This window comes from Mus musculus, chromosome 18 (genome assembly GCF_000001635.26).
Source record: "Mus musculus strain C57BL/6J chromosome 18, GRCm38.p6 C57BL/6J".
In the NCBI taxonomy this organism is placed as follows: domain Eukaryota; kingdom Metazoa; phylum Chordata; class Mammalia; order Rodentia; family Muridae; genus Mus; species Mus musculus.
The window spans coordinates 7842169-7986347 of record NC_000084.6 but is presented as its reverse complement, the minus strand read 5'-3'; the positions used below and the strand labels follow the sequence as shown (position 1 = coordinate 7986347).

Below are 144179 nucleotides of genomic sequence, written 5' to 3'. Positions count from 1 at the left end.
ATCCAAAACACCATCAGATCCTTCTACAAAAGGCTATACTCAACAAAACTGGAAAACCTGGACGAAATGGACAAATTTCTGGACAGAGACTCATTTGAAACAATTGCTAGACAATAAGGGTAGACAAATACTTTTTTTTTTTTTTTGAGGTTAGAAAAATCAGGGTTTTGCCCATGGTATTAATGTTTAAACTCCAGAATTCAACAGTAGTGAAGATACTCATAGCATACCACTTGGCCTGTTGGGTAACAACAAACTAACGTAAGTGGACTCAATAGTGGGATTTTGAAATAAAAAACAAAGAACTTAGTTTCAGTTGTAAAACAGAAATGGAAGGTGTCAAAATTTGGAGGTTGAATTTGAATAGAGTCCCAGAGTACACTCAGGAATTTAATCTCGTCATAAATAGCCACAAGTCAAAAGATATAATGGAATGTTTATAAATTAAAGTTTCAAGGTACAATTGGTAGTTACAATGGGGTTTCTATAAGAAGTGAAAGTTGGCGGGTTAGTTGAGTTGGTTAGAGCATGGTGCTAATAACGCCAAGGTCGAGGTTTTGATTCCCGTATGGGCCATCTGTGACCTACTTTTAGAGGCAGGTGGATTCCTGAGTTCAAGGCCAGCCTGGTCTACAGAGTGAGTTCCAGGACAGCCAGGGATACAGAGAGAAACCCTGTCTCAAAAACTGAAAAAAAAACAAAACAAAACAAAACAAAAAACCAAAAAACAACTGAAATCAGTTACACAACAGTCAAAATCTAACAATAGAGCAAGAGTTGAAAAAACCCAATTCTTGACTATTAAAAATAGAATATAATAATTGTAAGTGCAGGTGGCAAAATATTGAAAGCATAATAGTATCTAAGAATTTATTCCTATGTGTGTAGGAAGGGTGCTTCTTAGTATGAATGTGTATGCTTCCATGATGTATGAGTAAGCAGAGGCTAGAAACTGACATGGGGTGTCCACTTGCCATGTTACATTTTTAGAAAATCACTTTGAACAGAGAAATCACTGATTGTGCTATACTGGTTTGTCAGCAAGCCTCAAGAATCCTCTGTCTCCATCCCCATGCCTGGCTTCTAATGGTGTTACAAGCATAGAACTTCATGCCTTCATAGTAGGCACCCTACTAAATGAGCCATCTACTCATCCCCAGAATCTGCTCTTTAGAGAAAGTAAAGAAGAGGCTTGCTCACTCAGGTCTTTTTCCTATCTTCACATTCTTTAGAGTTCATAGCATAAATTCTTTTCTAAGAAAATATACATGTAAACAGAGCAGCAGTGTTTCTATATGTTTAAAAATGTACTTTCCCTGACGACTAAGGATGCTGAACATTTCTCTAAGTGCTTCTCAGCCATTCAAGATTCCTAAGTTGAGAATTCTCTGTTTAGCACTGCACCCTATTTTTAATAGTGTTATTTGGTTCTCTGAAGTCTAACTTCCTGAGTTCTTTGTATATTTTGGATGTTACCCTATATTGAATGTAGAGTTGGCAAAGACTTTTTCCCATTCTGTAGGTTGCTATTTTGTCCTGTTGACAGTGTCTTTTGCTTTGCAGAAGCTTTGAGGTTTTATGAGATCCAATTTGTCTATAGTTGATCTTAGAGCCTGAGCCGCTGGTGTTTTGTTCAGAACATTTTCCCCTATGCCAATATGTTTGAGGTTCTTTCCCACTTTCTCTTCTATTAAATTCAGTGTATCTGGCTTTATGTTGAGGTCCTTGATCTTTTTGTAATTGACCTTTGTTGCTAAGAATCGATCAATTTGCATTCTTCTACATGCAGACTGCCTCTTGAGCCAGCACCTATGCTGTCTTTTTTCACTGGATGGTTTTGACTTCTTTGTCAAAAATCAGGTGACCATAGGTGTGTGGGTTCATTTCTGGGTCTTTGATTCTATTCCATTGATCTACCTGCCTGTCTCTGTACCAATACTATTCTGTTTTTATGACTATTGCACTGTAGTACAACTTGAGGTCTGGGATGGTGATTTCCCCAGAAGTTCTTTTATTGTTGAGAATGTTTTTGTGTTATTCCAGATAAATTTGAGAATTGCTCTTTATATCTCTGTGAAGAATTGAGCTGGAGATTGCATTAAATGTGTAGATTGCTTTTGGTAAGATGGGCATGTTTACTATGTTAATCCTGACAATTCATGAACATCTTCTGAGGTCTTCTTCAATTTCTTTCTTCAGAGACATGAAGTCCTTGTCATATAGATCTTTCACTTGCTTGGGTATAGTCCCACCAAGATATTTCATATTGTTTGTGACTATTGTAAAGGGTCACATTTCCCTAATTTTTTTCTCAGCCTGTTTATCCTTTGAGTAAAGGAAGTCATTTTCAGCATCTAATGAGATGAGCCATGTGAGTTTTTTTTTTCCTTTGAGTTTGTTCATATAGTGGGTTACATGTATTGATGGATTTCCATATATTGAACCATCCCTGCGTCCCTGGGATAAAGCTTACTTGATCATGGTGGATGATCATTTTGATGTGTTCATGGACTCGGTTTTCGAGAATTTTATTAAGTAGTTTTGCATCGATATTGATAAGGGAAATTGGTCTGAAGTTCTCTTTCTTTGTTAGGTATGTGTGGTTTAACTGTGGCTTCATAGAACTAATTAGGTAGTATCTCTTCTGTTTCTATTTTGTGGAATAGTTTGAAGAGTATTGGTATAAATTTTGCACTAAACCCATTTGGTCCTGGGCTTTTTTATTTTATTTTATTTATTTATTTATTTATTGGTTGGAGGCTTTTAATGACTGCTTCTATTTCTTTAGGGGTTATGGGACTGTTTAGATGGTTTCTCTTATCCTGATTTAACTTTGGCACCCCGTATCTGTCTAGAACACTATCTATTTCATGCAGATTTTTCAGTTTAGTTGAGTATAAACCTTTGTAGTACGATCTGATGATTTTTTGTCTCCCTTTTTATTTCTGGTTTTCTTAATTTGGATACTGTCTCTGTTGCCTCTATTAGTCTGGCTAATGCTTTCTCTATCTTGTTGATTTTCTCAAAGAACCAGTTCCTGTTTGGGGAGTTGTTGTTGTTTTGTTTTGTTTGTTTGTTTGTTTGTTTGTTTTTTATTCTTTGTGTAGTCTCTTTGTTTCTACTTCGTTGATTTCAGACCTGAGTTTGATTATTTCTTGCAGTCTACATCTCTTGCGTGTATTTGCTTATTGTTGCTCTAGAGCTTTCACATGTACTTAGAGCTGCTAGTGTATGCTCTCTCCAGTTTCTTTTTAAAGGCACTCAGAGCTATGAGTTTTCCTCTTACCACTGCTTTCATTATGTCCCATAAGTTTGTGCCTTCATTTTCCTTAAATTGTAAAACTCTTTAATTTCTTATTTCTTCCCTGATCAAGTTATCATTGAGTAAAGCATTGTTCAGTTTCCATGTGTGTGGGCTTTCTGTTGTTTTTGTTGTTATTGAAGACTAGCCTTAGTCTGTGGTGATCTTATAGGTTGCATGGGATTATTTCAGTCTTCTTGTATCTGTTGAGGTCTATTTTATGACCAATGAAGGTACCATGAGGTGCTGAGAAGAAGTTATATTCTTTTGTTTTAGGATGAAATTTTATATACATATGTGTTAAATCCATTTGGTTCATAACTTCTGTTAGTTTCACTGGGTCTCTGTTTAGTTTCTGTCTCCATGATCTGTCCATTGGTGAGAGTGGTATGTTGAATTCTCCCACTATTATTGTATGAGGTTCAATATGTGCTTTGAGTTTTAATAATGTTTCTTTTATGAATGTGGGTTCTCTTGCATTTGGAGCATAGATGTTCAGAATTGAGAGTTCATCTGGTAGATTTTTCCTTTGATGAGTAAGAAGTGTAATTCCTTATTTTATTGATAACTTTTGTTTGAAAGTTGATTTTTTTTCCCATATTAAAATGGCTACTCCAGCTTTTTTCCTGGGGCCATTTGCTTTGAATATCTTTTCCAGCCTTTTACTCTGAGTTAGTGTCTGTCTTTGTCACTTAGGTGTGTTTCCTATATGCAGCAACATGCTGGGTCCTGTTTAGTATTCAGTATGTGTCTTTATTGGTGGTGGGAGGATTTGAGTCTATCAATGTTAAGACATATTAAGGACTAGTGATTGTTGCTTCCTGCTATTTTTGTTGTTAGATTTGGAATTATGTTTGTGTGGCTATCTTCCTTTGGGTTTGTTATAAGAAGATTAATTTCAGGAAAGAGAAAGAAAAAAAAGATTAATTTCTTGCTTTTTCATGGATGTAGTTTCCCTCCTTGTGTTGGAGTTTTCCATCTATTATCCTTTATAGGGCTGGATTTGTGGAAAAAATATTATTTAAATTTGGTTTTTGTCATGGAATACCTTCATTGCTCCATCTGTGGTAATTGAGAGGTTTTGCTGAGTATAATAGCATAGGCTGGCATTTTTTGTTCTCTTAAGTTCTGTTTGACATTTTCTAAAGATCTTCTGATTTTAGAGTCTCTGCTGAGAAGTATGGTGTCATTCTGATAGGTCTGTCTTTGTTTGTTACTTGATCTTTTCCCCTTACAGCTTTTAACATTCTTTGTTCTGTGCATTTGGTGTTTTGACTGATATGTGACAAGAGGTATTTCTTTTCTGGTCCAATCTATTTTGGGGTTCTGTAGGCTTCTTGTATGGTTATGGATATCTCTTTCTTTAGGTTAGGGAAGTTTTCTTCTATAATTTTGTTGAAGACGTTTACTGGTCCTGTGAGTTGGGAATCTCACTCTCTTCTATATGTATTATTCTTATATTTAGTCTTTTCATTGTGTCCTAGATTTCCTGGATATTTTGGGTCAGGAGTTTTTTGGGCTTTTTTTTTTTTTCTTTGACTGTTGTGTCAATGTTTTCTATGGTATCTTCTGCACCTGAAATTCTCTCTTCTATCTTTTCTAATTGTTTGGTGATGCTTACATCTATGAATCTTGATCTATTGCCTGCCTAGGTTTTCTATTTCCAGAGTTGTCTCCTTTTGTCATTTCCTTATTGTTTCTATCTTTATTTTTTGACTCTGGATGGTTTTGTTCAATTCCTTCAACTGTTTGGTTGTGTTTTCCTGTATTTCTTTAAGGGACTTATATGTTTCCTCTCTAAGGGCTTCTACCTGTTTACCTGTGTTCTCCTGTATTTCTTTAAGGGTGTTATATATATTTCTTTAAAAAGTCATCTTATCATCATGAGACGTGATTTTAAATCAGAATCTTGCTTTGCGGGTATGTTGGGGTATCCATGGCTTGTTGTGGTAGAACTGGGTTCTGATTATGCCAAGTAGCCTTAGTTTTCTTTAGCTTATGTTCTTACACTTGCCTCTCACCATCTGGTTTTTTCTGGTGTTAGCTGGTCTTGCAGTTGCTGACTGGATCATGTCCCTTCTGAGAGCCCTGAGCCTGCATATGTCAGTACTCTTGTCATCTTAGATATGTCAGCTATCTAAGATGACAAGACAAGCTATCTCCAGGCCAGATTGGGATAGGGAGAGCTGTGACACAGGGTCAGCTCTGGTAGGGCAAATGGAAACTGGAAGGATTGTGTACCTGGCTGCTCAGGGATTCCTGTGTCCTCTTGCCCCCTGGCAGATCTAACTTGGGCCAGGTAATGGGACAGTAGTGGTGCTCTCACCTGTGAGCTTAGGTGTGCCAGCACTCCTGGGGGACAAGCTATCTCTGTGTAGGGCAGGATTGTTGTGAGGCAGAGGGTCAGCTCCAGGGAGGCAGATGGAAACTGAAAGTGCTAATAGAGTACTAAACACAATTTTCTTCTTTAACTTCAACATTGTAACATATTTCTTTACCTACAATTATGTTAAATATTCCTCCATATATACAGAAGGTCAAATAAGGAGTTTCATCAGTACTGTAAATCACAGAGGTTACTTTAAGTATTTCTAGATTTTCAGGATGGTCTCTATTCTTTAAAAAACCAAATGTCTTTGTGCTATATATTAAAACCTGTTCTATCAGCGGGTCAGTTAAATATGCTGTCAGCCCATATTGTGGTCATATTAGTTTCTACAGTTTCCATGCTAATATGTCTCTCTCTCTCTTTTTTTTTTTTTTGCTAGTATGTCTCTTAATTCATTATTTAAACTATGTTTGCATCAGACAGCTTAACTGTTATTGTTTATATAAATTAACTTAGCCTTAAGTATAATAGCAATTATTAGCACCAACAACAGCCTCCATAAGTCTGATAATAGCCATTATAGCTAATCTCTTTACCATAGGAGAGGGAATTCAAAATAACAGGTATGAGTTAGTGTACTTCATAATACTATATTAGCTTTAGAACTAGCCATTAATGAATTCCCTTTGTGACCTAGCCTGCCAATCATCCTCATAACATACCTCCAGCAATCACAGATGCAGGCATGCCACAGGACGTGTCCTAAAAGAAGACACACCCCATAAAATTCCTTCCTAGACATGCTCCCAGAAATTCCACATAGGTGCAATATCCCATAGTCCCCCCTCCCCCGACATTTTCCTACCCTGACTCAGAAGGCCAGGGGATCCCATGGCAACAGCAGGACTGAAGACAGAAGCTGGTGGGGTCAGGCTTGAGCAGCTTACACAGAGGAAATCAGGGACAGTGGGGAAAACCAGGCAGCCATCCACTCAACCATGCCACCCTGGGAGAGCAGCCCTGGTTCTCTAGGACAGTAATCACACAAGAACCAGGAACGTGGAGCTCTCTTTTCACTGAAACTGAGCCCTGCTGGTCTCAGATTCCTAACCCTTTCCCCAAGAGAATCTCAGGTAAAGATATGTTCCACACATTCCCAAGTTCTCATTTTCTTTCAATGACCAAGAAATATTGCTATTGCTAAATACACACGTATTAAATGCATTTGACAGATTTGTGGCAACAGTAAGATAGTTTTATATACTCCCCAATTTTTAACATGTTAGGAGTACAACACTTTTTGAGTATGAATGGAACCAGCACAAAGTTTACAGGAGAGCAATCTGGGTAAGACTTCTCATAGTAATAGTCTTGGTACTCTTATTCCAGACACTAAATGCAAAGTAAGAATGATCCCATTGAAAGAACAAATTTTAATACCAACTCTAGGTGCATTAATTTTCTTCATGTCTTTCTTAATACTAAGAGGCAAAATTAAGCAATTAATTATCTGAAAGAGCATTGTCTGAGAAAAAAAAATGGCTTTGCTTTGTTTTTTATTTTACTTTTGTCTTTGAAATAGTCTCTAAGAAATTTTTATTCTTTGACAGTTTCCTGTGTACATATGTTTTGATCATAAACACCCTGAACTCTCCCTTCTAATTCTCTACCAGACTCTAGTAAATTCCCCCTCCCACCTTAATGTGTGTGTGATATAAATGTTTTAATTATTATTATGATTCGTTTTATTGGTGCTCTTGTGCACAAGGATATGGCTCCATCTACTGGAGCACAGACGACCTACCAGTAGCCACATTCCAAAAAGAAATGGTTTCCTTCCCTTCTTCCACCAAGCTACAAACAGCTAGTTGCTCCTTAGCTAGGGTTAAGGCCTCAAAGTCCCTCCCAAGTTCAAGCTGGAATGTTGACCCCCTTGATATCATGCAAAATAACCAGATCAGCTATGATTCACGAGTGACACAACCATGTCATATCCAGAAGACAGCTTGTTACAAAAATCCTACCTATCCTTCAGCTTTGGCATTTTTCCACACTCTCCTGTGATGTTCTATGAGTTTGAGGGTTGCTAATTGATATGGATTTCCATTTAATCGATGATAGAACAACATACTTAGCACTTAACACTTGCTGACATCTATAAATGTCAATGAAATACAAACATTGAATTTTTAAAAATTCTTTTCTATGATTTTTAAATACATTTTAATTAAAGTATGATTACATCATTTCCTCTCCCCTTCCTTCCTACACTCCAATTCCACACCTTTATTCAGTTAGTATTGTTTTACATATAAGTATATATATAAATAAATATGCACAAATACATACACACACAAGACTGAGTCCATTTTGCTGTTTGTATATGTGTTTTCAGGGCATCCAGTTAGGAAGTTCTTCCATGGATTAGGCTAATTCTTCAAATTGCATTATCAATGTTTATGTTTATACTTCTACAAAAATTCCCATCTTTATTCAATGAGCTTTCCTTTACATCAAATGGTAGGGGATATAAACTCTAGTAGTTGATCAAAGTACTTAGAAAAATTATACTTGAGTGCTCATCCCTAAACTTTTAAACCACCATCTCTTGGACTCAAAAAACATTGCAAGTGAGAAACACCCAAGACTGAAAAAACAGGAATATAGAAAGAAGGCATGTAAACTGCTATGAGTAGCTCTTACGCTCTTGCTTCTCTCTTGCCTCTTGCCTCCTTGCTCCCCATTACCTTCCCCCTCTCTCCACGTGGTCATGGCCAGCCCCTTCCTACTCTCTCCTTCTCTCTGCCTTTCTCTGCCTCTGCTACCCTCTTAGCTCCTCTCCCCATGTCCTAAATAAACTCTATTTTATACTAAAAACAAAAATGCTATGAGTAACCAAGTTTACCTGACCTAGTCATTGCACACATGATCTTAAAATAGCGGTGATTGTTTATAAATCTTGAACACTATGAGGACCATGCTAGAACATCTTGGGACTCCAGATGATTCCACGAAGATCAGAAACCTATGACTATGACACTACCCACTTGCACATCTCCAAGCTCATGCTGAAAATCACATAGGCTCTGATCCTATTCTATATCACGGCCCTACAACATGCAACCTCAGTACCAAAGCTCAGTACACACACACACATACACACACACACACACACACACACACACACATTGCTCAGATAAAAGATAATAGGATATTCAGGTCAGAGCCAAGACAAAGCTATACTCCCAGCATTCAAATACTTCCTGGACCTTTTCCAGAGTAAAAGTCTGCATTTCATTTAGACAGTGAACTATTTCAAGTGGATATTCCCATTGTACTTGAGAGTTAGCAGTGGGTATTCTCATGACCAAACTTTAAACATCATGTAGCCAGGACAAGTACAGATATGCTGAGGAAACATTAATTATTGATCCTCTCATTCAAATGTACCAGAAGGACACAACCTCAAAATAGCTCTAGTGTGCAGGACCCAGTGCAGACCACAAGGAATAAAGAGAAGCAAGCCAGTTTGTCTCCTCCAAATTTACCAGTCTCTAATAATGGCCACCTACAGGACATACTTAAACAATAATCCAAAAGAACATTTATGAATAAGTTCAAAGCATCCAATGAAGAATTAATGAAATGTCTCAGGGGATAAAACCATTTGCCAGTCTCCCATGAGGGGATAGGGATACTGATTGAGTCACAATACCTTCAACCCACAATCTTCTTGCTTATAAGAGGTGCAGGATAAAGAAGGAGAAGCAAGTGAAGGACCCAGAGAGGCCAGCAGATGTAGGTTGAGTTCTGCCTCACCCTGTCAAAGATCCATCTCCCTTCATGTCTCCACCTCTATCTGCACTTGCAAAACAGCATACTGCCACCACTCCCACCCCAAGAGGCCTGCTCTAACCAAGGACACAATTGAGACCCCTGCACTTATACCATACTGTCATTGTTCCATCTTCCTTCTTGTCTACATATCCACTTACACTCTCAGATCCACAAGTTGCTTCTTTATTACACAGCTCATCCTGCCTTCCAGGAGATTTGGTCTAAACCAGAAATTACATCTCCACATGCATCCTGGGAGGCCTGCTCCAACCCAGAACACCCAGGCCATCAAACAGCAGAGATAACCAGATGAGGAAAGGCAAGAACAAGAACATTATCAGCAGAACACAATACAACATGACATATGCAGAACCCAGCTCTCCTTCTACAGCACGTCCTGGATATCCTAACACACCTGGAGAGCTTGATTGTGACCATAAATCTCATCTCATGAACAAGATAGGGGCCTTTAACAAGTATATAAATAATTACCTTAAAGAAACACAGGAAAACACAGTCAAACAGGCAGAAACCCTTAAAGATGAAAAAAAAAAACACCATAAAGAAATACAGGAAAATACAAATAAACAGGTGGAGAAAATAGACAAAATGGTCTAAACCTAAAATCAGAAAGAAATAAGAGCAATAAATAAGTCACAAATGGAGAATATCCTAGAGTTGGAAAACCTAAGAAAGAGAAAACCTAGTTACGGAACTATAGACACAGGCATCAACAACACAATACAAGAAATAAAAGACAGAATTTCAGGGGTAAAAGAAACCATAGAAGAAACTGATACTTCAAAGAAAACATCAAATGTAAAAAGTCTCCTAACTCAAAACATCCTGGAAATTTCGGACACAATGAAAAGACAGTTCAGAGCCAGGCGTGGTGGCGCACGTCTTTAATCCCAGCACTTGGGAGGCAGAGGCAGGCAGATTTCTGAGTTCAAGGCCAGTCTGGTCCACAAAGTGAGTTCCAGGACAGCCAGGGCTACAGAGAAACCCTGTCTTGGAAAAAAGAAAGAAAGAAAGAAAGAAAGAAAGAAAGAAAGAAAGAAAGAAAGAAAGAAAGAAAGGGAAAAGGGAAAAAAGGGAAAAGGGAAAAGGAAAAAAGGGAAAAGGGGAAAAAAGAAAAGGGAAAAGGGAAAAGGGAAAAGGGAAAAGGGAAAAGGAAAGGAAAGGAAAGGAAAGGAAAGGAAAGACAGTTCAAAGGGCCAGAAAATATCTTCAATAAAATTGTAGAAGAAAACTTCCCTAACCTAAACAAAAAGATAGAAGAAGTCTGCAGAATACCAAATACATGGGACCAGAAAAGAAAATCAAAACACTAAATGTACAGAATAAAGAACAAATGTTAAAAGTTGCAAGGCAAATAGGACAAGTAATATATAAAGGCAGACTTATCAGAATTATACCTGACTTCTCAACAGAGACTCTAAGAGCCAGATGATCCTGGAAAGAGTTTTTGCAGACCTTAAGAGATCACAATTGCCAGCCCAGACCACTATACCCAGCAAAACCTTCAATTACTATAGAAGGAGGAACAAAGATATTCCATAAGAAAACCAAATTTGAACAAAATCTTTCTACTAATCCACTCCTACAGAGGATAATAGAAGGAAAATTCCAACACAAAGAGGGCAACTTCACCCAAGAAAACACAAGAAATTAATCATTTCACAGCAAACCCCTAAGTAGAGAACCACAAATGCATAGTACCACTTCCAAAACAAAACAAAACAAAACAGGAACTAACAACCATTAGTCATTAATATTTCTGAACATCAATGGATTCAATTCACCAATAAAAAGACACAGGCTAACTGACTGGATATGTAAACAGGATCCATCATTCTGATTCATACAAGAAGCATAAGTCAGAAACAAAGAGAGATATTACTTCAGAGTAAAAGGCTGGACAAAAGCTTTTCAAGCAAACAGGCCCAAGAAACAAACACGAGTAGCCATTCTAATATCTAATAAAACAGATTTTCAACCAAAAGCACTTAAGTCCTGGTTTCAATGGATCGATGGTATGTGGAGTGACTTTCCATTGCTTCTTGTGGCAATTTGTCTGGAAGCCACATCTGGGGGAACTTCAAGTGTTAAGTCATCTCTCTCCCAGTAGGCTTAACCTTAACAGCCAGGTTTTGGCATTGTCAGAATCACAGTGAGGTCCTTTCTAGAAAGGGTCCATGGTCATGTAGTTATGTCTCTTAACTCAGACTTCTGTAACCTGGTTCAAAGCAATGGGGGGTAAGAGGAAGAACAGACTCACAAACCTGGCAGATGGCAGACCAGAGTTGCTTCTGGACATTACAGATAGCCTCCAAGTATTTTTAGAACTTATGTTGGTCATATTCAGCTAGAATATCAGACTGGAAGTTGAGCAACACGGGAGGGGGCTTTTCATATAGGATCTCAAAGGTAGCAAGAACCAAAGTGTAGGGGCATTTCTAATTCTAAATAAGGTAGGAGAGACACCCAGTCACTATCAATTGAGTCTACCTGTCCTGAACTCTGGGGTTTGTATACACGATGTAATTTCTAATTGGTTCCCAGAACCTATGCTAAAGATTGAGTTACCTTAGAGATAAATGGTACTCCATTGTCAGACTGAAGCAGGGTAGGCAAACCACACCTCAGTATTATGTCTTCAAGAACCTTCTTTGCTACTATGTTGGTAGTCTCTTTCTTTGTAGCATAGGCCTCTACCCATCCTGAAAAGGCATCTATAAAAATTATCAGATATTTATATCTATATATTCCTGGCTTTATTTCTTTATAATCTATTTCCCAATTAGCCCATGACTGTTGGTCCCTGATCCTGGTTCCTAGGGCTCCTTGACTGAGGCCTGAGGGGTTCATGGCTTGGCAGGTGGGAAAGTGTGACATTTTTTAATCAATGAATTGTCCTGAGTCAAATATTTTGAATATTGCTCCTCACAGCAATTCCTTCTGTTGTTTTTAAAGCTAACTTTGCAGACATTTCCATGTAAGAGGCTATATATTTAGCCACCTCAGCATTGATTACATTCAGATGTCTAAGCTCTGCTACACATGGCTTCCCATGGCTTCACTCTACAAGACACATTAACAACATGAAAGTATACCCACAAGAAGTCTACATTGCAAAGGTTTTACAAGTCAATCTTTCCCCTTGAATGACTTTTACAGACCCCTATTCCTTTTTTAATTACATCTGTCCAGCTTAATCATTCATAGTTTACTTAAATGCACCTCAACTCTTATGACTATAAAACAGAGTTCCTATACCAGACCATGTGCAATTATTCATGTCTTCAAACAATGAAGGAATCCTCATTTCTTTAGCTTTTCAATTTCCTTAATTTGTTGTCTCAAAAATAGTATCCTGAAAAATAAAGGCAGACAGCAAGATTTGTGTGTTACAAAAAATATAAATAAATAAATAAATAAATAAATACTGAGTCACTAGCTATACTGAATAATAAAAGCATCTTAGTTTATAAGAGTATTTTACACATCAAACATCAAAATTTTGGAATCTCTTAATTTTCTAGCAATATGTCAATATTTACTTAAAATATATAAAGTGATTTAAAATTTACATGCCTTATACCATTTAAAAGATGTAGGTAGTAATAATATGATAATGTGATAACTAATATTGCATTAGTTCTAGTTTACACTATTAAGATTATATTTAAGCCGGGCGTGGTGGCGCACGCCTTTAATCCCAGCACTCGGGAGGCAGAGGCAGGCGGATTTCTGAGTTCGAGGCCAGCCTGGTCTACAAAGTGAGCTCCAGGACAGCCAGGGCTATACAGAGAAACCCTGTCTCGAAAAAACCAAAAAAAATAAAAAAAATAAAAAATAAATAAATAAATAAATAAAAAAAAAAGATTATATTTAAATAGAGTCAAAAAGCCAATAAAATAGAAAGTAATTTGTGTAAATGTATATCCATAAAAATCTGTGCCAAATAACTAATATGTAACAATTCAAAATTGCTAGTTGAGATATTTTGAGTGTGACAATTATCCAAAGCTAGACATGTGCACTGGAGATATACAATGAAATGTCATAAGGTAGCCCATGAAGACATACAATTACAATTGAAAATAAAGAATGTAGCTGAGAATATAACTCATGGTAAGTTGAGGGCTTAGATTCAGTCTACATGCACTCTCTCATCTGAACTTTTAATGTAGGACTCTAATTGATATTTATCTTAGTGTGTACACATTACACACACACATATGTATAAATATGCATATACAACTTCTACAAAGCATCAAAAATTTGACAGGATCTCTTCTCTAATATGAATTACATTATTTCCTGCCAGAACTTAATCAGGCAATAACTTGATATCTCACCAGGAAAACTATTTTAAGATATATTAACTACCTGAAAGTCAAATGCCTGTTCATGAAGTAAGTCACAATACTCTTTAAGGTTTAGAGCTGTTTCCTAAGGAATACTAGGTCAAAAGAATTCCAGCGATATTTTTTAAAAAGTAATATCTAACTCTAGATTGATTATTAATGACTAGAAAAAACTCAGGCTTCCAAGTTAACTGTTTAAATCACAACTTGATATTTATTAAGATATTTATATTTTAAGTCCAGAATAAATATTTCCTCTGAATCAGTTATACAAACATGATACCACTGAAAAGTTTGGAAAAATTGGACATAGTACTACTGGAAGATCCAGCAATACCCCAGAAGATGTTCCAACTGGTAATAAGGACACATGCTCTACTGTGTTGGTAGCAGCCTTATTTATAATAGCCAGAAGCTGGAAAGAACCCAGATGTCCCTCAACAGAGGAATGGATACAGAAAATGTGGTCTATTTGCACAATGGAGTACTACTCAGCTATTAAAAACAATGAATTTATGAAATTCTTGGGCAAATGGATGTATCTGGAGGACATCATCCTTAGTGAGGTAACCCAATTACAAAAGAAGTCACGTGATATGCACTCTTTGATAAGTGGATATTAGCCCAGAAACTTAGAATACCCAAGATACAATTTGCGAAACACAAGAAAATCAAGAAGAATGAAGACCAAAGTGTGGATACTTCATTCCTCCTTAGAATTGGGAACAAAACACCCATGGAAGGAATTGCAGAGACAAAGTTTGGAGCTAAGACGAAAGGATGTGTAGTCTCCCCTCCCCCAGCCTGAAACCTGCTTGCTCAGGGGTGGAGCTTCCTGCTCATTCATTCTGCCACGCCCACTGCTAGAACCTGCGGAGCCAAACACGTGAACCTTTCTACTGGACCAGAGATTATTCGGCGGGAATCGGGTCCCCTCCCCCTTCCTTTATAACTAGTGTCGCAACAATAAAATTTGAGCTTTGATCAGAATGAATTTGTCTTAGCTCCGTTTCTTCTTTCGCCCTGTCTAGATTCCTCTCTTACAGCTCGAGTAGCCTTCTCAGTCAAACCGTTCATGTTACGAGCTGCTGGCGGCCGCAACATTTTGGCGTCTGAACAGGGACCTAAAGAATGGCAGAGGGATGCTAACAGGAACACTGCTGCTGTGGAGCTCCACAGGAAAGGATCTTCGTATCGGAATGGAGCAACGGACAGGTACACATGCTAGTGCTAGCTTAAAATTTCAGTTTTGTAAAGTGTTGCTGAGGATGTGGTAAGATACGAATTAAGCTTGAATCAGTGCTAACCCAACGCTGGTTCTGCTTGGGTCAGCAGCGTGTTAATCGGAACTAGAAACAGAAACAGGCAGGTTGGCCGCAGCTTTTTAGGAAGCTGCTTAGGTGGAAGAAGAAAGAGTTTAAAGTCATGGATCAGGCCGTTGCCCATAGTTTTTGAGAGTTGTTTCAGGCCAGAGGAGTAAGGCTTAAAGTACAATTAGTAAAAAATTTTTTAGGTAAGATAGATAGCTGTTAACCATGGTTCAAGGAAGAAGAAACAGTAGATTGTGGAACCTGGGAGAAAGTTGGTGAGGCCTTAAAAATCACTCAGGCAGATAATTTTACCCTAGGCCTCTGGGCGCTCATAAATGATGCAATAAAAGATGCCACTTCCCCAGGACTAAGTTGCCCCCAGGTGGAGCTTGTGGTATCTCAGGAGGAGTGCCAGTCAGAGAGGGCCTCCTCAGAAAAAGATCTTCTTAACTCAAAAATTGATAAATGTGGAAACTCGGATGAGAAACTGATTTTTAACAAAAATTACTCAGATAGAGGAGCTGCCCATCACTTTAATGAGAATTGGTCCTCTTGTAAATCTGCCGCTCCAGCTATAGTCCCCACTTCGGGAGGTGCCACTCATAGGGACACACGACTAAGCGAGTTAGAGTTTGAGATTAAGCTTCAGAGGCTGACTAATAAGCTTCGGGAACTAAAAAAGATGTCAGAAGCAGAGAAGAGTAACTCTTCTGTAGTTCACCAGGTGCTGCTAGAAAAGGTTGTGAGTCAGGCTCGTGGGAAAGGACAGAATATGTCTAATACGCTAGCCTTTCCTGTGGTCAAGGTAGTTAATCAGCAAGATACTAGGGCCAGACATTACCAGACCTTGGATTTCAAGTTGTTAAAAGAGTTAAAGGCGGCTGTTGTGCAATATGGCCCTTCAGCCCCATTCACTCAAGCATTACTGGACACAGTTGTGGAGTCACACTTAACCCCTTTAGATTGGAAGACTCTTTCTAAGGCTACCCTGTCAGGAAGAGATTTTTTGCTTTGAGATTCTGAATGGCAAGACGCCAGTAAGAAAACTGCTGCTTCTAACGCTCAGGCTGGTAATTCAGACTGAGATAGCAACATGCTTTTAGGAGAGGGTCCATATGAGGGACAGACAAATCAGATTGATTTTCTCGTTGCAGTGTACGTGCAAATTGTGACGGCCGCATGCCGTGCTTGGGGAAGGTTGCCAGTCAAAGGAGAGATTGGTAGAAGTTTAGCTAACATTCGACAGAGTTCTGATGAACCATATCAGGATTTTGTGGACAGGCTATTGATTTCAGCTAGTAGAATCCTTGAAAGTCCGGACACGGGAAGTCCTTTCGTTATGCAATTGGCTTATGAGAATACTAACGCAATTTGCTGAGCTGCGATTCAACCGCATAAGGGAACGACAGATTTGGCGGGATATGTCCGCCTTTGCGCAGACATCGGGCCTTCCTGCGAGATCTTGCAGGGAACCCACGCGCAAGCAATGTTCTCAAAGAAACGAGGGAATAATGCATGCTTTAAATGTGGAAGTTTAGATCATTTTAAAATTAATTGTCCTCAGAACAAGGGTGCCGAGGTTAGACAAACAGGCCGTGCCCCAGGAATATGTCCCCGGTGTGGGAAGGGCCGCCACTGGGCAAAAGATTGTAAGCATAAAACAGGGGTTTTGAGCTGCCCGGTGTCGGGAAACGAAGAAAGGGGTCAGCCCCAGGCCCCGAGTTACTCAAAGAAGACAGCTTATGGGGCTATAAATCTGCTGCCCAGCCAACAAGATCAGTTCTTGAGCTTGTCAGGTCAAACCCAGGAAATGCAAGACTGGACCTCTGTTCCACTGTCCATGCAGCATTAACCCCAGAAGTGAGAGTCCAAACTCTGCCTACCGGAGTCTTTGGACCACTACCTGTAGGAACCTGTGGTTTTCTCTTAGGATAAAGCAGTTCTATTGTAGAAGGCCTACAGATTTATCCAGGTGTTATAAGTAATGATTATGAGGGAAAAATTAAAATCATAGCCGCTTGCCCTCGTGGTGTTATAACTATACCTGCTAATCAGAAAATTGCTCAACTTACTTTGATCCCTTTGCGCTAGTCACTGTATAAATTCTTTGAAAATGAGAAAGGACAAAATAACTTTGACTCCTCTGGCGTAAATTGGGTGAAATCTATCACTAATCAGAGACCTAACCTTAAATTGACTCTTGATGGAAAAAGCTTTGAAGGATTAATAGATACCAGGGCCGATGTAACGATTATAAGAGGGCAGGACTAGCCCTCAAACTGGCCCCTGTCTGTTTCCTTGACTCACATTCAAGGAATTGGTTACGCCAGTAACCCAAAACGTAGTTCCAAATTGCTAACCTGGAGAGATGAGGATGGAAAATCAGGAAAGATTCAGCCGTATGTTATGTCAAATTTGCCTGTAACCCTGTGGGGAAGAGATCTGTTGTCACAGATGGGCGTTATCCTGTGCAGTTCTAAGGAGATGGTGACTGAGCAGACGTTCAGGCAGGGACCCCTGCCTGATCGTAGACTAATAAAAAAGGGACAGGAAATTAAGACTTTTAAGGATCTTAAACCCCACTCTAACATGAGAGGTTTAAAGTATTTTCAGTAGCGGCCACTGTCTTGCCTGCATCCCATGCCGAAAAAATTCAATGGCGTAATGATATTCCGGTGTGGGTAGATCAGTGGTCTTTACCTAAAGAGAAAATAGAGGCCGCTTCTTTACTAGTGCAGGAGCAGTTAGAAGCAAGACATTTGGTGGAGTCTCATTCTCCCTAGAATACACCCATTTTCATTATCAAAAAAGAAAAAAATCGGGAAAATGGAGACTGTTACAAGATTTAAGAAAGGTTAATGAAACCATGGTACTTATGGGAACTTTACAACCGGGGCTCCCCTCCCCAGTAGCCATTCCTAAGGGATATTATAAGATTGTTATAGATTTAAAAGATTGTTTCTTTACCATCCCTTTGCATCCAAAGGATTGTGAGAGATTTGCTTTTAGTGTTCCTTCTGTAAATTTCAAGGAACCCATGAAAAGATATCAATGGACAGTTCTCCCGCAGGGGATGGCTAATAGTCCCACCTTATGTCAAAGGTTTGTGGCAAAGGCAATTCAGCCTGTTAGACAACAATGGCCAAATATTTACATCATTCATTTCACAGATGATGTCTTGATGGCGGGAAAGGACACCCAAGATTTGCTTTTGTGTTATAGAGGCTTACAAAAGGCCCTAGCTGATAAGGGATTACAAATTGCTTCTGAAAAGATACAAACTCAGGATCCTTATAATTATTTGGGTTTTAGACTCACTGATCAAGCTGTTTTTCCCCAGAAAATTGTTATTCGTAGAGATAACTTAAGGACCTTAAATGATTTTCAAAAATTGTTAGGTGATATAATTTGGCTCTGCCCCTATTTAAAGCTTACTACAGGAGAGTTGAAACCTTTATTTGATATTCTTAAAGGGAGTTCTGATCCCACTTCCCCTAGATCCCTAACCTCAGAAAGATTACTGGCCTTACAGCTAGTGGAAAAGGCTATTGAAGAACAGTTCGTCACTTACATAGATTACTCCCTGCCGCTGCACCTGTTAATTTTTAATACGACTCATGTGCCTACGGGATTGCTATGGCAAAAATTTCCTATAATGTGGATACATTCAAGGATTTCTCCCAAATGTAATATCTTGCCATATCACGAAGCAGTGGCTCAGATGATTATCATTGGAAGAAGGCAGGCATTGACTTATTTCAGAAAGGAGCCAGATATCATTGTCCAGCCTTACAGCGTAAGTCAGGACACTTGGCTGAAACAGCATAGTACAGATTGGTTGCTTACACAAATAGGGTTTGAAGGAACTATAGACAGCCACTACCCCCAAGATAGGTTGATAAAATTCTTAAATGTACATGATATGATATTTCCTAAGATGACTTCCTTACAGCCTCTAAATAATGCTCTATTGATTTTCACTGATGGCTCCTCTAAAGGGCGAGCTGGATATCTTATTAGTAATCAACAGGTTATCGTAGAGACTCCTAGTCTCTCGGCTCAGCTAGCCGAATTAACAGCAGTACTGAAGGTTTTTCAGTCTGTACATGAGGCTTTTAATATTTTTACTGACAGTTTATATGTTGCTCAGTCGGTACCCTTATTGGAAACCTGTGGTACGTTTAACTTCAATACGCCGTCAGGATATTTATTTTCAGAATTACAAAACATCATTCTCGCCCGGAAAAATCCGTTTTATATTGGCCACATACGGTCTCACTCTGGTCTTCCTGGACCTCTGGCCGAAGGTAATGATCGCATTGACAGAGCTCTAATAAGAGAAGCCTTAGTTTCAGATCAGGTTGCTTTGGCCCAACGTGATCATGAAAGGTTTCATCTCTCTAGCCATACCCTAAGGCTCCGACATAAGATCACAAAGGAGCAAGCGAGAATGATTGTAAAACAATGTCCTAAATGTATTACTTTATCTCCAGTGCCACATCTAGGAGTTAATCCTAGAGGCCTTATGCCTAATCATATTTGGCAAATGGATATAACCCATTATGCAGAATTTGGAAAACTAAAATATATACATGTTTACATTGATACTTGTTCAGGATTTCTTTTTGCTTCTCTACATACAGGAGAGGCTTCAAAAAACGTAATTGATCATTGCCTACAAGCATTTAATGCCATGGGATTGCCTAAACGTATTAAGACAGACAATGGGCCATCTTATTCCAGTAAAAACTTTATTTCATTCTGTAAAGAATTCAGTATTAAACATAAAACTGGAATTCCTTACAACCCCATGGGACAAGAAATAGTTGAACGTGCTCATCGCACCTTAAAAAATTGGCTTTTTAAAACAAAAGAGGGGCAGCTATATCCCCCAAGGTCACCAAAGGCCCACCTTGCCTTCACCTTATTTGTCCTAAATTTCTTGCACACCGATATCAAAGGCCAGTCTGCAGCGGATCGCCACTGGCATCCAGTTACTTCTAATTCTTATGCATTGGTAAAATAGAAGGACCCTCTGACTAATGAATGGAAGGGTCCAGATCCAGTTCTAATTTGGGGTAGGGGCTCAGTTTGTGTTTTTTCACGAGATGAAGATAGATGGCTGCCAGAGAGATTAATTTGTCAGATAAACACAGATTCTGACTCTTCTGGTAAGTATCATTCTAAAGACTAAAATTCCTTTTGTGCTTAGAAATCAGCTAAGAGCAAAAGCTCCCAAAGCTGTTCTCCAGCTACTCTCTGAGCCAGCTCCCCAACAGGAGGCCGGAGACTAGCCTCAGCTTTACAATTTGCATTTGAATAAAGTACCTAGACTTCCCCAAAAGAAGTTCTGCTTTCCTACTTTCTCACTGTCGAGATTTTGTCTTTCAAGCAGGTAAATCAACATTCTCGAGCCAGACCAGCAGATGTGCATCCCCCCCCACCCCCCCACAGAGCACACAGGTGGCAGCTGTTATCTCCGTTCTCAGGACATTTCCAGCATGTGGCTTTCAGTCTGAGTTAAAAATTAGGTTTACCAAGAGGGCTAAAAAAGTAGATATTTCTATATTAATAAAGATTGGTTTTTATTTTGATAGACAGGCTTAGTCCCTTAGCTGACCTCTGGCTTTTCACCCTTGCTGTTACTGAAAGGTGTCCTTAGCTCCTTAGACTGTAAAAAAAAACAGGGACGAGGAGGAACGACTTCCAGCTCCTATTTTAGCCACAAATCGTGGTGTTACTAATGACATAATTATTGCTTAGGCCTTGCTAAATCTGAGGTTGATAATTCTCCTTTAGGAGCTGCACAGCACTCAAAACTGTGCATACTGGTTTGTGATGTACAAATTCAGTATGGGCATCGCTTGGTACAGAGTCACTGCAGGGGAAGGTCCAGCTTGACCATTTCTGAGTTCCCTGTAAGATAAACCCAGTTTAAAAGAGGTTGGTATCAAATTTTGGCTAAAAACCAAAAATATTTTTTGGCTCTGCCTCCCCTCCCCAAAAGATACCGAGAGCCACAGGTGTGGGTCTTAACAGTACCCATGAGAGGAATCGGGCCAATGTCCACCCAAGCCAAGGTTAAAAGCCCACTCATCTACGGATGAGAAAATCATTTCATCACCTCAGTTAAGCGCTGCCTTATTTTAACTTAATTAATAGGGGAGAGAGAGATTGGAGACGTACTATTGAAAGGGCAAGCCCTTCACTGCCTCCCACCCAAATAAAAAAGCCAATTGGCCTTGTACTACAGAGCCGGCCGAACCCCTTCTCCCTATTTCCCACCTATCATCCAAAAATGCGGAGGTCAACTAGAAAGTTACCTACCAAGTACTAATTAGCATCATAAAGTCAGAGCCTGCAGCTCCAGGCTTTTCAGTTAGTTGTTTATTAAGAAAGGACAGTCTTAAGCCAGATACAGTTTACCATAAGAAAAGTTAAAGAATCCCAGGGAAGCAGGTTTTTTCTTTAGCCCTAGATTCCAGGCAGAACTATTGAGCATAGATAACCTCCCCACCCCCCCAGGCCAGCTTTTTCTTTTTTTTTAAATTTTGTTAATAAAAGGGAGGAAATGTAGTCTCCCCTCCCCCAGCCTGAAACCTGCTTGCTCAGGGGTGGAGCTTCCTGCTCATTCGTTCTGCCACGCCCACTGCTAGAACCTGCGGAGCCACACACATGCACCTTTCTACTGGACCAGAGATTATTCGGCGGGAATCGGGTCCCCTCCCCCTTCCTTTATAACTAGTGTCGCAACAATAAAATTTGAGCTTTGATCAGAATGAATTTGTCTTAGCTCCGTTTCTTCTTTCGCCCCGTCTAGATTCCTCTCTTACAGCTCGAGTAGCCTTCTCAGTCAAACCGTTCATGTTGCGAGCTGCTGGCGGCCGCAACAGGATGGACCATCCAGACACTACCCAGTGAGGCTATGCCAGTGCCTGGCAAATCAGAAGTAGATGATCACAGTCATCTATAGAATGAAACACAGGGCCCCCAATGGAGGAAGGAGCTAGAGAAAGTACCCAAGGAGCTGAAGGGGTCTGCAACCCTATAGGTGGAACAACAATATGAACTAACCAGTAACCCCAGAGCTCGCGTCTCTAGCTGCATATGTAGCAGAAAATGGCTTAGTCGGCCATCATTGAGAAGACAGGCCCCTTGGTCTTGCAAACTTTATATGCCCCAGTACAGGGGAATGCCAGGGACAAGAAGTGGGAGTGGGTGAGTAGGGGAGCAGGGTGGGGGAAGGGTATAGGGAACTTCCGGGATAGCATTTGAAATGTAAATAAAGAAAATATCTAATAAAAAAAAACTATTTGCACTCTTCTACATGCAGACATCACATTAGACCAGTAGCATTGTGTATTTCTGGTTTCATTATCAAAAACTAAATGAACATAGGTGTGTGGATTTATCTCTTGGTCTTAGATTCAAATCCAAAGATCAATGTATGTTTGTATGGCAACCTGTGGTTCTTATTCCTATATCTCTGTAGTATAGCTTGAAATCTGTGGTGTTAAATGTTATGTTTTATAAAAATCAGCATAATGTGGTGGTATGCCATGAAACGTTGGTGAATCCCAAAAAGACCACCAAGGAACTGAATCCAATGCAATAGGGTCTCTTTATTCAAGCTCTAGCTTGGGCTCCCTGCCAACCATGACACAGCCAGAAGGTGAAGTCCTGGGCCTAGTTTTAAGCAACTATTTGTAGATGCAAGAAGGGGATATCTAGCCTGGTACACATCAGATGCAGGGTTGGGGGGTGTGCAGATTATGACCTTAAACATAATTTGCTGATTTTGGAAGCCAAACCATTAATTTAACTTCTGCTTTCCTCCTGATTGGTGGTTGTTCAGAAGTGAAGGGCCAGGGGTGGGCTTGTAACGTGGGGTGCAGATTTGTTGGAAACTAGTGCTAGGCACAGGTCTTGTTAGGAAGTAGCCTGGAAACTGGCCTGTTAGTTATCTTGAGTTCAACCTTAGATCAAGTTTTGTAAGATGGAGTCTGAATCTAAAAGATTTGGGTCTTTCATTTTCCCCTTTCTCTGATAACGAGAAGGCCCAATCATGGGACCATGTTCCTGTCAAGAAGTGTTTCTTGACCACAGCAACAGTGTGGGCTTAATGACTGCAGACAGGATGAATCCCCAGGTGCAGCAATCCCTGGATGGTCCTTCCTTCAGTCTTTGTTCCATTTTTTTGTTCTCTTTCTTCCTTTGGACAGGAACATTTCTGGGTTAAAAACTTTGAGATGGGTGGATGCCCCCATGCCTCTACTGGGGGCCATGCCTATCTGCTGGAGGTGGTCTCTACAGGTTCTATCTCCTCCTTCTCTGCACATTTTGGATAAAGTCATCCCCTTTGGGTCCTGGGAGTCTCTCTTTTCCCTGGTGTCTGAAACCCTACAGTGGCTATCCCAGTTCCTCATCCCTGCTACATATTTTTCTTCGATTTCCTGACACTCTGTACCTCTCTTTCATCCCCTCCAGAACTGGATAATGCCCACTTATTTTCCCCACTCCTCTTTCTGTCCCAGGTTACTTTCTCCTCCATCTCCCCCAATGATCCTTTTCCCCCTCAAGGCGGGACTGAAGCATCCATAACCTGATCTTCCTTCTTCCTAAGCTCGATATGGTCTGTAGGTTGAATCATGGGCATTGTGAGCTTTTGGGCTAATATTCAGTTATTAGTAAGTACATACCAGGTGTGTTCTTTCAGGAGTGGGTTACCTCACTCAGGATAATATTTTTCTAGTTCCATCCATTTGCCTGTGAATTTTATGAAATCGTTGTTTTTAATTGCTGAGTAGTACTTCATTGTGTAAAGGTACCACATTTTCTATATCCATTTTTCTACTGAAGGAAATCTGGGTTATTTCCAGCTACTGGCTATTATAAATAGGGCTGCTATGAACATAGTGGAGCATGTGTCCTTATTACATGTTGGAGCATCTTTTGGTTATATGCCCAGTAGTGGTATAGCTGGGTTTTCAGGTAGAACTATTTCCAGTTTTCTAAGGAACCACCAGACTGATTTCCAGAGTGGCTGTACCAGCTTGCAATTCCACCAGCAATTGAAGAGTGTTCCTCTTTGCCCACACCCTTACAATATCTGCTATACCTGTATTTTTGATGTTAGTCATTCTGATTGCTGTGAGGTGGAATCTTGGAGTCATTTTGATTGGCATTTCCAGATGACTAAGGATGTAGAACATTTCATTAAGTGCTTCCCAGCCACTCGAGTTTTCTCAGTTGAAAATTCTGTTTACCTCTGTACTCCACTTTTTAATAGGATTATTTGGTTCTCTGAAGTCTACCTTCTTGAGTTCTTTGTAAATTTTGGATATTAGCCCTCTATGGAATATTGGGTTGGTAACAATCTTTTCCCAATCTGTGGGGTTTTGTTTTATCCTATTGATACTCTCCTTTCCTTACAGAAGCTTTGAATTTTTACGAGGTCCCATTTATCAATTATTGATCTTAAAGCACAAGCCATTGGTGTTCTGTTCAGAAAGTCTTGCCTTGTGCCCAAATGTTTGAGGCTCTTCCCCACCTTCTCTTCTATTTGATTCAAGTGTATCTGGTTTTATGTGGAGGTTCTTGATCCATTTGGACTTGAGCTTTGTATAAGGAGATAAGAATGGATCAATTTGCATTTTTCTACATGCTGGATCCTCCCTTAGTACTATGTCCAATTTTCTGAGGAACCACCAAACTGATTTCCAGAGTGGTTGTACAAGCTTGCAATCCCACCAGCAATGGAGGAATGCTCCTCTTTCTCCACATCCTCGCCAGCATCTGCTGTCACATGAATTTTTTATCTTAACCATTCTGACTGGTGTGAGGTGGAATCTCAGGGTTGTTTGATTTGCATTTCCCTGATGATTAAGGATGTTGAACATTTGTTCAGGTATTCAGTATTCCTCAGTTGAGAATTCTTTGTTTAGCTCTGTGACCCATTTTTAATGGGGTTATTTGATTTTCTGGAGTCCAGCTTCTTGAGTTCTTTATATATATTGGATATTAGTCTCCTGTCAGATTTAGGATTGGTAAAAAATCCTTTCCCAATCTATTGGTGGCCTTTTTGTCTTATTGACAGTGTGTTTTGCCTTACAGAAGCATTGCAATTTTATGAGGTCCCATTTGTCAATTCTCGATCTTACTGCACAAGCAATTGCTACTCTGTTCAGGAACTTTTCCCCTGTGCCCATCTCTTCGAGGCTTTTCCCCACTTTCTCCTCTATAAGTTTTAGTGTCTCTGGTTTTATGTGGAGTTTCTTGATCCACTTAGACTTGAGCTTTGTACAAGGAAATGGAACAATTCGCATTCTTCTATATGCTGATCTTCAGTTGAACCAACACCATGTGTTGAAAATGTTGTCCCCCCCCCCCGCCCCCGCTGTATGTTTTGGCTTCTTTGTTAAAGATCCAGTGACCATAGGTGTGTGGGTTCATTTCTGGGTCTTCAGTTCGGTTCCACTGATCTACATGCCTGCCTCTGTACCAGTGCCATGCAGTTTTTATAAATATTGCTTTATAGTACATCTTGAGGTCAAGGATGGTGATTCCCCTAGAAGTTCTTATATTGTTGAGAATACTTGCCACAGACTGGGTTCAGTTGCCCCCCCTCAATCTGCGGGAGAAATCAGGGTTCCAGACAGGTGGACAAAGAGTTGTCAAGAAAGGGGGTGACAGACAGACGCAGACACAAGGGAGTGTGCTGTATTTGAATGTAATTTGTCAAATCGAGCATCAAACTTTATATACAGAAGAAAATAGGGAAGTTAGGTGACACATCGGCAATGTACAATGAGGTTACCGGATGCTTAATGACTCTTACACAAAACAGAGGAATGCAAACACAAAGACCGGCAGGAACACGGCAATAAAACTCCTGAGGCAAAGTCAACTCTAAGGTCAGCTATATTCTTAGAAGCCAGGTGTGAGGTCTTTACACTCCCAGGTAAGGGCTTTCATGCCCAAGTCATGGTTCTAATTAGGGAGTTCCACTCTAGCTAACCTCATTAATAATGCAATATTCACAGCCTGATATACTTCCTAAACCATTGTAAATTCCTGCATATGGGAGCGGCTTGGCTTTTATTCTAAGTGATAGTGTGGTGGGACTTTCTACTAATAATTAATGTAGTCTGCCATACATAACTATAATAAGAATTCTAAACTTACTTTGCTAAGGTTGCCCTGAGATTTCTAACTCTATGTAGTAGAGAGTAATGCCTGATTTCTTTCACTATCTCTCTTACAATACTAGAGGCAATTCTGAATCTCACTGAATAGGCAACATTCTTACTGAATTCAAAGCCCATGGTCTGCTCAAGGACTATCTAGGGCATTGGTGAAGGCCAGGAAGCAAAATACAATTTTCCTTAGGTATTTGGCAAGTCATTGCTTGGAGGCACCTATAATAAAACAATACTGAAAGAAAGCACACAGATCCATTCACAAGGACAAGTTTGGAGCACTGGAGCATTCATTATATGAGATGCCACAGTACCAGGAGACTAAGTTTCCGTGAACTTTTCGTCTCGGGACTGTGTCCAGGCTTTTGACCTGTCACGCGGGTCACTACTGGAGTGGATGTAGCAAATACTTTTTGATATCCTGGGGTTTTTATTTTCCAAATTAATTTGCAAATTGCTCTTTGTAATTCTATGAAGAATTGAGTTGGAATTTTGATGGAAATTTCACTGAACCTGTAGATTGCTTTCAGCAAGATGGCCATTTTTACTATATTAATCCTGCTAAACCATGAGCATGGAGGATCTTTACATCTTCTGAGGTCTCCTTTGATTTCTTTCTTCAGAGACATGAAGTTCTTGTCTTTCAGATCCTTCACTTACTTACTTAGAGTCATACCAAAATATTTTGTGTTATTTGTGACCATAGTGAAAGAGGTTGTTTCTCTAATTTCTTTCTCTGCCCATATGTCCATTGAGTAGAGAAAGGGTACTGATTTGTTAAAGTAAATTTTATACTCAGCCCCTTTCCTGAAGTTGTTTATCAGCTGTAGGAGCATTCTGGTAGATTTTTTTTTTTTTTGGTTGCTTATGTATACTGTCATATCATCTGCAAATAGTGATATCTTCACTTGCTCCTTGCCAGTTTCTATTGCTTTGATCTCCTTTTGTTGTCTAATTTCTCTGGATAGAACGTCAAATATTATATTGAATAGGTAGGGAGAGAGTGGGCAGCCTTGTCTTGTCCCTGATTTTAATCAGATTGCTTCAAGTTTCCATTTAGTTTGATGTTGTCTACTGGGTTGTTGTATATTGCTTTTATTTAGGTATGAACCTTGAATTCCTTATCACTTGAATATTTTTAACATAAAGGGGTGTTGTATTTTGTCAAAGCCTTTTTTAGCATCCAATGAAATGATCAAGTGCTTCCCCCCAACCCCCTTTGAGTTTGTTTATATAATGGATTACATTGATGGATTTTTGAACCATCCCTACATTCCTGGGATGAAGCCTACTTGATATTGGTGAATGATCATTTGTATGTGTTCTTGGATTTGGTTTGAGAGAATTTAGTGAGTATTTTTGCATCGATATTAATAAGGGAAATTGATCTGAAGTTCTCTTTTTTTCTTTGGTGTGGTTTTGGTATTAGCATAACTGTAGATTGATAGAACGAATTGGGTAGTGTTCCTTCTGTTTCTATTTTGTGGACTAGTTTGAAGAGTATTGGTATTAGGTCTTCTTGGAGGGTCTGATAGAATTCGGCACTAAACCCATGTGGTCCTGGGCTTTATTTGCTTGGGAAGACTTTTAATTACTACTTCTAATTCTTTAGAGGATAGGGAACTGTTTAGATGGTTTATCTGATCCTGATCTAACTTTGATGCCTGATATCTGTCTAAATAATTATCTATTTCTTTCACATTTTCCTTTTTTTTTTTTTTTTTTTTGAGTATAGGTTTCTGTACTAGGATCTAATGATTTTTTTTTTTAATTTCCTCAGTTTCTGTTGTTATGTCTCCCTTTTTGGTACCTTTCTTAATATTTAAGAGGCAGAATTAAGAAATAAATTATGTGTGACCTTTTGTATCTGAAATAGCATCGTCTGAGTTCAAAATGGTTTTGTTTTGTTTTGTTTTTGTATTTTACTTTGGTCTTTGAAATATTCTCCAAGAATTATTTTATTCTTTGACACTTTCTTATGTACATGTGCTTTGATCATACTCACCCTGAAATATCCACTCCAATTCTCTCACAAACTCTAACCATTTCCCCTTCCCACCTTGATATGAGTGCTGTATACATATTTAAATTATGATTATGATTATTTTCACTGGTGCCCTCATGCACAAGGATGTGGCACCATCTACTGGAACACAGAAAACTTGTCAGTAGCCACATGGCAAAGAAATGGTTTCCTTCCTCCAAGAAGTCACCAAACTGCTAGATGCTGTTTAGCTAGGGGTAAGGTCTCAAAGCCCCTCTCAGTTTCAAGCTGGAATGTTGACTCTCTTGATCTCGTGCCAAATAACCAGACTATCGGTGAATCACAAATGCAGCTGCCATGTCATATCCAAAAGACAGCTTATCAAAAAAAAAAAAAATCCTACGCATCTTTCAGCTTTGGCATTTTTTTCCCCACTCTCCTCTGATGTTGCATGAGTTTGGGGGTTGAAAAATTGATGTGGATGTCCCATTTAATCAATGACAGACCAACAGACTTAGCACTTAACATTTACTGAAATGTTAAGACCAACAGACTTAGCACTTAATATTTACACCATTTGAATGCTCATTCCTATGAGGTACAAAACATTGAATTGCTTTTTTAAATAGTTTTCTATAATTTTAAATACATTTTAATTAAAATATAATTTCAACACTTCCTTTTATCTTCCTTCCTCCATTTACACACACACACACACATACACACACACACACACACACACACTGCTCAGATAAAAGATATAGGCTATTCAGGTCAAAGGCAACAAAAAACTGTGCTTCTAGCACCCAAATACTTCACAGACCCATTTCCAGAGGTACAAGTCTGTATTCTATTTGGAAAGTGAGCTATTCAAAGGGGATATTTCTCTTGCACTCACGAGTTAGCACTGAGTATCCTCATGACAAAATTCTAAACATCATGTGGCCAGACCAAGTACAGCTAAGCTGAGAAAACATCAATGATTGATCCTGTCATTCAAGAAGGACAAGAAGGACACAACCTCAAAATGACTCTAGTGTGCAAGACCCAGTGCAGACCACAAGGAATATAGAGACACAGCCAGTTTGTCTCCTCCAAATTTACCGATCTCTAGTAATGGCCACCTAATAGGATAAACCTAGATAATAATCCAAAAGAACATTTATGAATACACTCAAAGCCTTCAAAGAAGAATCAGTTAAATGGCTTAGGGGATAAAACCATTTCACATTCTCCAATGGAAGGATGGGGATACTGATCTAGTCACAAAACCTTCTACCCATAATTTTTCTGCCCATAAGAGGTGCAGGGATAAAGAGAGAGAAAAAAGTGAGGGACCCCACAAAGTCCAGCAAATGTGGGTTCTGTCTCACCCTGTCAAAGCTCTATCTCTCTTCAGGTTTGCACCTCTATCTGCACTTGCAGAACAGCATAATGTCTCCCAACCCAACCCACAGCCCTCTCTGTTTCCCAGGAGGCATCTCGTAATCAGAGACACAGGTGAGATCCCTGCACTGACACTCCTGCCTTTTGGTATGCCACAGATCCTAATAGAATTAAGCACTGCCCCCACACTGTCATTGCTCCATCTCATCTCCGATCTACACATCCACCAGTTGGATTCACAAGTCACTCCCCCACTACACACTGATTCCTGCCTTCCTGGAGATTTGGTCTAAACCAGAACTTACATCATTACCTGTCTCCTGGGAGGCCTACTATAACCCAGGACACACAGTCAAGCAAACACCAGAGTCAACAAGATGGGAAAAAGCAAGAGCCAGAGCCTAATCAACAGAAGCAAATAAAACATGGATGGCACTCACAGAAACAAGCTGTCTTTCTACAGCAAGCTATGGATATCTTGTCATACCTGAAGAGCAAGGTTGTGACCATAAATCCCATCTCATGAACATGATAAAGACCTTTAAAGAAGATATAAATAATTTCCTATAAGAAATACAGGAACCATGGTCCAAAAGGCAGAAAACACATAAATCCCTTAAAGAAATACAGGAAAATACAATCAAACAGTTGGAGGAAATGAATTAGAAGAAATAAAGAAATCACAAATGGAGGCAAACCTGGAATTCAAAAAGCATCAGCAACAGAATACAAGAGATGAAATAGAGAATCTCAGGCATATAAGATACCACAGAAAAAAATTGATACATCAAAGAAAACATCAAATGTAAAAGGCTCCTAACTCAAAACATCTGGGAAAATTGGGACACAATGAAAAGATCAATCCTGAAGACAGTGATGAGGGTGAGGATTCTGAGTTCAAAGGGCCAGAAAACATCCTCAACAAATTATAGAAGAAAGTTTCCCTAACCTAAACAAAAAGGTAGCTAAATGTACTATAAGCCTACAGAACAACAAATAAATGGACATGAAAAGAAAATCAAAACACTAAATGTACAGAACAAAGAACAAATATTAAAAGCTTCAAGGACCAAGTAATATATAAAGCAAACCCATCAGAATTATCCCAAACTTTTCAACAGGGACTCTAAGAACCAGAAGATCCTGAAAAAGATGTTTTGCAAATCCTAAAAGATCATAGTTGCCATCAGAGATTGCTAACCAGCAAAACTTTCAATTACCATAGGAGAAACCAAGATATTCTGCAATAAAACTAAATATAAACAATATCTTTCTACTAATCTAGCCCTACAGAGGATACTTTAAAGAAAACTCCAACATGAAGAGGGCAGCTTCACCCAAGAAAACACAAGAAATTAATCATCTCACAGCAAACCCAAAGGAAGAAATTTACACATGCACACACAGTACCACTTCCAAAAACAAAACACAGTGTAAGACTCTAATGAGCCTTAGCTACCAGAACACCCCCCTACCCACCCCCGAGTGAACTACATAGAGCTGGAGAGTGATGCAAAAGCAAGAAGGGTTTATTGTTCCTGTACACTGGGGTCGCCCTGTACCCAAAGGAGAGGCAACTCCGGGCAGCCCATTCCACCAATTTTTATACAGTTTTCAGGGGTAGAATAGAGCAACAGCAACTAGGCACAATATGATTGGCAGAACAGTATGACTTTTAAACTGATTGGTCCTTAGAGAATGAGGTAGCAAGGGCTTCCCTTATCCACAGGTAACCAAAGGTCAGTCCACCCTGTGGTCTTTCTGAAGAATGTAATCAGCCTTTCCCTTCCAGGAAGGGAGGAGTGCCTATGTGCTACATTGACTTCTCTCTCCAGGGAAGGGAGGGGTGCCTAAGCCATTTTAAGGCCTGGTGGAACTTTGCAACTGTCTTTAGTTAGCTGACCTCTTCAACAGAAAGTAACAACCCTTAGTTATTCCTAAACATCAATAAACTCACTCTACCAATAAAAAGACATAAGCTAATTGACTGGATACTTAAACAGAATCCATCATTCTGCTTCATACAAGAAACACAAGTCAGCAAATAACTGTTCAAAGTGGGACCATCCAGGAGTGCACAGGGCACAGGAACAGCAGAGCAGCTGGGGATAGGAACCTTCCAGTCCCAATCTGCACCCCAGAGCTAAGTCTGTCCCACAGCCCTCTGCACACAAATCCTGCCAGGAGAGAGCTGGTCACCAAGGAGTGCTCTCACTCCTAAGCTCAAAGGTGAGATCATCAGCTCTCCAAACCAGGACCCATCATGAGCACACAGGGCACAAGAACAGTGGAGCAGCAGGTGACAGTATCCATTCATGCCACAGAGCTAAGGCTGTCGCTCAGCCCTCTGCACCCAAACCCCGCCAAGGAGAGAACTGGTCTTCCCAGGAGTGCTGGAATATCTAAAATCACAGGTTCATGGGCAAAAAGGAGGGTTGAACAAGAACAACTAACACCAGAGATAACCAGATGGCAAGAAGCAAGCACAAGAACATAAACAACAGAAGCCAAAGTTACTTGGCATAATCAGAATGCAGTTCTCACACCACAGCAAGTCCTAGATACCCCCAACACACCGGAAAAGCAAGATTCTGATTTAAAATCACATTTCATGATGATGATAGAGGACTTTAAGAAGGACATAAATAGGGGCTGGAGAGATGGCTCAGTGGTTAAGAGCACTGACTGCTCTTTCGAAGGTTCTGAGTTCAAATCCCAGCAACCACATGGTGGTTCACAACCATCTGTAGTGAGATCTATGCCCTCTTCTGGAGTATCTGAAAACAGCTACAGTGAACTTGCATATAATAAATAAATAAATAAATCTTTAAAAAAAAAAGAAAAGAAGGACATAAATAACTCCCTTAAAGAAATACAGGAGAACACAGGTAAACAGGTAGAAGCCCTTAAAGAGAAAACACAAAAATCCCTTAAAGAGTTACAGGAAGGCATAAACAAACAGGTGAAGGAATTGATCGTTTCAGATCACCATGGACTAAGGACTAAGGCTGATCTTCAATAACAATAAAAACAATGGAAAGTCCACATACATGGAAGCTGAACAATGCTCTACTCAATGATAACTTGATCAAGGAAGAAATTAAGAAAGATATTAAGACTTTTTAGAACAACCCAGATGTCCCTAAACAGAGAAATACATAAAGAAAATGTGGTACATTTACACATGGAGAAGTATGCAGCTATTGAAAACAATGACTTCATGAAATTCACAGGCAAATGGATGAATCTAGAAAATATCATTCTGAGTAAGGTTACTCAGTCACAAAAGAAAACACATGATATGTACCTACTGATAAGTGGATATTAGGCAAAGAGTGTGGAATAGCCATGTTACAACTCACAGACTACATGAAGCTAAAGAGGAAGGAAGACCAAAGAGTGGATGCTTCAGTCATACTTAGAGGAGGGAACAATATAATCAAGGGAAGTAGAGGGTGGGAGGGACTTGGGAGGAAGAAAGGAGGGGGAGGGGGAAAAGAGGGGCAGAATCAGGTATAGGAGGAGATGGAGGAGATGTACAGAGGGTCAGGAAATTGAACAGAGTTGTGTAGCAATGGGGGATGGTGAACTGGGATAGCAACCAGAAAGTTCCAGATGCCAGGAAAGCAAGAGCCTTCTAGGACCCCACAGGGATGACTTTAGCTGAAATACACCACAAAGGGGAGGGAAAACCTGCTGAGACCATATTCAGAGGTGAGGCATGGCCCCCCAGTTGAGGGATAGGGCCACCCACCCATCTCCAAAATTTTAACCCAGAATTGCTCATGTCTAAAGGAAATATAGGGACAAAGAGTGGAACAGAGACTAAAGGAAAGGCCATCAAGGAACTGCACCACCTGAGGATCCATCCTACATACAGACATCAAATCCATACACCATTGCTGATGCCAGAAGTGATTCTTTAGGATCGTTGCTCTTGAGCATGCACACAGCAGAAATGAATGTGCTTTTCAGGAGATGAAACTTTGAAACCATAAAAACTTGAGATAAAGATTTTTTAATAGAAATTTTGATATGATATCTGTTTCAAGAATTGCCTTAGTTACAACCATTGTGCAACAAAGCACTTGTCAATCAATACAAAGAAGGGTTTGTTCTGAAGGAATATAGTGTATTGTGGTGAGAAGGATTGGTTGTGGAGTGTTATGCAGCTGATTACATTGCATCTGTAGTGAGTAAGCGCACACATTGAATGGTAGTGGTCAGCTGGCTTCCCATTTTACTGTTTATATTCAATCTAGGGTCTTGACCATGGACAGAATGGGCCTTTCATTCCTAAACTTCTTAGGAAATATCCCATTGGGATTTTCAGATAGGTCTGCTAGATGAATCCAAATTCAGTCAAACTGACATTTCATTTAGGACATTTAAAAACTAATTCTTGTTAGCTATCTGGACAGAAGGGTCACGTTTAACCAGGACACTGTTCCTGTTCCTCAAAGGCTCATGCCCATTTTACATTACAAAATGCATTTAGTTCATGTGTAGAGTTCTGAAAATCTTAACAGTCCACAAACCCAAATATATTTTCTTTTTTAATTTATGCAATCATAGTGAGCACCTGTAAAATAAAAAAGAACTCCAACTATTCCAATATACAGTGACACATAGTAAACATTTTCAGATCAACAGAATTCATCAAAGCAGCCCTGGAGACTGTAGAAACAATACTTTAGAGTAAAGCAAGGTATATCTCAGAAAGAAGCATAGGAAAGAAGCATAGCAAATAAATGAAAATGAATCTCCAATTCCTGAATCATAAAATAGGACTGAGGACACAAATGGAAAACAAACAAAACAAAACATCCCAAACCAACAACAACAGCACTACTATCACTACCGCCGCCACCACCACCACCACCACCACCACAAACAAGAGCAAAAACAGCACTCTGCCAAACTAACAGCAACCAACACATAGCTTTCAAAATACTTTTAAATAATAATGGCCTCAACTGCCCAATCAAAGAAACAGGTTAATTGAATGGACTAAGAATCAAAATCCACCTTTTGTTTTTTATAAGAAACTCATCATCAAGGATAGGCACCACTTAGCATGAAAAGGTGGAAAGTGGACCAGGAAACAAACAGAGGTTATTATCCTTTTATATAACAAAATGAACTTCAAACTAAAATTAATCATCAGAGATAAAGAAAGATACTTCATATGTGCAACTGCCTGGTTGTGCCTGGAAAACACTCTCCTTATACACATCTATTGCTGCTGATCTCACATTATTCCTGTCCCCTCTTTTGTAATGATTCCTGAGTCTTAAGAGGAAGGAGTGTGATATAAATATATTACATAGGACTGAGCATCCTCAGTCTCTCATTGATAACTTGACCAGTTGTGCGTCTCTGTATTAATCACCAACCCCTGCAAAGAGAACCTTCCCTAATCAAAGGTGAAAGGTGCTTTTATGTTTGTATGATAAGTGTTTCAGAATCAGTATAATATGATGCCCATTTAGCAGAATAATGGTAGTAGGTTCTACTCTAGGGCGTATGACTTAGTTATCCATCAGTTCTTGGTCTGATAACAGTACCAGGTATAGGTTTCATCTTGTAGAGAATTTATATCCAAACATAGAGTAGTAAGTTACTCCCCATTTATCCATGCCACTATAACATCTGTGGGCACATCTTTCAGGATGGTAATTACTGCATCTTTGCAGATTCACAGCTGGGTAAGAACAATGATTACTTTTCTCCTTGAATAGTCCACAGAGCACAGTCTAGCACTGTGAAGGGGAAGCTGATGAAGAACCAGCAAGTGATAGCTGTTGGGAGAGAAAGAAGTAATTATCTTTAAGAATGAAGTTTGGTAGGTTTACCATACTGCAGTGGAAGGCCATGTATCCAAGAATCTCTAAGCAGAGCAAACTGGACTTTTTTAAAAGTAGATAATGTTGGGTATGTAAAGGAGGCAGGTAATCTAGGGGTAGTTTTGGGAAGGAGGGTGATAAAATCAAAACACATTGTCTAAAGTTCTCAAAGAACTAATAAAAATGTGGGAAAACAGAAAACTTTATATGATCAGTGAAACAATAAACCAAGAAGGCATTACAATCTTAAAATATATGCAGCAAACTCTGATACTCCTAATTTTATACAAAGCATGCTATGGAACCTTAGACACAGAGGAAACACAGATCAACAGTAGTTTATTTCAATACCTCACTTCCACCAAGAGACAGATCATCTTGTAACCAAATAATCATCAAACATAAATAACATCATATATTAAACAAACTTAACAGATTTCTAGACAATATTCTACCCAAGCACCAAGGAAAAACATTCTCAGCAGCCTATAGAACTATCTCTACAATAAACAACATACTAGAACGCAGAAAAAATGAAATGACTCTATGTATTCTATATGACCACAATGGAGGAAAGTTTAAAATCAACAGCAAAGAAATGACTAGTAATTAAATGAACTCATACAAATTAAAAACACATTATTAAGTAATCAATAGTTTAAATTAAAAATTAAGAAAAACAATTAAAATTCCTGAAAGTAAATGAAAAAGGAAACACACCACAGAAAAACCTCTAGGACACATAAAAGGGGGAAATGTAAAGCTCTAAGTTTAAAAATCAGAAATACTTCAATAATAAATAACTTGACAATGAAACTCAGGAATTTGGAAAAATAAGAGCAAAACAAATCCAAATCCAGTAAATAGAAAAAAAAATAAAATAAATAACAAAAACATTAATAATATAAAAACAAACCAACAAACCTAAGAAGTCATTTTTTGAAAAGACAATATTGACAGCCCAATTGCCCAAAAGAAAGAATCCAAAGCAGACAACAGAAAAAGATTAAAGCAGACACTGAAGAAATTCAGAGAATATACTTTACAAACATATTCCATAAAGTTAAAACACTCTAAAAAAGATTAATAATTCATCCAAACTATGAATGTTAAACTGAAAAGAAAAGACCAAATAAGATTGAAACAATAATAAAAACCTTTGGAAGAGGAGGAGGAGGAAGAGGAAGAAAGGAGAATAGTGGAGGAAAGGGGGAGAAGGAAGAGAGGGAAAAGGAGGAGGAGACAAAGAAGGAGTGAGAAGGAGAAAGAGGGAGAAGTATGAAGAAAAGATAAAGGAGAAAGAGAAGTAACAGGAGAAGAAGGAGGGGGACAAGGAGAAAGAGAAGCAGAAGGAAGAGAAAGAAAAGGACAAGAAGTGAGGTGGCAAAGGAGAAAGGAGGGGAAGAAGGAGAGGGGGGAAGGAAAAGAAGAAGAAAGAAAAAGAGGAAGGAGAAGGAGGGAAGAGTAGAAAGAGCATGAAAAGGGGAAGGAGGAGGAAGAAGAGAAGTAGCAGCAGCAGCCTCCTATGACCAAATGGATTCAGTGTAGTATTTTACTTGTGAAAAACTACAAATATATCTTAAATTATTTTCTTTGGCTCATGGTTTCAGGGAGTTAGAGTCCATGACAATAAAGTGAAGGCATGGAAGCCACTGGCTGGATCCATCACAGTAAAAATTCGATGAGGTTTTTCACACACATCCTTCAACAAATATCATAGTTATTCTTCACTACTGTTGTGTGAGTCAACATGAAAGAGAGTAACAAGTGGGTCAGAAAGACTTGAAAAATGTCTACTTTGGTGGGAAATGATTTACAATTAAGTTTAAGTGTACAGACAGCAGGTGTTGAAAAAGCACTTGGTTCTCTGCTTATGGCTGTTTTGAAACTCTGGAAGCTTTAGAAGATAGAGCATCACTTCAGGGAGCTTGTCTCTGGAGTAGGGACTCAAATAAGTCTAACCCAACTCCCTCTCTAGTCTCTGCTTCATAAATGTGCATGCAATGTCTCATCTTATTGAGAACACTCTTCACCACAACAAATGTACTATCAGGACCAGAGTTGAAATATAGGAGCCATGGAAGGCAACCCATATTCAATCCATCTAGTTCTGCCCAGCCCCTACAAATCCATGACAATCTCATAACAAAAAGTTTATCTTGACTTCAAAATGTCCTCAAATCTTTACCATTCCCAATAAAAAACCATGAGCCCAGACAATCTCAGTTCATAACTAAAGCTATGAGACAAGAAAACCCCACCCCAACACTAAAACCATGAACTCAGACAACCCATTCTTTAACTTGTTTTGGGAGTCTCTTTGTAATAGTAATAAGAAAAGTAGCTAAGTCAACAAAAGACTGTATATAAAATTAAGCAGTTCTAGGTGTAGGAAAGCAAGGTGGTAAAGGTACTTGCTGCATAAGTCTGGTGACAGAGTGAAAGGAAAGATCTGACTCTATACAATTATCCTCTGACCTCCAGACATATGCTGTAACATGTCTCCTATCATGCACATGCACACACATAATAGTATAAAATAATTTTAAATATACAATATCAGTGGCCACAAATTCAGCTGCATGAGAATTTGTCACATTTATCCAAGGGACTCAATTTTTTAAAATACCATAAACTAACAGACTGGATATGCAAGCAGGATCCACCATTTTGCTCCATACAAGAAACACACCTCAACAGCAAAGACAAACACTGTCTCAGAGTAAAAGGCTGGAAAAAAGTTTTCTAACCAAATGGTCCCAAGAAACAAGCAGGAGTTGCCATTCTAATATCCAATAAAATAGACTTTCAACCAAAAGTTATCAAATGAGATGGGGAAGGATACTTCATATTCATCAAAGAAAACATCCACCAAAATAAATTCTCAATTCTGAACGTCTATATCACAGAAAAGCACCCACATTCATAAAAGAAACTTTACCAAGGCTCAAAACATACATGGAACCCCACACAATAATAGTGGGATATTTCAACACCCCACTCTCAGCAATAGACAGGTCATTGAAACAGAAACTAAACAGAGGCACAGTGAAACTAATAGAAGTTATGAATCAAATGGATTAACAGATATCTACAGAACATTTTACTCCAAAACAGGAGAATACACCCTCTTCTCCACACCTCATGGTACCTTCTCCAAAATTAACAATATAATCAGACATAAAACAAGCCTCAACAGATACAAGAAGATTGAAATAATCCCATGCATTCTATCAGATCACCATGGACTAAGGCTAGAATTAAAAAGCAACAAAAACAACAGAAAGCCCACATACTCATGGAAACTAAACAACTCTCTGCTCAATGGAAGAAACAGAGAAAGAAATCAAGTACTTTATAGAATTGAATGGAAGTGAGGACACATCATCCCAGACTTAAGGGACACAATAAAAGAAGTGTTAAGAGGAAAATACATAGCACTGAGTACTTTCATTAAAAAAAACTTTGGAGCAACCTAATAGCACACCTGAAAGTTCTAGAATGGAAAGAAGGAAACAAAACCAAGATAATAGATGGGAGAAAATTGTCAAACTCAGAGCAGAAAACCAAGTAGATACAAAGAATATGATACAAAGAATCAACAAAACCAACAGCCCATTTTTTGAGAAAATTAACAACTTAGGTAAACCTTTAGCCAAACTATCTAAAGGGCACAGAGACAGTATCCAAATTAACAAAATCAGAGACAAAAAGGGAGAAGTAACAACAGAAACTGAGGGAATTCAAAAAAATCATCAGAACCTACTACAAAAGCCTATACTCAACAAAACTGGAAAATCTAAATGAAATGGATGATTTCCTAGACAGATACCATGTACCAATTTTAAATCAAGAGCACATAAACAATCCAAAAACTCCCATAGCCCTTAAGGGAATAGAAATAGCATCAAAAATGTCCCAAACAAACAAACAAACAAAAAAAGCTCATAGCTAAATGGCTTTAGTGCAGAATTCTACCAGATATTCAAAGAAGAGCTAACACCAATACTCCTCAAACTATTCCATGAAATAGAAACAGAAGAAACACTACCTAATTCGTTTAATGAAGCCATGGTTACTCTGATACCTAAACCACAAAAAGACCCAAAAAAGAAAGAGAACTTCAGACAAATATCACTTATGAATATTGATACAAAATAGTACATAAAATTCTTGCAAACCAAATCTAAGAACACATTAAAACCATCATTCACCTGGATCAAGTAGGCTTCATCCCGGAGATGCGGGAATGGTTCAGTATACAAAAATCAATCAATGTAGTACACTAGATAAACAAATTTAAGGAAAAAAGCCACATGGACATCTCATTAGATGCTGTAAAAGCCTTTGACAAAATACAACACCCCTTCATGTCTTGTAGAGACCAGGAACTCATGGCACATACCTAAACATAATAAAAGCAATATTTAGCAAACCAACAGCCAACATCAAATTAAATGGAGAGAAACTAGAAGCAATCCCACTAAAATCCAGAACAAGACAAAGTTGCCCACTCTCTCCCTGTCTACTCAATATTACATGAAGTTCTAGCCAGAGCAATTAAACAAAAGGAGACCTAGGGGATACAAATTGGAAAGGAAGACGTCAAAGTATCACTATTTGCAGGTAATATACATACATGAGCGACCCCCAAATTTTACCAGAGAACTCCTACAGCTGATAAACAACTTCAGCAAAGTGGAATGACATGAAATTAACCCAATCAAATCAGTAGCTTTTCTTTACACAAATGATAAACATGCTGAAAAATAAATTAAGGAAACTATACCCTTCACAATAACCACAAATAGTCTAAAATATCGTGGTGTAACTCTTACCAAGCAAGTAAAAAAAAAAAATCTATATGACAAGAACTTCAAATCTCTGAAAAAACGAAATCAAAGAGAACCTCAGAAGATGGAAGCATCTCCCATGCTCATGAATTGGTAGGATTTGCATAGTGAAAATGGCCATCTTACCAAAATCAATCTATGGACTCAGTGCAATACCCATCAAAATTCTTCACAGAAATGAAACTTCATGTGGAAAAACAAAAAAACCCAGGATAGAATAAACAATTCTCAAAAATAAAAGAACTTTGAGATGAGTCACCATTCCTGACCTCAAGCTGTACTACAGAGCAGAAGTGAAAGAAAGCACATGGTACTGGTACAGAAACAGACAGGTCGATCAATGGAACACAATCAAAGACCCAGAAGTAAACCCACACACCTATAGACACTTGGTCTTTAATGAAGAAGCCAAAAATATACAATGAAAAAAAGCATCTTCTTTAAATGATGCTGGTCTAACTGGTGTATGTAGGAGAATGAAAATAGATCTCTGTTTATCACCCTGCACAAAGCTCATGTCCAAATGTATCAAAGACCTCAACATAAAACCAGATACACTGAATCCAATAAAAAAGGAAGTAGAAAAGACTCTCAAACTCGATGGCACTGGGGCATATTTCCCCAACAGAACTTCAATGGCTCTGGCTTTAAGATCAAGAATTGATAAATGGGACCTCATGAAACTGGTAATCTTCTGTAAGGCAAAGAACATAGTAAATAAGACAAATCAGCAACCTATATATTGGTAAAAAATCTTCACTTACTCTACATTAGACAGAACATATATAAAGAACTCAAGAAGATAACCTCCAAAAACCAAACAACCCAATCAAAAAATGGGGTACAGAGCTAAACAGAGAATTCACAATAGAGGAATCTCGAATGGCTGAGAAGCATTTAAAGAAATGTCCAAAGTCCTTTGTCATCAGAGAAATGCAAATCAAAACACCCCTGAGATTCCACCTCACACCAATCACAATGGCTAAGATCAAAAACTCAGGTGACAGCACATGCTGGCAAGGATGTGGAGAAAGAGGAACAATCCTCCATTACTGGTCGTAATTGCAAGCAGGAATTTCCACTCTGGAAATCTGACGGTTTGTCAGAAAATTGGAAAGAAGACCCAGCTATACCACTCATGGGCATATACCCAAAAGATGTGCCACTATATCATAAGGACATGTGCTCCACTATGTTCATAGGAGCCTTATTTGTAATACCAGAAGCTAAAAACAACCCAGATATCCCTTAAGCAAAGAATGGATACAGAAAAAAAGTGGTTCATTTATACAATGGAAAACTATTAGCTATTAAAAACAAGAACATCATGAATTTTTCAGGAACTAGAAAATATCATCCTGAGTGAGGTATCTTAGACCCAAAAAAGACATACATAGTATGTACTCACTGATACGTGAATATCAGCCAAAAAGTACAGAATAAGTAGGATATAACCCAGAGACTGTAAGAAGTGTAACAAGTAGAAGGGTCCAAGTGAGGATGTTTCAATTCCACTTATAGGAGGTAAAGAAATAATCACAACAGCCAGAAGGAGGGAAGGACCTGGGTGGAAAAGGGGAGAGGAAGGGGAAAGGGAAACAGGATCAGGTATGCGGGTGGGGTACAAGAGAGAAGCCCAGAGGGTCAAGAGAACGAATGAATATAAACAGCCTTGTGGGGTGAAAGGATGGGAAAGTACCAAGAAAGTACCAAGACTCAGGAAGTGAGAAACTCTCAGGATTCAATGGGGGTGAGCTTAGCCAAAATGCCCAATGGTAGGGAGATAGAACTCGAAGAATCCACCTCCAGTAGATAGACAAGGCCTCAAGAGGAGGGAGAAGGTCTAACTCACAGTCAAAATTTCTGACCCAGAATTGTTGCTGTCTAAAAGAACTGCAGGGACAAAAATAGAGAAGAGACTGAAGGAAAGGCAGTCCAATGCCAGGCCCAACTTGGACTCTATCTCATGAGAGGGCACCAAGGCCTGACACTATTACTGATGCTATGATGTGCTTACAGCCTGGCATGGCTGTCCTATGAGAAGCCCTACCAGTATCTTAATATTCAATATTAAATTCACATTACTGACTTTATTGTGTTGGCTTTGACAATATCACCATATGCAAAATCATGTACATTCTAAACTACTTTGTACAGTTACTAGAACACCAGTTTGATATTACAGTGAAAGCACTTAGGTTATTTTATACTTATTTTCTTAGAATTCAGTCACATACTATTATTGTTAACCTTTGATGAATAGCAAACAATTGTCCAAATGTAAAAATCACTTCTGTTATGCCATAGCTAACAGTGTATGTAAGGGATAGAGTCAAATTTCAGTTCATGACTCATATTATATAGTGATATAATGGGTGTCTTGTTTATATATTCTAAAATACATACATACCCTTGTCACAAGTCCTGCTGTTAAGTGTGTTATTGGTGCTATAGCTTATCTCTCCATTAAGTGGTGGTATTCTTGTCTTTTCAGAAGTTGTTTAGTTTTCTGTGGCCCCATTTATTAACTTTCGATCTTATTGTATGTTTCCAGGGTCCTGTTCAGAAAGACCTTTAGTGTGCCAAGGAGTTATGTTTTTATCATGCACTCTCCTGTGTTATATTCATAGTTGCAGTTCTAATTTTGACAGACTAGATGCATTTGGAATTGAAGTCTGTAGAAAGTGGAGAGAAGGTCCAGCTGCAGTCTTCTAAATGTTACTAGCCGCTTTGTCCCTAACAATTCGCTCTCTCACTCCTTTGTTCCCTTACCTCTCAGTTCTCTCACTCCTCTCTCCTCTTCCCCTTCTCTTTGTCCTCCTCCCCTCCCCTTCTCCTCCCCTCCCCTTCTCCTCCCCTCACCTCCCCTCCCTTTCCCTCCCCTCACCTCTCCTTCCCCCCTCCCCTCTATCTCTCTCTCTCCTTTCTTTCTCCCTACATTTCTATAATAAAGTTCTTAAACCATAGAGTCTCTGCTCCATCAAGATCCGCTGCACACTCTCACAGGTGTTGGGAACTTCTTCCCTTATCCCTCTCTCCTATAACCCCGGGGCTACAGGGTGTGGCCCTGGGGCCCCCAGGTCGGGGGCTTCCCCTTGTCCACTCCCTGTCGAATGGGTCAGAAGCTTAGATGCCCACCCGGGACTGAGTGGAAAGCGTCTGGCAGCCCTCCCATGCCTGACTGACCAGAGAATAGGGAACTCTGGCTGGGTGGGCCTCTTCCCCAACCCCTTCCCCAGGGCCTCCCCCGGGCCTCTTTTTTTTTTTTTTTTTTTTTTTTAGTTCCCACAAAAAAACAACTGGATGTGGAACTCTGGATGGTTTGAGAGAATGAAATGCTCTGTTATTTATCAACATTTCTAAATTTCAGTCCAGTGCCATGATGATTTGCTGTTCTGTAAGTGCAACTTTAAATCTCTACGGTGAAACTTAGAGCACGTCTAGTTTCATTATTTTTTTAACATTATTGTTTTGGTTTTGATGGTTATTGCTTTTGTATTTGTGGTGTGTGTGTGTGTGTGTTTCAGTGTTGCTTATTGGTTTGACTATTTCTGTTATTTAATGTATCTATACAAAATCAAGTTTGTGGATATAATTTCTGTGAACATTTTACTATAATTCTGAGGAGGAAGTTGTTAAGCTTTTTTGGGTTTTTGTTTTGTTTTGTTTTTGGAAATATTATCATATTACAGCACTGCTCATTCCAGTTGTGCCAACTTCTGATAAAGTCTGCACATTCACACTAATATTTATGTTTTCATTTCACAGTTTGCTGATTTTGGTTAGTGTTTCAATTTATTATTATCATTTGAAGCTACTTGAATGATATTTTTTCATTGATCTGTCTCAATATGTTTGTAGACCATATATACATAGAGTGCTTTTTTCTGCCTAAAATTTATATCTTGTGGCTGTTCCAAATGTGTTTATCACCCATAGGTGTTTGCCCCTGGAGCTGTTGGGTCTTTCTTGTCCAGAGCATTTCATTTGTTCAGAGAACTTGTTTCACTTCTTCCCCTCATGATTTCTCACTTCCTTTCCTTGACTTATCTCAGTGCTCTAGTAAGGTTTCAAGTATTTTATTGAACATGAGGAGTGAGAATGGTTATCCAAGTGCTGTTTCTGATTTAGTGGAAGGGATTTGTGTGTTCTCTATGTAGGAGAACATTGTCTGGGATTACTGCCTTGACTCTGTGGAAGAAATGCTTTACTGGGTTCTAGGTTCTCTGGGGCTCAAATCATGAAGGGATGTTAGATTTTGTCGAAGACCTTCTCTACATATAGTGACGGTCTCATGGTGTGTCTGTGCTTGAGTCTACCTATGGCATGGAGGATATAAAAGTGGTGAGCCTGAATCGGACTTATAATAAAGAGTGATACTTCACATGACAAAAATAGTCTTGTCATACTTCCAGACATCCATGCCGAGGCGAAAGGTTTGTCTGTCCTATCATCACCAATGGGAGGATTTTGGTTTTCATTTGAGAAGAGAATAAGCTCATATATCCAATAGAACTGCCTACAAGGCAGCACTTGCTTCCAGACTGGATAATTTTGTTTGGAAGTACCAACCAAAAATAATCTAACTTTTTCAAACCTCAATGAAGAAAATGAAATTTAAAAATGCTGATCCAATGTGCTTAAAGGATATATATGTTCTAAGACCTATTGTTCCATGCAGATACAAGATGCTGTAAATTCCAAATTTCTGTAATCTACCAAGACACACAAAATATATGAATGTATGCCCTGTATTCTAAGACTATTGAATGTACACAAATTTGAATTAACAAAAGCCCACTTTGTGCAGAGATGTTTAACAGGGAATATTCCAGGTGAAGATCTAGTGTTCAATGATAGACCAGACAACAGAAAAAGACACCAGATCAGATACCAATAAATAGCATGTTTATGGAAGAATTTGAAGAAAAATTGTTCTTGGGTCAGGATGGGAGTGAGGATGGAATTTAGTGGTCAGATATTTTCCTGAGCTCGAGGGCAAAGATGTTTCCAGAATGTGTCCACTGCATGCATGTCAAACAGGGAGACAGTACTGGACAAATTGACATTGAGCCTAGGTTTTTCTGTTTGTCTTCACAATAGCAAAAGAGAGAATTAAGTTTTGGTTATTCATTATCTGTATTCATTTCATATCCTTAGAGAAATTCCAACTAAATGAGAAAAGTTTGTTATGTTGCATTATTTGAATTATTTGTGTTAAGTAATTTAGTTGAACAGGAGGAGTGAAAATTTTCTTCCTCATTCCCAATTTTAGTGGAAGTATTTTGTGAGTTCTCTATGCATGAAAATGTTGCCTGTGCATTTTCTGTTGGTTTTCAATACACATTTACTATACTTCATTGTAGAATTTTAAATCCAGAACATAAATTGTGTTTATAAACACCAGTAAGATTTTTCTGAAACATGTTACCAATACTAATTTGACAGAATATGAATGACCCTAATATCATCTAAGAAACTGCTAGAGAATATACTCATTTAACCAAAAAAGATAATATGAAAGATGCAAAAGGAATAATGTATGTAGAAAATAGTAAGTAATTTATTTTTTTAAATACCCATTACTTACAGTGTCTTTGTAAAACAGAACACTATTTTAATCAGCCAAAGAATTTGGAAGTACATGTGATAGGATCAGAAGATGCACACTGTCAACCTTGAACAACAGGTAATACTGAGCTAGTCATTGAGGAAGCTGTGCCAGATTTCTTTGATATTTGAGAAATATGAATAAGTAAGGAGGAAAAGGGTGGGGTAATAAGGGAAGAAGAAGTAAAATCAGGGAGTTAATAGACACAAATGTGATGTAGGTCTGTATTAGCCAGTGGAAAAATAGCCTAATTCTTAGTAATGCAGTGACGGAGTGGGTAATGTGGGAAGGATGTGAAATGAGCACTTCGTACTGTTTGAGAAGCACCATGTGCTTTCCACCTTTTATTTCTCATAGTTTAGATGGCAGCAAAGTAAAGTGTCTGATCAAATGGAGCTATATGTGGGTCACCACAGACTAATATAAACATACTACTCGTTATCCATGTATGTCGAGTAATTAATGTGACATTGTGCTGTTGCATCATTGACTAGTACCGTCTATTGATAATAAGAGAATCAGAAGGAATGGAAGCAATGATTTACACACAGAAGGACCTGCAATGCTACCACAGAACAGTTCCATTAGAAAATTAATGGCTTGTATTGAGCTAGCAGCCATATCATGCCTGGAATTCTGGTACTGTAGCACACATGATTCAGAGACGGGCAGCACTGTTGGTGATAATTAGTCCCTAGCAAGTCACACAGTAACACCCGGTCCTCTGAAAGCTAGCTAGTACAAACGAAGTATGAAACACAATCCCAACTTTATCTTTCCATGTCCTAAAACCAAATTATATGGCATCTTCAACAAACCATCACAATAATTGTTACTTGCTTTTTTTTATCCTTTTGTTTTTGAAGATAAATTTTTTAATTTATAATTATATGTATGTATCTTAGTCCCCTGTCTATTTCTGTGAGGATACACCTTGATGAAGGTATGAGGAAGCATTTAATTGGGTACATGCTTATACTTTCAGAAATTTAGCTCATTATCCTCAAACGGGGGAGAATAACAGCATGCAAGTAGGCATAGTGCTGTAGAAGGAACTAAAAGCTACATGGTGATACACAGGCAGAGACAGAGAGGGGCACTGGGCCTGACTTGAGGCTCTGCAACCCCTAAGCCCATCTTCAGTGAGTGACACACTTCCTTAAACAGGATCACATCTCCTAATTTTCTCTCAGATAGTGCTGCTCCTTGATGACTAAGCTTCCAAATAATGAATCCATGGGTGCAATTCTTATAAAATTTCCAAAGTATTTGAGTCTGGATTTGTGAAAAAGAGCAAGGATGCCTGTGGAGTCCTGAAAAGATCTTTTAATCTCCTAGAGCTGGAATTATAGTTAGCTGTGAACTGTCTAGCCCGAATTTTGGGAACTAAACTCAAAAAACCACTGTATACACTCTTAATGGCTCCTACATTTCATCAGCCCTTTAGCTGCTGTTTTAATAACCCATTCTTCCTTACCACTCACCCAGTCCAAGTAGGGTTATAAAGTAGGTCAAAAGTCCTTGCAATTGCTTTTCTTCAGTCCGGTGATCCATATTTTTGTTTGTGTAAATGACAGCACTGTCACTGAAAATTCTCCATGGATACCAATATTTAAGATTTTGGTGGGTGAGATCCTGCACTGTGACTTCCTTCTCTTTTTTTTTAAATTGGATATTTTCTTTATTTACATTTCAAATGTTTCCCCCTTTCCAGGTCTCTTCTTCAGAAACCCCCATCCCATCTCCTCTCCCCTTGCCTCTATGAGGGTGCTCCCCCACCCACCCACTCCCGTTTTCCCACCCTGGCATTCCCCTACATTGAGGCATCGAACGTCCTCAGGCCCAATGGCCTCTCCTCCCACTGATGTCCAACAAGGCCATCCTCTGCCACAGATGTGGCCAGCACTAGGGGTCCCTCCATGTGTATTCTTTGGTTGGTGGTCCAGTTCCCAGGAGTTCTGGGGGATCTGACTTAACACTGTTGCTCCCTCCACTGGGCTGCAAACCCCCTCAGCTCCTTCAGTTCCTTCTCCAACTCCTCCATTGGGAACCCCCATGCTCAGTTCAATGGTTGATTGTGAGCATCTGCCTCTGTATTTGCCAGGCTCTGGCGGAGCCTCTCAGGAGACAGTCATATCAGGCTTCCATCAGTAAGCACTTCCTGGCATCCACAATAGCATCCAGGTTTGGTGACTGTATATGGGATGGCTCCCCAACTGGGGCAGTCTCTGGATGGCATTTCCTTCAGTCTCCATATTTCCTCCTGTGAGTAATTTCTTCACCCTTCTAAGAAACACTGAAGCATCCACATTTTGGTCTTCCTTCTTCTTAGGCTTCATATGGTTTGTGAATTGAATCTTCGTTATTCCGAACTGTTGGGCTAATACCCATTTATTAGTGAGTACATACTGTGTGTGTTCTTTTGTGACTGAATTACCTCACTCAGGATGATATTTTTCAAGTTCCATCCATTTGCCTGCAAGTTTCGTGAAATCATTGTTTTTAATAGCTGTAAATGTACCACATTTTCTGTATCCATTCCTCTATTGAGGGACTATTGCTTGTATGTTTTTGCTAAAGTCTCCAAATATTCACTTCTGAGATTCTGATAACATCTTCGTGTGTGTGTGTGTGTGTGTGTGTGTGTGTGTATGTTTAATTTTTGAAACTATAATTTAATTACAGCATTTCTCCCTTGCCTTTCCTATCTCGATAAAATTTCACATATACCATAATCATGGGAGGCAGAGGGATGGAGGGAGGGACTTGTGGGTGAGAGAGGATGGGGAGGGGAAAAGGGGGGACAGGGTCAGGAATGGGGGGATGGTAGAGAAACCCAGCGGGCTAGGAGAATGAATTAAAATATGCAGCCTCAGGGGGATCCTCTAGAAAGTCCAAGAGACCTGGGGGATATGAGAGACTCCCAGGACTCAATGGGGATGACCTTAGATAAAATGTCCAACCATGGGGAGAGGGAAACTGGAGACCACCTCCAACAAAAGACAGGGTCCCAAGTGGAAAGACACTATCAAAATTTCTGACCCAGAATTGTTCCTGCCTAAAAGAACTACAGGGACAATAATGGAGCAGAGACTGAAGGAATGGCTGTCCAGTGACTGGCCCAACTTAGGATTCTTCTCACGGGTGGGCACCAAACCCTGACACTATTAGTGATGCTATGTTGTACTTACAGACAGAAGCCTAGCATGGCTCTCCTCCAGTAGGCTTTACCAACAGCTGAGACAGGTGCAGATACTTACAGACAACCATTACACTGAGGTCGGTGACCCCTATGGAAGTTAGGGAAAGGATTGAAGAGGATGGTAACTCCATAGGATGACCAACAGTCTCAACAAACCCAGATCCCTCAGAGTTCTTAGAGACTAAGCCATCAACCAAAGAGGTTGGTCTAAAACTCCCTGCACATATAGCAGAGGACTGCCTTATCTGGCCTCAGTTGGAGAGGATGTGCCTAATATTGTAGAGACTTGAGTCCCCAGGGAAGGGGGAATGCTGTGGTGTTGGGGGAGCACCCTCTCAGAGTCAAAGGGAAAGGGGAGTGGGATGAAAAACTGTGGGAGGGGGAACTGCAGAGGGAGGCAACACCTAGAAAGTAGAATGTAAATAAATAAAAATAATTAAAAAGAAGCAAGGCTGGAGAGATGGCTCAGTAAAGAGCACTGAATGCTCTTGCAGAGGTCCTGAGTTCAAATCTCAACAACCTCATGGTGGCTCATAACCATCTGTAATGAGATCTGATGCCCTCTTCTGGTGTGTCTGAATATACATTAAAAAAGAAATCAAAAAAAGAGAAGAAGAAAGCTAGCTGTAGTGTTTGTTGTACAGTCTCCATATGCTGAGAAAGTGCAGGCTTAAATGAATCCCAATTGGAACAGTTTGAAAGACTGAACCAAGTGACCTTGCTTAAAGTTGTTAAGAAGTTGCTTAAAGTTGCTTAAAGAAGCACATCTTTAGAGGAAATAGCATCTATGTAGTTGAGGTAGGATCAGGCATCCCAGCATCCTCAAGTGTGGATATTGCCAGGACTGCTTTTTTTTTTTTTTTTTTTTTTTTTTTTTGGTTTTTGGTTTTTGGAGACAGGGTTTCTCTATATAGCCCCTGGCTGTCCTGGAACTCACTTTGTAGACCAGGCTAGCCTCAAACTCAGAAATCTGCCTGCCTCTGCCTCCCGAGTGCTGGGATTAAAGGCGTGTGCCACCACGCCCTGCACCAGCACTGCTTTTTTGACCTTCCATTTGGCAGCATACAAATTTTACAAGCAATATATAGTTCTATAAAGATATTTGCATGGAATCTGCAGGGTGCACCGATTTTTTAAATTTTTATTTTATTTTTAATTTATTTTTTACACTCCATATTCCATTCCCTGCACCCGTATCTACCCTCCAACTGCTCCACATCCCACACCTCCTCCCCACCCCACCCAATCTCCACATAGATGTCCCTAATCCCCACCCCACCTGACCTCTAAACTCCCTGGAGCCTCCAGTCTCTTGAGGGTTAGGTGCATCATCTCTGAATGAACACAGACCCAGAAGTCCTCTACTGTATGTGTGTTGGGGGCCTCATATCAGCTAGTGTATTCTTTCTGTTTGGTGGTCCAGTCTTTGAGAGATCTCGGGGGTCCAGATTGAGACTGCTGGTCCTCCTACAGGATTGCCCTTCCTTCCCCTCAGCTTCCTTCAGCCTTTCCTAATTTAACAACAGGCATCAGCTGCGTTTGTTCATTGGCTGGGTGCAAATATCTGCATCTGACTCTTTCACCTGCTTGTTGGGTCTTTTGGAGGGCAGTCATGATACATCCCTTTTTGTGAGCTCTCCATAGCCTCAGTAAGTTTCAGGGCTTGGGACCTTGCCTTGAGTTGGATCCCACTTTGGGCCTGTCACTGGACCTTCTTTTCTTCAGGCTCCTCTCTATTTCCATCCCTGTCTTTCAGACAGGAACAATTATAGGTCAGAGATATGACTGTAGGATGGCAACCCCACCCCTCACTTGATGTCCTGTCTTCCTGCTGGAGGTGGGCGCTGTAAGTTCCACTGTTGAGCATTTCTAAGGTCCCTGCCTTTGAGGCCTGGGAGTCCCTCACCTCCCAGGTCTCTGTTCAGGGTGCACAGATTAAGGATTTTTTTTTTCTCTCTACGTTTGAGCAGGTGAAAGACAACTGTCTTTCTTCAGAAGTTAGTTTGGTCATATAATCAAACTGCACCATAAATCTTCATGCCATATGAAAGGATGGCATATGGTAATTCTGTAGCCAACAGGATTTATTGGCCATGTAAGGTGAAGTTCTGGCTGGAGACATACATATGTCCTAGTCTGTTTCAGAGTTGTTTCAATAGAGGGTTTAGCATTATACCTTTCTGGTCCATTTGGTCTTTTTAATTTTCTCCTTTTTTTTTTTCCTGCAGAGGGTCTCCCTCTATCAAACATGATCCTTATTATTTTGGAAAGAATCCAAAACCTTTTCTTCTTTCCTATTAATACAAATATACAACCTCTTTCCCAACATAGCATGTTCTTTGTCCAGCAGTTTGAAATTATTGGAAGAATAAACTGATTTAATCTAGCACACCATCTTCTACTCAGGTTTGCTCCATTTTGACCTCTCTCAAAGAGGATATGCATTACCATTCTAACCATTGAATATATAAGCATCTTTATTTTGATAATTTAAAACTGTAATCATTATTATTATATTTGAGATAAACTTTCTCCATGTAGCATGATCTAACTTGTATTAGTTTCATAAATTAAGCTGGCATTGAACTCACAAGGAAGCTATATGTCCCTACCTTTTACTGCCAAGTACTGAGATCAAAGGGATGGATATATTTATTTATTATCTGTGCATCCTTGAAAACATCAATTTTTATTTCTTTCTCCTTTGGAGATTACTATGTATGTGGACTTATTTAATCTTTTTCTCTCTTAATATTCTTTTCTATATTGAACTTTATTCAAATTCCCTTCCATTCAAGTGTATAAGCATATTCCCAAGTAAAATTGCATCTGCTTAGAGGCTGCTGCCTTAGGTCTATATGTCATATAGACTTAACTGGCTAGGGTAACTAGTTGTCCCATGGGAGCCCACATTTGAAGAGCCTAGTTGCTTAGATTAGCATTGACACCATACCTCATCGAGGGTAGCAAGTCCCCAGTCTATGTTATTTCTTCTTTAGACCATTGTCTGTCAGTGTATCTAATCGGATGCTATGATGACATATCACATTTAGACTTCAATTGGCATTAATCTTTTCTGTTGTTAAATTTAAAACAATATTTTCTATTACATTTATGTCCTCTAACAAAACCCATATTTATACTGTATTGCCAAGCAGATAATTAATGTGCAATACAGTTAATAAGCTCAATAGTACTATTCTTTAGAAGTTTCTCTTGTCCAGTGATTTCTGGATTCCTTATGTGCCTCAACCCTAACTCAAGGTTCTTCTTCTTTTCTTTTGCTTTCTTTTTCCTTTTCTTCTTCTTTCTTCTTCTTCTTCTTCTTCTTCTTCTTCTTCTTCTTCTTCTTCTTCTTCTTCTTCTTCTTCTTCTTCTCCTTCTCCTTCTCCTTCTCCTTCTCCTTCTCCTTCTCCTCCTCCTCCTCCTCCTCCTCCTCCTCCTCCTCCTCCTCCTTCTCTTCTCTTCTCCTCCTCCTCCTCCACTTCCTCCTCCTTCTCTTCTTCTTCTTCTCCTCCTCTTCCTCCTCCTCCTCCTCTTGTTCTTCTTTTTTTTTTTTTTAGCAGACTTAATTCATTTATTTTTTTTCTTGTATAAAAATCCTTATGTGGTAGCCATAGCTGGAGCCTGGGTCCTCTGAACAGAGACTCTGGTGTGGGTGTTCACTAGATGATCAATGAATTCCTGATAAGGAGACTTGGTGAAGACAGTCCCTTTCCAGAAGTCAGGGGTCAGGTAGCTGTAAGTATTGGAGATGGCATCAAAGGTGGCCTTGACAAAGTTGCCCAGGATGGCAGTGCAGCCTCTGGCTGAAGTGCAGCCGTCATCTATACCGGCTATCATCAGTAGTTTCTTGGGCACAGGAGCAGAGACAACACCAGTGCCTCTGGGGGCAGGGATGAGACACACCAGCACAGAGCCACAGCGGCCTGTCACCTTGCATGGAACAGTGTGGACTTGTCAATCTTGTTCCCCCAGTAGCCTCTCTGCACAGGGACGATGGAAAGCTTGGCCAAGATGATGGCCCCTCAGATGGCAGTGGCAACCTCCTTGGAGCACTTAACACCAAGACCAACGTGACCATTGTAGTCCCCAATAGCGACAAATGCCTTGAACCTGGTCTGCTGGCTAGCCCGAGTCTGCTTCTGAACTGGCATAGTTTTTAGAACCTCATCCTTTAGGGATGTACCCAGGGAAAAGGTCAATGATCTCAGACTCCTTAATGGGCAGGGAGAACAGGTAGATCTCCAAGGACTTGATCTTCATGTCCTTAAACAGGCACGCAGCTTGGTGACAGGGATCTACTCCTTGTCTTCAGCTATACCTCCACGAGCCCAAGGTCTCGACCAGAGCCAGGGCAACAGCCTTAACAACAGCCTCGACCACAGCCTGACTTTATTGTGTAGACCAGGTTGGTGTAGAATTCACAAAGATATGCCTGTGTTGTCTCCTGTGTCTGCTATTTGAACTCATGCAGTTTTTGCCTTCCACCTGATTCCGGCTGCAACACCCAACCTAGTGCTTTATTTCTGCTCTCCGTGAGTGCAGAGCATTAATTCCCACACGAAGGGACAAGGCCGACCTGCTGTGCCAAGCTTGGGAGAAGCAATTGTGGTCTCTGGGAAGTCTCTGCCAACTTGGCCATCCTCCGCTGCACTGGCAGCCTGTGTGTAACCTGGAGCTGATTCTTCCCCTTTGGCAGCCGCTGTGCTTTGCCCTGGAGAATCCCAAACCTGTGTTCTGATTGTAAAGAGTTTACAACTCCTTTAAAAGCCTTCTGGCCGGGCGGTGGTGGCACACACCTTTAATCCCAGCACTTGGGAGGCAGAGTCAGGCGGATTTCTGAGTTTGAGGCCAGCCTGGTCTACAAAGTGAGTTCCAGGGCAGCCAGGACTACACAGAGAAACCCTGTCTCGAAAAACAAAAAAACAAAAAAAAAAAGCTTTCTGTATTATCTCTCTGCAGGTTCCTGATCCTTGGCTAGGAAACCTCTTCCCCATTCCTCTTGTGTTGTTCTGGGAAACTTTGGCTTTGCTCTGATTTTGTTCTTTTTTTTAAATAGACCTGCTAGCCTGACTTTCCCACCTTTAACCTGGGCGTTTTCAGGCTGCAAACCTAGGTTCTAATTACTGTAAACTGGCCGCCATCTCTGTTCCAATAGAGGCACTGTTAGAACAGCAGCTTATATTTGCCTCTTTGGCTTAATAAGTCGAGGGTGGAAGGATAGGACCCAAAGGGTAAAGGTGCTTTAGGCACAAAGCCTAATGACATGAGTCCAAATTTAATTCCCCACATAAAGGGAGGGAAGAACTGACACCACAATGGTGCCCTCCACCAGTGAGCAGGCACATGCACACCCATACACAACTAGTAAATACAAGTTAGGAATGGCAAGAAGGCCCAGTTATTAAAGGATAGGCACATCATCAAAACTAAAAATGTAATATGAGAAGAGAGAGAACACTTGTATATAGGGGGAGTTGTGAAATGCATGAACAGAAGGGGGCACTACCTGAAGGAAAAAAACAAATGGGAAGCAGAGATGATTATTAATCAGTTATGATGTGTATAATCAGGTTATAAAATCCTACGGTACACAAAAAAATTCTCTTCCCTTTTGGTGTTGCAGGAAATGGCCCAGTGCTTCCACCTAAGGTCTGCCAATGTAGGCACTGAGGAGGGAAGGTGAGAACAGAATTCTGTCAGCTTCAGTGGGCACCCTGGTTAGTAGTGACTTTCACACTCACGTGTACCTATCCACAGGCCCAGCTTTCTAACATTTTAATTCCCCTCTTAGCCCATGAGTCTGCCTGGGGGTGATTAGGAAATGTGCTTGCTTGCACTCATGTGCTCTTATATTCCTTTTACCATGGCCATCAGTTCTTGTATCATAGAGGAGGGCTGTGTGGAAAAATTTTCTGCCACTTTAAAACCTGAGGCCATCTTCACAGTTTCAGCATCAATTCATCAATTGTAGGACCTTTGGAAATCCACTTCTGGAACTTATCCACAGAAATACAGCCTTAACAAGTGAGTGTTCTGTGTGACTTAAAATATAAAATAGCCAAGAACAAAGGTGAAACTTGGTTTGAACTTGTCCATGGGGCTATCTATTCTAATAGTGCATTTTATGTTTCCCAGAACATTGAGCACATACACCTGCTGAGCTGGGCCATGTGCTTGGGGGCGGGGGGAGGGGGGGGGAGGAACGGAACTGTCAGAGGGCAGACTGGGAGGGGGACTAATGGGTGGACTGTAACCAAAGATTAAAGATTATTTAAAAATAACAAACAAAAAAGCAAGTATACTGTTCTTATCCTAAATGTCAGAAGGAACTAGTTGGGTGAATGGGAAATCATGTGAACCAAAAGTCTAAGTCCACTATCTTGGGAAACCCAGAGCCACCACTTCCTCCCTTGCCTCACACCATTAAACCCAAGGTGGTCCAAGACTTCCTGGTTCATACCCCATAGGTGATCCCAGGAGTGGCAGTGTCTTAGTTCTCATTGGCTAATTTACTCCCAATGGAGCATATTATTACTATAATTTACTATTATATAGTGGCTATTCCTGGTTGTCAACTTTATCTATCTGGAGTGAACTACAATCCAGAATTAGAAGCCTCACCAGTGATACTAATCTGGAGGCTGGGAGATACAACTTTCTGAGCTGGATCTTGAGGCATAGTGGCTATGAATTCCAGAAGATTAAGACAGGGAGATCTCTGGGTTCAAAGGCATGATGGCTACACCTACTGCTGGAGACCTACATAACGATATTGGAAGATACACACTCCCTCTCTTGTATGCATGCATTGTGGGGCTGCGCAACTGCTAGATTCTTGGACTTCCATTCACAGCTGATGCTGACCACTGTTGGGAGTAAATCATCAACCAACTCCCTTAATATAGAGACTACCCGTAAGTTCTGCAACTCTAGAGAACCCTGCTACACTCCCTAGCTCACAGGCTTCTGCTACATGCTCAGTTGATTCCTCCTGCCCCAAAGAATTATCTTACCATGCTAATAATGAAGGCCCATTGGGAATTTATTATTTGGTTGTTTTTACTAGACTCGACCATTAACAAACTACTTCATATCTTTGTTGTTCTTTTCTTGCCTTACCAGTACTCAGAAGAAAATCATAGAGAAATAAGATTTTAATAACCTTTGCAACTTTAATGTCCTAAAGCCAAGACAGCTGTAATTCACTCAACATTAAGGAAATATTAGGTACTCAAGACAAAATGTATAGGGTACGGTGTGGTGCTGTTTTAATTGGAGTGGAGAACTGGACGTACTATGGACAGCAAGATTTCCTACTTCTACTAAGTGTGAAGCACCGAGTTAGTGCTCCAGGCTTAACTGAGTAGTAGACCTGGCAGATTCTCTAAACCTGCAGGGTGTGGTTTACTTCCCATGCAGGCAAGGGATGTATAAAGCAATAGAATGAGGGGCAACAGCCTATGAGAACCTAAAGCAGAAACAGAAAGGTCAGGATATGCCAGGATCTTGATTGATGACAGCAGAGTGGACTGCTAAGTGGCTTTGAATGAATTTTGAAAAGGCAAAGCTGATGGGTAGGTTATACATGGCAAGGAGCAAAAACTTGGACTTGAGTCTTAAGTAACAGGGAACCTGTTATAAAGAGAACTTCTATAGGTACTCACCTCATGAAGGCAAAAGCTACAGATTGTGTGGTGAGGAACTCATAGACCCAGTTCAGAGGCCATCTGAATGTAATTGAGTTTCTCCAAGGCATAAACCATAGGCAAGCTGGAGGCAGCATACCCCAAAGCGCAAGGATTCAGGACAGACAATGAAGTATAACAGGACCTCTACATAAAGTCTAAACAAGCCCTTTGGGGGAACGAGAAGAAATGGAAATCAAAGTCTGGATTCATACATACAAAAAGAGCACTGTCCTGGACCTGCATGCCTATAATTCCAGAAATAGTCATTCAGACTGTGGGAGAACATTTAAACACAATTAAAAGTAGCTATCTAGATCAAGTGTTTTAAATTTTTTTCAGAAATACACAAGTTTGTCCTGAAGTCTTTTTTTCACAATTCTGAAATAACTGCACCATAGAGTCAAAACATTTTTTATTACTTTTTCGTATCCTTTTGCACACTTATGTACAAATACAAGAATAAAAGCAGTGTTTACAGGTATTGAAAAGAACTCTGGATATTTAAACTCAGCACCTAAACACAGTAGCTTGAAGCAGGAACTTCAAGGCTCTGGTAGGTGAGTAAATGGTCTTTCCTGCATGTTCTTCTTCTTTGAAGAATTCCCTTAGAGCTACGGTATTTATACAGAATACAAAATAGGAAAAGCAATCTCATTTGCTTGTTTTAAACACTTCCTCCATAAGATTATTTTACAAGCATGAAATAAACATAATGCCATCTATTTAGGGAGCAAAAATCTTATTTTTTTTTTAAAAGTTTGAGTAGAGTATTTTCTATTTTTTTTTCTTTAATTTACAGTCCCAAGCTTTAAAGCTAACTTAAGACTAAATAGAACAAGAAAAGGACCCATGCTGGTTCTTTGGGGAAGATTTTTCTAACAGATTTATCACAACCCTGTGGGTAAGAGCAGTTAAAGTTTAAATACTTTGTAAATAGGCAGGAGGGAGAGAAAGGTTTTCTTGAACTATGCAGAATTTCTATTTTCAAATTCCTTAAACTTGGTTACCTGTTCAGATTCATGGCACCTAAAGATAACCCAGGATACTGAGCCTGCTCTAACAGATATGCCTCAGTCACTTCAGGAGGTGAGGAGCCAGACACATGCGGATAAAGGGCAATGTTTAACGTTTTACTACAAAAATGCAATTGGATCAAATATTACAAAATACTTCAAAAAATATCAAATTAAGCATTTTTTCTAAAATATGTAACTAATCCACTTAGGGCTATAAGCATTAAAACAAACAGGGAGCGACATAGATGGTGTGCTGACAACAGAAATAACTTATGCAACTCACAAGTCAGCTTCTCATGACCAGGAAATGGTGTCTTCTTACAGTACAAACCTGTAGCCCTTTGCCCCATTAAGACAGTGTAGAGGATTTCGCTTGACCTAGCTCTTCAAGACACCATTAACACATATAGGAACAGTTCAGCAAATGGCAATGACTGCACAGGCTTGAACCTTTTGTCATAACTCTTGACATTTGTCTTTTCTTAATGTTTAAAAGCACTTGAGAGTAACAAGGGGAAGTCAACTCCCTATAAGCCTGTGCTTCAGCAAACACCAATACTATCTTTTCAGATTTATTAAACTTACAGAAGTCTTAATGTTACCTTCTGTAGCTTAAGTATAATTAAATAAAGTCAAAGCAAAGAAAGTTTTGATTTCAGTGTTTCAGAAAGTTAACATTGATTCTGATGTAAAATAAAAATCATCTCTTGGTGATTGTAGATCTAGAAGAAAACATCTGCCCCAACAATGCAATTCTTAAGTCAGATGTTACAATTTTGATACATACAAAAACAGGATTTAGTACAATGCTGGAAGTGTCATGTTAAGGTCATGTTGACTAAAATTTTTAAGCAAACGGGTTAAAAAAAAAAAAGCCAAGGTAGCTTTATAGTAGCAATCGTTTCTTTTTTTATTTTAATATACTTTAGGAAACACTATACAAAGCTGAGATGTCCCATGTTTCTGGGTACAGCAAGTAACTCAATGACACAAACTGTTTTGTGATGTTAGGAACAACAGTCAGCACCAGACTTGAAAAGTTGAGTACAGCACAGACATCCTTCAAAATGAAGTGTCAGAGCAGCAAGACAGCTGAACCAAGCTGAACAAGTGATGCCACTGAGGAAGTGCTTCTTCATTCTTGTTCAATTTCACTTTCATTAAATATCCTTTACACAATTATGTTAATGTACTTTAAACAAAACCTCCCTATAAGGAATTATTACTTGTAATAAGATATAAATATTCAACAAGAATAGTTTTGATAAAGAATCCTCATGTAGTTCAAATTCTAATATGTACCGGCCGAAGGGAAAAAAAGTAACAAAATGTGTTTGTTTAAACATGTTTATTACAACAGATACAATTCACATCTGACTAGCTTTGTTTCTCCTTTCCCCTCCCACAACCATGTTCATTGGGCCACTTCCTTGTATTTGAGCAGTTAATGTACTTTCAGCACACTTGCCCAGCAGTACTTCTTAAGTCCATTCTTAGGTGAAAATGGATTTCAATAATTTATACAAACGTGGGTTATGCTTGCTCACTGCGACTTCCAGCTACTGTACATAGGAATGACAAGGTTATAGAAAAGTGCCACAGCAACAGTGCCCCAAGAAAGGAAAGGGGGCACCTTAAAAAAAAAAAAAAAATGGATAAAATCAGGCCAAGGGACTTCAGAGGGAATGGAACATACAGGAAATGAAAACATATCTTTGCAAAACAAATGGAGCAGCACTGCTCTTGATCAGGTGCAAGTGCTGATCAGTTGTCTCATGATATTTGTACACTGCTCATAAGGTTCAAAATCGTATCCTCAGACACAGATCACCTGGCGCTTGCACTGGATTTTTGAAAATGCAAGATTTCTAAATGATAAATTAACCCCCCCCCCCAATTTTTTCTTTTTCTTTTTTTAAAAAAAGCTAATTTTGCAGACAGGTTTCCATGTAAAAGGCTAGGTATTTAGCCACCTCAGCATTGATTAGTTTCAGATGTCTAAGCTCTGTTACACATGGCTTCCCATGGCTTCACTCTACAAAACATATTTACAACGTGAAGATACATCTACAAGAAATCTACATTTCAAGGGTTTTACAAATCAATCTTGTATCTTTCCCCTGAATTGACTCTCACAGACCCCGTCCCCTTGTCATTTCATTTGCCCAGCTTAACGGTCCATAGTCTACTTAAATGCAGCTCAAAATGTTATGACTGGGCAATAGATTTACAGTTCCTCTAAGAGATCATGTGCAATTATTCACATCTTCAAACCATGAAGGAATTCTGATTTTTCAGCTTTTCGAGTTCCTTAATTTGTTGTCTCAAAAATAGTATCCTGAAAAATAAAAGTAGATATTAAGATCTGTTACCAAAAAAAAAAAAAAAAAAACTTTGTAAATATTAAATATTTATACCGAATAAAAACATTTTAGTTGATAGTTAAGAGTATTTAACACCCAAGGAGCTGAAGGGGTCTGCAACCCTATAGGTAGAACAACAATATGAACTAACCAATGCCCCCAGAGCTCATGTCTCTAGCTGCATATGTAGCAGAAGATGGCCTAGTCGGCCATCACTCGGAAGAGAGGCCCCTTGTATTGCAAACTTTATATGCCCCAGTACAGGGGAATGCCAGGGCCAAGAAGTGGGAGTGGGTGGGTAGGGAAGTAAGGCGGGGGGGGGGGGGGGGAATAGGGAACTTTCGGGGTAGCATTTGAAATGTATCTAAAGAAAATATCTAATGAAAAAATAAAGAGTATTTAACACATATACTAAAATACAGGTAAGCTAGAAATATTTACTTCAAATATACAGAACAATTTGAAATTTATGTGTAGTATAAGCATTAAAAAGAAGTTAGGTAATAAGTATAGGGTAAATCTATACCTCATTTATTCTTGCTTATTGATTCAAATGTACACCTAAGAAAAATTTTTTTCCTCCCAAACATACTTAAGTTTATTCTCTACCTATAATAGATAGATAGATAGATAGATAGATAGATAGTTAGTTTAGTTCAACCAGGACAGCTCCAGATGTTCCAATCTACTCTCACAGACACAGATGTTTCTACTTGACCTGTTCCTTCCTATCTCTGGAGACTGGACCAATATCTCCATACCCATTGTCCTAGATTCCCCAGAGACAAGTCGTCCCAAAGTCAGCAGGACGTAGCAAAAGATCACCACAACCCCATTCCTGTTCCACCACTGCCTCTTATTTTTTCCTTTTGTCATTAAACCAAAACAGGGGAATACTGACATTTTGTCTAGGCTCTGCCCTGCAGTTACCTGGCGACAGGTGTGCCTGACTCACTACAAAAGGGGCTGCGTGCTCCCTCCGCTCCCCACCCCTTGCTTTCTTGCCTTCTTGCTCTGTCCCTTTGCCCCTTAACCTCTCTGTGCCCCTTTTGTCCCCCTCCCCATCTCTCTCCACGTGCTCATGGCCAGCATCTACTACTCCTCTATTCTCAACTCCCCTCCCCATTCCCTGAATCAACTTTATACTCTACACTATACCATAATACGGCTGTCCCTCAGGAGAAGGGATGCCTCAGCATGGGCCTGCAGAGACCCCCCTTTCCCCACACCTGACTGCACACCCACTAAACAGATTCCTTATCTCCTTATCTTTTTATAAGACACAACACTTATAATATTGTTAAGATTAGAATTAAACAGAGGCCAAAATTACTACAAAATAATTACTATAGATGTAGATACATGAAACTGATGTCAAATAAAATGTATCATTTTGAAATTGCTAGTTGAGGTATTTTGAGTGTGACAAATTATCCTAAGCCTCTTTCAGTGAGACATTCAATGAGTATCACAATATAGACAAAGAATATATACAATTAAACTACAAATTAAAAATGAAAACCAGCTCTGGGAGTGTAACTCCTGATAAAGTGAGTGTCTGCCTGGAATCAATCTTTAATCATTCTCCCATATATACTTTTAAAGTGGAACATCAACTGACACACACACACACAGACACACTTAAGAGCTATAACACAAATTCCACAGTAAGACAGTCACAAATTCGATAGAATCTATTCTCTCATGTGGATTACAGTATTCAATGCCTGTACTAACACTGAATTATGTACTGACTTGTTATCTGACCAGAGAAAAAAAATTTTTACGATTTTTTTATACATGTGTGTACACTGTCCCTGTCTTTAAACACACCAGAAGAGGGCATCAGATTCCATTACAGATGGTTGTGAGCCAACGTGTGGTTGCTGGGGATTCAACTCAGGACCTCTGGAAGAGCAGCCAGTGCTCTTGACACTAAGCCATTTCTCCAGCCCCCAGGGAAATGGTTTTATTAACCAACTGAAAAAGTCAAATGGCTGCCTATTTGAGTGGTAGAGCTAATTCCTAAGCAATCCTACAATGAAAGAATTCCAGCTGATACTTAAAAGTAATAAATATCACTAGATTAGCACAAACTAGAAAAAAAAAAAATCAAGATTCCAAGTTAACAATAAATCACAACCCGGTGCATATTTAGATTGGAGACAACAATAAATATTTCTCCTGAATCATGATATACATAGACATACATGATGTCACTAAGAAGTATGCTCTCAAACCACACGTTCTAAATATACCTAAGCTATCTATTACCAGATAATATCATAAGCACAGGGAAAGCTAAGATTGCATATACACTCCATCTGGCTACACAGCCCATCATCATCTTGATGTTCAAAGGATCTAAGAATATAAACAGTAATTTTACTGACCCAATTTTTAATCATACACACTATATATATAAAACTTAATCAAGAGGGACATATCTAATTAGCTACCAGCAACATCTCATTTTTAAAGTAACATATCCTAGTGGAGCATAACAGTTATAAACCAAGGAGTATAGCGTTCTATCAACTTAAGAAAAACCTCAATAAAGCGACTATGAATTAATGAAAAACCAAGACACTGTAGCATGCCACAGGCCAACGAAATTATAAAAATATTGGTAGAACAGGATATGATTAGATTACGAAGACCGTAATTTGACTCTTAAATGATTCCCACATCAAAAAGCACATGAACTTCACCATCCTGAAGTAGATAATCATGTGGTTCTTCCCATAAACTTTCTGTTCACATGCTTATCTTATCTGAAGACATTCACTCACAAGCTGTCCCTTCTTTATTTAGGGTTAAAACCTCACCACCCACAAATGCACCCTAATAGAACAACTGTCATATCAAATCACCTAGACCTTTTGTGTTATTTTTAATCTCGAAAAACTCAGGAAATGAACTTCAGTGTTCTTTGTTGAATGGGCCCCTTCATGTCCCTCTTGTCCTGCCTCTCCCCATGATATAAAACATCATACTGTACAGTATAAATAAGCTGCACATGGTATCCCCCAACTCTTACTCATGCAGTCCCTTTCTTGTGTATCAGATTGTCATGTGCAGTATTGAAAAAGCTATTATTTTCCTAAATAATAACCCTAACACAGGTATGATGCTGGAAGTTCCATGACACCTATAGATCCCCAAACTTCCAAGTCACAAAGTGTTACCTTAAATGAATAAAAAGAGAAGACTGGTTAACTTAAAAAGAAAAACAACAGGCTAGAGAGATGGCTCAGCCAGCGGTTCGAGCACTGACTGCTCTTCTGAAGGTTCTGAGTTCAAATCCCAGCAACCACATGGTGGCTCAGAACCATACGTAATGAGATCTGTCGCCCTGTTCTGGTGTGTCTGAAGACAGCTACAGTGTAAGAATAAATAAAGCTTTGGGCCGGGAGAGAGAGCACAGGTCTTGAATTCAATTGCCAGCAACCACATGATGGATCACAACCATCTGTACAGCTATAGTGTACTCACATACATAAAATAAATAAATCTTAAAAGAAAAAAGAAAAGAAAAACAACAACAAAAAATACTGTGGATCAGTAAGCTTTAGAAAGAATTTTCTTTCTAGAAAAATGACTAGCAAGCAATTAAGAACCATGCTAATTTTACTGCTGGAACCCAAAGTGCAAAAGCTAACACCTGTGTGGGTAACGTTGAAGGCATTAAATTGAGTGGTTTCCTATTAACCATTTTGTGTCTAGTGGAGGATTTTAAAATGAATGGGCAGGGAAAAAGCACTATACTTAGTTCTAGAAAGACAACACATTTCAGGGGCTAGAAAAGAACGTGTCTGCTAAGAAAGCACTAAGTGCACAAATGTAAGAATCTAATTTTGTATTCTCAGCATATATATTAAAAAGCCAGGTGTGACAGTATGTATCTGTGATTCCAGTATTGGAGAAGCAGAGGCAGGAGATCTCTCAGGTTTGCTGGCCAAATCTGACTTCATAAGGCCATTCAAAACCATTAAAAAATATATATTTTTAAATATTATGTAGAAACATACATACACAAACACACAAAGTGAAAAACTTACCTCTGCTCTCGCAAAGTTGCTTGAATTTCACATACTCGAACTAATGATCTCAAATTTTTTAACTCAGTACATATTTCTGACATATGTACACTTCCCATATTATGGGCTTCTTCACGCAATCTTGATGCCTACAGTTAACAAATTGAAGCTCAGATAAAATATGAACATACACAAGAATGTAAGAGAATAACACTAAAAGTGCATCTACATAATCCCAGCACCCTAGCAGATGAAATGATTAAGATATTCAATCCCAAGCCAGCTTCATGTTTACACACTAACTTTCAGACCATCATTACACAGAAGAAAAAAGGAGAAGGAAAACAGTGGAAACGAGGGGAGGAGAAGAAGAAACACGACGAGGGAGAGATATACCTGTTTCTCTGCGTGGTCTGCAGGCCACCCTTGAACATGCTTTATGAGATTATCATTGAAGTGCGCTGCTAGAGTAGGTGTTAATGAGCACGCAGGTCTAGCAGATGCATTCTGTGGTACAACAGTTGCAGTTGATGCATTACTACTACAAGTATGATTTGGACCAGGTGATGGACTTCTCTGGCTACTGCAAGACAAGCAAGTGAATGTATAGTGGGCATCTAGATGGCATGAAAAGTCCTAGAAACACTATGTATACTTTAAATTATCTAAATTCTTAAAATATATCTACATCTACATCTATATATACAAACACACTATCAAATACAACTGCTGGTCCAAAGTATATAATGTATTACTCAACAGCGTTTGGAACATTAGAGTTTTTATTTAAATTTGAAACTTCAAACAATAGCAGAACAGTTAACCTCAGAACAAACACAAAGTGAAGGTCAAATTTTCAGTCACAAATATCAGGTACGTGTGAATATTTTATAAACACCTAATTTACAGCACATATGTATCTGTTAAGTATCAAAATATTCTTGAATCAAGACTATGAAATAACATCAGGCCAAACATAAGCATGTCACTGGAGGACTCTGAACAACTGATAGAATGAGACCAAAAAAGGAGCACACTGAGATTAGTTCTCTTCTTTGAAATCTGGCTTGGGGACACACGGTAGTGAAAACCAAAATCCCAATCTCCCAAGTTGATTTCCTACCTGCTTCACCAGACTTGGCTCTGAGCGGATTTTAGTAACCGCCTAAACTAAATTTCTGAAAGGATTTTCATCACTGAAGATATATTTAAAGTAACACGGCATCCTCTAAACATTATTTAAAATAAGAATTTTCCAAAACTGTTCTGAGCAATGGCAACATTACTGACTTCTAAAGGGATCATTTTGAATGAAGAATTTCTCATTTCAATGCATAAATTCTGAAATACTTGTTCAGAAAGCAAGTATACACAAAAACAATTCAAAATGAACACAGAATACAATCATAATATAAAAGTGATCTGTATAAGGTAAGACTTAAAGACTTTAGGAATGTGTAATATCAATTTCGGAGGTGGAGTTTTTTTTTCTTTTACTTCATCAATACTATGAGTAGGCTACAGAGCAAATGATGACATCATATGATTTTCTTGTGTAAGTACCACACATTATTCTCATCTAGCTACATTTTAAAGAAGCCCATATTTGTAATCTGTGTGACTTGTTCAGTCAAAGTCATCCATGGACCTGTCAACAAATTCTTCTGTAATGAAGTACTGTTAGGTACATCTTGCTCATACAACACACAATGCCATATTAAAAATAAGTAAGAACACAGTCTCAACCAACTAACCTTAAGCGCTGAAGACTTCGAGGAGAAACAGGATCATGGCTCTGCTGCTTGTCAGCAGTTACAGGCTGCTGTGTAGCCGAATGTGACACTGGTCCTTGCTTAACTACTGGAGTACTAACCTACAATGTCAAAATCTGGTGAGACAGGCTTCTATCACATGAGAAAATTAGATTAAAGGAATTCGTATACAAGTAACATTCTCCAGAGGTGAACAGAGTTCTCAAATCTTGCTTCAATACATTAATACTGGTAACTCAAACTTTTACTTATACATATATCCACACATCTACATTATAAGCGTAAAATTAGCAGTTTTCACTAAGTCAAATTAATGTTGCTTTGTGTATACATTTGCCCATGTATGTGTGATATAAGTATTAGATCCCTTGGACCTAGCTAGCTCTGTGTATCTATAAATCACGGAAATTAAATGCTGGGATCAAAACTCCTATCTCGTTTCAGTAATTACTCGACAACTTAGTCATGTCTCTGCCCCTAAAGTTAAATTTTAAATCATTCTTTTTACAAAACATCTGACAGCAAAAATCATAAAAGCTATTACTAATGCCAGCAGTTTTCTAATATAGCATTTCTTTTTATGACTTCTATAAAAATACACATTACTGGTACACAGATACTCTGATTTCAAACACATATCAATATGTTTGCAAGTATGTATACTGTATGTGTTCTATGAGATATCATAAAAAAGTTACCCTATAGACAGATAAAACAAGAGGCCCATAACTAAAAATGGTGAATAGACATCTAAATACATACACACATACAAAGACAATGATACACACACACATATATATTCAGATGTCCTAAACAAAAAAGAAAAGCTTTAATAACTCAGAAAATTTCTTACCTTTATCATTAAAAACAACAACAACAAAAAGAAAAAAACCAAGACCAAATATGTACAAGCTCTAAACTTCACTTACTCATGGATAGAATCTTAACTTTAAAAAATTAAAAAGCAAAGGCAGGGCTCCCAGATTAAATTGGCTAGTCTGGCTAGCCTTATTCATAGTCTCTTGCTTCCACTGCCTCAATAGAGAAACTGATAACAGCTGAAGGTGAGTCCACACATGTACTCACCAGCCTACATACATAAACCTATTAAAACACACACCCACACACAAACATCCACAAACACAAAAACAAAATCAGAGTGAACACTGGTCATGCTAAGATATATGATAGGGCGAAAGTTGACGCAACATTAGTAAAATCCAGTTCTAGTCCAGTTATATTTCACAACTGTGTTCTAAGTAGGAATTTATAAGTTTCCCTTACCTAAACATAGCCATTCATGCCCACTACTACAAAAATGAAATTTACATAAAAATTTTAGTGGGTGAAGCAAAAAGAATGATTCTCTAGAAAAATTTTAAAAAGTCATATTCTTGTTTCAGTTTTAAAATGAAATCATGGGAGAAAAAAAAAGCATGTCACCAATCCCCAAAACAGTAAGGAATAAATCACGAAGTACACAAAACAAGTTCCGATTCAATTCACCCCTGCTGCTGCCTCATCTAATCTCAGCCAGCTGCCGTTCATTCCACCACTACCCTCATTCTCAAAGGGCATTTCCTGGGCCTATAGATTTGAAAATGCTATATTTCTAAACATTGTTAATTCCATAATTAGTACAATGGCATACCTTTGGCTGGGATGAAACAGGTGGAGTACTAATCAAAGGTTTCATAGGGACTGTATTAGTTTGAGGTGTGCTTATTCTTGGAGACACATAGGATCTTGGGGATGAAGCATCAGATGTCAGAGACATTGGAGACTGATTAGATGGCTGGGCTGCAATAGAATGATGTAATTAATTTCAAATGACTCCCAAAATTTCATGTATGCAATGAGGTTTGCTATGTTACTCCACACAGTGCAAAGTACACCCAGTTGAATCTATCAGAATGTGATGTCCTTACTGAACGAACAAAGCTTCCAAGATGGCTTCTTCTCACACTGGAAAACTAAGCCCATACCTATTCTCACACAGTAGCCACCAAAGCATCTCTTGTACATATTTAATCTCTGCATAAGCATAGAAATTGTCAGAGTTATAAATTTCTACCATTTAAACTTATATTCCCCAATATGCTGTGTCTGCTTTGTAGACTTCTGAAAGAGACCCTTATATTGCAGCATCGCCCCTTTTGCATACATTTGAAAAGAGATACAATTAATACAAATGCTTAAGTTATTTCTGCTTCCTCTACTCAAAAAGCTTCCAAAACAATCCAAACAAAACTTCCATTGCAAGTATGTGAAATGTTTCAAAGACTGAGGATATACTATAGTTTGCTTTTTTGCTTTGAGTAAAATTTATCAATACATTTATATTTTGATTAAAATATATGATGTATTATACATAAAGTCAGATGAATACCAAAGTCTACAGTGAAGGAAATAAAAAGACCTGAGAACACACAAATATTGAAAGGCAAACAAAATAATTATAACAAATATTTTCTGGAACTAAAAATCAAGCTTTCCCTTAATTTCAAAACAAAACAAAGGGGAAAGCCAAGGGTAACCCAAGAGGAAGAAGGACTACCTTGTGTAGAAAGCTGGGCAGCTTGAGAAATCAGTGAGGTGATGTTGAAAGCAGATGGTCCAGCAGTAAGAAACTTGTGGATGATAGACTGCAGGGAAGCTTGTGTTACAGCTGCTGTAAGAACTTAAAACATTCAAAATCCAATCAAAACAAATTCATCTTACACTACTTAAACTCATAGGTAACAAACAGCAATAGTAAAAGTACAAACTGGTTTCATGAAATTTTTAAAATGAAAGCTTAGCACAAACAATAAATCAATGAGCACAAAGAAATGGGGGCTGGAGAAATGAGACAGTGGTTAAGAGCACTCTTCCAGAGGACCCAACCCAGGTTCAATTCCGAGCACCCAAATAGCTGTAACTACAGGATCTGACCCCTTCACAATAGAAGAAAAAAAAATGCAGGCATAACACATATGCACATAAAAATAAATAAATTTCATATATTTTTTAAAAGCCTTGAAATGGTCAAAGGAAGAGAACAGGCTAACAATAAAGGTCAACTCTAAAGCTGCTAAGACATGTTAAGAGCAGCAGGAGCCTATGCATGCTACTCCTTGGTGCTTTATTAGCAAGACTGAAGAAATGGATGCTGTTTCACAAGACCATTTTTAACAAACTGACCAATAAAGCCCTGTACATCAATACTCACCATGTCTTTAAAAGGGATACTAACAGGTGGCATTTAGGAATACCATGTATTTTTGATGCCTAAGAATAATTTTTTACAGACGGCTTTATAAAATTTCAGACGGTTTATATAACATTTAGCCAAAAAAGAAAAAAAGTAAAGAATTACAGTTATAAATAATATAAAATAAATACACTAAAGTTGAGAGTAACAAGAAAAACAAGAAGTGTGAGAAGGCTCCAACTTTTGGATGAATAAAGGCCACTTAAGATCTTCTATTATGAGAAAATGCATAAATAGAGATTTAACATTTGAATTGTAACGGCTTTAAATTAAAACAAAATCCATTTTTGCTCAGGGTACTATGAGGTGTTGGTTCAAATACTTTAGAAACAGTAAAATAATAATAGTAATAATAATAATAAATATAATGTATATATCAAATTCATATGATTAAACAAACAAAAACACTACTAAAAACAAAACAAAAATCACTAGCAGTTTTACTGAGTAGCTTACTTTTAGTATTTCTAAGATCTTCATATTAATAGACTTGAAAATGTCTACAAACACTACTAACTCAATTATACAACCAAGCACATTGGAGGTGGACATACTAAAGTAGAAAATTTCAACATAAATTTGTAAAGAAAACTAAGAGTCATTCCTTGAGTTGAGAATTTTATAAATACATTTGTATAATGCAGGTAATAATGTTCAAAAAACTGTAAGTATGGGTATTCACCTTCATTTATTTTGGATATGTCCACATTAGAATTATTAAGCTGTAGCGTGGCTTGCAAAGCAGGAAGCAACTGTCTAAAAAGATTTGGGTCCTGAAGTAATGGAGGTATTGTTGATTGTGGAACGGGAGAAACAGGTACTGCTGAAGCAGATGTCGGAGGCGCAGATGTAGGGTTCAGGCCAGAGGCTGAAGATGTGGAAGGAGTTGTGCAAGAATGTGATATTGATTTGTCTCCTGGAGCAGATTCTAAATGAAAGGAAGAGAAGGCTCATTAAAAAAAAAAAAAAAAAAAAAAGGAAGGAAGAAAGAAAGAAAGAAATGTTTTAACATCAGAAGCTAAACCAACTATATCACAGCAACATCATCTGTGTGCTACACATAACAAACTATATTTGAGCCTTAGGAAATATGTGTGTCTATAATATACTAAAGTAGATAATTTTATAGCCCTATTTATCAGTGAGAAGATAGAGCATGAAAGATTCCAGTTGCTTAATTTAAAAAGTTGATAATGATCTTCATGTATGATTTGAAAACAAGGCTACACAACAAATGCATTATATCAATCAATCAATCAATCAATCCACAAATAAAATGCTAAGGTACCTAGGAGCACAGTAAAAGCAATGACCTTAAAAGATAGGTATATCAGATAGGTACCATAACACTCATGACCAAAACAAACTTAAAGAAAAAAAAACAATGAATGAGAAGACTCACAATACGTTTTATGGTGGTTAAGATTTAAAAATTTACAATGAACTTTAATATCTATAAACAAGCCCTTTAATTAAATAGTGAAAATAAAGGAGAACCCCATTTCCTAGTAATAAGATATATGGCCATGCATGGAAATCTCCAAGTTCTTCTTATGTGTATATTCAATGCACCTGAACGCAAAGCACCAAAAGTTTAATCTTTATTGTATTTATTTGACAAACTAAAAATATAAGTCCTCAAGACTTTATCAACTGCTGATGAAAGAGAACACAACCAGCAAGTCATACAGACTAATAACAACCCAATTTAACTGGTGTTACTGTGTGTGTCTTTAAAATTATGAGAGCTGGGCTACAATATTAAGACCCTGCCACATGGGAGCAGTACACGGCTACATTTTGTTAAAACAAAGAGAAAAATGCCAACTTAGAAAAAAATGAACTTACCATATTAATACAATTGAAGCCAAACAATATACTAGATTCACATAGAGTAAGAGAAGCATTTCTTAACATTTTGAAGGAGACTAAACTCACACTGACTATAACTCATGTCACTAGAACAGGTTAAGATAAGCTTCCTTCAAGTCTTTCACAGAGACTGTGATACAGACACACATACACATTCAACCATAACTAACTAAGCACTATTATTTTAGCTCAAAACTTGTAATAGCTCACCAACAAGAAAGGAAAGTGAAACTTTCCCTTCTGTTATATCTAGTTCAACTCATGAAATATTAACCACGTAAAGGGTTTTAGAAATATGGGCACTTAGAGAACAGCAGATAAGACAATTCAATATGTTCAGTTTTCCTACCCTATTAACACTGACATAAAAAGACTATCACCATTTGCTAAAGTATCACTTTCTCTATACATTCATTTGTAAGAATCATATACATATACATAGACTGATAAGGCTGCACAAATGAAGCCAAGAGTCAGAATGTAAGACTGAAGAGTGCTGAATGATAATTACACTGTTAACTGCCATGACCATAAACAACTGTATTTAATCCTAGAAACTAAAAAAGGAACTTTCGTGGCCCCAAAGGAGCTGAGAATTGCTACAAGCTTGCTGAGTATCAGTCTTTTCACAATATCACTTCCATGGTCAAATACCCAGGAATAACAACTGTCTAATGTATAGTTTTGAAAACTATTATAAATACATTTCATGGACAAGTTAACGAACTTATTAGCTTAAAATTTCTGAAGTTTTTCAAACTCTGATAGACTAGAAGACTATCACTTCCAAACACTGCTGCATTGGGTCTTTAGACAAAGGAAAGAAATATTATTGAAATAACAATTTCTCTTCAAGAAAATATGTTGCCACCAAATTTGGTTTAAGTCTCTTACATCGTATACTTGTTTGTATTCATTCAAAATTTTTGTATAAATTCTAATTTGTAATTTTCTTTAGATCTTATGCCTTCAAAAAGACATAGGTGCTATTTTACTTATTGTATAAATTATTAAATCAGTACTTATATCCTTATGACATTACCCTCTCCTTTCATTGTTAGATTGCCACTGAATAGGCAGGGTAATCATTCTGAAGACAAAAAAATGTTAGTTTTGTTTGATGCTACTTTGTCCAATCAAGAGTCTTGAAATATAAAACCATCAAATAACTGAAAAAATCCACAAAATGACAGTAGTAACTATTACTATAAAGATAATAAAATGGAGAAATGGAATATAAATCACCACTAGAGAATATCCTTAAAGCTATGGAAAGCTTTAACTTCTAAATTTAATAGGATTATTTACTAAGAATAGATGTACATATTTTTGTGAAACAGAACAATGTGACTGGGAGATCAGTTATTCCCACTTAAAATGTATAGTTTCCTAGGGCAAGTGACATCTCTTAAGACTTGAACTCTCTAGTCTGATTTGGGTATAAGTGTACATTCCAATACTCTGGGGGCAGGGGCAGATGTAGCTGAGTCTGCGAGCAGCCTGGGTGACATAGTAAGTTCAAAAGTGACATGAGAGTGATTCTACAAAATGCACAACCGTGTTTGCTTCTGAATGCTAGCTCTTAATAGACTGCTGATCAGAATCACCTTCATTATGTAATTTGTACTGAGCTACAGAGGGCATGCTCCATTTTTTAAACTATATGTCCAAAACAGAGATACCAACTCCCTCCCCCCACTTTTATGCTTTTTACTCATAAATTGTTGACTTGTACTTTCACCTTTTTCCAGGAGGGGGAAGAACTTAAAAGTAGTACATTCTACTCCTAGCTCTTCCAAGCTACCCAACAGAGAAGACACTGGTCAAAATATCAGAATTACATTTTGATATACTTTTCTGGTCTGACAAATAACTCCCTGCTGGTATATGCTAAGATTTTAAGGCTCAGGTAATAACACTACTGGTTATTTCCTGTGATGTTCTAACAACAGGGCATACGGAACACAAATGTGTTTCTTGACCAACATATTATTAACAGAAAAACAACATGGTGACAAGGTGACAGTAGTAGCTGTTAAGCACAGGCACAGGCACACGTATGTGAGTGCTTGAATAGAGACATGCATAGGCACACATACTTTCTTCTACACATATATAAACATACATGAAAGTTTGCAATTGTAACTTTCATTAAACTGAAAAAAATCTGATTAATTTTTTTCCCAACCTTGTTTTTTTCCCATCGGTCACAGAGTCTTAGCAACAGTGAAACTCACCTAGCTGTAAGGCAGCAAACAGACACTTTTGGTGTACTCCTTACTCTCATCATGAGCAATTATTTTCTAATACTCTTTTTATAAAGTTGTTTCTGTTACACTTTTCAAATGCCACCAAAAATGTACAAGGTAAGCATTTTTCCTGAAACTTTGCAAACATTTTTAAGTTGATCAAATATAAACTAATTGCAAATAACATTTACTTGACCAAACTGACTAAGATATTCAACAATCATGTCTGTCTAAACCAATCTCAAGTTTTATAAAAATACTTAGGATCCTTAAAAGTATTTTAAAAACAAAGGGCATAAGACTGAGGAAAGTCCACTTCAGTTAATGTATTCTTTATGTCAGCAACAAAAGGGCATTACTGCCTAAACACATAGTAAATCTAAGTAGGAATCATTCATGTTTGGGGATAACATTAAACAGAATAAGGAACTTTACACTAAGTATTCACCCAGCATACCATTGAATTACTATCTAGTCCATTTCTGAACTAGACTGTTAGCTATCAAGCTTAGTTGTGCTAAGAGCTCGCTATGAACAGGCCTGCTTTTTAAGCTGCTTTGTGTTAGCAAAACATAAAACACATCATACCTTTACTTACTAGATGAAAAACTTGCTAATTTAAGTCCAGTGAACTCTTTTAACATGGGCTTACTTGACCAGAGTAAGGTACGAGGGCTTGTATATGGCTTGTTTTGTGATTTCACAACTCTAGGAAGGACTTTACAACTAGAAGGGACATGAGAGCAATTAAGAAAGGTCATTGTGTTTTACTTGATTTTAAAAAAATGTGTTTCTGGTATATCTGTCTATCACTTCCTATTTGTTTGTATGTTAAGAAAAGATAACTAAGAAACGTTCAATCTCACCTAAACAGATACAGACGTGCGCGCGCGCGCACACACACACACACGCACACACGCACGCACACACGCACGCACACACACACACACACACACACACACACACACGACAAGCTGACCCTTTGTTTCACACTCACATCAACATAATTTCCTGCAAAACTGATGAGGTTCACTTTTCCCTACACGTCGGTCCTGAGATATAAACAAATGGCTCTCTCTTAAATGATATGGCAACATTAAATAGATCTACACTTATTGTGAGATGCTTTAATTACATGTACAACACATATACTTCTCTTATTATAAGTACATTTTAAAACCATGGCCAATGAAGGCATTTCCCCAACTTAAAACATATTACAATTATTCCAGACAACCTACTCCACCATGTAACAAATCACAAATGTCTTATGACAGTTTGTCAAGGCCCAGGGACATAACATCCCTAAGACACACAACAAAAGACCCTGCTCATACACCATTTAATCCGGCACACTACCACAGACCAACAGATTAACCTTATGTGAAGCAGCAGTTCTAATAGATGTAATTGGGATTGTTTTCAGATTAAATTAGGAAGGCCTTATACATGAGGACTCTTCATGCTGTGTATGTTGTCTACCACCCCAAGCAGCTGTTGCCACAATGTAATTTTTTGAGTATGCTAAGGTTATTATACTTGGAATATGAAGGAAATTTGTGTTGCAATGTTTACTTCCAGTTCTCAGATCTGAAGTCTAATTAGAAGTAAGGTGTGATTCCTTTTATTTTCTGCCTCACACCTTAGCGTCTGCCTAATACACAAGCAGAGGCCAGAAATTCCTGAACTACAAAGATAATATCCACAAAAATTGAGAAATAAATTTAAGTAAATGGGAATGCATTGTGCCATCTGAATTTAACGTGTTATTTAAAGCAATTAACAAACTAAATAAATAAATACTTGGTTTTGTTGTCAAAGCAAAACAAACGAGAAGGAAAACATAAGCAAAATTTTAAAAATTGTTGAGTTCTGAGAATTATAAATTAAAAGAAAAACCTAAACTACTAATTTTAGACCTAAGCCTACCTAATAACACTCTGAAAAAGAATTTAGAGTTAAGAGTCTTATTTGAGCCAAAGGAAAGACTAACAACTAGAGTTCAACATGCAGCGTGGAGCAGTAAGAGCATACCTTTTCTCTCTGTTTTCTGTGCAGGGAGAGAAGCTGTGGGTGTAGGCAGTTTGGATAAAGTAGATGCTCCATTAGCATCAAATGATTTCTTTGGCTGGTGATCAGACTGAAGCGTAAATGGACTAGAAGGAACAGTGCTTGGGGTAGCGGTTGGATGAACCACTGGTTTGATGGGGTGCTGTACTGGCGTAGAGCTACTGTGAGTCTCTGCTCTTGGCAGTCTGTAGTCTTTGTCATTGTGTCTGCTTGTTTGAGACAAAATATTCTGTGGGAGCAAACTACTGGCATCGCTGGAATGCTTGTCTTCCACTGTAGTTCACAGTTCCCAAAAGAGATGTTGGAATGACAGAAGGGGGAAGAAAAACAAACGCTGTTAGAATCCTACATCATGAACATCAGCTAATTGAACAATACACCTGAACTTATTTTCCTTTCCACAAAACTGCAAGCCCAGATAGTAGCAGCAACTTTAACACTGGCATATAAACAGCAATACAGCAAGTTTTTACCAACTATAGATATTAATCTATACTCAGATTCTAGTCTAACATTTTACTAAAAAAATATGTTTCTAAAAATAAAAAGGCAAACATTTTCTTGTTTCTTTTAAAATATCAATCACAGGGTCAAATAATTATCCAGTAGTTCAATTACAAAGGACCACTGGCTTCATTACTTTCAGATTTTTGAATACCTAAGCAGCTGGCTAATGTGGGCTCTAAAGTGTTTTATTGTAGATCTCTCAACGATAAACGATGGTTTAACATATACTGAATTGTGCATCACAAACAAAACCAATATAAGACTTTAAATAATGCTGACAAAAGTAACATAATCATATTTCACATGTTATTCTGAAAAGAGATGCATGCAGGCATAATCAGAAAAAAAAGTGCTTATTGCCAGAATAACTGGCAATAAACACCAGCATTTAAGCTCCAAAGGGAGGTACAGGAAATAGCTAAAACTCTGCCAACAGTTTAAATACTGGTACTTTGCTTCTATAAAATAATACAAAAGGAGGAAATTTTTAAACAATTATGTGGACAAAGGTCATTGGAAGAAAGAAAGAAAGAAAGAAAGAAAGAAAGAAAGAAAGAAAGAAAGAGAGAGAGAGAGAGAGGGAGGGAGGGAGGGAGGGAGGGAGGGAGAGAGAGAAAGAAAGAAAGAAAGAAAGAAAGAAAGAAAGAAAGAAAGAAAGAAAGAAAGAAAGAAAGAAAGAAAGAGAGAGAGGAAAACCCCTCTAATATTCCACGACTAAAAGGATGTGCCCTTTGAACGCGACAGTTTTGCAAAGAATGCCCACCAATGAATATGCATGTCTTTCCCAATCCACAGCTCTTCTGACTTTAAGATAAAGAAGGTACAAAGAGCAGACACAATATGAGTCAGTTTTCACCTTGCCACTATATAACTACAATAGTACCTTTAATTTAAAACAGTGGCTCACCACCAAAAAGCCCTCAGTTGTACCTAAAGAAACTCTCCATTGTCTAATATAACTCAGTATGTTATACACTGAACCAATATGGAAAGATCCGACTGTGACAGTGGTATCCAAAATCCTGTACAGATATATACACACAGTTCCATCTTATATGGACATAGCTCTAGGTTTTTGATACAAAGAAGATTCTACTCTACCTAAAACACCTGCCTAACAACACAATACCACTTAATTACCTACAATTTTTATTTCATTAATCTAGAAAACTCTGCTTTAGTTGTATATAGCTAAAGCAAAACATGTAAAGGCCAAAGTGTTCAGAGGATGACATAAAATGATACTTCAAATACCTGTTAATTCAAAAGGCCAGTAGATTTTAGGAACTGGGGAAGATGGAGCTGCCACTGACTCCTACTATCCCTAGACAGAAGGCATTTACAGAAGTACCTCTATGGCACCACAGCTCCCACTCTTTTCAAGGCCATGGTGGGAGGTGTATGACTAGCTAATTTAGCAGGTATAATAACCATTTAAAACACAGGACAGTCTCTTCAGCAAAGAAGTGGCCTGATTCAAAATGTCACTAGTACTATAAGAAATCCCAGGGGACAATTCTCTGAGCTTAGAAGAATCATACTATTAACGCTAGAAAAATATCAAGATGCAGCTTTAATACCAAAAGAAAAACGTATCCATACATTTCTGAGATTCAGATTGTGGTGACATTTCTACTATCTCTTTACTTGTAAGAATCTTCCCATTCTATTCATTTCTTGAAAGGAACAAACTCCAACCATTATTCTAACCAATGCCAATGAACACCCAATAGTTTTTGACAATGTCAAATAATTAAATGGAGCACTGATTTAATTACTACAACACTTTGACATTGGAGAAATTTGACATGAAAACTAAAATCTCTCAATCATTGCATAAAACTTTAAAAATAAGAAAAATTATAAATACAACTATCACTTCAGCCACAAATCTGCTGACTCATCATTCGTACATATAAAATTTTAATTCCACTAAAGAACAGATATGTAAACCAGCTGAAAAATCCACCCAATACTCAGACAGCAAACTACTTATAATTAAGTAGAATGGTGCAGACAATAATTTAGCAGATACATAATCAAAATAAAAACAAATCCCAGAAATACTACTGACAGTAATACAACAAGTAGGCTAGAACAATAAATAATCTCATATTTGGTTCTAAGCATGTCTGATTTCTATGCATGCATATATAGTAAACAAAGCGTGTACAGTGAAATGCTCCTAGGTACGAGATTAAAAGTTTAACATTCTAACTTTTATATAGATCTGCCTATGTTTGCCTCCTTAATATAGTAATTAAAGGACTACATAACCATATTAGGCTTTTCTAACTTTTAAGATAATAAACATTTAAACTTTGAATATATGCCAACATACAAAAACATTAAAAAATTTCCTCATCTCTTGTACATAATTAGCTCTCTTAATGTGTACCTTTATAAACTCTGAACCTTAAGAAGAATGACTTTAAAAGGTAGTACAGAAAAACTCGTTTTAAAAAGTTAGAAAACAAATAAATATACATATAACCCTGAGTCCAGCTACAGACCTACGGACTCATTATTTGTACACATATGAATTCAGTGAAGGAGGAGACATAAATCAGATTGTGAAATTAATGAAAGTCACCCAATATTCATGGAAACCAAGGAGTCACAGATTTCCCTCTTTGGGAACCACCAGCTTAAGGCTAGTGCAAACACATGGCCCAACTCAGCACTGTCTTAATTCTAGGATTTAGTTCCCAAGCACAACAGCTTTCCTTGTTTCCTTTCATGCACACACGTCACTTATCCATTCTCCTTGCCCACCAACTGCACTAGCAACAATAAACTACATGCTATTTAATTACTTCAAAATAAAAACCTTGGCTTCTTTTTGTTTGGTCAAGGTCAGCTAGTTACCTGAGACAGAGGGCAACACAGGATTAAATCTCCACATTTTATGCCCTGAAATATAATGTTCTATAATTCCCTAATACTTAATAAATAATACTTAACAAATTAGTCACTAAAAATCAAGAATAATTTTACTCATATTTTGAAGATTTAATGTTGCTATGTCACAAGTTCACACTAAATAAATTTGCCATTAAGGAATTAATACCCCTTTTTTGAGAATCAATTACCCACCTAAATGGGTAAATCTAAATAAAATATTTAAAGTCAGTTTGTCATACAGATCAAGGATTCCTTAAACAAGGGTTGAAAAATAGTTTCTACAAAGCCTCAGAACCCAGCTTTATACCGATCTCTAAACACAGTGGAATTAACACCTAAGTACAGATTTAGATCTCAACAATACTATTGTAAACCAGAGACATGTTGAAAACACACCAGATGTATGCTATTGGAGGAGGGGACAGGGGAAGTATAACCTAACCTACATGATGTGAACTCAGTACAAAGTCAGGCAAAACATCTATCCTGAAATGTATTTTGTACTAAAGAATTACTACCTGATGTGATTTTCTAGTATTAACGTGAAAAATTAAAACAAACAAACAAAAAAAAAAAACCAAGGAGTTGTTTACATATACTCTCACATCATTGTAATATCAAACAACATCCATTTTAGTGGACCATCTACATACTGATTGCTTCTCATTGATAACCAAAATGGCAGTAGCACACAGTGGGATACAGACAACAGACTAACAATGTATCTCACTAAAGGGGAAAGCTGTCAGCTATTTATACTAACCCTAAAGCCTAAACTGCCAAGAATGTGTGTGGCTGGGGCTCAATTATTTATTACTTATTAAGACTATAAGAGAGCTGGGCGTGGTGGCACACGCCTTTAATCCCAGGACTCAGGAGGCAGAAGCAGGTGATTTCTGAGTTCGAGGCCAGGCTAGTCTATAAAGTGAGTTCCAGGACAGCCAGGGCTATACAGAGAAACCCTGTCTCAAAAAAAACAAACAAAAGACTATAAGCCAATCTTTTTAAAAATGTCAATCTTGTTCTTTACCAAGTCTATACTATAGACAATGTGAGTATTGAGAATCACACAGACCTCTACTCCTTCCACCCTGCACCTATTTCCCTTTCCAGGAAACTGAGAGTGCTGAAACGCCATTCAGCAAAATAGAAACCAAGTATATTTTCATGCCAATTTACACATGCAGATGGAACTTGTTGTTAAATTAAAACAGACAATAGTAACAAAGAGAACATACTGTTTCAGAGACAAAAAAAAGAAAGGAGAGGAGGGGAGGGGAGGGGAGGGGGAAAAGAGGTAAAGAGGAAAGGAGAAAAAGAGGAAAACACTTACTTCCACTGGTGAACCCACTAGTGGCTGTTGCTTGCATCACCTCTCTTCTGTAATCCCTGTCTTTTGGGAAACTATTAACTGCCAGCTTATTTGCTTCTTTTTGTCTCTGTTCTCTATAAATAAAAGATTAAATAAACATCATTTTATGAGTAAAAATGACATTAAGTAGTTGAGTCTCTGTACTAACCTTTCTTGTCAAATGTTCCACAAGACTGTACATCGAATAAAAAGAAACATAGTTTACAACTGAAACTGGTCTGGAAGATGGGACACAGCAGACAGACTACTAAGAATGGTTCTCACCGAAGGGAAAACTGTCAGCTATTCATCCTACAAATCCCACAGTCCAATGCGCGTTCCCAGGCCACTACATGGTTGCTCTATGTCCAAGAAATACTTTTATAAGAAGGGAAGATACAGAAATACCCTGACTAAAACTGAAAGCTAAAGGGATTTCCTGTACAAAAGCTAAGGCTGAATGCCTACCTCAGAAGTAAGTAGGGAGTATTACTAGGTGAAAAGCAAGTACCTTTCAAGCCACTCTTTTGGTTTCTCCCACTGTGAAACTTCTGTGCGACAATTGTAGTAGTACTTTTTTCCAGATGAGCTAATGTGCTCAGACCAATCATCTGCAGAATCATAAGGCTTAAAAATACATTTTGAAAATTAGTCTGCTATTTAAGCATTCAACACGAAATATTAAAAATTCTAATAATTTTCATACCAAACATAAATATGAACAGAATCTATTAAAACCTTTATTCATTAAGAGTACCTGTGAAGGATTATACTATATTATATAGCATAGTATATATAGACTGTATTAGGCATATGAAGAACATGGAATTAACATCTTGAACTTAAAAAGAGAAAAATGGAAAACACAAGATAGTATAATTCTGAAACTAACACTGCTCTTTTAAACTTCTCAGTTGGTCTTATACAGATATGATAGGCCTGTAAAGTCATGATGAAATCAGAAAAATCTGAGGGATGGTTCCATGGAATTGGTGTCTAAGACAAGAAAGGCAGGTTAAAAATAAGGACCTGTTTAAACAACCCTATGGTATCTGGAACCTTTCTAGTATTTTGGTTTTAGTTCTTCTCCTTTAAAAATTTGTTCAGAGGAAGTTAACACTAGCCAAGAAGTCATGTGTGATTGAGAGACTGATCAGAGAAACAGACTAAGATTCAAGGCTAATAATAAAAGGACACGCAGATACATACCAGCGTCTAAACAACCAGTGTGCTTCAAGGAATATTCTGCTGTCTTAAAGTTATTTTGTTTTGTTTTGCCTAAAGCAAATGTCTGTTTATATTTAAGCTAGCTCCAAAGTGACCTAACATGTAGTCCTCACTGGCTATACAGTAAACCCATCCGCCCACCCAACAGCACGCATAGCTATGGAATGCATAGCCTACAACACTTCAAATCTCAGCTTGTACAAATGGATATCTTATTTTATAAAATGCAAGACACTTTCACAATCAGAAACCAGTAAACTATCATCTCAACCCATTTCTAGTAAGGAGTTAATGATACGCCATTGAGTAACGGTGTAATTTACAAATACCAATGTGCAATGAATGGCAGTAGCCAAGTTTACTGACTTTACAAAATGAGTATGTAAAATTGACAACTCAAGTCCAATTCTTACATACACATCACATTTCCTAATTTACTTAACACATAACAATCAGTTTTCAGGTATTATCAGAAACACTTGAGATAACTTGAATTTCTTTCACATGACTAAAATACTTCCTAACATTACTAAAGTGAGTTTGACTTTTTCTTCCTTCATCTATCATAAGAAAATGGGCATTCACACACACACACACACACACACACAGAGAGACATATATGAAATTCTATGATACCTCAACTAAGTCAAAGATCTTAATGGTTTTTCCTCTAGAAAGGTTACATTTTATTAATATGTTATATATATTAACACATGATGGGCCTAATTAGCAATCTGAATGATTTAAGTTGTTAAAATACTGTTATCTTCAATATAATACCCATCAAGCTTATACAAAGTGTTCATTGAAAGGTGCACTAGAATGAGTGACTTAAAAATGAACTACTAACAGGAAGGCTTTGAAGTCAGCCTGGCCTACACACCAAATTCCAGGCCAGCCGAGGTTACATAGTGGGACAGTCTCAATCCTCCCCACAAAGGGAACTTTTACCAAGACAACTATCTATCCTTTCCTTAAATTCAAATTTGGATAGATCTCTGACATGAATGTAGCTGTTTCTTCTGCAAAAGTATCTCTATTTTCTTAGTTGCTCACCTTACCAACATTCCTAATCATACAGAAATGTGGCAATACTAAAATTAACCCATGAGTTACTAGCTGCTCATTGACAAACACTGCCTTTCCTATAACAAAGAATTTCATAAAGTCCCAGTAATTCTTTGATAAATTTCCTTCTTTTTGTAAATAAAGAAGACTCTTTAGGCAAAACTGACTGCAGAGCCAGGCATGGTTCCAAACATCTGTAATCCCAGCATTTAGCAGAGGCAAAGCAGTTAGAACTCTGCGTTCTAGTCTACCCTGGTATACATAATAAGTTGTAGGGCTGCCTAGTGGAGCGATACAGTGAAACCCTGTCTCAAAGGGTTTGCAAAGATCTAGGATAAGCAGATGCTCCAAAATTATGAAGGCTACTTAGGCAGTAACAAGAGGACTATTACATGCAAAAAGTAAAGGTTCCATTTATAGCACATTCCAGCCACACAAAATCAGCATAGGATACTGGGGGGGTGGGGGTGGATTTGTTTGTTACCCATGTACACACACAAGCCTGTGCATGAGGGCTGGAGTCAGGAATGCCATGGTGAGGGTGTGGATGACAGCATACTGTGGAGTCAGTTCTCTTTTCAGTAGGGATTGAACTCAGATCTTCAGGGTACATAGCAAATGACTTTAACTACGGATACTGAGCCTTCTCTTCAGCCCTCTATCATAGTGTTGTTCCTAAGGAGTCCATTTTTTTTTTTTCTGTCACTTTGGTTGTGATCCTGGTCTTAAACAACTAAATCATCTTTCCAGGCCCTTTTTTTTTTCCCCTAAAGGAGCAAAATCAGAAGAGCCCTTGTTTAAAGTCTACATATATATGTATTTAACTCATGGTTAATAAGTAGCATGATTTATTTCCTAACTTGACCTGGCACATCATCTAAAATTACATTTTAGAATTCTATAATATTTAACTAGCTATCCCAATGTTCTATACAACTATGCTACTTGACCAGAGTGGGTGAGGGAACCACACACACATGCTAAGACCTATCTTCCAATGCCAACTAAAGCAAGAGAATCACCCAGGTAAAATTTACTGAAATTTATTTGAAGTTCTTAAAGAATATTTTAAGACTGATATTTTATGTTTTGTCTGCATGTACATACTATGTGCAGAGCACGTACCCAGGGAGCTAAAAGGTACCATTCAGTTACAGTTTGTAAACTGTTGGAACCTGAACGTAGGTACTCTGGGAGAACAGCAAGTGCTCTTAACCTCTGAGGCATCTCTCCAAACACCTTTCCTTTTATTTACTCTTCCCTGTATTTTAAACACTTTTGGTAAGTTTTGAAATTGTAAATCTGTGTTTGCTATGCATTTATTATATCCTTCATTCGCTCTTGTATGAAATTCACTTTAGTAAAAGACACGATTTTATTATTCACATCTGACTTCAAAGTTCTTGCTAATTATGGCAAATTTATTCAAATTTCTGGCAGTATTGTCCTGTGCCACCCTGTCCAACAATTTCACACGTCTATGTCTTTTATTAAGCGTTGTTTTATCTCTTTACTAGTAAACAGTATTGAGCTCCCTAAGCTATACTCAACTTGTTGGAAGAGATGGAAAGTCTTCTTAACGACCTCCCCCCACCCCGCCCCCCAGTTTTAACAACATTCTAAATTGATAGCATTTCTGTTACCACCAGACATCAACAACTTCCAATAAAATGAACCAAACTGTCTAAGTTTTAGGACACCTTAGCACATATTTGATTAAAGTATTTTTTTTTTTTTTGCTAAGTGAATATAGATAAAAATCTCAATTGAATTCAACACTAGAAAGTATCCAGTTATTTCATTAATCTAAGCCTGCCTAAGTACTTAAAATGATGGTCTGTGTTTTCTTTCATGCCTCTGAGGATCAAGAAATTGTCCTCACTGTCTAACAAAGTACAAAGCACAGAGCAGAGAATAAATACGCAACTTATGTAAACCTAAAAGAAATTAAACCTTAAATAACTTTAGAAATGTGTTGGTCTGGTATTATTTGTACTTCATATATAATATAGGAAAATAAATACATTAAGCTCCACACCAATTGAATATTTTAAAAATTAAAAGAACATCTAAGAACATTTACAGTATGCATTTTAATCTTGACAGCCCAGCATCATTTTAATACTTACTGCATCTGAAGTTTTGCTTGGATTATTGCTTGGATTAGAAGAATGTGAATTTGAACTATGAAGTGCACTGTGGTTGTGTGAGTTTTCTTGTGGAGAGTAACTGGTCCCTTAAGTAGAAATAACAAAGAATAAGCACAGTTACATATATTTCATCTATTTTTTTAAGGCATGCCACTGTAAAACTGGATGAGTATCATATCCTATGAACATAAATGAAAACATGTAATCCCTACTTAGTCCAGACTGGCTCTGGATTCATACAGCTTCAGCACAAGGCAGCTGAAATTACAAGCGTATGATGTTAACAGCGAACACAATTCATGCCTCTCATACTACAGAAAATGATAGACATGGCTTAAAAATAACACTGCACAGCTAAGCATAATAGTGTATGTCTTTAGTTCCAAAACTCTATAGGCAGAAGCAGTGTGATCTCTAGGAGTTTGAAGCTATCCTTAAGCACGTAAGATAAGATAGTCAACAGCCAGGACTAATTAAGGTTTTTTTCGCAAAACAAAATAAAACAAAAAGAAAAGGAATCATTTTGTCAGACTGTTTTTTAAGAAAAATGAAAGGAGTATAAAAACTGAAAGTATACGGACAAGAGACAGAACTAGCTGTTTTCAAAATTTTTGAAATCTGGTTTTTTAAAAAGATATTCTCTAAACCGGCTTCTTAATACACTTGAAATTTTTTAAGCTAAAAAAATAACCTAAAATTTTTCCAAGTTTAAAATCTAAGTGAGAAACCTATTCTCTGGTTGGTTAAGATAACATCAATCGTTTTCTCAGGATCAACTCAACCTAGAAGTTCTTAAAAGTAATGTGAGTAGTAACCAATACTCTACACATCCCAACAATTACAAGTAACAATAGTTTCTCCAATATTGTCTTAGGAAAAACCAATGTAGAGCCTTGAGAATATAATTCAGTACAAGGTTCTTGTCACTCACACCAAGGTAGACAGATTTAACTGCTGAAAAGAAGCCAAGCTACACAAATCTAAATAAGCAAAAACTCAGAAACCATCAGTTGATCTACTCAAAAGTAAAACAGAAGAGAGGAGCGAGTGTATGAGATCAAAGGTAGATGAATTTGCCCTGGGGATTAATATACATTCATTGTGCAGTAAAACAGCAATCAGCTATGGCTGAGATTTATTTTTGTATATGGATCCTCCACTTTATAAGTGAAGTTACGACTAGACTCAAAAGCTTAAAAAAAAAAACTATTGATGTTAGGCATGACAAGAGGATCATTTAAGCATTAGTATGGTTAACCAAATTAACACCAATGTGAGGAATTTAATAAAGAAATTCGCCCATAAGTCTAACAGGGGAGAAGCCTGATGGCTTTTAAATATACTTATATATTGCACTTGTTATCTTATATGGTATTAAATAATTTTTTCTAGATATAGTAGGTAATAAATCCAACAACCCAGTAGACTCATAAACTCATAAAATTAGGCTCAGAACTGGACTGAAGTAGGCAAATATCCAAGCTTCGGGCCATACAAAGTGTAATCATATATTCACGAGAAAAGCTATATTCCAGAAAATTTTCTTAACTCTACTAAATGCTGCTTACCATTTCTAAGCTGCATGCACAAAAAACAAAACAAACAAACAAACAAACAAAAACAACAACAACAAAACAGCTCATGTGCTCATGTTGAATATTAGTTTCCCACTAAGATATAAATTTTCACATGTGCTAGGCAAAAGGTAAGGGTAAAACTATTCTAATCTTATTAAAAATTTAATTTAAATCCAATTTGAGCATACTAGAGATAGCCTTCCAGAACTACTATCAAAATCTGATGCTGGAAGAATGAAGAGTATTTTTCAGGGGCTACTTGGTAGAAGACACTTGGAAGCATAGCCCTGGAATCTGCCATACTGCACCATGTGGATCTTTCTACTCTAGGAACTCAACATCACAGTAAGGCCCTATGACAGTGGTATTTACCCTCCTGTATGCTCCCAACCCTTTACTATAGGTCCTCATGTTGTGGTGACTCTCACCATAAAATTACTTTTGTTGTTACTTCATAACTGTAATTTTGCTATTCTGAGTATTAATGCAAATATCCATGTTTTCCGATTTTCTTAGGCCACCCCCGTGAAGGGATTGTTTTAATCCCAAAGGAGTCATGACCCAAAGGCTGAGAACCAATGTTCTAAAAGGTTATTACAAATATACATATAATAACAATTACCTACTACTATACCAAGGTTTTAAGAGAATCTTAGATATATTCTAAAATTTCCATTTGCAGATAAATAATGCAACAGTTAGCACATGCTATTAGTGTCTTTATGCACTATTCCTCAAGTTGTTGCTTTCATGGATTTTCATACAATGTCAAAAATGAAAGAAGAAAAAAAAAGCCCTTTGCTATTGTCTGAAATGAACACAAAATAATCTAGTAAGAAGGATGAATTAGGTGAATCTACTTTGACATTTGTTAATTTTCTTAAAGAAAAAGCTCTGTTAAATCTACAGAAGGATCAAATAAGAGCTTTGTTAAAGACACAATGATTTACTCTATGCACATAGTATTTTGTGAATGGTGTCTCACAAAATTAAGACACAAGAAATCTACTTGTCTTAGTGATTATCAATGAAAATGTAGCATCCCACTCAGCAAATAGAAACCAAGTTATTTGTATATTCTTGTGTCCTCTCTATGCTCTCTGTACATTACTAATAAAATTTCAGGATTAATGAAATGTTCCCTGAGCCCCTACAGCTTTAGTGTTAAAGTGAATCATACTTAAACCAATCTTTTAAGGATTCCTTTACAGGGTAATACTGGGGGGGGGGGGGGGCATGGAAACTTGACATTTATATTTGTAATTTGAAGAAATTAAAGGATAAGCAAGTTCTACCCTCTTCAATATTTATCCCAAGAAACATAACATGGAGATAGAACATGAATCTGTACTGCTTTCAGAGTAAACTCTTGACTGCTGAGCAATGAATTGATAGCTTTTGCTTTCTAGTCTTTAAGTGTTATGTACATAATGATCCTCTCTGCCTTGAAAATATGTTTCAATGCATGAACCAAGGTAAGTTAACTTTGGATTGTGCTGTAATTTACAAAATACTCAGTAGCCGACTAGTACTGAGATGTCAAACCAAAACTGAACCAGACAGTGTCTCTTAATGAGAATGAGTAGATTAGAAGATAAATTAACAAGGACTACACATGATAGTCAGAGATCACTTTTGAATCTCTGATAATTTTAATGATAGCCACCAGTTAGTAAACACTTAAAACAAAGGTCATGAATTGAGCCTTACTGTGTGTGTGTGTGTGTGTATGCATGCGAGCACAGCAGGCATGTGATATTCACACTAATCAAACAATCAAAAAGTACAAAATATTATACTATCATTGCTCATATAGACCATTTAAATATATTTAACTAAACAATATATGATAAAACAATTCTAACTGCATGGCACTTGAATTATAGCAGAAATTACACATGATACAGCAGATGAGTATAGGCCATATGCAAAAACTATGCCATTTTTATACACGGAACTCTATCTAGACTTTGGTAATAAGGATGGATATGACATTTTTACAATCATAAACAGTATGTAAAAATGACTGTGAACTGCTATAATAACAAGAAATTTTACAGCTCTGTAAAAAGAACCCAATTTAAAAATTGGAGAAAAGCAGCCCTGGAGAGCAGGCTCAGCAGTTAAGAACAGTTGCTCCTCTTCAGAGGAATCATGTGCAAACAGAGGCCCAACAATTCCAACACATCTTTTTTGGCTTCCTTTGATACCAGGCACATTACAGAAACATACAGAAACACACACACACACAAAACCCTCACCAACATACATTAAATAAGTAAATATTTTAAAGCTTTGTTAAAAACTATAGAAAAATGCCCCAGGCTGCTGAATGACACACAGAAAACGTGCCCACCCAAACCCAAAGTGGAGGGTGAGAGCTATCTCCTCAAGGTATTTTTAGTGTACTGAAGAACTTCCTGAAGCACAAGATCTCTAAGTCCTTGCCTGAGAGGATAATTGATCAAATTCTACAAATGTCAGAGAAAACAATCTCTCCACTTGTCACCGCAATCCAATAAACTTCTCAAACTTTCTTCTGTAATTATAAACAATTATAAAAACAGACTTTAAGGACATAAAAAAATGATATGAAAGGTTTTTTTTTTTTTGGGTTTTTCAAGACAGGGTTTCTCTGTGTAGCCCTGGCTGTCCTGGAACTCACTTTGTAGACCAGGCTGGTCTCGAACTCAGAAATCCGCCTGCCTCTGCCTTCCAAGTGCTGGGACTAAAGGCGTGCGCCACCACTGCCCAGCGAAAGAATTTTTTTTAAAAAAACCCTATATATACAAATACATTTAAATGTACAAGAATATGGGAAGTACATATGGGGAGACCAAAGGGTTTACAAAATAAACCAGTCAAGAAAACACATTTCAAAGAAATCTTACAAGCAAAGAGTTTCCTTCCCACAAACTAATGGTATGATCAAAGAAATAGTGCAGTATAAATAATCAAAGAGGGTTGAGAAGTAAAGGTCAGTGGTAGGGTACGGTCCTTTTCTAGGCACAACAAAAGATAACATAAAAATAAAAATTACTGTTGCCTGTCGGGGACTTGAAAAGATCATGAGGTAAGCAACTACTTCTAAATTTGACTGCTTCCACAAGAGGAACTCATGCTTGATTACTATAAGCCTGGTGAAAGCCCTCAGCCTGGAGCCTCATAGCTTCTAGGAGATAAGTCTAACTACTAATGTCATTTAGCTAAATAATGTTACAAAACTGCCTTCTAAGTATTTATGTTTATGCTTCTGGGGGTACTGCTGTTCTCAACCTTGTACAAAGATGCTTCTCTCTGCAGTGAGCATCAGTTGATGCAGAAAGGTAAAACTGGTCAAAGTGCTAACAAATGATTGTTGAGTGCTCAGTCCCAAATGGGACATCTATACCAACCAGCCCAGGCTCAGGGACCTCACAGACAATGAGTGCAATAGTGTGCACGCACGCACGCACGCACACATACACATGAAACAAATGTGAATAAGCTAAAAAAAAAAGGGGCTGTTCTTATATTCATATAAGAGAAATAGAATGCTTTTGTTCTTTCATTCACTTAAAGAAAAGACACTTTCTGACACTCCACTGACACTGCTCCTAACTACTAATCATTCTTATTAACTCTTGGTTAATTTAATGGCTCTTCTGAATCGTATTCCCTATCCAACTTTAATCAGCACAATTAAGTTCCCTATACCTACAAAAGCCAGTCAAATTAATGACATTTTCACTTTCTACTATTCCTAATCTTCAATTTTTCTTTGTATTGTGCATGTATATTCACAGGAAGGCATATGTGTGTGTAAGGTGCAATTTTACAGAAGAGGCCAGAGGACAACTTATTATGTTACTCTTCTGGTGTCATTCTAAATTTGCTTCAGAAATAAAGAGGAAAGAATATAATACCTTAAGCTGGTCCTAACCACGCCCCAAACTTCCCTGTTATACATACCTCAACAAAAGCATCAAGATTAGTTAAAAAGCCAAATTTCACAATAGATAAAAATACTAGGTCTTTTATAACCAGATCTTCCAAAGTGCTAATGAAAACATCAAATTATTTGAAAAGAATATGTTTAAAGGTAAGTAATTACAAGAGGGTTTGTTGCCATTGTTATTTGATTTGATTTTAATTTGATAGAGGGCCTCACTCCATAGCCCAGGTTGGCTCCAGGTAATAACTTAGTCTTTTTTTTTTTTTTTTTTTTTTTTTGTCCTAACTGGGCTTTTTTGTTTTGTTTTGTTTTTGTCAACATGACATAAGCTTTAATTATTTGGGAAGAGGCATTACCATTATTGTGAAGGTGGTGCTATGAATAGGAACACCAAGAGAATTCTTAGATGCCTGCTTATTAGAGTTAAAGAAATGCTACAGATTAGGATAGAAGATCTGGGAGGAACTTGGGACAATAAAGCCAGGATCAAAATATATAGTATGAAATTCTATTATCAATTAAAAAAAATAAGTAAAAGAAACAGGAAAGAAAACTAGGGAAGCCAGGATAACAGATCAGTAAAGCACATTCCCTTGGCGTCTTTATTTCAGTTCCAGCTTCTAGTTCTGCCTGACTTGAGTTCCTGACTGAATTGCCTGCATGATAACCTGTAAGCCAAATAAACTCTTTCCTCCCCAAGCTGCTTTTGGTGACAGGGCTTTGTCACAGCCTACAGAAGCATGACTAAGTTTCCCAGGCCTCAGCCTTGGTTGCCAAGATGCTATTAAAACACGTTTGAACAACACCGCACTTTAAACAAAACTGAGGCCACTGAGATAGTAAGCAGGTAAACACAGGGATGACCTGACTGTGGTCCCCTAGAAAAATCAATCCATCATGTGTCCTACTAACTACATGGCATGCAAACAACCACGCACAAACTAAGTACACGGAGAAAAAAAAACAAAAACAATTTTTAATCTCTGCAACTTTCCTTATTCCTAAATCTAGACTCTTCACTTAAACATAGTATCACTAAACAGACAAACACGTTGATGGGTCAAAATTATCAGCTTACACAAGGCTAAGAATTGCTAGACATTAAAAATATTTTTTCTTTATACCTTAAGAGAATCGCAGGGCCTCAAGTACTTATTTTTCATCTAACAGACAGACAGACAGATGGACGGAAGGACAGATAGATTGAGGGGGGTTGTCAAAAACCCAAATCCACTCACTCTCCTCTTCACATTCATCTTCTAGAGGCTTAAGTTGATCTTGTGTTAGTAAATCCAATCTCTGCCTTCAGGACATTAGCTACTGATATAAAAACAAACCTGCAGGTCTCACATTTTCCACCCTCTGGCATGTGCTGACCCACCCAACACTTTTAAAATGCTTTCCTCACTGAGCCTCCAGAAGAGAGTCCCTTCCCAGGCTTTCTTCTTGTTCTATCAATAACACCTCACTCTCTCTCCTGTGCTAAGTTTCGTTCTCAAACTTTCACTTAAGTTTCAGGGCAAATTCCTAGCCCTCACTTCTTTATGTATAATAGGTGTTGGCAAATCCCTATTTAAATCAGGTCACACCCATCCTGCCTATGGTTGTTTTAGAAGTATAAGTTCAAGTTCCCAAACTAGTAATGGTTACACTTAATGATTTTATAATGATGCAAAAAATCAATATAAATACAGTAGAAGTTATACTTCAAATATTTATCTTTTCCCAAAGTACTTAGACTCTATATTAGCCATATTACAACCCAGATAGATACACTAAATTAATTTGACTTACAATATTTCACACTGTAGTATTTGTAATGCCCATTGATTATAAAACTGAAATTTGCTATCTGACCTTTACAAAAACTCTGCTAACCCCTAGTATTCATTCATCTTCTAGAGGCTTAAATTGATTCCCTTAAGCTCTAAACCTTTGTGTTAGTAAATCCAATCTCTGCCTTTAGGACATTAGCTACTGATATAAAACAAACAAAAATACAAAGAAAAACCACCTCAATTTATCTGATTCTTTCAACACGTTTTGACTGCAGCACAGAAACTAAATTCCAAGAATCACATGTTTCAGATGGTTCTTTCAAAAATACTTTTATCACTCAACTTCCATCAAACCCTCCACCACAAGCCAGGTTCTCAGTTTGGTGTACCGAAGGTCTCAGAGTAACCCTGCTTCTCCCTTCCAGGCCCAGTAAGGGAAAAGGGCAGAGAGCAAAGGTGAAAAATAGGCCAAAAGAACATTTTTCTGAATTCTGAACCATTTTGAAGTTATTCAACTTTTTTAATAGGGATGCTTAACAAAAAAAAAAACTTTCGTATGCCTAGTGGTGACACTACAGTGTTAACTCATTTTATACTAATGCTACACTGTCTATGTAGGTATTTATACTACTGCTACACTGTCTAGGTATTTTTGCTGGCATTGGAAGCACATTAAGTTATGGTCAATAGTTTATCAGTCAATTATATAAGATAGTTCCTGTCAGAAAACACAATAATGTTCCATGTAACAAACAGAATCAGAACAGGGTGGTTAACAAAAAGGAATCCAGAAAATGAAATAGAGCACACTGCTCTTGGACTGAAGCCTGAAGCCCCAGGATGACGCTGAGTAAACTCTAAAAACACCAGGCTCTACCATAAGCTGTCCTACTTGCTTGGCTCTTGAGAAGTAGGAAAAGGTGGCCAGTGAACCGCAGCCAAAGACCTAGCTGTGGGAAGAGTGGGAGGGAAGCAGTGGGTAAAGGAGGCTGGAGAGACACTCAAGAAGGCCTCTGCCGCTCTAACAGTAGGACTTGGGAAGAAGTGATGCGGACTGAACCATCACTGAGTTCTGGGACGCAGCCTCAGACTGGAGACAGAGTGACGCAGATGACGCACTGACATAAAAACCCATATCCACAGTAGCCAACAGTGAGTATCAGCTATATGCCTGTTTATTAGCTATTTATCATAATTGATTATGTAAGACCATTTTTAGGCAAGAAATAACTGTTTTTATTAGACAAAGATAATCTCAATTTGAGTCTTTATACTCCACTAGCTATCCTTTCTCAAAAAATAAAATCTTCTAAAATTTGAATGCACTCAAAAAACATACAAATAAACGTTTTTAAGAAGAAAGCACCAGGGCTAGAGAGATAGCTCAGCAGTTACGAGCACTGACTGCTCTTCTAGAGGTCCTGAGTTCAATTCCCAGCAACCAGATGGTGGCTCACAAACATCTGTAATGGGATCTGATGCCCTATTCTGGTGTGTCTGAAGACAGCTTCAACGTACTCATATACATAAAATAAATAAATCTGTAAAAAAAAAAAAATCTCTAAAAAAAGCCTTTAGAAAAGAAGAAGTGCCAGTAATCAATCATATTTTCAATTATAAAACTTTAAAACAATAATATAGTAACCCAACTAGTATGGGTCTGCCACTGTTACTGGAAATGCATTATGAGGAACAATGAATAACAGGAAATCTAAACATCTGCAAGACAACAACATACAAATTAAGTGGAATCACAGCACAAAATGCCCTGCAAAATGGGAACAAGTGGTTTTGAGTCAAGTACCTTGTAAGATTCAAATACTAAAATATGTGATAAATGTATTATATACTGAAGTCAAGTAATCCAGACCAGAAGAATGTTCTCTTATACATGGATTCCAGCCTGCAATCTTGATGTACATAACCTGGATTAACTGCAGAAACCAGGAAAATGAAAAGCAACTAGAGATGGAGTAGGGTACAAGAAGCTCTAGTGAGGGGACGGTAGGACACACGCTCTGTGAAGGAGAAACTAGGAAAACCAGGCTGGCAGGGTGAGGATTGGGGGGTGTAGTGAAATACCTTAACTGCAAATATGGAAAGCAGGGAAATTGAAAAGGAGAGAAATAAGTGTGAGATAACGCTAAAAACTTTGAAAAGATGTAAGGAAACATCTTTAAGACACAAATATATCTTAGTATACACACACTTTGAAAGAGCTATCCCACTTGACACAAAATGCTAAAAAAGGAGCCAGACGATAAAAACACAGTGCCAGGCATAAGGAACCTCCCTTGAAGTTGGTCAGGGGGGTTGAAGAGACTAGCAAAACGGTTTATAGTTTTCTGCCCTTGTTCTTGGTTGACCCTCTGCTGACGATGCCACATTTGTGACACAGCACTTAGAGGAATCAAGCTGGGACTAAACTGAAAGCCTCCTATCTGAGAACTAGCTCTCACAGTATCCTCAGGTGCTATCTAAGCTGCCAAGGAAGAAAAGTAAATAGTCCCTACTAGTCATGATGTCTATGAACCACAATGACAAGAAAAGTAAGATATCCCCCATGGTGCAATAGTAGCAAGTATGTCTTGGGTTAACCAGCAACTGTCTGAATTTAAGACACGTTCAAAAGAAAAGGATTTATCCTGATAATATAAATCCAGGTTACTTTTTTTTTTATAGATTTATCAAGAAATCTTAATACAGTGCCAGTTTCCAAACCAGTATACTCTCTAACTGCACTCTAAATATTTATTCATATGTGCAAGTATACATCTCACCCCACCTCAACCACAGGACATTGCATGTAGCAGAAATGATTTTAATAGCCAGAGTTCCATGTCTTCTATAGAACATGACAAGGAAGCTGCACCCATGAAACCTCAACAAGGCTCCTAAACAAGTCCTGCATGATGTCAGATAACATGCCAATAATATACAGAGAGAGAAATCTAAGGACCAATTCCTATTTGATGAGCTCCAAGCAACTAAGAACTGCTGAGTCTTCTTCAGGGACGAGGCCCTATAAGCGATATAGGCTATCCAATCACAAGTGAGAAACACTCAAGGGACAGAGCATTGTTGTGGGTACTTTCCTTTTCCTTACTCTGCTTCATGCTCCTGGCCAGCCCCACATGTGAACCCTCCCAGGAGCTATCTCTGATCCTGGAAAACACACATCCACAGTTATGTTTAAAATCTTTGGCTAATTCAATTACTGGGCACTCCTCCTAAGTCTTCCCTGCTACCCCAGCTCCAGGAGGGAAGTAGCCAAAGGCCACTTAACCAGAACCTCACATAGCTGGTTGGCCTTATCTCCTCTCCCACAGTCTCTCAATCTCCTGCAACTCTAAGTGTCCCACCCCATGCTCAGCCATTGGCTACTGACAACCAATTGAGGGCAGGGACTTTCACCAGTAAACAGATTCCCCCATTAAATCAAAGAATCAGAACCACCCTCTACATCTCACCTTTTCTATCCAATTAAAAAAACTCCTCTGAGACATAATTTAAACAGAATTATAGCAATCATGTAAATTATAAAGTATGGTATATAATTAAAATCCAGTCTATTGTATTTGTCAATTAGATAAAAGTAGTCTACCATCATTCCTAACTTAGTTACAATTCTATCCCTGAATTATGTCTAGATTTTATTTTAGCCTCTAATATCATCTGAAAACTATGTTTTCCACTATATATCATGTCTTTAATAGTAAACAATTTGATTATTATAGTAAACAAGTTTGATTATGGGACTACAAGCAGTCTTCAACCCTGTCAGAAATCTGAGAATGAATTAAACCTGAAAGCACCAGACATAGCTCCTCAGATTTAAAAAACTGTAGACGGCTGACTACGTGGACAGTCCCCCGTGCCTCAAACAATGGAGCCTTTTGGCCCAGGATCATCTGACAGACCTTTATAAAGCAGAATTAAAAGACTGTGTACCCTATCTAGACAGAGGTAACAATCAACTATTCCACAAACTGTGTCCATTGTTTGTAGATGAAATAGGCAGTTTTTGCCTCATGACCACCTGGAGCATGTCATCCATAAGCATGTCACCTGGAGGTAAAGATGGACAATATCTTTTCTGAACTGTGAAGGGAGTGCTGTCAGGAGCAGACATGTCTCTAGTCAAAGCTTGTAATAATAATGAAATGATTAAATGTCAGATTTTGTGGAATTCTGAAGTTTTTGAAGACTATTAATATAAAGTATATTTGAACTGTTAAATCTCAGCTATTCCTAGTCATTTCTTTTTTTTCCTTTTTTTTTCTTTTGGTTTTTTGAGACAGGGTTTCTCTGTGTAGCCCTGGCTGTCCTGGAACTCACTCTGTAGACCAGGCTGGCCTCGAACTCAGAAATCTGCCTGCCTCTGCCTCCAAGTGCTGGGATTAAAGGCGTGTGCCACTACTGCCCCAGCTCCTAGTCATTTCTATTTGAGTAAATTGAAAGCACTTTATTATAATTAAATCAGAATCTAACCCAACCATGATTTTACTATCCGGCCCTTAACTTGAATAAATCATCTTGTTCTTAAATGAGATGCACAGGCACAATGTCTATCTAAGAATAACAATATTAATTTTAAATTTTGTATCAATATATAGATTCATGTCAATGAAAACCTTAATTTTTATCAATATATAAATTCTGTACGAATGTATGAGATTATAACTTTAATTTTACATCAATTACAAAGACTTCTACCAAAGTAAGATTATGGCTACACAATGTTTAAGATTTAGCTACCCATCCCGCCTATTTCCTCCATGTTCAAAATTATAACCAGGAAGACAGAATCAGGAGGACTGGAAAGAGAAAGGGACACAGTAGTGACAGGAGAAAAGCCACGTGAGGTTTCAGGTAAGTGGCCTCTGGACACTTTCCTGACTGAGACTGGGGTAACAGGGGACCCATTGAGTTAGCTAAGGCATTTTAAGAATAATTGGCATGTGTGTGCATGCGTGTGTGCATTTTCTATTTGCAAATCTGAAATAGCTCCTGGGTGGGGGCTTGTGTAGGACCAGCCAGAAACACAAAGCAAAAACTGCATGCCACAGAGCATATGTGTATATATGTGTGTGTGTGTGTCTGTCTGTCTGTCTGTCTGTCTATATATGTATGTAACAACAAAGAAGTACAAGATATGAAGTAATGGGGTAGAGTCCAGGAGTACAAGAGGAGAAAATGGTGTGGAAATGAACAATACTCATGTATAAAGTAGTCTCTCAAATATCGACAATATGTAAGGAATGTCCACTTACATATGTACAAACAACCAAAGAAAACCAAGTGAGGTTACCAATACCTCAGCTACTATTCATGCATTGAGCCAGAATGTATGGTCCTAAGTATTCCCTAAAGAAAATATAGTGCATACATATAAAGAAATATAATTTACCTACTTGCCAAAGAGCCTATCATTTATACCAACACAGATAACTGTAAAGAACATCTTGCTATATGAAAACAGAAAAACAATGGATGACATACTGTTTCCATATGGAAACTTTAGCTAAACTGATAGAACAGAAAAGACAGGGTGGGGCCAGGCTGTAGAAGGGGTTGATCAAAGGACACAAACTTTCATTTTGAACACAGTAGCAAGTTCTGTTGAGTCTAATGCATAGTAATGAGCATATTAATTTTTCAACTATGAAATAATCACTTATCAAATCATCACACTGGATAATTTTAAAACATTCCATGTTGGACAATTAAATATTTAAAATTTAACAACTGACAGCTATTACTAAAAATTTAATATTTTGAAAACAGATACACTACAAATCTAGGAAGTTTCCCACCAAGGTTAAAAAAATAAAATTAAAAACTAATATTTTAGCATTTTTTCAAGACTATAAATAGGGGTATTTCCTAGAGAGTGGAATTTGTAGCAATCTTACAATACCATATGTCCCTTTCTGTCATCAAAGTGTCACCCCAAGGTATATAATTCAAGAGTCAAAATGTCACTAAGAATAAAAAAGCAAATGAACTCCAAATGAGCCCTACTAGATCTCATTAGAATTGCTTACAACAAGAAAAAAGAAGAGGATACAAGTCAGACTTCAGTATCTGGGGGTTCCTTCTCTTTAAGCAATCATGGCACAAAGGTATTGGGGGGCAACAGGACCAGTAAGATGGCTGTGCTGATAAAGCTGCTTAACCACATTATCTGTATGCCCAAAATCCAAAGTGCAAAGAGAGGAAATTCCCTAAATGTTGTCCTAAATGCAAATGCCATATGTACACACCATAGCATACTCCCAATCATGCACACAAAATACACATTTTAAAAGTTGGGACAGTCATACTGAACATGCATACAGACTTATTCTTTTTCTACCATTTCCTCAGCAGTATAGCATTGTAACTGCTTACTAAACTGCACAGCAACGTTACAGTACTACATACAAAACAATATTCTATAAGTGATCTGTATATAGTAACCTAAATCTATTTTCTGAAAAAAGAATTAAACAGGGAAGGTGCTAATCTGAAAGGGACACAAAACCAAATCCCCAGGAAGACCAGGATTATTGTAGTTCTCTGGACAATAAAGGCCAATGTTTTCTTACCATCAAGGATCTAAATTATAGCTTCAAACCTATTTAAATATTTTTTAGGCTTTAACTTAATGTCTTTCCCAGATGTCCCACTAATAATCACCATGAGATTTAACTCTTAGTTCCTGAACTCCATTAATTCCTAGTGTTGTAAGAATACTAGCAATTTGCAAACTTCTCTAAGAAAGAAACACTGTGATTTTGGAAGCATGATAAATCTGCATGCATCAAATTCCTACCACCCACAACTTTGCACATACTAGTGGCATAGTTCTATATACCTCAAGCAATCATAAATGAAACTCTGAAAAACAACTGTATAAATTACTGACCATGCCAAAAAAAGGGAAAAGTACAGGGGTCCCTCTGTGAAACTGAGTGAACAAAAATGCACACTGAAAAACTGACAAGACTTAAAGCACTGGTTGTACATGTCAAACGCTCTGCGGAAAGGGGGAAATATGTTTAAGTGCCATGTAGAAAAAGACTCTAGGGAAACCAAGCATTTGACCATTCTGTTCATGTTGTGAATATAAAGTGTGGCTAACACATCAGTCACGGTGACCCCTCTGATTACTGCATCTCAATTAATTGTTACCACTCCCTAAAATTATTCATTTCAAACACTACATATTACTTTCAAAAGTCTGAAGTGACAAAATATATATCAAATAATTTTTTAACAAAGGCAAGTTGAAAGGCAGCAAGTGACTTATACACTCTCAGGACTACAAGAAAAGTGTAGCTAAAACCCTGAAAGTGAAGAGTAGAACTCCAGAGACAAGAGTGTAATAGGGGAGGACCAAACAAGCTAAGTCTTGGAGTTAACCATGAAGACAATGCAGAGGGCGTTTTACACAGCAATAGTAACAATCTGCTGGCCACATGTGGCTAAAGAAGACACAAAAGAGAAAACAAGACAGTATTACGGGCCTGTTATAGGAGGCACCTTTCATCATTTAACAATTAGCATGAATGGGACAGGAAAACAAGCAGTTAATTTTAGACATTACAATACAGTATGTGTGGTAGAACACACACACACACAAACACACACACACACACAATGTATATGCCACAACTGCATTATTCTAGGCTCAGTTTGGCTGGTTAGAGAAAGTAGCTTGCAAATTAAAGCCTAAAAAGTGTAAAGCAATGTGCAAAGGGATCAGAAGAGGTAACAGCATTTGGCACACCCAGACTAGATATCAACAACTAGGAACTGAACAGATAGCTCAGTCAATAAAGCACTCGTTGGACAAGCATGAGGACAGAATCCATTTAAAAAGAAGAACTGGCATTGTGGTCCGAGTTTGTGATCACGCAAATAGGAACAAACAAGGAGATGCTAACCACCCCCCCCAAAAAAAAAATCTACTAGAATTCCAGGTAAATGATAAAAATACAAAAACCTAGGATGTATATATAAGAACATGTAGCATTTTACTTCCTGAGTCAGGGTTACTTCATTTATTATTTCCACACTTACCCATTTTCTATGAAACTTCACTTTGTGACTGAATAAAATTCCATTACGCTTATGAAGGAGTTACTTATCACCATTCATCAGTTGATGTACATTGAAGATGATTACATTTCCAAACTATTCTAAATAGAACATGAATGTGCAAGAATCTGTGGTAACAGAAAAATGGGCTGCAGAGATGGCTCAGCAGTTAAGAGCACTGCCTGCTCTTCTGAAGGTCCTGAGTTCAAATCCCAGCAGCCACATGGTGGCTCACAGCCATCTGTAATGTGATCTGATGCCCTCTTCTGGTGTGTCTGAAGACAGTTACAGTGCACTTACATATAATAATAAACAAAGCTTTGGGCCTGAACGAACGGGGCCGGAGCGAGCCGAGGTCCCGAGTTCAATTCCCAGCAACCACATGATGGCTCACAACCATCTGTACAGCTACAGCGTACTCATATACATAAAATAAATAAATCTTAAAAAAAAAAAAAAAGAAAGAAAGAAAGAAAGAAAAGAAATGTAGCCCTCATCCTTCATCAAAGCTTCTCTTTGAGGGGGGCAGGAGGTGAAGATCATTACAAAAGGCCACAACTGATAAAAAGACAGAGGACAACTGATGAAGGGGTACTCAACTGAAAATGGTAGGAACCTACAATATGATCCACAAAAACTGAGGCTCAAAGAACATCCATAGATGGGGAAGAAAAGATTTTAGGAACAGATGACCAGGAAGCCTATACTGAGACTGTTTCCTAGAAATGACAGGGAAGCTGCATCCATGTCTCAAAAACACAACTGCCTAACAAGACCTGAATGATGATACCAACAGACATGCTAAAATCTCATGGGTCCCACCCCTAGAGTTAGTGCTTGTGCTGAGTGGGTGAGACTTAAGTCTTCCCCAAGGATGAGCCCCTAAATCTAAGCCCTGAAAACATACAAATAAGCAACACCAAATGGATTCAGCAGGTTCTATTTATATATTTATATATGCATGTATATATGTATATGTGTATATAGACAGACACACATAAATATAAACCGTAATAATTAACACAAATGAGTCAGGGGTGAGCAATGAATGGCTAAGAGGAATAAGAGGGTGAAATTATTTGTTGGGATAATCATTTTGTGCACCATGTAAAGGTTCTTTGTATTATTCAAATGTTGATTTCTTAACTGTGAGAGTTGAGTACAGGGCTGACCTTGGTAATGTTATTTTTCTTCATCACTTTGTGATTGGTTTTAATAAAGAGCTGATAGCCTATAGCAGGACAGGAGAAGAAAAGCAGAACTTCCAGGCAGTTGGAACTCTGGGAAAGAATCAGGAAGTTCAGGGACAGAATGAGAAGTAATGGACCACAGGGCAAACAGGGCCTAGTATCAACAGGATTATTATTAAGTTATATACTGGGAATAAAGCTAAGCTGTAAGGTCTAAGCTTATTTCATAAATAATAAGTCTCCACATCACTATTGGAAGTTTGGAGGTTGAGACATTACAGAGATAGTGATTCAATTACATTTTAATATTTTAAAATTGCAAATTTAAAAAACAATCACTGTGGCAGAATAGAATTCTAGGAATGTTATGTCCAGGAGAAACAGCTGGTTCTAGCTTTTGGGGGTGGGTCTGAGAAACCCCTGTTCTTGAAAATGAATAGTGAACTTGGCAGACAACTTAAGACAAACTAGAAGCCATACTGATAGAACTAAAGTAATGTTACTCACCTATCCCCGCCTCTTCAGTGCTGGGATTAAAGAAGTATATCCCAAATCAAAATATTTTCAGTCTTTTTAAAGTTACTTGGCACTTATAGGAAAAACTAAAACTGAGTTCTGTCTACAATATTCTTGAAACTTTAAGCATTCTTCAATTTATATTTGAAAATAACAAAGGTATCTGTTTTGGTGTCTGCTGTTCTCTACATTACCTACTAAAAATACTAAATGAACATCTCCACACCAAGTAAAACCAAAGTATAACCAAAAAAACCCACTACATTCCTAGCTATAAGTTTTAGTTAGCACATGCTTGTGGGATATACAGGAAACCCCTGTAAAGCAGAAATGCAAGCAAAAATCTCATTTCTCCTGATTCACTTATTTACAAGGGAGCTTTTGCATTTATACAATCTGATTCTGCAATTTTTCAATCTGATTCTGTAGTTTGCTAAATAGTAACCAAGAGGCTATGTGTTCAGTTAAAATGCTAAAAATCTAGCAAATGTTTAATCTCCAAATTTTAATTAAGACCTGCCTAGTATTCTTTCCACTTAATTCTTTACCTCTACACACATTGCCAAGCTGAAAAGGGACCCTTTTCACAATGTCAGAATCTAGTCAGCACTCAAAGATTTCTGGCTATATGAGTTAACTTCCCTATCCTCAATTCTGTGGACAGAATATCACACAAGCATTCTTGCACTGATATAGATCCTCAGCCCTTCAGCATTTTCTTCTTCACTGCTCATTCCCAACTGTGATGCTCAGAATTGTGTACATTACAGACCCAAAGATCAACTAATGAGTCTTCTAAAACTGAAAGAGAACCCCATAAACTTGTCCTCTTCCACTGACCCCAACATCACTGATACTAAATAAAAAGCTAAAGTATACAACACAAAGATACAGGACTACTACACAAAGCTCAACTTTAAAATGTCTAACATTTATTCCTGATACCCTGAATCTCAAAGAAAATGTGGAATGTGCTTCATTTTATCATCACAAGAAAGGACTATCTGAATAGGACACTAGTAGTACAGATATTAAAACCAACAACTGACAAATGGGATCCCATAAACAAAAGATACTGTCAAAAGGCAGCTTACAGAATTGGAGAGTGCCAAAGACTTCCAGCTATACATCTGACATAAGAATCTAGAGATACATTTAGCCTATGATCCAGTTTACTATTCTTGTGCATATAGTTATACTAGTACTGTGTCCCCAAAACTCTATATACTACTACACAGCTATCTGCTCATTTGTGTCCACTGCTGCTCTGTTCACAATAGTCAGGAAATGGAAGCCACCTAGATATCCACCTACTAATGAACAATAAAAATATGGTTTATATACACTATGGAGTATTATTCACCTAGAAGAATGAAATTTCCAAGTAAATGGGTGGTACTGGAAAATCTCATTCTGAGGGCCGTAACTCAGTCTGAGAAAGACAAAAAAAAAAATGCACGTTCTCTCACATACAGATGCTACCTAGCCTTATATGTAAGTACTCAAAACCAGGAAACTAATAAGGGTTCATGGTAAGTTTGAGGGGGATATGATGTAAAGATGTACAGGATAAAAGGGGAACCATATGGAAAACCACAGAAGCTTCCTAAAATATTTACATAATCTTAATACATAAATATTTTATAAATACAGTATCATGTTTACATATACAACAACTTGATCACCTAGAAAAGAAAAAAACATCATGGAATTTCCACGTAAATGTGTGGATTGGAAATTATCATTCTGAGAGAGGCAATCCAGAACTAGAAAAAAAAAACATACTGCATGTTGTTCTCTCTCACTTGCGGATGCTAGGGTTTTTTTTTGGGGGGGGGGGTGATTTGTAGACATTGTTTCTCCCCGCCCCCAAACCACAGCTTATCAAAATAAAAGCCTGGTGACAGGTATAAGTTACCTTTTTTTTTTAGTTATTGGTCAGTGGGATCCATAAACAACACCCCTTCTTGCCCTCCAAACATCATTGCTAAGATCCCCTATTGGTGACATGCTTGAGTCATACGACATGGAGAAACCAAAGTAGTACAAACTGGCTAGCAGTCATTGTAGCGTACAACCTGAAGCAATATGCCCACTGGTGTAATAGTGGCACAAATTATGGGAGTAACCAAGTTACTACTTTTAAAAAATGGATTAATGCAGAACAGAACTCACACTTGACCCTGTTAACTTGGCACCCACACCCATAGAAGAGAGAAGAGTAAAGTAGCTAAAGCACGTCCTGCCACCAAGAACCTAGTATTGCTTAGCTAAGTACACAGAGTATATTTAACTGCCAGCGCTTCTGAACCCTCATCAGAAACCCACAACCGTAAATAATAAAGAGACTGTGAAGTAGTCACATCTATATAGTTTATCTTAGTTACAAACCACTGCCACCAAGGTACTGGGATGGACTTGAAAGGGGCAGAAACAATATAACAGCCAGAAGCTGTTTAGAATAAAACAGCATTTGCCAGAAAGATACCATAGGCATAATGTTATAGTATACTACATTGAGATGTATCCTTGTGTTATTCAAATGCTGATTTGCTACCCCCATACCTGGTTGCAATCTGGACAAGGCACTCTAATGCTTATTCTAAGTATCTCCTCCCTGAATGTTATGTAAACACTGTTCCCAATTTATGTCAATTATCTCCTGCCTGAATGTTACATAAACACTGTCCCAATTTGTTCTCTGATTTGTCAATAAAAGTTGATCAGCCAATGGCTGAAGAGAAGAGAAAATAGGGCTGAACTTCAGATCCAGCCAGGGGAAAGGGAGAGGAGAGGACCTGCCGAGTGTTGAGGAGGTACTTGGAGCAGAGAGTGTCAGACCAATACTAAAATGCAAGTATCTCAAGGACTTTGGCTGGAAGGTATCCAGATTTGCTTAGAGGAACAGAATGAATTAACAACTGTTCAGCTACTATGCTGTAAAATAAATCGTATTCTGTCAAATTTACTTGAGATAGAGAAAAATTATCACTCTTTGTTTGTTTGTTTTTTGAGACAGGGTTTCTCTGTGTAGCCCTGGCTGTCCTGGAACTCACTCTAGACCAGGCTGGCCTCGAACTCAGAAATCCGTCAGCCTCGGCCTCCCAAGTGCTGGGATTAACAGTGTGCACCACCACCGCCGGGCTTTCTGCAGAAATTTTTAAACATTGAGCCACTGCTAAACAAGAACAGCTTTTATGCTTTGAATGCATTTACTTTCAAAAGTCAATTTATTGTAAAAAATATTAAAGGGTGAAGTTTAACCATGTAGTACTGGCATTCTCATTTTTCCTGGTTCAAAGGGTCTTTCAGTTACTATTAGTCACTTTAGGAATAAAATAAACACACAATAAATCACTAATTTAAATAAAAATAGTTGTTCTAAAGAATGAAGAGCATTCTCAATCTGTCATCATTTTTAGGGATAGGTAATATACAATAACCATCTCTGACTACCAGAAGCCTACAGTGCAATGTATTTACCACACCATAAAGGCACTATATATGGATTGGGGATGTAGCTCAGCTAGTTGGGAGTGTTTGCCAAGCATACACAAAGTTCTGCATTCAGTTTATCAGCAAAACTTTTTACAGTTCTGGTAGTGTTGGACACTTAAAATCCCAGTACTTTGATATGGAAGAAGGATCAGAAGTTTGGTACACAATGAGTTTAAGGTCCACCTGGTCAATCTGAGAGCCTGTCTCAAAATACTAAACAAACAAAAAAATAGCCATAATATAAAGCAGAGTCAAGATCAAAGCAGGTTTCCTACAATGGGAACAACAACAAAAGCCAATGCTTTGGAGCAATGGCTTAGCAGTTAAGAGTATTAGATATTTTTCTAGGGGATCTGGGTTTGATTCCAGAACCTACTCAGCAGCTCACAACCATCTTTAAATCCAGTTGCAGAGAATCAGATATTCTCATCTGGCCTCCTCTTTTGTGCCATCAGTTATGCAAGTGGTAAACAGACATACACATATGCAAAGGGAAAACAAACAAGTAAATACTGTTTTCTTAGCCAAGTGAAACACGAGTTGCAACCTGACAATTTAGGATATAAAGATAAAGAGGTGATAGTATATAAAAGCACAAAATAGGACTATATATGCAGTTTTACTAAGCTGAATTAGTAACAAAGGGAAGGATGACTGAAAAGGAACATTTGGAAAAGGCAAAAGCAGAGCAAGCAATGGGACTGACATCATAGCCTAGCAGACTGTTGAGGACACTTCTAGACTCTAGCAACATCCAGTCTCTTGCTTACATCATTGTTAACCCAGGGCCCCTACATTCACTCACAGCAAACAAGCTGATCCTAAAAGCCAAGCTGGCTAGTAGGTCAACAAAGCATTGAGTTTCCCTACAAGGAACACATCTTGTTCTCAGTGTCCTAAAAGAACATAGTCTAGGACTGTAGGAAAACTCTATTCCTTAATTTGTATTTATCTGTTGTTACTGTTGGAGGAAAGTAGTTATGGCTTCATTTAAACGTAAGTACACAGATGTCTAGATTCTTACAAAGGACTAAAATGTATCCTGCATTTAAACTCCAGAACCCTAACTTCCAACTGAAGGAGAGACATCCACCACAATGATCATTTGCATTTAATAGCTGATTTTACCCATTTGTATCAATGCTTAATCACTAATTTAGCTAAATAGTAGGAGAGAAAATAACTTGATGATAAGTATTTTACTAGGCACACACCTGTAATCCCAGCACTTGGATTCTAAGAGCAGCTTAGTCTACATAGATGAATTCCAGGATAAAGCTACATCTAGCAAATAAGCTGAAAAGTACCAACTCATTAAAAATTTTAAACCGAGATTAATGTAACTTAAACAAATCATTTTTAAAGCTTGATGAGCAGACCTTCCTTACATGCCGTCTCATTACTATCCAGAAAAAAAGGCTTGAGTTCTATGTTCTATGTATTCTCAAAGACAGAAACCAAATATGCCTTTACTGAGAAAGGAAATCTAACTGCAATTATTCCACTGTGAGGAAACCTACAAATCAACTACAAATACAAAAGATATTAAGCAAAGAGCTTGATCTATTTACTGAAATCATAGCAATGAAAAAATATTTTCAAACATCAAACAATGATTTCTAAGGAAGGGTGTAAAACTCAGTGGTAGGCAACTGCCTAGCATGAGTCCCTGCCTGGGTTTCACTCCCAACACAAAACGTTCCTAGTATAATAAAACATAAAACGTATCTAGGATAATGGAAAATCTATGATGTGCAAAGAAGCGTGAATTGCAAGTACCAGTAAAGCTTAAGAAAAAGAAAGCTAAATAATGACCATTTAGAATTCATGTACACATAGACAAAAAAGACAAACTAATTAATGTAGACATGGGCCAAAAGAAAAAAAGCAAACTGAATGAAATCACACAGATACAAATAAAAAAAAGATAGCCTTGGACTCTGAATCAAAGCCTATGTAATATTAACAAAGAAGCAACACTTTCATATTTTACATGATCCAATAATAAGCTTATATACAGAAGAGAGGGGAATCAAGACAAAGTCACTCTAGTCTCAAAGTAAGTTAAATCAGGGCCATTTTTTTTTAGCCCATAAATGTTAATTCTATATTTTCAAAGCACAACATATAATGGTCATATAAAAAAGTTCTTTGCCATGTGTGGTGGCATACACCTTTAATCTCAGCACTTGGAGGCAGAGACAAGGGGATCTTTGCGTTTTTAGTCAGCCTGTTCTACAGAGCAAGTTTCAAGCCAGCCAAGGATACATATTGAGACTTTGTCTCAAAAGAAACTAAATACATGGCCAGGCCTGGTGGTATAAGCTTTTATTTCCAGAACTTGGAAGGCAGAGGCAGAAAGATCTGTCTGTGAGTTCAAGGCCAGCCAGTACAATGCAACTGTGAGAACAGCCAAAGGTACATAAAGAAAATCTCCAACTATCAAACCCAGACAAAAAGATGTCAAAATATTATTATGCCAAAATATGAACATTCTTTATTACTCAACAACCCTCAAGCATCTTTACAATTCAACTGTCTCCAACAGGCACAGCCTTCTTTGGTATTGATAAAGATTCAAATTTATTCTTACAAATCAAATACTGAATGCAAAAAGTATTTTATGCACCCTCCCCTCATACTAGGCAAAATATTCTAAGATCATACTTTGCAAATATTTTATCATTACCAGAATAGATGAATTCTATGAGATTGAAATAGGTTTAGAACTTTTCAGAAAATGCTGTTACGTCATACAAATTCAAATTAAGAATTCAAAAATTTTATAAATCTAGACCTACTCATTTATCAACCATACATATCCTAAGTATTCTTTAAGTGCTAAAACTTTGAAAGCTTGTGTGTGTGTGTGTGTGTGTGTGTGTTTGTGTGTGTGTGTGTGTGTGTGTGTGTGTGTGTGTATGTCAGTGTGTGAGATAAGTTAGTTCAGGTTCATGCTAGACCTTAAGCATACCACTCAATGAACAACTTCCAGGATTTGGCTCTTTCTACCATGGGTTCCTAGGATCAATCTTGTTGTTGAGCTTGTGCTACAAAGTGATTTGACCTGATGTCTCATTTCAATGTCTCACAAATACACATAAATAAACTATATGAACTAATTGCTGACACCTAACTCAGCGTAAATATGCTAGCCTGTATGCTTGTTTTTCAAACATGCAAGAACTCAAATTTACTACTGAACTGTCCTAGTGCTTAAAATAATTTTATCTAAAATAACAGTGGCTACAATTACCTGAACTCAGTATATAAACTGATCTATGCACTTGCTAATACCAGTTAGAGATCTCTCTAGTGCCAGACATTAACTAGATACCTTTGCCACTAGACATTAAGTTGGTTATTTAAGAAGCATACAAATTTTAATACCATTCATTTGTATAGGAAGGTGACACAGAGACGTCCTTGAGATATAAAACATGCAGAATACATATTCTAGCAAATAATCACTCTAATGTGCTGATTCCTCATGTTCTCAAGAGTTAGAAACCCTAGAAGTGCAGATTACAAATCAGTTAAACTAGTTTTATTTAAAACTCAATTTTCTAGGTTCCATCTCCTAACTCCTATGACTTAGAGTAATTCAGATATTATAAAATAAACTGTAGCAAGCTCTTCTTGCAATCCTGACAAGCAGCCAAATTTGGTTATCATTTCTCCATTCACTGAAGTTTTTATCAATCCCTTCACCCAAATTTGCAAATGGCACAATGGATGCGAACAAATGCTAGCAGTCTCTATAGCCTGTTTATAGCTCTCTTTACTCAACTATCCACCACTTTTTTCTAACTCTAAAAGAACCAGTAAACCTAGCTCTTTGAAACTGACACTAACTTTTAAGAATTCAGAGGAATGCATGGCATATAACCCCAGCATAAAAGCTGGCAGGCAAACTGCCATGAGTCAGAGGCCAGCCTGGGCATACAAGACCCTGTCTTAAAAACAAGCAAGCAGCCAGGCGTGGTAGCGCATGCCTTTGATCCCAGCACTTGGGAAACAGAGGCAGGCGGATTTCTGAGTTCGAGGCCAGCCTGGTCTACAAAGTAAATTTCAGGACAGCCGAGGCTTTACAGAGAAACCCTGTCTCGAAAAACAAAACAAAACAAAACAAAACAAAAACAAAAACAAGCAAGCAAGCAAACAAGCAAGCAAAAACTGAAAAACTCATTCAGAATAGTAAGAACAGGCCTAAGAATTTCAAGTCACTGAAAAACTCTTAAACCTCAGAGTGGCTTGAGATTAACAGCACTTTTAACTAGATAATTTCTACTTCCTGTATGGGAAACTATGTAGCAAAAAGGAAAAACACCACTCATGGGCTCTTAGGGAATCACCACAGAAGTGGCAGTGAGCACAAAAGGTAGTAGGAAGAACTCCACCTGAAGGCAGAAATAAAATTTATGTACAGGAAAAACTCTAGCTTTCTACTCTCAACAGCACAGCCTAAAGGTTTTGACTAATTTCAGCAGCAGACCAGGACACACTATGAACTAATTTCAGAGGCTATTTGATCAAATGCAAAGGGACTTTGCAACTTTAAAGTATCACAGAAGCCCTTAAAAGAGAGTGGACATACAAACTTGAAATACCAGGTTCTGGAATGATAGAGATTAGTGTCTTACCACTTGTTACAGTGTCTCAAAGGTACCAGCTCAATGTCACCTTCTCTTTAGCATCAGTTAGCTGACATTACTGCAAAACCACACTGCATACACACATACGAAAAGTTACATTTTCAGCAAATACAACAACCATAACTTTCCTGTAACATAAAGCCAGTCATTGGTATGTTAATACAAATTATTTTTGTTATCCAGCTAAGCAGAAATTAGTTTGAGTAAGAGATTGTCTTAAACCGTCAAAGTGGACCATTCAAATGTTTATATTATAAAACAGAAATGCAAAAACAAAAAAAAACAAAAACAAAACATATAGCAATTTCTCTCAAAAGTAAAGCAAGCAGAAGGGAAAAATAATAGAATGGCAAAAAGCTATCAGAAAAATAACTTGTTATAAATTTTTTAATCAAGATTTACAATCACACATGCTTAGACTGTGCACAGTTGGGAGTTTTCTCAAATTAAGGAGAAAGTACCAGAGTTGAAACATTAAGACACTGAGATTGTAGACTGCTGGTACGCTCCAGCACTCCTGGTATAAGCAGGAGAATCGGGAATTCAAGGCCAGCATGGGCCACCTTTTCAAAATGATCAAAAAATAAAAACAATAGGGAGAAGCTGGTTAGAAGGCTCAGAGGAGGGGGGCTTGGTGCCAAGCCCGGCCTGAGTCCAAACCCCAAGCTCCACATGATAGGAAAGAATGAATTTCTGAACTTCTTACATGTTCCCTACATACAAATATGTAAATGTAAATTTTTTTAAAAAATATGTAGGGATGCTGATGCAGGATCATCAAGACTAGATAACAGTAGTACACTGAAACCTGTGTCACTAAAAACAAAACAAAAAACAAAAATCAGACTATCTTTCAACATTACTCCGCTTATCACAAAATATTTCGAGTTTTTGTAAACTCGCCTAAAAAGATTTAATGACTGCATTTCTGTCTATACTGCATAGTAAGATGACTTTTTAAAGAAAAAGTTGTTAGACCAAACTTACTCATCAAATTACTAAAATCCATATATGAGCACATTAAATTCTGTACCAAAGTAACTACTTACTTTGCAAAAGAAAAATAAACAAGCTTTATTCCCAGAGGGGGAACTATAATTTCTTCCTAGAGAAACTGTTGATAAGTAGAAAACACTAGCATGGAACAACCTAGCCTAGAGCTATACATGTATAGTGTACTACAATGTCCAGTTTCTACCTTTGATATTAAAATCATTTAGATTTAGATAAAAACTAACCACTAAGAAAAGCTTATCGAAGTTACTAAGATGATACAAGCCAAGTTTTAAACTAACCCATCCCATGTTAAACACTACCAAATGAATTTTTAGTTTGTCTCACTTCTGAGTATAGAACTCACCAGTAGAAAGAGACAATTTTAAGGCACACCTGTTTTATTTCCTTTTATGTAGAATTGTGAAAATAGAGAAACTATTTTTGCTACTTTCCAATGTCAAAATGAAACCAAGTACAACTCAGAGCTTTCTATTAATGATGGAAAACCCTGTTTAAAATGTACCCTCCTTATGAACACAGGACCACACTCAATAGGTTTATTTTATAAAAAGATGCAGGCATTATTAAACTACATCTTGAAAACTTAAATTTTCAGTGATCAGTAGTGATGAATTCTTCAACACATTATATATTACCCAAAATGTTCAGTACCTTTTTAGGTTTGGGGAGTCTCTTTAGACTTTACCAGCTGAGCATGTATCATCATCCAAAAAACTTTCCAACATTTTGACAGGATTTCAGATTTTCTGATGAGGCATGCTCAACATACACAATGAATATAGTACAAATGAAAACATTTCTGGAACTGATGGGATATAAAGAACATAAAGCTAGAAACGTCAAAACCTTAGAAGCAGTACTTAGTCACTAAACATGCAGTTCTCCTTTCTAACAACTTCCAACTTAAGTGACAAAATATGTAATTGTGTAATTTTACTAAGTTGACACACATATATGTAGGTACATACATACATACATATGTACATCCATACATATGTATGTATGTGTGTGTGTGTGTGTGTATATATATATATTTCATCTAACCAAGGACTCTGAATATACTTTTCACTCATGGAAGACAGGAATCAACATTCTAAAAAAACTGAAGTTCTGTGAAGTTTCATAGAATCCCTACTAAAATAATACAACCTAAGTTATTTGTACCATTACGGTTTTTTTCTTAATTATTTATAACTCTTAAGGATTCTCTCAAAGACTTTTTTTCCTCTTGTTTTTGAATACAATGAAAACAAAAACAGACCAGAAACTATGGATCACTCCTCAAATCCCAGAACTCTGGAGGAGGCTGAGGCAGTTAAGGTAATCACATAATACCCTTAACTCAAGAAAGAAAGAAAGAAAGAAAGAAAGAAAGAAAGAAAGAAAGAGAGAGAGAGAGAGAGAGAGAGAGACAGGGAGTATGCACTGTACGCACTATATGTATAACGAGCTTCAAAGATGGACTCTGAGCTAAAGATTGATTTTATGAGGAGATGAATCTCTGTGGGTTTAGAGCCTGCCTGGTCTGCATCAAATGCCAAGCCAGCCAGTGAGACCTCAAAAGAACAAAATTTTAATTTAAAAAAAAAAAGAAAAACACAAAAGATTATTTGATTATTTCATGGTCTGTTCCATTCCTATATAAAGGACTATGAAAGAATAGAGTTATGGTGTCTGTTATGTTCCAGAAGTCAGATAAGTGGTAGAAGTGAATTACAAAGGATAGGTATAATTTAGCAAGTGACTAGGGAGAAAAACTACTAACAAACTGCTTGCAAATGGAACTAATCAACAAAGACACAAATAAAAAGTAAACAAAAGCCAATGAGTAAGTTCATTCATGAAGGAGAATGAAAATCAAAGTGAAGGAAGAAAAAAAATACAGAGAAGGCAAGCAACTAAACAACTACTAGGCCTAAGTGTCAAGTTAAAAACCCTAAGGAAGGCTTCCGGGCAAAGAATCTCGTCAGAGCTTGACTTCCTAGAATATCACACAACACTTGGCACATAATATATGTCCAACAGTTGCTGAATGAATTAAGCAACAGAATTTGGTGAGGATTATTTCAACTCTAAAGGAATTCATTGTCTCACTGTAAGTAGGTGAAATAAATCATTTATAGACACTTTCTTAAGTGTGTAAAACTTGATTTCTTCCTGGAGTTCAGAATGGATAGCAAAATTGGGTCAAGTTGCTACAAAAACAACTTGAGAGTCTATCAGATAAAGTACTGTATCCTATTGTATCAATTACCAAAATGGCTCAAAATAAAGCATACTAAAAGTATAATTACTCATTTCCAATAGTTAACATGTAAAATAAACACAGAAGAGTGACTGATCAATAGTACTGCCCAAGTATGCATGGAAAACTACAGAAAATTCACCCATAAAACTGACAATCATCATTTTAGTACCCAATACTTCCTAACTTGAGTAAGCTACCTGCTATACTTACAAACATGTAAGTTTATCTACATAAGCATCTCAAAGTGATATTTATATTCAACTATCTTCCTCCCTTTCAATTACTCCATCCCAAAGCAATACTCTAACCATTAATAATTCCTCAATTCAGTAATTAATTATTCAGAGGCCAGTGTTTCTCAATAGATGATTCTACCCTAAGAGGAAAAACAACAACAACAACAACAAAAAAAGAGTAAAATAGATGCAAAGTATTTTCAAAAAGTAATTAAAGACATCAAAAACTAGTCATAAACAAGCAGTAAGACCTGGCATTCTACTTCGAGTCTCTTCCAATATTCAGTCAATACTATATGAATAAATGTTATCTACTTAAACAATATGAGGTCTTATTGTCAAAGAAAAATATACAGCTCTTAATTATCTTCATGAAATTATTTTATCCCGCAATGGAAGCTTTATAAGTAAATGTTACATTCATAAGCTATAAGCAAAGTCAGCCTGAGAATGCACTTATTCCCAGTCCCCACCAGTTTGTGAACAGGTGACAAGATATCAGAACTGTAAAAAAATAAGGCTAACTTAATCTTCCTCAGCTGTATAGGTCATCTGAGGCCAGCCTCAAAACAAAAGGCATAAAATTAAAAAAAGACTGACTGTTTCATCTAAACATCAAGAGAACCCTCCGGTGAGAGAGAAATGAAATATAAAATTTTAAATGGTTACAACAAAAACTAATTTCCTAAGTTAAAATAAAAACTTTTAGTGGTGGTAGCTAACTTGACAAACCTCTTCTTTAAGTGTTATACACTTAAACACCTTAGGGGTGTTTAACTTGAACACCTTAGGAAATAATCTAAAGGACCAATGATTTCAAACTAAAACCAAAATTCTTAAAACCTTAAAAGTTCCTTTCTTGGGAAACTGTTCAGGAACTCTCCAATCACTAGTCACCATTTAGAAGCCTGTATTTGTAACTGCACTATCAAACACTGTGTGTTCATGCTGATACCATTTTCCCATAGTGCCTGCTGAATTAAAAAACAAACAAAAAATGGATTCAAAGTGATAATACTAGTACATGGTAATGTGCTGACTGCACTGTTTTCTCTAACTCTCCCAGGACACACACATGACAGTTTAGCCCGAGAGCTACTTACCACCGTCCCTTTCTCTAACTCTCTGAGTGTGCACGTTTTTGGCCTTGTTGTGACCTGTGCTGTCACTGTATTTGTTTTCAGGACTATTAGATCTCCGCAACATTTTGTTTGGTGGTGAAGGATCTGCGGCGTCTCGCATCTTTTCATGTCTGTGATCACCACTACTGGGGTGACTCTTTGAAGAATACTTAAGTGCCTGTAAAACATCACCCCCCCAAAGAGAGAGAAAAATTGAAAACTTAAACTCAATTCCCAATTTAAATGACAAATTTTGCTATGTCAGGTTCCCTTACATCAAAATTCAGAATTTCCATTTTCAGTACTTCCCTTACTCAGAGAAGAGGGAAAGGCTCCAGATTTCCTATGCAACTCCTGATAACAGATGCAACCACAAAACACACACTCACACACACTCACAAAAGAAAAGAAGAGAAAAGAAAAGAAACCTATCTGATCATGTAAACTTTTTTTAAACAGTATTTTGGCACACTGACCTACCAGGAAAAAAAAATTCTTCAAAACTAAAATCAATTTTTGAGAGCTTAGATTACTATCCACTTAACCTCTACAACCAATGCATCCAAGCATGTCTATAAATAAGCATATTTTAATAACCACAATTTTCAAAAAGACAACAGTTTTTCCTCTTTTTTTTTGATTCAAATAAAGCACTGTCCCTAATTTATAAGCTCTTTCAGGGATAAATTAGTTTTTAAAATGTAACATGATGTGCCAAAACAAACTGATACATGAACAGTGTTTCTAAACAGGAAGAATTCTAAATGCCCTCAAAATAATGGTTTTACACTGCAGGTGTCTGAAGAGGAACCCAGTGTTGCAGTCTGGGAGGGAAGGAAATAATGTTTGACAGATGCAAATATTCTGACATCCCAGAAGCTCCTGTACAAGAGTCAGGCTGGAAATGTGCTGGCTCCCACGTGTAACCAGCATTCTGAAGACTAGACAGGAGTAAAACTGGAAGCAAGCCTGGACCACGGAACCTTGAGGGAGACACAGATCTGTTCCTATTTTCTCTTTTAAGGGTGATTAGAGGCATAAAGTATTTACTTCTGTTATCTTCAGACAGTATCCTGAAGACATTTCTGCAAACCTTTAAAACTTTACACGCAAAACCTTCAGTGGAATAGTAGAGAATCATTTCTACTAGCATGAATTACTAAGTAAAGGAAGGTTTAAATTAACTGAAGCAAAAACAAAACCTTTTCTTTGAAATAGCATAATCTGAACTAAATAAATAAAATGGTAAGAGTATTGTTACTGAGAGTAACTCAAGTTACTGCTCTCAAGCCTTTACTCTACTTTTACAACTCTCACATTTATCTTTCGGCTCCTCGATAGAATATTAAATAAATGGGCCTCTGAAGTCAAATATCACTACACTTCAGTGACTCCTTCACATTCAAGCCAAGCCAGGTCTTCCTGTTTCCGAGTATTTTTTTCCCTTAAAAACAAACAGGCAAACAAACAAAAAAACAAAAGGCAAAACAAACCCCTGTGCTTCCTCTAGTCACCTCTCAAGATGCATTTGGAGAATGCTAATAAAACCCAATACTGAATTTTAAGCGGACCAGTGGTGCTACTTTCAGATTTGTTGCACCAAAGGGCCTGTAGCGACTTCTGAAGCCTGCGCTCGAGTAGCAGTCCCTCCCTTCCCCCTCCAGCCCCTCCAATCCCTCCACCCAGGATCGGCTGGTACCTGGAAAGGCTGAGAGTCCCCTCTCCGGTCGTGACAGCTGAAAAACAGTAAAGAAGGACCGTCCTGTGAGACATCGCGGGAAAGGAAGAAAGCGGGTCTCCCGGCCGCCCCTCCCCGCGGACCGGCGGACAAACGTACCAGCGCGGATCCGCGCGCGGCGGACGCTCCCCGGGCTCAGAGGCCCGGGTTCGGACTCAGGCCGCAGCCACAGCCCGCTCGTCCAGCCCTCCGGGTCCCCAGGGCGCCAGCCCGTCCGCCCGGCCCGGCCCGGCCCGGCGCCTCCTCCGACCGATCCCGATCAGGGTTAACAACAAAAATGGCGGCGCGGCCAGCTCCCGATAAGGACGCCCGCCCGCCCGCCCGTCCGCCCGCCCTCCGCCGCGGCCCGGCCCGAAACGAAAAGACGATTTACCCATCACTGAGTCTCTGCTGTTTCCTCGCATACATTACCATCAATGCCCGGCTGTGTGTGTGTGTCGGGGAGGGGGAGAGCGGCCGCGAGGCAGGCGGGCGGGCGCGCGGGCGGCGGGCGGGCGGCGGGCAGCCCCGGCACCAGGTCTCAGCGCACCCTCGGCGGCTCGCGGCACCTCCCCGTTACTGGCGCCGGCGGTCCCGGGCCATCTCCCTCCGTCACCACCGCTTAGGGCCGGCTGGGGCAGAGGTGCCAACTACGGGGCGGCAGCGCGAGCCGGGGGGAGGGGGTGAGAGGCCGTGTTCCGGTCCCCGCGGAGAGCGAACGCCTCCAGCACCTTCCCTCCTCCTGCTCCGCCGCCGCCGGGTCCTTCTCGCCGCCTCCTGCCGCTGCTACAGCCGCCGCCGCTCCACCAACTACATCCGGGCAACTCGGACGCAGCCGCCTTCGGGAAAGCTCGGCAGTTTCCGCCACACCCCCTCCTCCCCGCCCCGCGAGGCTCGAGAACGCCGCCTTCGACAAACCTCGGCTCGCTCCCGCCCTCCTCTTCCTCCGCGGCCTGGGCTCCTCGCCCCGCGACCCGTCAAGCCCTTCCGGTTGCTGCTTTCCTCGCTCGCGAATCCGGCCACTCCCGTTCCACTTTAGGGGTAATCGTGCTCCGGAGCCTGCGTGAGGCGAGCCCCGGGGCCTCCGGGCTGCGCAGGGTGGGAGCCACCTTCGGGAAGAGAACCGTGGGGCGCGAGGGACGCCATCTCGGACTAAATGCGGAGCGGCGGGAGCTGCGCGTGCGCCCAGAGGCGCTACGGCGGCGGGGGCGGGGTGCCCTCCGCGAGGCGGCCGTGTCCCCCGCCCCTCGGGCTCCGTGCGGGGGTCGGAAAGCCCCTAATTGGGCGGCCCGGACGGTGGTCGCGGAGCCTCGGCGGGCCGCGACGGAAGTCACACTCGGCGGGCCGGGAGAACCCAGAACCGCGGCTGGTGCTGCCACCCAGCAGCGCCGACCGCGCGCCTGTGGCATTGGCCATGGCACGTAAGTGCCCGGCCGCACGGAGCCTTCCTACGGCGACTCCTGTGTCCCTCCTAGTTCTTCCTCTCCGTGGAAGGAAATTCTTTCCAGAGTACGGGAGTACAGAAAATGAGCGGTGTAGTGAGTGAGGTTGCTATAAATTATTTGCGATTCACGGGGAGGAAACTTATCAGTGACAATCTTTTCTTGGTGGCAGTCCACTGCCTTTTTATTTCCTGGAACATGGGTTTAACAGAAAGAATTGCTACGTAAGCAGGCTAGAGAGGTAAAACACATAAGGATTAAAAAAAAAAATTGAAAAGACTACTCGGTATCCAAAAGGTTACATTAATCCTAAATAGTGTAATACGGAAAGAGACCTTGAAATCATAGCTGAAAAGATTTTTTAAACTAACAGTGTCGGCTTGTCAGATCCACTTGTCAAATGTTAAGTTGATTATTATGGCAACTAGTAAAACCCTGCTTAACGCCCACAGAAGCTGTCAGTAACTAAGAAAAAAGGTTGTTGGTGCCTGAAGTGACTGGAGGGCTAGAGGGATAGGTCATTTGTAACATTTTTTAGCACAAATTAAACACAAAAAAAAGTTAAAATGCCCTTAATGGGGGTAGTCAGATCTCTCCTATAAGGGTCCTTTGGTCCAGTCCCAAACACTAAGTTGGAAGAGGGGAAAAAAATATTACGTCTTGCACGGAAATTCTAAAGACTGGCACCATTATTCTTATTCCCTTGTGGTGAGGTAACACAGGGCTGAGCTAAAGGAGGAAATGTTCAAGATGTAGGAGTGATACTCAATATTGTGTTTGCAAACTTACACAGTAAAATTCATTTGTCACCCCCACATCAGCATGCACCCAATGTACACAGATGTGAGAATGACATACCTGACAACAATGTCTGCCTCATTAGTTGATGTCTCATACTGTAAACTGCCCCTTAAACAATATATGTAGTGCCATGGTTTTCTCAGTTCTTGTGCTTGTCTTAGTGATTTTGTTACTTAAATGTCTACCAGCGCTAGTTCTGATACTGTCTAGTGTTCTTAGACATAGTAAAGATCTACTAAGTCTTAAAGAAAAAAACTGGACTAGATTAGTTTTATTCAGGCATACCATTAGTGCTTTTGACCACAAGTACCCTGTAAATGTTTATATTATTTTCAAGAACACATCTTCAGCCTAGCAGTGGTGGCCCACACCTTTAATCCCAGCACTTGGGAGGCAGAGGCAGGCAAATTTCTGAGTTCCAGGCCATCCTGGTCTACAGAGTGAGTTTCAGGACAGCCAGGACTACACAGAGAAACTCTGTCTTGAAAAGACAAAAATAAATAAAATAAAATATTCAAACAAATTTACATATTTGCCAGTTGGTGATAACAAAACTAGAAGCTTATAGGTCTTAACATTGTTGATCAAAAACCAATCAGTGTTTATGATTTATTTACTAATAACTACTACAAATCACAAAGGTTACATATTTACTAGGGAGTAAATTCAAGTACTATAATCATTTTTAAAAATCTGTTGCCTGTGGCAGGAGATGAATAAGGCTTAGTGGTCTAGAGCTCTAGCTGTTCTTCCAGGGAAACTGAGCTCAGTCCCTACCACCTGTAAACTAGAAATAAACACTCCATTGCCTAGCTGAGATAAGTCACTGGAAAATACTCTCCCTTCCTTTCCTCCTTAGTGGCCTATGGTACAATTCTGTTAATTCTCTACAATGTATACCTTCCACAGGACAGCTGAACTTGGCTGGAAAAACAACAGCCATGTAAGAATGAAGTTAGTTATTTTCCTCACTCCAAAAGTGCATATGGGCAAATCCCTAAGTCTGTTAATCCATTTCTCCCGCTTCCTTAATGAGCTGTGTAACGTCTTCTAAACCTACCAACGCTTACTCAATGAAAAGGCTTTTATCTTGCTTCTTACACCAGAAAATAGAAATCAGAAAGCAGTCACAATTTCTGACTGTTCCCCAACTACCAACTTTGTACATTGGAATAGAACAGAACTCTAGGAAACTGCACTATGCAAAACCAAACTTGTCACCTACACATTATCTGATGTACTTTACCTGCTCTTGTATATGTTCGGTAACCCCCGAGCATATATAAGACCCTGACCCTCAGTCAGTGACACTTTGAGATGCCCTCTGAGTGAGACACCAAGATGCAGATCGATTCGAAAGCAAGAAGTTTATTTTCTGGCGCATGGGGTCAACCTTCAATTAGTCTCTCAAGGCGAGTTACTAAGAAGGTGACTCCGAATGGCTATTACAAGCAATTTTTACACCTTTTAGGGGCTCAGGTTACATCAGCAAGGTTACAGTTCAAACTTACTGGCTAAGCATATTGACCTTAAAATCTATTGGCCAGGGGCTGGTGAGATGGCTCAGTGGGTAAGAGCACCCGACTGTTCTTCCAAAGGTCCGGAGTTCAAATCCCAGCAACCACATGGTGGCTCACAACCATCCGTAACGAGATCTGACGCCCTCTTCTGCAGGGTCTGAAGACAGCTACAGTGTACTTACATATAATAAATAAATAAATCTTTAAAAAAAAAAAAAATCTATTGGCCAGCAAGTATGACAAGCATTTGAACTCTACCTGAGACTTTCCAGAGGGTCAGGTAACATTGTCAGTACATTCTGACTGGGTGGAGAATGGAACTTGGCCTAGCCTTGGCCCCAGGTGGGAGGGGTAAGCTGTAAGGAGGGTGAGGGACTAGAAAAAGCCCTTAGGATCCCTCACATAAAATTATTTTTGTTGCTATTTCAAACTGTAATTTGTCATAATTATGTTAAGATTCATAAATATCTGTGTTTTCTGATGGTCTTAGGTCACCCTTGTGAAAAGGTTGTTCACAAAGGTTGAAATTCACAGGTTGAAAACACTATTCTGAAGATTTCCCTATTTACATTTGTTCTTCTTGATCTGAATTTTTTTTTTTTTTTTACTGGACTCTCACATTTTCTTTCTCTCTCTCTCTCTCTCTCTCTCTCTCTCTCTCTCTCTCTCTCTCTCTCTCTCTTCCCCCCTTGCCCACCAAACAGACCATTCCCTGGACTCTGCTCCAGATCATCAGTATTCTCCATTTTTAAATCTTGTGTGTGTGTATGTATGTGTGTATGTGTGTGTATATGTGATGTGTGTGTGTGTGTGTATGTATGTGTGTGTGTATATATGTCTGTATGTGTGTGTGTATGTTTATGTTTACAGACAGGATCTCTCTAACATAATGTTGGCTATCACAGAACTCACTCTGTAGCTCTGTAGACCAGACTGCCCTCAAATTCACAGTGATCCTCCAAGGCATGCAACGATGCCACCACTACCAGGCTTTAAATCTAACTTATATGTCTACATTTTCCTCCCATTTCACTGTGAGCAGCATTTGCAGCAGCTGATCCCTTTCTTCCCAGAAACCCTGCCTTCCAGGATTTCTCTTGTCTTTTGCTGCCATTCCTGCTTGAATAAGCCACTCCTTATTTTCTTCATTCATTCCTCCTCATTTTCTTATCCCTGAAACCTGAATTGCCCCAAGGTTCAAATTGTACTACTGGTTCTTGTCTGTTATCTCTCTAGGTGATAACACTCAAAACTAGCTGACTGACTCACACTCAAGTCTGCAGCCCACAGGTCCTTAAACACTACACTCAGCCTTACTCAGCAACTTTACTCAGATGTCTCCAGTACATTGCCAATTAATATATCCAAAACCAAATCACACACACACACACACAACCACACACACTCAAACACACTCCCCGAAAGAATCCTAATCTCCCATAGAGTGGTAAGTCTTTGGAGGCATCCTTGATTCGTTCATACTTTAGCCCCATTAGCAAATTCTACCAATAGTAATGTACAAGTCCATTGAGCATAGGATTTCTATTTGCAACCTCTATTACCTAACCACTGGACGATGAGAATATCCTCCTAATTTCTTACTTCTCTTGTGTATACACTTGATCTACTTCATTCTACACAGTAGTCAAAATGATCCCTTTAAAAATTAATGTCATCTTGTAATCCCAGCACATAGGCTACAGTAGGATGATCACAAATATCATCCTAGATAACATGGCAAATTTTTAGACCATCCTTGTCTCAAAAAACTAAGAAAAACCTTGTCCCTTTCCAAACTAATACACCAGTGGGTTCCTATTTTAGAAGATAATACTTTATAATACACAAGTGATATGCAAATTGTCCCATCTGTAGTATCATCTGGCTTGTTATTTTATGATTTGATTTTTTTTACTCGCTGATTCATTTCTCTTTACAGTGTTCCCTCTACTTCTTCAGATGCCAAGAATGTATCTGCCTCAGACCTTTTGTACTATTGCTGTTACTGGATATTTGTTTATTATTCTTGGAGAAACTTAATTGTTAGCAAAATGTAAAAATTTAATTAAATACTCCATTTGTCAGATGCAATTAGTTGTATCCTGAGGAGATGCAATCTGGGTGTGCCTCTAAGAGCCTCTACAGAGCTGGGCGTGATGGCACACGCCTTTAACCCCAGCACTCGGGAGGCAGAGGCAGGCAGATCTCTGAGTTGGAGGCCAGCCTGGTCTACAGAGTGAGTTCCAGGACAGCCAGGGCTACACAGAGAAACCCTGTCTCGAAAAAAAAACCAAAACAAAAAAAAACCCAAAACAAAACAAACAAACAAAAAAGAGCCTCTATATATAAGAATGTTAAAAAACAAAAACAAAAAAAAAAAAAAAAGGAAAGTTCCTGCCTATTTTAAGGCAAGTTGCTTGGGAGAGGTCTTGTTTGTGGTCTTTGATATGTATGACCTGAGACAAAGTCAGGGTGACCTCAAGCTACCCCACCCTAAAGGTAAAATAGTTCAGCCCCTCCTGACACGTCTTGGAGCACTACCAACTCCCATTACCACCCACCTCTAGGACAAGGGTTCAGCCTGCCAAGGGTGTTGTGAAGAATAGAAAATTACTGGCCTCTTGTGAAAACATGAATTTTTTACCTCGGAGCCCACCCCCTCCCATCTAGAGATTGTTCCCAGAACACTCCTAAACTTTTCACCCCAAAACTCCTCACCCTAAAGTTCGAACCCTCCCAACTAAAAACTGTTCCAAGAACATTTTTGAGATAAAGGCCTCCTGAAACAACCTCAAAATGAACCAGGTACTCCTTAGTTACGTAGATTCCTTGATAGGACATGACTCCTTAGTTACGTAGATTCCTTGATAGGACATGACTCCTTAGTTACGTAGATTCCTTTGGCAGAACTCCCTAGTGATGTAAACTTGTACTTTCCCTGCCCAGTTCTCCCCCTTTGAGTTTTACTATATAAGCCTGTGAAAAATTTTGGCTGACCGTCGAGACTCCTCTACCCTGTGCAAAGGTGTATGAGTTTCGACCCCAGAGCTCTGTGTGCTTTCATGTTGCTGCTTTATTTCGACCCCAGAGCTCTGGTCTGTGTGCTTTCATGTTGCTACTTTATTAAATCTTACCTTCTACATTTTATGTATGGTCTCAGTGTCTTCTTGGGTACGCGGCTGTCCCGGGACTTGAGTGTCTGAGTAAGGGTCTCCCTTTGGGGGTCTTTCATTTGGTGCATTGGCCGGGAATTCGAGAATCTTTCAGTTGAATAGGAGGAGCTAGCGACTTCTTTTATAATCAATTGGACCTTTGATAGAGAGGACTCTCCTTTTCTATCCCCCTCCTTCTTTTCCTCCCCTTCTCCTTCCTCCTCTCTCTCTCTCTCTCTGCCTCTTCTCATTTTTGGTTTGGAAGAGCCGTCATGGAAAGAGCTCTAGGTAAGAGATATGGATTTTCTCGTTGGCTTTGCAGGAACAACAGAGAAGCAGCTCACAGCACATGAGTGAAACTGTATTCTAGGGAAGAGCTGAGGAGCCCTCTTGGCTTGCTGGTACAGCTAGCTGTGCAACACTTGTGAGTCTTCGATGATCTTGGCTTCCCTGAGACAGGCACAGCTGAACATCTCTCCTGGTGTCCCTCTGGGTCCCTCCTGCTTACTCTAGCTGAGGCTAAGGCCTGACTGTCTCTGATAAGTCATGTTGCTAATAAGACTCCACTGAACTTGACTGCTGGTGTATTTGTGAAGTGTTTGCAAGTGCACAGAGCTGCCTCTGCCTACTAACCTTTGAACTGAACTGATTTCCAGACAAAACAAGAGTTGCTTCAAAGAACCTTTCTAAACAGGTCCACTACTTCCCCCACTCCCTACTGACTCCCCACTTCTCGTCCCCAACCCCCGCCAAACCTCCCCCCATATCCTTTCTTTTCCACTACCTCTGGTAAGTGTTGGGCTACAAGGAAGGTTAAAATGTTTAAGAACTATCATTCAAAATAAGATTTGAAAAAAAAATTCAAGTTACATACTGACCTACCCTTTAGCTCATATTAGCCCTCTGTGTTATTTGCTTAAATTTCACCTTGTCAGGAAGATCTTTTCAGAGATTTTCTGAGAAAATCATTACATTATTATACCTTTTCACCCCTAAAGCCTAGAGTGCCCCAGGATTCAATACCTACAACTGGCACTTTTACACCATTTCCTGTTCACTAAAATGAAAGCTTCCTGTTATATATCTGAAAATATTTAACAAAAGCTGTTTAATAGAAAAGTAACAAAATTATGGAAATCTCAAGAGGAAGTTTTCTAATTTTTTTCCCCCTGAGACAGGGTTTCTCTGTGTAGCCCCAACTGTCCTGGAACTGACTCTGTAGACTAGGCTGGCCTCAAACTCAGAAATCCACCTGCCTCTGCCTCCCAAGTGCTGGGATTAAAGGCGTGCACCACTACTGCCCGGCAGTTGTCTAATTCTTTTGTATTTTTAAAAAAAACAGAAGAGAACTGGATGTAGTGGCACTTTTAATCCCAGACCTTGGGTTTTATAAACTGAAGCACCACTCCCCACCCTGTTCCCACCCTGACTAGAAGCTGCACCTGTTCTCCGGACTCTTCAAGGCCAAATGAGTGATTATGGAGAGTGAAAATGTTGCAGACCAGAGATATTATTATCTGGGCTAATTTTAGGGACTTTGAAAGCAAGTCATTATTCACTTCTGTCTGACCTAACATTTTTGTGACAATTAAGCCCTTTATAATTAGCTTCCAAAATCTAAGGATTGTACCAGATAGTATATGGGTAGCACAGGTTCTCCTCCTTTGCTGTAACTTCCCACCCGTCCTCAGCAATACTTTTGGGACATGCCTTGATATATACTTTTCCTTGTTTTGTAACTAAGTTTTTTCTTTCTGTTTGGCTGGTTGGTTTAGGTGTTTGCACTCACAAGCAGGTCTGTGTAGTAGAATTATACATGGTAGCTGAGCAGTGTGCTTTATCCTGTGGAGTAGAGTTACAGATAGTAACTGAGCATTTTATCCTGTGGAGTAGAGTTATAGATAGTAACTGAGCATTTTATCCTGTGGAGTAGAGTTACAGATAGTAACTGAGCATTTTATCCTGTGGAGTAGAGTTATAGATAGTAACTGAGCATTTTATTATGTGGAGTAGAGTTACAGATAGTAACTGAGCATTTTATTATGTGGAGTAGAGTTATAGATAGTAACTGAGCATTTTATTATGTGGAGTAGAGTTACAGATAGTAACTGAGCATTTTATTATGTGGAGTAGAGTTACAGATAGTAACTGAGCATTTTATTATGTGGAGTAGAGTTACAGATAGTAACTGAGCATTTTATTATGTGGAGTAGAGTTACAGATAGTAACTGAGCATTTTATTATGTGGAGTAGAGTTACAGATAGTAACTGAGCATTTTATCCTGTGGAGTAGAGTTACAGATAGTAACTGAGCATTTTATTATGTGGAGTAGAGTTACAGATAGTAACTGAGCATTTTATTATGTGGAGTAGAGTTACAGATAGTAACTGAGCATTTTATTATGTGGAGTAGAGTTACAGATAGTAACTGAGCACTTTATCCTGTGGAGTAGAGTTACAGATAGTAACTGAGCATTTTATTATGTGGAGTAGAGTTACAGATAGTAACTGAGCATTTTATTATGTGGAGTAGAGTTACAGATAGTAACTGAGCATTTTATTATGTGGAGTAGAGTTACAGATAGTAACTGAGCATTTTATTATGTGGAGTAGAGTTACAGATAGTAACTGAGCATTTTATCCTGTGGAGTAGAGTTATAGATAGTAACTGAGCATTTTATCCTGTGGAGTAGAGTTACAGATAGTAACTGAGCATTTTATTATGTGGAGTAGAGTTACAGATAGTAACTGAGCATTTTATTATGTGGAGTAGAGTTATAGATAGTAACTGAGCATTTTATCATGTGGAGTAGAGTTACAGATAGTAACTGAGCATTTTATTATGTGGAGTAGAGTTACAGATAGTAACTGAGCATTTTATTATGTGGAGTAGAGTTATAGATAGTAACTGAGCATTTTATCCTGTGGAGTAGAGTTACAGATAGTAACTGAGCATTTTATTATGTGGAGTAGAGTTACAGATAGTAACTGAGCATTTTATCCTGTGGAGTAGAGTTACAGATAGTAACTGAGCATTTTATCCTGTGGAGTAGAGTTATAGATAGTAACTGAGCATTTTATCCTGTGGAGTAGAGTTACAGATAGTAACTGAGCATTTTATCCTGTGGAGTAGAGTTATAGATAGTAACTGAGCATTTTATCCTGTGGAGTAGAGTTACAGATAGTAACTGAGCATTTTATCCTGTGGAGTAGAGTTATAGATAGTAACTGAGCATTTTATTATGTGGAGTAGAGTTACAGATAGTAACTGAGCATTTTATTATGTGGAGTAGAGTTATAGATAGTAACTGAGCATTTTATCCTGTGGAGTAGAGTTACAGATAGTAACTGAGCATTTTATTATGTGGAGTAGAGTTACAGATAGTAACTGAGCATTTTATCCTGTGGAGTAGAGTTACAGATAGTAACTGAGCATTTTATCCTGTGGAGTAGAGTTATAGATAGTAACTGAGCATTTTATCCTGTGGAGTAGAGTTACAGATAGTAACTGAGCATTTTATCCTGTGGAGTAGAGTTATAGATAGTAACTGAGCATTTTATCCTGTGGAGTAGAGTTACAGATAGTAACTGAGCATTTTATTATGTGGAGTAGAGTTATAGATAGTAACTGAGCATTTTATTATGTGGAGTAGAGTTATAGATAGTAACTGAGCATTTTATCCTGTGGAGTAGAGTTACAGATAGTAACTGAGCATTTTATTATGTGGAGTAGAGTTACAGATAGTAACTGAGCATTTTATTATGTGGAGTAGAGTTACAGATAGTAACTGAGCATTTTATCCTGTGGAGTAGAGTTACAGATAGTAACTGAGCATTTTATTATGTGGAGTAGAGTTATAGATAGTAACTGAGCATTTTATCCTGTGGAGTAGAGTTATAGATAGTAACTGAGCATTTTATTATGTGGAGTAGAGTTATAGATAGTAACTGAGCATTTTATCCTGTGGAGTAGAGTTACAGATAGTAACTGAGCATTTTATTATGTGGAGTAGAGTTACAGATAGTAACTGAGCATTTTATTATGTGGAGTAGAGTTACAGATAGTAACTGAGCATTTTATCCTGTGGAGTAGAGTTACAGATAGTAATAGATAGAGCAGTCTGTTTTATTCAGAGTTCAAGTCCATCTAAGAAGAAATGATAAAAGTTGAAGAATTTAGAAACGTACCAGAATTCAAGAAATATAGTAAAGGATTGTAAATTAAAATGTATAGGCTGTCAAATAAAGAGAAATTCTAAGGAGCATTATTTTTCAGGCTTCTCCTGTTCACCTATTTCTGTCTTCCTGTCCTCAACCAGAAAACCTGGAGCTGCTTCCTCACTGCTTCCTCACTGCTTCCTCGATGCTTCCTCGCTGCTTCCTCACTGCTTCCTCACTGCTTCCTCACTGGCTCACTTCACTCTTCTCTAGAAATGCCGGAACAGAACTAGATCTACGTCAAAGGGACAGATTTTATGTCCTTTAGTAAAACCTAAAAAGAGATCAGAAGTGGTAGTACACCCCGTTAATCCCAGTATTTAGGAGACAGAGGCACTCAGATTTCTGAGTATGAAGTTAGTCAAGTCTACAAAGAGTTAGTTCAGTCTGTCCAAAAAAAAAAAAGAGGATTGTAAATAAGAAAAGGGTATAGACTGTCAAAATAAAGATAAATTCTAAGGAATCTAAGTTTTCACATCCAGACTGAAAAACTGAGTTAGATTGGTAGAATTTGCTAGGAACTTTGAGTCACCCCACCTACACAATAAAGCATTTTCTGACATCAGCAATTAGAAATCTCCATTTGTAAGTGTAGCCCTTTCTACAAAGCCACTGTTAAAAATAGATTTGACCCAAGTCTACCTAACAAGCTTCCTACATACACTACATACATTTCTACTGTATTTCTGTGAATGGAATTGTGAGTATGGAGCTTATGACATGCATTCTGGCAGTTGGGTTTTTTATTTGGTGGTTGCTTTAATCTAAACCAGCCCTTAATCCGACTGAGCAGCACTTTTCTCCACTTCAGTTTTATACTTTAAAAACAACCACCAAACAAAGGCTTACTTCATGTGTGTGCCTGAGGTATATATGCGCACCACAGGTTACCTGCTGCTGGCAGAGGCCAAAAAATGTCATCAGGCCAAACTGGAATTAGGGATGGTTCTGAGCACCAAGTGGGTACTGGCAACTGAGCTGGATCTCCTGCAAGAGCAGCAAATACTGTCAACCATCTCTCCAGCCCCAGTTTTCTGTTTTTAGCATAGGATACACTAATGTCACTATACTCAAGATGCCTGATATAAGGGGGTGTGTATGCACACATGCATGCATAATTTCTGAATTTAGAATGATGGCATTAATATATATAGGCTGTTAGCTATCTGCCTCTATTGTCCCTTTCCCTCTGCAACTGTCTCTTGGGAAAAAACTTATCCTGGCCTTTAGCCAAACCTTAATAAAAAAGAAAGGGGGGGGGGGAGGAAGGAAGGAAGAAAACTAAGAATTAACTGTATAATCTGAGTTACATAAAGACTTTACCTCAGTCAGAAATTATAGGTATTGCAAGGTTGAGTTTGAGTTTCTTGATAGAATGATTTAGATCTGGCATTTTCAAATGTTAATTCTGGAAAAACTACAAAAGAAAATACTACAGGTTCACAAGAGAGATAACTAATACCTTGTACTTAAAGATTGATTAAATTGTTAAAAATATGCTTTTATTAAATGCTGAGGAAATTTCTAAGATGCTCTTTTCTAGGCAAACTTAAAATATAAATTTATAGGATTTAGAAAGAAATGAAAGAACCAGCTTATATGTAGAGACATCTTTACATGGCTTATGGGCTTTGCATATGAAATATGCATATTTTTTAAGGTTGAACTTACTACTTATGATAATTGGAAGATAAAGTTGTCTTTCGTGATAGTTATTTTTTTTTCACCTGATACAAGCTAGGGTCATCTGGGAAGAAGGAAGCTCTGTTGAGAAACTATCTCTATAAATTGCCTGTAGACAAGTCTGTGGGACACTTTGCTGATTTATGGTTAACATGAAAAGGCCAATCCCATGGTAGGCAATGCCTTCCCTGGGAAGGTTGTATAATAAAGCAGACTGAGCAAGCCATGAGGAACAAGCCAGTAGGTAGCTCCCTTTCACAGCTCCTGCTTTAGTTCCTCCCGCAAGTTCTTGCCTGCTTCAGAGATGGACTATAAAATACAAACTGAAGCCAACCCAATATAGTAATGCACATTTTAAAACTTAATCCCAGCCTTTGGGAGGCAGAAAGAGAATTCTCTGTGAGTTCAAGGACAGCCGGGTCTACTTAGCAAATTACAGTACCTTAAAAACTACATAATGAGATCTTGCCTCAAAAAAACAATAACCACACACACACACACACACACACCAAAAAAAAAAAAAAAAACCCACAAACATTAAAAAAAACATACAGGCTGAAATACACCTTTCCATTCCAAGATCTTTTGGTCATGCTGTCTATCTTAGCAGTAGTAAGAAAACTAAGGCATTACTCAATTCAATCTTAAGAGTTAATGCATTCTATTATTTTATAGAATTAGATATTTTAATAGCTAATGCTATACATATACATATATATTTGAAGTTATCAAATAAAATTTGTTTATAAAAATATTGGATTTAAGAATCTTGATATTCCGTGCCGGGCGTGGTGGCACACGCCTTTAATCCCAGCACTCGGGAGGTAGAGGCAGGCGGATTTCTGAGTTTGAGGCCAGCCTGGTCTACAAAGTGAGTTCCAGGACAGCCAGGGCTATAGAGAAACCCTGTCTCGAAAAACCAAAAAAAAAAAAAAAAAAAAAAAAAAAAGAAAGAAAATATTAAGAATCTCGATATTCATTAAGTCATGAGATTCAATATCGATGTTTTACAGATGGTGAGGTAGCTTAGCAGATAAAAGCGTGTCCTGTGCAAGCCTGAGATCCCTGAATTCTATCACCAGAAGCACAGGGGAAGGGACGAGAGAGATCTCTCCCAGAATATGTTCTCTGACCTTCACACATCCTCAGTGGCATTCTTATACTCCACTCACATACAGAGCATAACAATAATAATCATTTCTGAAAAAATATATATCTGTCTTAGAAAATGTTCTTGTGTTGCATGTGATACAGTGCTATATGAATAGGTTTCTGACATACTCAATATGATAGAATGTTGTAGGATATGATATTTTATAAATTTTCAAATATGCTTTTTTTTAAACTACATAAATACACAAATATTATAGGTCTGGTCTGCAGCCAGTGTTTTCAACAGAGACTCTATTTAGCCTAGACAATAAAACTAACCATTTGCTAACCACCTTAGTTTTTCAAAGGAACAGAAAGCTTTTGTATCCAAAACTAATTAAAGGGTTAACATAAATTTAGCTGTGTGTTTTCTCTCTGCCTTTTTTTTCTACTGAAGTAAAATAATTGTTCAAAGTCATCTGGTACATGAGCTAGGCCCTCCTAGACTTTAATGTTCCACAGCTCTCAGGGTCTTCAAAGATTTAAAACAATAAAATGAAAAAGAATCTAGTGTCTTCCTTTTCTTTCTTTCTTTCTTTCTTTTTCTCTCTTTCTTTCTCTTTCTTTCTTTCTTTCTTTCTTTCTTTCTTTCTTTCTTTCTTTCTTTCTTTCTTTCTTTCTTTCTTTCTTTCCGTTTTTTGATGGCTCAGTGGTTAAGAGCTCTAGCTGCCCCTCTAGAGGGTCCAGGTTCAGTTCCCAGCATCCACATAGCAGCTAACAACCATCTGTAATCCAGACCCACAAACCTAATGTCCTCTTCTGCCCTCTTCGCACTACATGCATGTGATGCATACATATACATGCAAACAAAACACCCATACAGGTAAAGTTAAAGACGTTTACATTAAAAAATTAAAAAGCCTAAGCAGCAAGTCTGCCTAAGTCCTAAGAGAGCCTTCAACTGTGTGTGAACAGCTTGTTCTAGCTTGTTACCTTGTGACACGAATGGAATTTCCATTAAGTTAATTAATATCATTATGTTACTTTGTCTCATGGCATTAATATGGAGGTTTTTATGGTAAATTTTCTTTCCTAAAGTAAAGGAGTTTTTAACAGAGAAGATAAAAATAAAACTAGAATGTTAATTCTACCATTAAAAGGTTTACAAAAGACTGGAATTAATAGAAAGATACACATATATTAGTTTACCGTAGTTAAAAGTATTAAAATTCAGGGAAATGGAGGATTTGGGGAGGAAAAACTAGAGTGAGAGAAGGTAGGGGAAATGCTGATTGGGATATCATGTATGAGAGAAGAATAAATAAAAACTAAGAGAATTAAAAATGGAACTGGAAGCCGGACATGGTGGCACACGCTGTTAATTCTTACACTCGGGAGGCAGAGGCAGGTGGATTCCTGAGTTTGAGGCCAGCATGGTCTACAAAGTGAGTTCCAGGACAACCAGGACTACACAGAGAAACCCTGTCTCCAAAAACAAAACAAAACAAAACAAAACAAAACAAAAAAGAGCTGGAGAGGTGTCTCAGCAGTTAAGAGCACTGACTGCGCTTCTAGAGGTCCTGAGTTCAATTCCCACTAACCACATGGTGGCTCACAACCATTTCTAATGGGATCTGATGCCCTTTTCTGATGTCTGAAGACAGCAACAGTGTACTCATAAGAATGAAATAAATAAATCTTTGAAAAAAATTAAACATCAGCTTGGCTATGGTAACACACACCTTTAATCCCAGCACTCCAGCAATGAGGCAGGCAGATCTCTGCATTTGAGGCCAGCCTGGTCTACAGAGTCAGTTTCAGGATAGCCAGGGCTACACAGAGAAACCCTGTCGTGAAGAAAAACGCACACACACGTGTATGTGTGTGTGTATGTGCATATATACATGTATGTATATGTATTTAGAGAGATACATAGATATTAAAAATCTGTTAACACCATAATTCAGTTCCCAACACCCATGTCCGGCTGTTACAAGTGCCTGTAACTAGTTCTCAGAGGCGTGATACCCATTTCTGGCCTCTATAAGCACCTAAACTCATGTTCACACAAACATGCAGACACACAGTAATTGAAATTTTTAAAAATATATTTTTTAAAAAACCCCTTCAGCCTGGAGGAAAAGGATTTTATTGGGTTTACCTAACCACCCCCTGTGCTATAAACTTATGTACATAAACTCCTTAGATTTCTTACCTCAGATTTGTGCCAGCTTGTGGAAGCATGTCCGCAAGGACTCATACTTCACCGCTAATGCCTCTTTTATCTCTAAATCCTTTTATATTTAGGGATTTTTTTTAAACGAGAACTTTAAATTTTTCCTTGGTATGTTTTCCTATTGTAAGAAATACTAGAAACAATGGTGGTAGGCTCTTTCATTAATCATGTTTTTGCTGTGACAGCTTGCCAAGATCTTGTTTTACTTAACTCATGAATTCATATTTAAACAATCCAAACCTCACTGCCTTCATAAAGTAATTTTATCATCATACAGTATGATTTGGCCTTAAATATACCATTTTAAAATTTTTGAAACCTTAAAGTTTCCAAAAGGAACTTCATTTTGGGTAAAGCTTTATTTTAAACACAAGTGTGCAGAGAGGGTGAAGCACCGCTTCCTCATAAGAAAAAAGGAGCTATAACATCTGCATCAAACCAAGTGGTTAACTGTGTCACTATGTGTATTAAAATGTTCGATTTAACAAATTAAAAGCTTCAAGAACTCCTACTACACTGAAAGTTCTCCAGCTCTGGGTTCATCCTTTTTATTTCAATTGTACAAAAAGTCTCCAATGATAACAAAGATCATTGTGGTTTTTACTTTATAAGAATTCATGTTTCTTGATTGAGTCATTAGAGTGTCTCAGTTACTCAGAACTTTTAATTGAATAATATTTATATTTTGCCAATGAAAGTAAATGACAGTATTACAGAATTGCTTCTATTGTGTGTGGTTCCAGTTTTTCTTCTGATTATAAAAAAAAGAAGAAATATGATTTGGCTATGTTCACAAAATCTATAGAAAAACCTGACTTTTCACAAGTTTAATCTTTTCATCTCTGTTACTATTTGATATCTGGGAAAGGATAATTTGTTTCTTCTGTAATACCACTATCCATTTACATTCCCACACTAGAACCTAATGTGATACCAAAATAATAGTTTGTTACAAAATTATGTGTCACAAGAAGTTATCATAATTTTTAACATTTTTATTTAATCTTTTTTTTTTACAGTCCAGATTTTATCCCCTCCCGGGCCACACTCTGACTATTCTACGTCCCATACCTCCCACCACCCCTATCTCCATGAGGATGTCCCCACCTCCCCTACCCCCCACCCCACCAGACCTCCCCATACCCTGGGGCCTCCAGGCTCTTGAGGGTTAAGTGCATCTTCTCTGACTGAACCCAGGCCCAATAGTCCTCTGCTGTATATGTGTTGTGGGCCTCATATCAGCTGTGTATGCTTCCTGGTTGGTGGCCCAGTGCCTGAGCGATCTCAGGGGTCCAGGTTAATTGAGACTGCTGGTCCTCCTGCAGGGTCAGCCTCCTCAGCTTTCAGCCATTCCTAATTCAACCAGACTGGTCAGCAGCTTCTGTCCATTGGTTACATGTAAATATCTGCATCTGACTCTTTCAGCTGTTTGTTGGGTCTTTCTGAGGGCCCCTTATCAATCATGATAGGCCCCTTTTTGTGAGCACTTCATAGCCTCAGTAATAGTGTCAGACCTGGGAGCCTCCCCTTGAGCTAGATCCCAATTTGGGCTTGGTGCTGGACCTCCTTTTCCTCAGGCTCTTCCTCCAGTTTTGTCCCTGCAGTTCTTTCAAACAAGAACAATTCTGGTTCATAGTTTTTAACTCTGGGATGGCAACCCCATCCCTCACTTGATGCCCTGTCTGTCTGCTGGAGGTGGACTCTACAAGTTCCCTCTCCCCGCTGTAGGGCGTTTCATCTAAGGTTCCTCCCTTTGAGTCCTGAGAGTCTCTCACCTCCCAGATCTCTGGAGGCTCCCCCCACCTCCTACCTCCTGAGGTTGCCTGTTTCCATTCTTTCTGCTGGCCCTCAAGGCTTCAGTCTTTTTCCCCCACCCAATATCTGATCATTTTCCCCTCTTCTTTGTCCCCTTTCCCACCCAGGTCCCTCCCTTCCTTCTTCCTCTTGTGATTGCTTTCTTCTTCCCAAGTGGGATTAAGGCAGCCTCACTTGGGCCCTTCGGCTTGTTAACCTTTTTGAGTTCTGTGGACTGTATCCTGAGTATTCTGTAGCTTATTTTTTTGCTAATATCCACTTGTTAGTGAGTACATACCATGCATGTCCTTTGGGGTCTGAGTTACCTCACTCAGGATGGTATTTTTTTCTAGTTCCATCCATTTGCCTGCAACACTCGGAATGTCCTTGTTCTTAATAGCTGAGTAAGAACATTAATTCATTCTTAATTGCATTGTGTAAATGAACCACATTTTCACATTTTCTGTATCCATTATTCTGTCTTGGGACATCTGAGTTATTTCCAGCTTCTGGCAATCACCAAAAAAAAAAAAAAAAAAAAAAAAAAAAAGGGCCACTATGAACATAAGTGGAACAGGTGCCCCTAATAGCATGGTGGGGCATCTTTTGGGTATATACCCAAGAGTCGTATAGCTGAATCTTCACGTAGATTTATTTCCATTTTTCTGAGGAATCTCCAGATTGATTTCCAAAGTAGTTGCACCAGTTTGCAATGGAGAGTGTTTATCTGCTGTCACCTGAGGTTTTAATCTTAGTTGTTCTGATTGGTATGAGGTGAAATCTCAGGGTCATTTTGATTAGCATTTCTCTGATCATTGTGGACTTTTCTTTAAGTGCTTCTCAGCCATTCGAGATTGCTCTGTTGTGAATGATCTGTTTATTTTTTTGTTTTTGATGAGGTTGTTTGGTTTTTTTGTGGTTATCTTCTTGAATTCTTTATATATTCACCCTGTATCAGATGAGGGGTTAGTGAAGATTTTTTTTCCCAATCTGTAGGTTGCCGATTTGTCTTATTGACTATGTCCTTTGCCTTACAAAAGCTTTCCAGTTTCATGAGGTCCCATTTATCAATTCTTGATCTTAGAGCATGAGCCATTGGAATTCTGATAATATTTTTATTTTAAAAAATCTTTTCTAAAATTAGAACTAGCCACTACAGAAGAGTATAGCTACTGAACCAAACTAGGTGGGAGAAAAGCAGGAACTAAAAGATAACAGCTTTTTTTCCTAATGTCAAATAAAATATTTTGTAGAATACAAATAACTGTAGACACAATCAATAGTCAATCTGATTAATTGGTTGGGTGGTTAAAATGTGTATTCCCCTAGATACTTTTACTTCTTTAGGTCATACTGTATTCTTGATTACTTTAGTCCCAATTTCCTACTGTCACAGGTGAGTGTTAAGTCAGATACAGAGGGTAGGGAAAAGAAAAATCAGACCCTATCATAATAGTTCATCAGTTTGATATGATCTAGGGATTTATTCCTACACGATTTGGGCAGCTGTTTCTCTCTCCTGAAGACTGCTTTGCTGCCTACCCAGCTCCATCTTTTTTGATGTTTATCAAACTCTAAGAATGAGCCTTTTCAGCACCATGAGACATAAAAGAATAGTTTCCACATACATATAATGTGATTAGCCAGCAGGGAAAATTCTTAGGGAAAAAAGTCACAACTTTGTCAGACTCAACAGGTGAAATGCCTGAACTTCTTGATTGTGGAGAACTTAAATGTTATAGACCAGAGACAAATTATCTTGGCCATTTTTAGCTCATTTGAAAGCCATTTATCAACCACACCTATATCTGACCCAACATCATTGTGTTCTCAAAACCATTATAATACTTTCTTAACAGACCACAAACTTTTGCTAATCCAAAACCTAAGAATGGTACCAGACAGCATTTAACACTTGTAATAGTTTGCCTATTTTGCTATGATATGCCAGTATATCTGGTATATGCCTTAATTTGGACAGTCTTTGTTGTGTAATAAATTTCATGTAACCTATTCCATTGCAGAACATGTCTTTGGCGACAACTTTAATCCATGCTTCTAGGTCATCATCATTGATATTCATATGTTCTAGAAACATGGATTAAGGTTACTTACATAACAAGAATAAGCTATCTCTGGTTGGGTAGATGGATAAGCCAGTAAGAGATCTGGCTGTTCTTCCAGAGGATCGTAGCACCCACATGACAGCTCACAACTGCCTGTAACTCCAGTTCCAGGGGTCCAATGCCCTCTTCTGCCTCTGAGGGCACTGCATACATGTAAGCTCACATAGTTACATGCAGACAAAACACTGGTACAGGAAAAAGTGAGAAAGGGAGAGAGGGAGGGAGAGGGAGCGAAAGAATGCAAATAGCAAGCTCTTACCTCTGAGGTGAGAACTGTTTTTGCTTTGACATTTTTCTGATCTCTAAAGGAAGTTATTATTTTGTTTGAAAAGTGAGTTGAATTTGGTAAATAATTGTGATTATCCCTGACATATACACTCTCAACTTGTGGTTGCCATCTATTTGTTTTTTAAAAACAAGCTTTTCAGTTATTTGTTTTTTGAAACAAAGTCTCAAAACTGTAGGTCAAATAGGCCTTGAACTTGAGGCACCCTCTTTGTCTCAGCCTCCTTGGTGCTAGGCTTACTGGTGCAAGATGCTGTGCCCAGCTTTTTTTTTTTTTCCTAAAAAACAAAAAAGCAAATGAAAACTTCAAGCATATGAAATACAACAGCAAGGAGAGGCTTTGATTTCTCAAGTTGGTGGTAACTCAATTATGAGTACAATTAGTATAACACCAACAAAATTAATATTTTGTAAAGAGAAATTAAAACCTCTAGAACACCAAATATATCAACATGATATACCCTGGATAGGAATAAAGTAAGTAATGTAGTTAGGAGGCCACATAAGGGTTACTTCATGAGTCATGTATTGGCAGTAGAGAGAAGTGCTAGCCAATCTTTAATGTTCATCTCAAACTGAGAGAGAGCTATACTCTAAACCCTTTGTGTGGTTTGTGTATGGAGAAACTTCAGCTCAAATTAATAGAATTTGATCACTCAAATAGTAATATGCTACTGCAGACTAAAATAACAAGTCTGGGCTGGGAAGCTATCTTCATTGGTAGTGTCTGCAGTGACAGCATGAGGACCTGAGTTCAAATCCCAATACAACATAAAAAGACAGGACATGCTGGCTAAAATCAAATGGATTTGCGGTATTGCCATTTCTGTCCTCAATTTTTTTCACCTATTCTAAGGTATTTTTCAAGTTCTCATCCTCCCTAGACTCTTCCCGCACGGCCCAGCCATATTTTCACTTACTTGACACTATTGCTTCCTTCATTCCAAAGTCAATGAAGGCACCTCAGGCCTCTCTCCTGCTGTCTGTCACTTATGCAAACTCACTGTGTGGATTGATGTTTATCACTAAAGAGACAAAAAGCCTGACACACCACTTCAGGAAAGGTTGGTTGGAGTACAAGCTAAAAGGTGTCCAGCCCATCATATTGAGAATTGGCCCATTTATTGGCAGGAGTATAATAAGATGACTAGTTATTCTGCATCATCCCTCAAGAAACAGCCTCTGTGGTAGCTCATACCTTTAATCCCAGCACTCGGGAGGAAAGCAGAGGCAGATCTCCAGTATTCTGGGTTCTCCAAGGCAATCCAGGCTTCACTTCCAGTTTCACACAATGGCCTTTCATGAAGGGACACCCCAGACACATGCCTAGTCTCAGAGGCTTTCCTTAGTCATGGATGCCAATTACATAACCCTCTCTTCTATCCTTGACTGTAAACCACATGGCCAAAACTGCCAGATTTTGCTGCTTGTTGAAGCTGGAACATGATCCCCTTGTTCAATTACATCTTTACCACCTTCCCGTTTTTAAGAGTTTCCTTTCAATGCTAAGCTTGACTGTCCTGAAACTGGCTCTGTAAACCAGCATGTTGGCCTCAAATTCCGATGTCTACTTGTCTCTGTCTCCAGAATGCTGGGGTTAAAGGCATGTCAAAGGGTTTTTTTGTTTGTTTTATTTTGTTTTTTGTTTTTGTTTTTGTTTTTTTTTAAGTCTTTTCTGTCTGTTAGAATCTTGGCTGGATGGGATCTTGCCCTGATGTCACCACTCCCTTTATGTCATGTGACATCAGGATTTTCTTTAATCTGTTTATCTCCTTGAACCCAGGATTTAGCTCCATTCCATTTCCTGGTGCCCCTCTTCACTGTTCAAATTGTACATTTTGCAATTTTCCTTGCTCAGCCTGTAACTCTGCATCATAGATCTGCATGAGCATGACCACTAATAACCACAGGACAAGGTCCACACTAGGCTGTTTTGAAATCTCAGCAAAAGCAATTAATCCAAAACTCTTTTTTTTCCCCAGAAAAAAAATCACTCATTTATTTATTTTCATGGAAGATGAGCATGGGAGGACAAAATAAAAACAGGAATTGTGTAACTGCTCATGTGGATTAAAGGTTTGTGCTGCCAGTGGATCGTCACACAGTTTAAAAAATATTCAAGGATACTTTAGACAAAATGAATTATCATGGGTCCTTCTCTGGTCCATGCCATATATATATAGGCTTAAAGAAGTATGGGGTCTTTTTTATTAAAATCTATTTACAAGATGAAATCACAAATACTGCATTTGAGCACTGTGCAGGGTTCTGAGGACTCTTCTCTGGAGAGTCACAAGGTTTCCTGTCACCCTGTGATAAATATGGCATTAAGTGTGTGGCATCTGGGTATCAGTCTACACTACCTAAAAATGACAGACATGTTTTTTTATTGCTTGGGCTTAGGGAGCAGTTTTCTATCATTTGGCCACTTAGTATTTTAATGAGTGGTCAAATGTCTACAAGATATGCCAAAGAATATTTCATCTATGAACCTGAATATTCATAGATTAGTCCTGATTTTAAAAAGGTCAAAGGTGCTAAATCTTAATAAAACTGTACATTTTACTCTAGGCAATTGTATCATTTAAATTAAGTGGAAAAAATTAGTTTCAGACAGAGTTTATTTATCTGCTGTAGCCCAGCATACTCTAAGGGCACATTGACACCCCTGAAAATAGAGGTTTATAATAAAAGTACTGACAGACCTTTAACAACTCAATGAGCACACTCCCCTAAGTGACATTAGCCTTTGATGAATAAATAACAGGGTTCCTCTTTGAGCTTCATCAAACCCATGCCAGCTTAAGTCCTAACCATGAATTAGACTTTGGCTGTTATGTTAATTATTTGAAAAGCCATTTTCCAGATTTCATTCAAACATTTCTGATTTCTAGGAAAGGCCAATGCTTATGTTGCAGCTTGGTTTTATGCAGACTAATGACGTTAAAAAATATTTGAGGAGTTCAGATTCAAATCAGTGATGCCTGTTCTTGCCTAAACTGGTTCCCACTCCCTTAGCTAGGATGCCCTCCTCCTAAGGCAGGGGACACAGCTGCAGGCAGGATCAAGCAATTCTTCCATGTCTACTTTCTAGAGTTTTTCAGAGCCAGAGAAGATGACTGGGTGAAGTTTTGGGCTGCCATTTTTCACTCAGCCTACAAAGTCAATATCCTCACACACACAAGAAAATAATATGAAAACCAGATGAGATAAAATAAAATGTAAAAAACTCCAACCCCTAAGAGATCACGGAAATATCAATGGTGTATCCATCGTGTGGAGTCTCAGATAGAATCCTCAGATCCCAAATCGAGAAAAGTTAGTGAAGCCACATGAGCCTTTCTTAGGTCTTCAGAACTGGTCTCCTTTCCAATAGTTCCATCCACTTTAGCACAAAGCAGAGAAGAGATTCTTAGACCAACAGGAGGAAGAGACATGCGGTGAAGATAATTAGTGGTAACCAGAGAATCAATTCTCTCTCGGTAGTGTGTACTTGACGTTAATGCCGATGATAATCCACCTGACTTATCAGAATAGTCACCTTAACAGAGAGATGAAAGTCTGAAATAGCTAGAGGCAAGCAGATACCGAAGCCAGGCCAGTCTCAATACCAACATGGAATCAGGATGGGAAACGAACACGGTGGGTTCAAGGCTTTCTGGAACTTCTGTGTCAGGTCTCACATTCTCATTGCCTCATTGTCTTTTTCTTCTAACAAGTTTATGTGTTGCACCCACCTTGTCAGGCAAGGAAGACACAACACGGTCGGATTCTTCTCAACAGCTTTATTGCAGGAATGCCTCGATGCTGCTACGGGAACCCCGGGCACCCAGGGAGGGCTGCTTATATACACCCCAGCACTGGGGAGGGCTATGTGTCCTCCTGGGATTGGTCGGCCTGTTGACACTTCATTAGCATGCACCCACTCATGTGGGGTTGGCGCCAGATTCGGGCTAGTGCCTGCACAGTGATGTTGTTTATGGCCACGGTGTACTGGAAATCTGCGCCATCTTTTAGGTGTCGGCTGCCTACATCTCCCCCTTTTTTGTTTAATAATATGATGCTGGACTAGGTCTGGGCAAGTCTGTCCATCGGCCATGGCTCCTGTCTTAGGTCGACCCTTTCATGTCACAGCCTTACCTGTCATAGGGTTACCCTATCACCTCCAGGCACCGTGTCTTAGGTTGGTCTGTGCATAAGGAAAGTTGCCTGTCACTGGATACCGTGGTTCTGTGTGACTACAACTGCCAGATGACCTAGGGCGCACTCTTAATTTAATTTAATTTTTTTTTTGTAAAGAGGCCAGCTAAACATTGGGAGATGCTCCATCTTTAATCGCCATCAATGCTTGGTACACCACTGCCTTATACTGAGCAAGCTCTCGTTTGAGTCGACACAATAGCCAGATACAAAAGACACAACCCAGGAGGACCACTGCCCCCCAGGCCAACATTCCCACCCATTCCTTAAAAAATGAGAAGGCATTGGTGATCCAGGAGGTGAAGTCCCCCAAGGTGACATGGTCCAGTCGAGTGCTGTTGAGTTTGGCAATCTGGAGGAGCAGCTTTTTGGACAATTGCTCCGCTTTACTCAGATAAGAGGTGACTCTGTTCAAGAGACTGAGAGAAATTAGCTTGTAGAGGGGTAGATGAGACACAGGACATTTGGACAACTTTATACAATTCTTCAACCTGTTCTTGAACTAAGTCTTAAATAAGAGAGAGTCCCATCTGCTTTGATATGACTGAAGAGGCATACATGACAAAATGTGGCCACAGCTTTTGCTACAAGTGTTTTCATCAGAGTTTGGAGAAGTGTAATTATGTTGTGGACAATATTGACCATCTCTATCCTAATTTCTTGGTGAATGAACTCATTCTCAAACAGAAACAAAGATTTGAGGAAAAGAGGTTCAAATTGGACCACTCAGTGAGTAGCACCAATGGGCATAGGTGGCAAACATTTCAAAATCTACTATAGGCAGGAAGGTGGGAAGTTTCACAACCACAGCAGTATACCCTGCCAACACTCTGCTAAAAAAACATGTCCTTCTGGAACTATTACAATCTATATCTCTGTTGGGGGGAGCAATTTTTGCGTCAGCCTCTCTGGTACCCAAATCGGATGTTCTTGACCCTGCGGAAAAACACAAACAGCTCCCCTGGATCTCGAAATAATGAGATCTGAGCCATACCATTTTCCAGTTAAGACATCTTTCCATTTGACATCCTGTTTAAGGATAGATGAGGTCATGGCATGCCTATCTTCAGCCGAACGACCATGTTCATCCAGAATTAAAAAAATTTAAAGTAAAGAGGGCTAAAGATAATTTTTCTTTGGGTGGCCGGCCATCGGCGATTCCCCCTTTTTGTTTTTGTAAGAGTTCTTTTAAGGTTCGATGTGCTCTTTCCACAATGCCTTGTCCCTGTGGATTGTAGGGAAGGCCAGTAGAGTGTCTAACCTGCATTATTTTGCAAAAGGTTTGGAATGATTTTGATGTATATGCAGGGCCATTATCAGTTTTTAAACTATCTGGCTTTCCCCAAGCTGCCCAGGCTTCTAGGCAATGGCCAACCATGTTGTGGGATTTCTCACCAGACATGGGGGAGGCAAAAATGACACCTGAACAGGTGTCAATTGAAACATAAACATATTTTAATCTTCCAAATGCTGAGACATGAGTAACATCCATTTGCCACAGTTTTAAAGGGATTAATCCGCGAGGGTTAATACCAACATGGGGAGGGTGGTGAAATTGTACACACTGTGGGCATTGTAACACCACATCTCGTGCTGGGGCTTGAGAGATATCAAATTTCTACTGAAGTGTGGCAGCAGGAACATGATACAATTGATGAAAATCTTTTGCAAACTCCAGTGGGGTGGGGTGGTATGAAAAATAAATTCCATGAAAGTGCTAGCGTCCACTAAGGCATTTCTTTCAGCCATAGGGCCTAGCAAGGTAGAGTGAGCTCGGAGCTCGAATATGTTGAATAAAGAATTTATGTGTTCTTTTCCAAATCAATTTTTGTAACTCTAATAAGATGGTACACACAGGTCTAATGGGTCCTGCAATTTCTAATGCACGCATTGCATTTACTACATAAGCCAAATCAGAGACTAGATTAAAAGATTCCTTTTCTTTTTTTTTTTTTTTTTTTTTTTTTTTTTTTTGGTTTTTCGAGACAGGGTTTCTCTGTGTAGCCCTGGCTGTCCTGGCACTTACTTTGTAGACCAGGCTGGCCTTGAACTCAGAAATCTGCCTGCCTCTGCCTCCCAAGTGCTGGGATTAAAGGTGTGTGCCACCACGACTGGCTTAAAAGATTCCTTAAAAGCTTTGAATACTTCCAACACAATTTTACATTCAGTAAGTTGTGGGGTGCCAGGATTGTATTGAAAAAGAACGGGTTTTTGAGAATTAACTACATAGGCACCAACACCTGTTTTAGAACCATCTGTATAAATATCCAATGCATCTGATATGGGTTTAGATGCTGTGACTTTGGGTAAAATCACTGGATGTTCACTAAAAAATTGTAGCAAAGGATCTTTGGGATAATGATTATCTAATTCCCCATCAAAACTACAGCGCAATAGAGCCCAATCATCTACCAAAGAACTTAGGATCTGTATTTGATTAGCATTATAAGGTGTATTGATTTTCTGAGGGGGTGCTCCAAAATGTTGAATACACAATTTAATGCCAAAAATCGCTAATTGAGCTACAGCAATGGGATAATATTCAAGGGTTTTATTGGGAGACACATGAGGATAAATCCACAATAGAGGACCTGACTGCCACAACACTCCTGTTGGTTGACGGAATGTCTTCAAAACGCATAGGAGGATGTCCTCTCCTTCTTTCCATCTATACAGCCTGGCCTTTTCTAAACACGTTTCTACCTTTTCTAATGCTACTCGGCCTCAGGGTGAGAGCACGAGGTGACAAAAGCTGTGGATCGCCCCTCAATATATCAAAAAGAGGGATTAATTCAAAATTTGATAGCCTCATATGGATGAATCCAATTTATATCTCCCAACAACTTCTGGAAATCATTCAATGTTTTCAAATGATCTTTATGTAATTCTATCTTTTGAGGTGTAATAAAATGTGGAGTAATTCGAGCACCCAAGAACTCTCCTAAATTTCCCATTTGAACTTTATCAGGAGCTATAAATAATTGTTTCATTTCTAATTCTTTTACTAGCTTAATATAAGCTTCATCTAAACTTTCTTTATTCTTTGAAGCAAGAAGGATATCTATATAATGTACTATCTTTAATTTTGGGAATGCATCACGGACAGGTTGTAGGGCTTCTCCTACAAAAAGTTGACATAGTAGGACTGTTTGCCATCCCTTCAGGTAAAACTATCCACTGATACCGTTTATCAGGCTCTTCATTATTCACAGAAGGAAGAGTAAAGGCATAAAGAAGGAGGGATGGAGTAGCATGTGTATTGAGAAGAGAAGCAGAACTGGAGATGCAGCAG

At 38.5% G+C, this 144179-nt stretch overlaps 1 protein-coding gene and 1 pseudogene across 13 annotated transcripts; both read right to left on the bottom strand.

Annotated features, from left to right (window-relative positions):
- Gm7502 (predicted gene 7502) lies at window positions 52792-53620 on the bottom strand (annotated as a pseudogene).
- Window positions 57320-117523, bottom strand: Wac (WW domain containing adaptor with coiled-coil). Of its 13 annotated transcripts, none has more exons than NM_001282093.1 (14): window positions 117257-117516; window positions 116321-116357; window positions 114604-114799; window positions 84746-84852; window positions 80833-80948; window positions 80304-80416; window positions 75524-75832; window positions 70051-70296; window positions 68673-68795; window positions 67767-67915; window positions 66098-66216; window positions 64740-64926; window positions 64365-64492; window positions 57320-60278 (listed from the first exon to the last, which is right to left on the bottom strand). In NM_001282093.1, the coding sequence occupies exons 3-14, from the start codon at window positions 114740-114742 to the stop codon at window positions 60209-60211; spliced, it is 1806 nt and encodes a 601-aa protein (NP_001269022.1). In that variant the 5' UTR covers window positions 114743-114799; window positions 116321-116357; window positions 117257-117516; the 3' UTR covers window positions 57320-60208. The 13 variants fall into 13 exon arrangements, with proteins under 13 accessions (NP_001269022.1, XP_030106277.1, XP_011245190.1 ...); XM_030250417.1 differs by having other exon boundaries at window positions 68673-68786; window positions 117257-117512; XM_011246888.2 differs by having other exon boundaries at window positions 114604-114817; window positions 117257-117310.
- Window positions 117524-144179: the final 26656 nt, after the last annotated feature.

Bases quoted from the DNA above. Each gene is read 5' to 3' on its own strand.
- Wac (XM_006525803.4), bottom strand. From the start codon at position 116,773: ATGGTAATGTATGCGAGGAAACAGCAGAGACTCAGTGATGG. The intron at 116,358-116,732 runs GTAAATCGTCTT...ACTGTTTTTCAG, and splicing joins CAGCAGAGACTCAGTGATGG to CTGTCACGACCGGAGAGGGG. The intron at 67,916-68,672 runs GTAGTCCTTCTT...ATTCTATTGCAG, and splicing joins TGCCCAGCTTTCTACACAAG to CCCAGCCATCTAATCAGTCT.